This window comes from Xiphophorus couchianus, chromosome 21 (assembly GCF_001444195.1).
Source record: "Xiphophorus couchianus chromosome 21, X_couchianus-1.0, whole genome shotgun sequence".
Taxonomy (NCBI): Eukaryota; Metazoa; Chordata; class Actinopteri; order Cyprinodontiformes; family Poeciliidae; genus Xiphophorus; species Xiphophorus couchianus.
This window is the reverse complement of record NC_040248.1, coordinates 11,809,792-11,951,771: the sequence shown is the minus strand read 5'-3', so window position 1 is coordinate 11,951,771 and position 141,980 is coordinate 11,809,792. Positions and strand designations below refer to the sequence as shown.

General features: G+C 39.7%; 8 protein-coding genes and 1 long non-coding RNA gene across 14 annotated transcripts; 3 read left to right on the top strand and 6 right to left on the bottom strand.

Moving 5' to 3' along the window:
• Positions 1-8,185: 8,185 nt before the first annotated feature.
• LOC114136617 (uncharacterized) lies at positions 8,186-11,551 on the bottom strand. Its single transcript, XR_003593849.1, has 2 exons — positions 11,330-11,551; positions 8,186-11,210 (listed from the first exon to the last, which is right to left on the bottom strand). It is a non-coding gene; the product is annotated as an uncharacterized LOC114136617 (long non-coding RNA).
• Positions 11,552-25,922: 14,371 nt separating this feature from the next.
• On the bottom strand, positions 25,923-41,417 carry qtrt2 (queuine tRNA-ribosyltransferase accessory subunit 2). 3 transcript variants are annotated; one of them, XM_028005671.1, is made up of 9 exons: positions 41,294-41,417; positions 40,808-41,037; positions 40,679-40,734; positions 38,723-38,799; positions 38,424-38,633; positions 37,483-37,682; positions 33,277-33,446; positions 28,131-28,239; positions 25,923-28,001 (listed from the first exon to the last, which is right to left on the bottom strand). In XM_028005671.1, exons 2-9 carry the CDS (start codon positions 41,023-41,025, stop codon positions 27,758-27,760), a joined length of 1,284 nt encoding a protein of 427 aa, XP_027861472.1. In that variant the 5' UTR covers positions 41,026-41,037; positions 41,294-41,417; the 3' UTR covers positions 25,923-27,757. The 3 variants fall into 3 exon arrangements, with proteins under 3 accessions (XP_027861472.1, XP_027861475.1, XP_027861473.1); XM_028005674.1 differs by having other exon boundaries at positions 33,295-33,446; XM_028005672.1 differs by having other exon boundaries at positions 41,283-41,363.
• Positions 41,418-42,070: 653 nt separating this feature from the next.
• Positions 42,071-56,317, top strand: ccdc191 (coiled-coil domain containing 191). Its single transcript, XM_028004892.1, has 17 exons — positions 42,071-42,436; positions 43,592-43,630; positions 43,754-43,889; positions 44,823-44,975; positions 45,135-45,313; positions 46,221-46,444; positions 47,032-47,173; positions 47,276-47,466; positions 47,826-48,075; positions 48,730-49,145; positions 49,974-50,071; positions 52,420-52,502; positions 52,579-52,680; positions 52,770-52,913; positions 53,970-54,122; positions 54,529-54,683; positions 56,023-56,317. The coding sequence occupies exons 1-17, from the start codon at positions 42,374-42,376 to the stop codon at positions 56,186-56,188; spliced, it is 2,694 nt and encodes an 897-aa protein (XP_027860693.1). The 5' UTR covers positions 42,071-42,373; the 3' UTR covers positions 56,189-56,317.
• On the bottom strand, positions 56,266-63,547 carry zdhhc23b (zDHHC palmitoyltransferase 23b). Of its 2 annotated transcripts, none has more exons than XM_028004896.1 (5): positions 63,194-63,547; positions 60,914-61,080; positions 59,807-60,496; positions 58,507-58,674; positions 56,266-57,714 (listed from the first exon to the last, which is right to left on the bottom strand). In XM_028004896.1, the coding sequence occupies exons 1-5, from the start codon at positions 63,248-63,250 to the stop codon at positions 57,447-57,449; spliced, it is 1,350 nt and encodes a 449-aa protein (XP_027860697.1). In that variant the 5' UTR covers positions 63,251-63,547; the 3' UTR covers positions 56,266-57,446. The 2 variants fall into 2 exon arrangements, with proteins under 2 accessions (XP_027860697.1, XP_027860698.1); XM_028004897.1 differs by having other exon boundaries at positions 63,261-63,544.
• Positions 63,548-64,227: 680 nt separating this feature from the next.
• Positions 64,228-76,386, bottom strand: gramd1c (GRAM domain containing 1c). Its single transcript, XM_028004893.1, has 18 exons — positions 76,231-76,386; positions 74,858-74,966; positions 74,461-74,584; positions 74,133-74,233; positions 72,837-72,932; positions 72,667-72,747; positions 70,818-70,936; positions 69,876-70,038; positions 69,640-69,796; positions 69,407-69,550; positions 69,204-69,322; positions 68,976-69,118; positions 68,787-68,890; positions 67,338-67,502; positions 66,925-66,991; positions 66,604-66,723; positions 66,198-66,303; positions 64,228-65,241 (listed from the first exon to the last, which is right to left on the bottom strand). Exons 2-18 carry the CDS (start codon positions 74,951-74,953, stop codon positions 65,173-65,175), a joined length of 1,974 nt encoding a protein of 657 aa, XP_027860694.1. The 5' UTR covers positions 74,954-74,966; positions 76,231-76,386; the 3' UTR covers positions 64,228-65,172.
• A 407-nt stretch (positions 76,387-76,793) lies between these two features.
• On the bottom strand, positions 76,794-87,024 carry atp6v1ab (ATPase H+ transporting V1 subunit Ab). Of its 2 annotated transcripts, none has more exons than XM_028004894.1 (15): positions 86,866-87,024; positions 84,105-84,210; positions 83,418-83,546; positions 82,743-82,957; positions 82,532-82,669; positions 82,302-82,453; positions 82,057-82,219; positions 81,861-81,969; positions 81,340-81,462; positions 80,635-80,749; positions 79,212-79,275; positions 78,909-79,112; positions 78,724-78,818; positions 78,458-78,629; positions 76,794-77,455 (listed from the first exon to the last, which is right to left on the bottom strand). In XM_028004894.1, the coding sequence occupies exons 2-15, from the start codon at positions 84,184-84,186 to the stop codon at positions 77,363-77,365; spliced, it is 1,854 nt and encodes a 617-aa protein (XP_027860695.1). In that variant the 5' UTR covers positions 84,187-84,210; positions 86,866-87,024; the 3' UTR covers positions 76,794-77,362. The 2 variants fall into 2 exon arrangements, with proteins under 2 accessions (XP_027860695.1, XP_027860696.1); XM_028004895.1 differs by lacking the exon at positions 86,866-87,024 and adding an exon at positions 84,548-84,722.
• A 1,334-nt stretch (positions 87,025-88,358) lies between these two features.
• Positions 88,359-92,747, top strand: naa50 (N-alpha-acetyltransferase 50, NatE catalytic subunit). 2 transcript variants are annotated; one of them, XM_028005561.1, is made up of 5 exons: positions 88,359-88,555; positions 89,754-89,890; positions 90,856-90,975; positions 91,068-91,134; positions 91,338-92,747. In XM_028005561.1, exons 1-5 carry the CDS (start codon positions 88,548-88,550, stop codon positions 91,513-91,515), a joined length of 510 nt encoding a protein of 169 aa, XP_027861362.1. In that variant the 5' UTR covers positions 88,359-88,547; the 3' UTR covers positions 91,516-92,747. The 2 variants fall into 2 exon arrangements, with proteins under 2 accessions (XP_027861362.1, XP_027861363.1); XM_028005562.1 differs by having other exon boundaries at positions 88,366-88,555; positions 89,757-89,890.
• A 770-nt stretch (positions 92,748-93,517) lies between these two features.
• Positions 93,518-103,435, top strand: usf3 (upstream transcription factor family member 3). The gene is made up of 7 exons (XM_028004853.1): positions 93,518-93,648; positions 94,065-94,191; positions 95,020-95,051; positions 95,202-95,284; positions 95,379-95,475; positions 95,998-100,709; positions 101,172-103,435. Exons 2-7 carry the CDS (start codon positions 94,148-94,150, stop codon positions 102,963-102,965), a joined length of 6,762 nt encoding a protein of 2,253 aa, XP_027860654.1. The 5' UTR covers positions 93,518-93,648; positions 94,065-94,147; the 3' UTR covers positions 102,966-103,435.
• Positions 103,436-104,175: 740 nt separating this feature from the next.
• Positions 104,176-137,783, bottom strand: boc (BOC cell adhesion associated, oncogene regulated). Its single transcript, XM_028004854.1, has 18 exons — positions 137,550-137,783; positions 120,342-120,470; positions 118,442-118,714; positions 114,700-114,846; positions 112,010-112,153; positions 111,466-111,759; positions 109,979-110,251; positions 109,617-109,885; positions 109,374-109,539; positions 107,922-107,990; positions 107,478-107,687; positions 107,037-107,212; positions 106,670-106,892; positions 106,387-106,572; positions 106,110-106,312; positions 105,520-105,602; positions 105,283-105,425; positions 104,176-105,157 (listed from the first exon to the last, which is right to left on the bottom strand). Exons 2-18 carry the CDS (start codon positions 120,451-120,453, stop codon positions 104,994-104,996), a joined length of 3,135 nt encoding a protein of 1,044 aa, XP_027860655.1. The 5' UTR covers positions 120,454-120,470; positions 137,550-137,783; the 3' UTR covers positions 104,176-104,993.
• Positions 137,784-141,980: the final 4,197 nt, after the last annotated feature.

Here is a 141,980-nt window from a genome sequence, read left to right as displayed (position 1 = left end):
TTTTTATATATTTTTCAGCTTTCATGCTAACTTGCTGATTGCATGCAAATCTTTCTCCTGCCCTGACAGCGTCTTAACTTCCTTTTGCAAACTAACCCTGAAAGGTGCAGTCATGCCTTGAGCTCCCTCCAGTCTCCTTCGTGTTCCCTCTGCCACATTTATCTCTCTCCTCTGATAAGGTATAAGAGGAACAAGTGGGGGAATGGAAGCCTCAAGAGGACATTGCTCTTTGTGTGGTTCGTGACCAACATTCATTAGCAGCGCCATGGTTTCGAAGAAGTGATTTGGAGTGACTAAATGTAATTAGTTCTAGATGGTTAGTGATGTGGCATATTGGTAAATAAAAGGGAAATTGGGGATCTTTCAGAGGACTTTTCAAAGTTAGTAGATCTGTGCAAAGCTGTAGAAATATGATGCCAAGAATCTGTTCAATCTCTAGCAAAGACACACAAAACAAAGTGGAATGTTATCGGCACTGTGTACACAAAGATGTAGCACAGCATCAAATTAAGGGTTTGGTATGTTCCTCTGTCTCACAGTCATGGCTTAAGACATTTTCACGCCGAGATTTCAGTCAAAAACAGTTAAAAATTTTACATTCTTGGGTCAAAATGCTTTAATTTGATGCCAGAGATAGAGCAGAAGGGAATGAAATTGTCAGAGTGTAGCAGCACTGCCTCTGTCCAACCTACTGCTGCACACTGCATGTCAGCTGGTTGAAAGGAGGCTACTACACTTTGGCCATTTGGATTCTTTCTTGTAGCAAAATAAAAACACAAAAAGCTGCTCTAAGAAAATCAAAGAAGAACCACCAATTCTTATGATATGTGTCTGGAATCTGCAGATGATGAGCTACAATGCCTGTTTAGCAATTACCTGCTGATAAGCCCAATAATTAACTGAATGTCAGCTTCATATAAAGAGTAAAATGGCAAAAACATACAGCATGCTGTAAATTTTTATAATTTGCTTTAAAATTTTTACAAAATGTATTCCAAATATCTTGATTTAATTGACCTATTAAGATTAGGATCCCAATTTCAAGCAGCGTTAATGCAGTTATGGTTGTGGCATGTGGTGACGGGGGGAAGTCTTCTAGTAATGGATTCCTTTGCATTTTGTTCATTTACATACTGCAGCCACTCATGTGTTGAGCTTAAAGACTGAGTTTGGTGAGAATCTTCAGAACTTCCAGGTTGAAGCTCCATGTCTGAGGAAAGTTTTTTGGGGAAAAAAAAACTATTTATCAAAACCACAAAAGATGAATAGAAAGTCTAAGTTCTGGGAAGCAAAATTATAAATACTAAATAGACAGACTACTGTAGGTGCTGCACTTGCATGTGCACCACCCCTGCAAGACTATTAATAAGTGGATTATTGAATGAAACACTTGTTACACAGAGCAAGCCCAATTACACATTCACATGCACGTAGACATGTAAATGTGTTTCAGCCGCTCTGGGTGATTGCGCTAAATATTTTCCGAGATCCACTTTTGTGCAAGAGATTAAAGGGTAAATGCTGCTGCCCTTCGAATTACCATCACAATGCGGCCGTCTGGTTATTATCTCTGCACTGAGTGTCAATAAGGGAGCTACTTCAGGAGTTAATGACCAGTAGAGAAGTAAAAAGACAGTGTTAGGGTTGCCACAATTCCTTCATACCAATCAGGATTCATCTGACTGGGAAGTCTGCCCATTTGTTTCCACAGGAGAATTCTCAATGAAAGGAATTACGCTTAATATTGATTATCTTTTGTTTTGTCAAGAGAAATAGACAGCAATCCATGAAGACAACAGTAGCTTTTTTAACACTTCAGGTCAACTGGGATGATTTCAATCATTGATGTATTTGGAGTTTCATGAATCCAGAAGTTTACATTCTCACCCGGAGTACACATGTAATAATTTTCGGGCCTTTCTTGAATCGTTCTTCAACAAATACATTTAATGAATTTCAAAAACAGGAGTTGGATCCACAAGCTTGAACTCAGATTTTCTCTAATTCACATGCAGAGATAAATATAAGTTCAGACCTAAGCTGTGAATATCTTAGTAAATCATTGGTCCTTTACTATTTGCTTTCCACTCAGAGTAGATAGAGTTATTTTAAGTTAGTTTGCTGGGACGGACTTCGTTCTTACTCTTAAATTTAGTTTCAAAGATTTAAAAAGTCACTGCCATAGCTTTTTATCTGGTATTACAGTAACTGTACTTACAGCTTGGTGTCAGGGTTTTAAAAATGTTTAATTTATCAAACTTTTTTGCTTTGTTTTATTTCTCAAAAGCCTAGACAGGGAATGAGGCTGAAGCTTAGTTTGGACTTGAAATCGGTATGAACAATATCCACTTTCTACTATACTTATGGAGCAACGTTCACAAATCTGAAATACACAAGGCCACCAAACATGTAGCAAAGCCTCTGCTCTTTATGCCCAATTGAAAATTGCTGCTTGTCACCGTGAGTTTATATTAAAAGACCATAATCCATATGACTGAATTGTAACCCATGTTTATTTTTTAATTTTTTTGTTACATTGCAACTTTAGGTTCATGAGAGTCATCACATTGAGCTAGTATTATGTATATGGTAATTACTTATAGCTTTCAAATCCCTGTTTTTCTTTCTTTCTTTCTTTTTTACTATAATAGCCACTTTCTCTGTAAGTAACTCAGTCTGTGCATGGTCACATTTTGTCTCTGTGGACTGTTGGCAGCTTGTTCAGCGATTAAAGGGGGAGCTTTCAACCACTTTTTCAGGAGCGATATCCGTTGTAATGAGTTTATGTAATAAAATATGCATCCATGTGTCTGTTGAGTTCCACTGCCACACTTTCATGAGAGGAGATAAAGGCAGACAAAAGAAGACATGTGTTTCAATCCTGTGGAAGTTAAAGCACACACAGCATCAAATGTTGTTTACTTTTAGCAAACTGCCTCAGTGACTCATTAATTACATCCTGTGGTTTGGTGCTTGTCGCTCATTTTAAGACGTTCTGCACCAGAGCTGGGAAATGCAACCAAAGAAGAAAAAAAATATATCTTCTTGTCTTCTCAGTTTCATTGTTATTGGGAAAACGTGCCTCACATTCAGGGTCTGTATCTCCGAATTATTTACCCCATCCTTCCAAGCACCTGGATTCAATTGATTACATTAATCAGCTTGTAGACGCACACTCCATCTCTCTGCTCTACCAGCAGAGATCTGCACTTTTCTTCCCTCGCTTCTCTGTGTTTCATATCTGCTGCTCTGCAAACGGGAACCTAGTGACAACTCGGATTTGCATTCTCACATCCAGCATTCTCATTTACTACTATCTCTCTCTTCATGTCAATCTGCTTTGCAGTTGGATGTGTGCTTTCTTTGACACCATGCTGGTTTATATGAGACAGAGGCCATTTACAGCACTGCAGCTAAATGCAGCTAAACTGCAGCCATCATACTCCAAAATCAAAAAGCTTATAAAGGATTAACAGGAGATGGATAAAGCTTCCACAGACTGGATTTAAAATATAGAGTTGTTCCTTTTAAGCAGTCACATTCAACTCTTTATCATTGCTGACACTGTTGAGATGTTTAAAATAAATGTAATATTATTATATAAAACCAGATTTAAGGCTCTTTATTTTCTTCATTCATGATTTATTTATTGTTTTTATTACATTCTAGAGATAAGGATTTCTATCTCTAAAAAGTGCTATAAAAACTAACTTTGCTTACTCCAACTGCTCAATAATGTAAGTGATAATATCAGGTAAAATAAACGACTACTTTGAGTAATCGAAGCAAAAAACCTGCTGACTCCTTAAGTTTTTATTAAAGTTTGTGTTTCATTTACGAAAATAATCCTTGGGTGTCAACCAGATTGCACTGTGCACTTCCAAGTAAAATCCCTGAAAACAAAACACTGTGCTAACATTTTTTTTGTTTGTTTTACAAAAGTTGTTACCATTTACACATTATGTGAATGAACTCAATTAAAAATCCATCCATAATTCATCTGTACCTGTTTATTCTTGAACAATGACAGTCGATTACTGTCTATAACCAGTGGCTAATGGGCGAGAGATGGGGTAAACCCTGGACAGGTCATCCAGCACAGGACAAACACACGCATCCACATGTTCAAACATGAGGGGAAATTAGAGAGACCAATTAAGTTAAATCTTCATGTTGTCTCCAGAGTACCAGAGTACCTGGAGAGAATACCAGGGAAAACATGGCAACTCTTTTTTGCCCTACTATGTAGTCCCGAATTTAAAAAAAAAATACACTATTTTTATTCAGACTTGCTATACTGACAACTGTGGTAATAGATAAGAAGTTTGTTACCTACTTGTTATTTTTTTTGCAATGTAAAATTTTTATTTTAATAAATATAATTATTGTTATTAACCTAATTTCAGCCAAAACCATTAGCAAGAAGTCAAGAAAAAAAATAAAGTGTAAGCATTAAAATACGCCCCACTGTATGTTATACAGTAAGAGGTGCATTACCACGAGAACACAAGGGAACATTTACAAAAACATAAATAAATATGTGGTAGGTAAAGTTCTGGTGTTATCTTAATCACTGTTCTCACTTTTGCTGGAAAAATGTCTGTCAGCAAGAAGAAAATGTTTCATAATCTGTCAAAAGTATTTAGTCCAGCGATATGTTTGCAAATGTCATCTATTCACCTTGAAACTCTGCGTTCAGTCGATTCCAGTCATTTAGTATTATTCTCACTGTCCAGCATCTGTTCTTGCTCGCTCCTAGGACATCAGCACCTTGAATGTTCAGTATGTGGGAAACACTTTTTTCTTTAGCGTTTAAAACATCATATTTTTGTGAAATCCTGTATTGGATATTTTTAATTTATAAACCTGCCATTTTTTTAGGACTATATAGTTATTAAAAAACCCAATAAAAATGCACCTCTGATTGCTTGATTTAAAAACTCCAGCAGACAGGGATTTGTTTCTTTTCTTCCTCTACTCCAGCAACAAACTGTTTTTCTTTTCTGTCATCCATGTATTGTATGGATTATACATCTACACCCCCTGTTTTTTAAAACTCTGATTTCCTTTCCCTTTTCTCTCCCAGCTGCAGGCTCCTGCTGCCTGTTAGTCCTGTGAAACTTGTTAATTAAATCGGCTGATTGAAAGACCCCCGGGGAACAATGTTTAATCGATGAGCACAAATAGATGACTTTCATTTCACATGATTCCTCTCCTGACACTTGGCTGCTCCTTGGCCCAATTGTGAGCAGTGTGAGTGCTGGCTGTTGGACAATAACAAAGAGGCCGTCCAAACAGCGTGAGAGCCATCCCACTCGATCACAGCATCCAATAACAATCTCTTTCTACAAGACGTTTCACATCCAGAAAATTAATAGATTTTCTACTTCTTTATATTTTTCTTTTGATATCTGTGCTCAAAATTGTCTCTTTTTTTTTCTCAACCCTTGGTATTCTATCATCTCTCTTAGTATCTGTTGAATGAGTACCGAGGCAGTGCCCCCTTTAACTGGTCTCCTTCCTCTTATTACCAAAGCCAGACTGATGTTGCCTCCAATTCACAAAAAGCAGGATTCAAGGCTGCATGCAAATGAAGTGGCTACCAATGCACAAAAGGAGGATAAAATATTCATGCATTAAGATTGGCGGGAACACATGTGCGCACAGTAGGGAGACAGAAGGGGGTCTGGCCTTTCTTCAGCTGCAGGCGGTATCCTGTTTCACCCAGCTGTTCGTTTGCCCCTGCAGCTAACTCTGAGTTTGACCTCCACATCTCCCTGCAACAACAGCCTGACCCAGCTGCCTCAAACATCATCGGCAGCCAAAACATCATAGAAAATGCAAATTCACAAAGAAAAAAAAAAAAAACCTCGGCATGAGTCATCACACAGGCACAACAAGCTCTCTTTGGAAAATATGGGACTAAGGTTAGTTTAAATGCACCAGGAGATGCAGACAAGAGTGTTTTACACAGGTTACATCATTGGATCTGTCTGAGTGTAGGACCGCGTTGACGCTGTAAAACTCAAAACAGAGCTCTTTAGGCATGTTCTCCAGTAAACAAGATACTCACATCACAGCAAGCAGTTATGATGTAAAACTTGCAAACACCTCCTAATTGGAATCTCACTGGTTTTTGTCATAAACAATAAATTTAAGAAAATAAATGGGAGTTTGCCCAGCTATCGAGATATTTTACGAAGAACTACAAATGTCACCATCAAGGGAGGATAGAAAAAAAATTATATACATATACATATATATATTCATATATTAAAGAACTGCCAAAGTCTCTGGGATTCCTCTGGGTGGTCTCTGAATGTCTCAGCTGAATGTTGCCCATACATCAAATAGTCATGGAGATATCTCTGACCACACTGGTGAGCTCACTGAGGATGATCTTTCCTAAGTTAAAGCTGATCAAGAGGATTTAAAATGGTACCACTAAAATAGTATTGCAATAAAATTTTAAATATTCTTGGAATGTAAAACCGTGTTGACGATCGACTTTACAGCTGCTTTGAATACTTTTAACAACTTTCTGTGTAGCATGTAAATGTGTAATTCAGGATCTTTATGTTACTGTTAAAGCTTTTTTTAATAATTCAGAAAATGCTTAAGATGTTCTAAAACAGTTATTTAAAAAAAAGAACTAAGAACAAAAATAACACTGTTTGGTCAATTAGTTGTTTATTTTTTGGGAGTCTTATTGTTATTTTGCTATTCACCAGCATTGTTCCATTTCACATGTTTTTCTTAATATTGTGCAGCCCCTAATTACATGAGTGGGCACCGGATTGAAACTGAAACAGTATTTGATGAGAAACTATGTATTATTTATAGAGATCAAGTGTTTACACAAACTTCCAGTTTTCATTGAGATTTGGTTGCAAATTCCAGTTTTGACCAATCTGACCTACGGACTGTCATACATACAGTAAATTAAAAAAATAGGATATTATTGAATGTTCCATTTAATAAACTAAATTTAAAAAAATGCAGAGAATAATTACATACAGACTGATGTTTACTTTAATTATGATGATTTTCTACTAACAGCTAATGATAACATAACATTTAATATGAGAATAGAATCTTAATTAAGAATATGAACTTATTGAAAAGTATGTTCAATATCTGCTAAATGGTTGCTATTTTTACATAGTAATTTTAATGACAAATGAGCCTCATCAGGACCTGCATCTCAATTTACTAATATTGCATGTACATACACAGAGAAAATGTGCTGCAGGTTCTTTAATAGAGGTTTTGAATCCTCGTGTATTTTATATATTAAAGTATACTTCTGATTTTTCTTAAACTTAAACAAGTGCATCAGGGTATATGCTGTTGGTTGATGCCTTTATCGACTGATCATAGTGGTATCTCCTAGTTTTGGTACATTTAATAAATAGGTCAAATCAACTTTTTCAGTATGCGATACTTAATCCAGGAAAAACTGTCCAATTCCAAGTTTCAGGCCGACTAACAGTAGTGTCCACAAAGGTATGTTATCTTTGGGTTCGGAAGTCAGATTTCAAACACAAAATAATTTTATGCACCGAAGAATATTTTCAAAATGACCCACAGTTCATTCGTAACATTTATTCAATCTAACTGATGAACCCATAACTTTTAGACTCAACACAGAACAAAGCCCACTTTTGGGACCAGAGTCCCCAAAAGTCCAGACCTATCATCTGTCAACACAATCTTATTTCAATCCATGACCTTATTTGCCCTCCACTCATCTTTCACATACTATCTCTGATTTTTGTCACTACATCTCCAGTCTATCTCTAACCAAGTCCTACATTTGTTGGCTTGTGAGTGAAAAGTAAAGAAGTCTATTGCCAAGACTCGGTAGATTTAGAAATGGAAATGCACGCTCCCTTGTGTAATGGTGACAGAACCGGATGTTAAGGACGGTATCTAAGAGATACAAGGCCTTCGGGACCAGCAGCTTGAGATAATAATGTTCCACTCTTGGTTCAGTGTCTGTACTATAAGTTGTTGTTGTAAAAATGTGTTTCATTATGTTCTCTTTTCTCAACTTCAATTTCTTTATTTAAAAAAAGAAGTATTTTTTAAACTAAACTTCAAATGCACTAAGAAGTTAGAACCATGGTATCCCTTTGTTTGTGTTGTTTCTGTAAGAACCATTCAAAAACAACAATGTGGGTCATAACCTTTCAATAAACCTCTTTTTATTCAACAACCTCTCAAGTCCAGAGAGTAAACAAAGTAACAAGCACTAATGAATGTTTCATGAAGCCCCGCCATGCATGTGTGCATAAAGCAGATCATTTAACGTCAGAAACATCACATTGACTCATTGAAATGGTACTGGTTGCACATGGGTATACTGCGGCCCCATAGTATGCATTTCAAATAACTTGGGCTCTGTGTGGGAAAAAAATTGATGAAACTCTGAGTTTTCTCATCTGTCCAACTCATCTGAGAGCGGGAGTCATTTCTCTGCTGAACCTCCCTGGTGCTTTAGATTTGTGGTGTGCAGACGTAGACAACAGGTGAAATTTGTGTGGACTCGTGGCTGCCTGACAGCCTATTTGTCAACACTGACGAGTCTTTGGACTGGTGCCAGAGTATCTACGAGTTTCCAGTGAGTGTTTGGATCCATATTTCATCCACTAAGCGTGCTCCCTTCAGTCTGGAGCGGTAGCAGCATTCCTCTCTCAGACCACATACGCTAAAGAGAAGCTCAGAGCAAACAAAGAGGAGACACAGGTCCTATCAGTCCAACACGTTGCACGCATGTCTATGTCCCGGGGACATCTATCTCCTGATTAAATCAAGACACAAGGAAATTGTCTTCAAAGTAAATGCAATTGAATATATCCATCACAAAGACAGTTTTAGTGACAAAGCATGTTTCCCAAAACAAATCGAGAGTCGCTTTTCTTCAAGAAGTGGATTTTTTGAGTGCTCCTTTTTGTACAGTGGATGTAAAAATTCTACACACCTCTGTTCACATCCCAGAGTTTTGTGATGTGAAAAACATACAGTCTTTAAAAACTTTCTCTGTCTTTTTTTTTTAATCACATATCCCGTACAATTAAGCAATGAAAGAAAATACATCTCTTAGAGGGAAAAATATATTTCATAAAAACTTAAAAGCTGGAACAATCTGGCTGCTTAAGTGTTCACACCTCTAATGAAATAATATCTGTTAAATCATTTTTTGATTCAGTTTCAGCTTTCAGTGTTAGGAATCTGTCATCATCCAACATCTTGACTTGGCAATATTTGCCAACACACAGAAATCCTCCAAATATTTCAAATAAGAAGAATTGTCCATGGTCTTCTTCACCGTTCTAGCAGATGTCTAAAAACTTTGGGTCACAATTAACCTGCATTTAGAACTGTTCCTCATTACATCCATCGTGACCAAACCTCTTTTCTATCATGATGCTGTCTCTGTTTGAATGGTCTTATTTTGGTGATGCCCAGTGATGCTCTTGTGCCAGACTTACCCTAATTTTGAGCTTAAGCATATGGAGGACTCAGGAGACTGTAGTAACATGTAGAACACAAGCAGTACTAACCAGAAATTTCTTCCAAAATATAAAAAAAATCAAAAAAATCACCCATTGCTTTTGTAAAAACAGATGAGAAAAAACCCCCAGCTGAACTCCAGTCTCTCACTGGTGGCAAAAAAAAGACTGATTGGTAGAGGTTAAAGATAATATTATTTTAAGGGTGTCGCCCTATGTGGTTAATCTGAAATGAAATATGAAGGTTCAAGCTTAAACTGCACACCAAATTCATAAACTTATCTCTACTTCTTACCCCCACTGCACTGTAACAAATTAGATTTTTTGGGCTGACAATAAACTATTATGTTGTATCCTGAAGCACAAATATGTCAGAGTGGGTGTCAGTATTTATTTCATAACATAAACTCTCTAGAGAAATCTTTGTTGACAGGCGAGGACTTTGTTTTTCTGTGCTCATTCTTTACCAACATCAGCACAGCTGAGTCAAATGGTATGTTTTAGACAAAGTTAGATGGGAATCTCTTCAGCACTATTAAATTTCTTATATTTTCTTTGGTTGGTATTTTTTTTTTTTTTTTTTTTTTGCTTAATGAATTTCAGAATCTCAGAGAATGGTGGCAACCATTTGAGACATGGTCCATAAATTGTGGTAAAGTACCGTTAACACTGTACCACAATTTATTTTATTAAAGTCTAGAATCTTAGAGTATCTCATCGGATTTCACACTAACACATACTGGAAAATCTAAAAAGTGTGGCTTGTATTTAGTATTTATTTGTATTTTATCCAGGACAGCACAAAGAGGAGATGTTTGAGATTTATGTTGTAGTTGTCTTAAAATGGTTTATACTGCTGAGGAGGAGGTAAGTATAACCATAGCAACTGAGGTTGGCAGGGGACTGGTGAATGGATTTATTGGTTGGAGTAATGGAGTGCTGAACACTGGCAGGTGAGTGAGCATGGAGGTGAGGAGAGACAGCAAAGGTGTGTCAGAATTCAAAGAACATTTATACCGAGAAGAGGGAAGCCTGATTACTACTAATGTGAGCAAAAAAAATCTGGCATGTGTCTCTTGATTGGCCTTGATGAGCTTCAGCTGTGAGGACACACATTCTGGCCATGCCTTGCAATGAGAGGAGGTTCAACAGACTTACACACACAAACTGTGTGCCACTTTCTATGGCCACTTCCAGTCAAATAAATGAAACTTTGAGTGAATATGTGCATCAGTGGCTTCAAATGGCACTGCATATGAGAACTACAGTATTAAAAGGGAAACAAATCATCTGAGCTCATTTATAAACATAACGTTGAACTATTTCCAGAAGAAGCATAAGGGTTACTGAGGTCCAAGTTGCAGGAGGAGACTAATTATAGCGTAGCCTTAACCCTAAGGCTGCTGCATATGTAGAAATTAATAGAAATGATTGGTTTTAGTTCGTCTGTTTAAAAAATACAAGTTTTGGACGATGTATTTCAGACAAAACAGACATTTTTGTGAAAGATGTCCCAGCGCTTTTCAAATTGAGTGTGAAGTGGGAATACTTGTGCTTGAAAACAGCTCCCTGAGTGTTTTCCATGCTCAGCTGCAGTAGATATGTGAGGTGACTTGAAGCTCGACAAGTGCATCGGCTTTTGAAGTCCCATCGACTTCGGATGAACTTTTAATTCCCTGCTAACGGCAATCTCAACTGCAAAAAGGCGAGAAGAAAGAAAAGTTCGTGTTTAAGAGCAGCAGTGATTGGATTTCTCTCCACGCTTTTCATTCTCCCACTTAAGATTTCTCTCTCTGCACTGTCCGTCTGTTCACCTCAAAAGGCTGCTGTCAGCTTTCATTTCTCTGCCGTCTTTCTGCTCCCACATGTCTTCATTTCTTTTCATGCCACAGCTAGACCTGCTGAACAGAAAGTAAATGATGACTCTCCGGCTGACAATCAGAGCACATAAAATAATGCAGAGGAAATACTAGCAGCTAGATGCAACTACATCATCTCGGAGATCTTTAATTTTCTTTTTTGTCAACATTTTTAAAGCAAAGTACCCCTCTGTGGATTTGATCAGCATTTAATCAAGATGTTGAATCTTGATCTTAAGGTCTATAGCAGTCAAATTAATCAATTTTAGGAGAAGTGTCATGGCACTGTTTGGCCTCTTTTTTGAAAGAGCAACTACTGCTTTTATGTGTTTAAACTTCAGGACTACCAAATGTTGCAAAATAAGTTTCTTATTCTGCACATAATGACCAAAGGTCCTAAGTGAAATTATGACTGATTTCTGCCACAAATTCAAGGTTGTAGGAAGTTCTCACCATAGCTTCAAAGAAGCAAAAATATCACTATATTTACATGGAAATATGCAACAAAAGGTAAACTTGATTCAACTAGTTATTTTCAAAAACATGCGTTCCCAACAAAAATGTCAGATTTGACCTTTCACACATTTAGCTGTTTACTCTGAATAGCCCAGGACTGTCCTTGCTGAACCTGGAACAATCGCATTTTGTTCAAAGGTGTACAGTTTTCATTAAAGCATCTTAGGTAGCCATAGGCAGCTGGTGTATACACTGTTTGCTCAGACAAGGACAAGAAGAAAATCATTTTAAAAAAGGGATTAATCATAAGAACTCCATTCGGCTTTTGCATCCTTGTTTTATCCGATAGATAAATGAGCCACTTTGGGAAACAGCAGAAATCTGTTGGCTCCTTGTGTCTTTTGCTCATGACCTGAAGTGTTAGTTTTAATGTCCGCTTTTTGTTTGGCACCTTCTCTGGTTGGGACTTTTATAATCTCCTGCTGGTATTTACAGGCAATACATGCACAAGTATGTGGGCTACATAACGACATCCAGAGACCGCTAGCGGGCAGGCACAAACCACAAAATCTGAGAATAGGGTGAATTAGGCCTTACAATTAATTGTACCAACTTCTTCTCCCATGCTAATAGTGTTCTAAGCCTTTAAAATTTAATTTTGACCCTGAAGTGTTAGGCTTATAAATGTTGTCTGAACATCTGTGTATATGCGACAAATTCCTTCCTGAGTAAATGGCCCATTATAAAATGAGTTAGAAATTAGAAAAGCTTTAAAATAATCTGTACATGCCATTTCAGATTAATACATTAATCTCTAAATGTATTCCCTTTTCTATGCCTTAGAATAATTAGACTTGTAAAATCTTGAAGGGGCGGATGCAGCTCCAACCTTTTCAAAATTTGTAAGCAGCAGCTTAATGTAGCAGTTTTGTATATAAGCATTGTCTGACCACTGTTTTTATTGGAAAACTGTATCAGTAAAGCAATGGAGGAGAATTTGGCTCTTAAAGCACATCAAATCATTCAAGTCACACACCATAAAAGTGAAAAACAGAGGAGTTTTTCCTACACCAATGGGCCACAGTGACTTTCAGCATCACCTTCCATAATTCTCATTTCCTTCAAGCATCATTCCCTCCTAGAAAGAAGAAGAAACGCAGACTTAATTTTATGCTGAGTGAGGATTTTCTTCTCTGTTTCCTTGCATTCAGCAGTAAAGGTTGAATCCCGTTTGTGACCTTTTCATTTATCCACTCTCTTACAAAACTGAGCAGATTTGACCTTTTACTCAACTGCAGCTGACCTCTGAGGCAGCAGAGCGATAAATATGAAAAGGAAAAAAGGAACACAGTGCTAGAAACCCTCTGCTACATTTCATCGGATTTATTTTAATAACCTTAATGCCGTGTCCCCACCCCATTGCTTTAAGAGTGAAAGTTTTTCTTAATTTTAGGAGATTCTGTTAAGGGAAATTATTCCTGAAAAGAGCAGCTGTTACATAATAATGACCATGCTTTCAGGAAATGAGTAACTGTGCCGACAGATAATCATTTCCGCTATTTTAGAGTGCCAGAAAAATAAAACGGATGCATTTTATCCATGAGTCCCAAATGCACGTAGGGTCAAACTGAATTTTAAAATACTGCCTTACAATTTCATATAGAGGACTACTTCTTGTTGACACAGAGGTAAATTGAACAATAATATTTGACCGATGTAGTCAACATTTGTTTTGTTGCTGCACCTGATTTTACAATTTTGTGATTTTTTATGTCATGATCTGCAGATATTTGAATTTTAAGTTTCATCTGTGTTTCCAGTTTTGATCATTTCTGTATTGCTTATTTACAGAGATCTGATCTTTGTTAATTCTTCTGTGTGTTTCCTGATTGGTCATTTTTTTGTGCATGTAGAGTTAGATTCCTCAGATTGGCATTAATTTCTGCTAAGTTTCAGGTTTTAGTTCTGTGGTCCCACTTCAGTTCATGTTAGCCTTCTTTCCTTCACAGTTGTTTCTGTTATTTCATTTCTTCTCTGCCTGTGCTTTCTCTCAGCTGCTCCCCCTTTCATCTGATTAGCTAGTTCTGGTTTCCTTTTTCACTTCCATTTCTCCCTCTGTATTTAAGCTCTCCGGTTTGATTTGTTTCCCACTCGCTCCTTCCATTACTTCCATGTTGTTCCCAACCTTAGCCTGTAAGTTATTTACTTATTATTCATTAATCTGTTCACTATGAAACATCCTAATTCCTGTCTATATTTTGGTTCGACCTCCACTCTTATGAGCTACTTCCAATATACTAGGGTTCATGTTTCTTTTTGACAAAGTTAAATTTTGGGTATGGAAATAATCACTCGGTAAAATCCTCACTAAAGTGAATGCAAGACAACATCCTTGTTGTCATTTTTGGTTAAATAGTCCAATGTGTCATTCAGACGTAACATAAAGCTGTGCTGAGGCTTCAGATCTCCAAACCAATATAAAACAGATGGTACAGAAAATAGAAAAAACAACACTTTGCTGCCAGCAATTCTTATAAATTTAGTACTTCTTTTTCACTACAACAGCATCTTTTTGTATCACCTTAAACTCATTTAAAATTACAATTGACATTTTGATCCATGTACAGTTTCCAAGTTGGCATACATATTTCTTGAATTATTACATTTTTTTTAAATTAGACCACATTTTAAAATGTAACTGGCTTCACAGTGCAAGCTAATCTGCACAAAAATGTTGTCTTGCATTATGTATTTTCTTTCCCATCTGTCACACTGAGGCACATTCTCCAGTAAAACAGGCCTGGCATCATTAAGAGAGAAGTTAGAAGAAATAGAATGTATTATGTTGCACCTTTATTCCACTGCTCTCATATTTGCAAACTGTGCTGCAGTCTGGTCTCACTCCTGTACTACAGCAGACTCATGTACAGAAATTAACAGAAACTGGATCCAGCTGAACATAATATATAAGATTTTATGATTAGAGCCGGAGACTTCAGTTTATATTTTTACATTTAAAGTGGGACCAAAAAGACAAAATGTGGAAAAAGTTCACAGATGTTGAAACTGTTGAGCTGACATGTTTACTGAACCACTTAAAAGACTAAAGTTTGTTCTTAAAGTCTCTCAGTCTAGCAATAGAGTAACATCTTAAGATGGCTGTGACAGCAATGCTTGGATCAAATTCATCATGGAAATGGTTCAAAGTTCTCTGAAAGGGTTAATGTACACACTCAATTGAATGCAATTTGGCGCAATACAGTTTATCATTTTTACTGATACAACTCTAGAGAGAAAATTAAACGTATCGATTAAGTGATGTAGAAACCTGTTGCCCTTCATCACTTTTCCCAACATCTCAGCATTTCTCTCCCAATCGACCTGTAGAGCTCCTCTAATAATACTTTTAAATCCTGGGAGAACAATGATAGCTGTGGGTGGACAGCATACAATCTGCATAAAAAGTGAAAAAAAAATCACAACAAGGGTCTGTAACACCAGTTCAGATTTCAAGAATATGTTATTGAAGTTGGAAACACATCACAGTGTGCTAGCTATTGATGTCAGTGTTTATATTGAGCTGCAGTTTAATCACCCCACGGGAAAAGTTTCTGGCTGTTTGCAAACCAGGCAAATCACATTTTGTATGACACGCTTGCAGAACAAAGCCATGGAAAACAACTGACCTGGATAACATCTTTAAATAATGGTTTGCTAATAGAAGCAGCTCGATATGTTGACAGACACATCTGCGGTCTCCTTGAACACCTGCTTTCAGTCCACCATCATTATCCTCCCTTCCTAAGGAAAACAGTGTGTTCTGTTTAAATGACTACTGCCGTTTAAATGCCGCATTTGTGATAAAGTATTATTAAAGGGAAGTTATACCTCACCTTAAAAGGATCACCGTCCAATAATAATGACGCTTTCATTTATTCAGGGCTCCTATACTAGAGGGCAAGGGTATTCATTGGCTTAAGCTGTTTAATGCCTTTAGTTTGTCATTCAACATTATTGTATTATGGACTTATAGAGTAAGTTCCCATCCTCTCTTTCTCTGAGAGGCAAAGACCACAAGCTTGGGGCAAAGAAAATCACATTTCCCATTATTTATCCTCAAAGGAGCAGCAGGAGGTGAGGGGGACAACACCAGTATGTAAACAAGTACAATAAGTACTAATGCGAAACATTTTCTGCCTTTGCCATTTGAAGTAACTTGTCTTCAAGATGTTAAACTTTCAAAATATTAATGTACTTCATAGGGTTAGACTTTTAATCCACGGAATTAGTAATCTAAAACATCTGATTTATCATGGGCATTTCTCGTCATTTTTTATATTGACTTGATACTTTATGGTATGATTCTTCAAATAAATTATATTTTTGTTTAAACTTACATCTTAATCCCTATTTAAAATAGGCAATGGGATAGATCTTGAATATAAGAATTCACTCTTCAGAAGGATTTTTCAATATTTGTTTTCAACTATCAGGCAGATGGTCATAACATTATGTTTGATCAGTGTAAATTAGTCAGACCAAGATGAAAGTTAAACATTCTTTGAATTCTACAGAAACCAAATTAAGGACTATCTCGTACTCACAAGCTTCTCAATTAACCTCAGATGAGACATTTATGTTCTTATAAGGCCGAGGGAATTGGCATGTCTGTGAAAATCCTCAACAACTTCACCAGAAACCAACATGTTATCATCAACACCATGGTAGTGTGGCACGTAAATCCGGTTTTCATCCCTGCAGGGACATCTAGAGGGTCTACAACAGGACAGAATACACCCCACTGTCCCATCAGGTGACTGCCATCAATAAACAGCTACAGGAGTGTAAAGTCAAGGTCGATGAAGCCCACAGCTTCCACCTTCAGGCTTGTAAACAATGAAGGCAACACTATTTATCCAGTGTCCTTCAGTCCCAGTAACTCTAACTGGATCTGTGTTGTTGACGTTCATCTGTTACTTAAATTTTAGAGACAGATCCCTGTACAATATCTTTAAATGTTATAGGGACATTTAAAGATCTAACAAATACTCTCGCTATCATCTGTTTTCTAATCTATTTTAATTCAAATGTAGTTAATTACTAATGATCTTCGGAACTAAACAAGCAAAACAGGCTGCAGAAAGGTCTCTATTATGTGTTGTATCCTGTGGTGCCAGCCACAGCCAGCCCTGCTGTGCGGATTGCAGTGAGTGCATTTTTCCATTTTCCACTAGTGGTTAAATTACAGTTGGTGGGCCATAAAACGCACACGAAGACAGCATTATCAAAAAAAAGTTGCCTCTCAAATTACTGATGTCTTGCAGCAATATTTTGCCAGAAAAATAGCAGTATTATTTTATTGTCCAGCTTAAAATTCTATTAACTAGAAACATATTCTACCCAGAGGGCTGCAACCTAAGAAAGTCTGATTGTGAAACTGTTTCAGGAGTTTAGAGCAATGTATTATAAACCATAAAGTACATTTTGCTATAACAGCAAATTACTGGAATGATTATCCACCAACTCCTGTATTTCAATCTTATGGTAAAAATCGCAGATAATGTGATGTACATTAGCGCATCAATACTGCATAACTAACAACATGAAAACAGCTTTGCTGTCAATAAAAAAAAACTCTGTAGGATGCAATTTAAAAATCTGCACAAAACTTATCACTTATCTCACAACATCGACATTTCCAGTCAAAGTACAGGACAGAATGGTTCAGGCAAGGCTGGAAGTAGCTGGAGCCTATTTAGGGGTGTAGAGCCACTATCACACAGAGGACATCAATTTCACATCACATAGTGCACATGGTAGCTTCTGCAAATAGGAAATTTAAGTCTTTGATCAAAAGATGAAGGCTTTCAGGCAACGTAGAATAGTGTATCATTTCTATAATTATGGTGTCTTGAATTATTTTTTTAATCATCTGAGACAGCTGAAGACTGCAGATATTAATCAGAAGGGGCCCAAGATGTAGCTGTGGGGTACTCCACATGCAATGAGGAACAGGTTTTACTCCCAAGAAATCTTCTAACAGCACAAAAATTATCGACCAAACACCCATTTCCACTTTTTTGTGCAACGTTTATAAATACAAAGCTAAGCTAAAATTATAATAATTTTAATCATGTCTTTATATATATATTTTTTTTTTACTGGAATCCAACTTTTTGGAGCTTATGTACACACTTTGTGTTGCCATGAGAACATTGACTGCAAAAAGGAAAATCCCATCAACCCAATTCCAGGGAAGGCACATGCAAACAAATTGGATTTTTCACAACATAAATTACAATAATCAAGCATGACAACCAATCAGGCCTGCCCCTAGCACTGTAATATCACAAGTTCACTGTGATGAAGAGTGCTACAAGCTGGACATAAAACCATTTATAGATGGTGCAGAGACATAGCAAGAATACAGAGTAATTGACTTCCACAAAAAGAGAAAGTTATTCAGTCTTTTAATTCCCCCATGTCACCTCTGATTACAATTACACAAAACAGGAGGGAAGGTCATGATGTTAAGCAATACATCTGAGTAAAATGCTGTGTAATGACCCCTGTGTTTCTGCAGAATACTTTTACCTGTGCTTTTATATTATGATGCTCTGAGCTGCATGCCTGAAATCAAAAATTCACTCAGCGCATCCACGTTAGTGTCGTTTTCAAAGCAGCAGACTGCCAGCTGATAATTTATCTTGTATAAATGAATCCTGAGATACATCAGGGAGCTAATAAGGCATTTGGCCTCCTGTTTAGCGAGCAATCATTTATGGCCGGCAGAGAGCTGAGATCCCTGGCTGCTGCTCCTCTCTGGCGGTCAGAGTGCGTTTCCATGGGGACAAAATAGAGGGTCGGGAGGTACAGATGGAGTCACATCCGTCTCGGTTCAAGTTGTCCTGATTGTTTTGGATTGGGTGAAATTGAGGTGAATCTTTTAAATGAACTGGTTTGGTGATGTGAGCACTTTCAAGACTTTCTGTGTTTTTCATATTGTCAGCAAACAAAATAAAATCCAAATATCACTTCAACTAACTGTTATATTTGTGTCAGAACCCTAGCTTAGCTTTTTTTTGTATATGTATCTGTCAGAGGGCCGCGCTGGTATCCGGTACCAGTTTGAAACACATCAGAGAGCCTCATAAGATGCACTGAGTGACATATTTCTCTTTCATCAAAAATTCAACTTATTTACAGACAGCTCTGTCTCTGCAGGTCCGTAACTATAACGAATTCAGCATCTTCTGAGAGTTTCTGTCAGGCACACTGCATTTCCAAGATGTCGTGCCAAAAATGACAACCTTTTTATTTTGTATCAAAGCTATTTTAGTCATCTAAGATGTATGTAACAGAGACAGACCAGCAGATGTGTGAATATATATCCGATAAACAACATAAACCACTGGGAATCACAGTGACCTCAAACTTCATCGGAATGAAGTATCAGAATGCATCTGATCAAATACTGGACACTTCAAGATTTTTTGCATAAAAACTCCTAAAATAACACGATTCTTATACTGTGGCAGCATCATCTCATGCTCAATATTTTTGATTAATTCAACATTTATTTGAAGGATTCTCAGTTCTCCTTTAGTGGGGGAACAATCTCTGCTTAAAAAATAATTGTTTCCACTGCGAACCTAAACAAGTCCTATCTATAAAATAAAGATAGGAAAAGCACATTTGCAGTTTGTACTTATTAATAGTGCCATTAAAAAGTATTTGCCTTATAAAAGCTTCCTCAAGTTAATTTCCAATGTTGTCACAATTTGTTCATTATTACTGGGTGAAGGTTAAGCCATTATTAGATCAGCCATTAATGATCTAATAAAAATTATTACATTATTATTAGCCCGAATAAATGCATGGAACTGTTTTATATGAAGATTTCATGTATTTGGATGTAAAAAATCTATCCAAATCAATCTGGCCGTTTGGGGAATCATATCTGCTCCTCTTGTTAAATCGTGACTTAACCATGATACACTTGATTTTGTTTTAGCTTCAATTTCTCCAGCAGCTCCCCTGCCTGATTACTGCTCTTAAACTCTTAAAACAAAACTGATCTGGCAACTTGAAATAGGCTGAAAAAAGTACATCAAGTCACAATTTAAACAAGCATAAAAACAAATGAAAAACATAAAAGAAAGTCTGAATTTAATAAAAGGTGATTTTCTTGTAACAAATGTTTCATGACAGTTATGTGGTTTTGGGGGCAACCATGTTGGTTTGCAAAGTGTTTCCCTTAAAAATTAAATCAATATTTTCGCATTCAGCTTATCTATGTGAGAGATTTAATTGTATTTTGATGCTCTGAAATATTTAAATGTGGCAGAAAAGCAAAAACAAAAAGGAACCCGGAAAGGTCACAATTACTTTCCAACCGCACTATGTATTGATTAAAATGTCTAAAACATTTAGTTATGCAGACTTCCTGTTACTCTGGAGCATAAATAACCTCTAGTTTCTCAGCAAAATGGGAAAACATTAGTATGTTGCCATTCAGACAAGACAGATGTATTGATCTTTTTAATGTCTACTAGAAAATAGAAACTCCTACATTTGCCCATCTACACTCATAGGATCAAAAACATTTAAATAACTAAAACTGTGACTCATAATACTGAACAGCAACTCAAGTTTATACTAATTTAATCCTTTTAATGTGCATTACATGAAAGCCAAACAAAACGTTGAAAAGTTCAAGAACATTTTTTTATATTTTTGTAAGGCACTCTATGCTTCAAAATCAAAATGAGTTAGGAATAACTAGTTACTAGATATGAAAAACTTACTAGATAGAAAACTGTCCCTTTTTGAGATTTGATTAGAAGAAGAGTTATTTAGATGCAAATAGGATCATTACTGAGGTTCCTCTGAACATTTTAACTGAGTCAAATAAAAAAAACAAGCCACAGCACTGAGATGAAATTGAAAAACTTCATTTAATTTGGCGCAGTGTTAAATATTCATGAAAAAAGTTAAGAATAGAGCCAAGATCTTACAAAGTTCTTTGAACTTTTCATTAAAATCCCTGCCAAAAAGAGCGTGGGTTAGTTAAGTCTTTACGGAAATCACCTAGTCTTGTCCCTTTGTACAGGGAAGCCAATAAAATCTGATCTCTTCCGACTGAGAAACATTACGACAATTCAGTGATGCCTTTTGGCTAAACTCTGTGGTGAGGGAAAATTAAGCTGAACCAGCTGGGTTTGCTTATCCTGATGGGAAAAACCTGACTCAGATAACTTTTTACGAATAAGGGTGAAGTATTCAGATTTAGATTAGTTCTAACACAAAGCAGATTAGATTAAATTGAAATGATGCAAAAAATTTTTTTTACAAATGTATCTTTGGATGATGGCCAAATTCAAACAAAAAACTGAGGTTTTGTAGCAAAATCCTTATCACAGAAAAGTAAGCCATAAAATCGACAAGCATCTCTGCATCACATGTTTTAGTGTTTGTTTTAGATAATGCGATCATTCTTAATTCCTTTTCATTTTAATGTTATTTTTCAGTTTGATTTTTCTGCCTCCTCTTGCAGATCTTCAACATTTTGTGAAATTTTAAAGCACTTTCTCTATTATCAGTATTTTATCTGGTGTTTTGTAAAATGTCTTTATTTCATTTTCATCAAGGCATTATGTTTGTTTTCATTCTCTACGCTCTGTTCTGGTGTGTTTTTCTTTCTCCTGTTCACAGACATTTCTCATCTTTTCATCATTTTATTTTTTGCATTTTAAAAGTTTCCTCTCCACTATTATCAATGTTTTGGAGCGCTGCAGTCATTTGGTATTCTGCTTTGTGATGTTTTTCTGTTTGAGCCTTGAAGCAAAGTAATATTATTCTGTTATGCTTTTTTTTTTTTAAATAAACCTTTCTTGTTTTCTGTCCTTGCCAATTTTATGAAATTTACTGCTCTAATGTATTTTTCAGTTGTTATTTATGCTGTTTGCATGTCTGTGGTCATTTTGCATTCCATTCATATCTAGTGTTGTTTTTCTGTCTTTTTTTGTAGATATCTGACATCTGCATGGCCATATTATGCAGTTCTTAAACTTCAGATTGCATTTTCAATCTCTGAAGTTCTTTTTTGTTTCCCTTTCAATTAACTTATATACTGTATTTCTGCTTGTTTTGGATACATGAATTCTGTTTTTGATTTAGTGCTCTTTTCCTGTATTTTTTTGCAGCTACTTAACTTCTCTGAGGTGATTTTGTGCTGTGTCTTTGCTGTCCTCTCATTCCATTTTCGTTTTGGCTCTTTTCGTACCTTTTGGACGAAATTGTAAGGGAAAGACTCCCGGAGGCTTGCCCTGGGCAGGTCCCCAGTGAAACTATCCGCTACGTCTGCTGCTGCAACACCTTGTCAAATCAATGATTTAAGCTTCCAGCACACTGTCTACGCTTCCCCACAAAGTGACAAATACTTGCGCTGTCTCCCGTCTCTGGACAGTCTGCTCTTACAACAGAATCCCTCACAGTTAAACCCTTTCACAGGCCATCATTTCCTCCCCAGTGACACCCACCGCACCTAATACCACTGGCTTTTAAGATGTTGTCATGTAGTCAGTCTGTTTTGAATGAGTAGCTGACCTCATTCCTTTTTAAATGTTGTGCTGTCACAACATCAGATAGCCATCCAGCTGCCATCTGAAGAGGGAGACAAATGTGAGACTCAGCTCATGCCACAGACTGGACCATCAAAAGGAAAAGAGAGAACAGAAAAAAATAAAAAACTTGCAGCGATCAAGCCTGAAAGGCGCTCTCCGTCTGTATAATTGGTTGAAATGAGGAGTGAGGGCCACCTGCTGACTGTGTCATTTAGAGCTCTTTTACATAAAAAATGTGCACTGTGTCACTCGGTGCCACAGAGAAAGAGGCTCAGAAAATGAGCATGAGCTTCACTGATGGATGCTCTCACTTCTGCTTGATGTCTATCCAACAAAGAAAGCTCATTATTTGAGAGGACTGGTGTTGGAAAAAGAACTAACAGTGATACAGTGACGTCAAAACAGCAGATAGTTCCAACAATATTTCCCTGTCACTTTAAAGTTGTGCCACGAAATAATTTTACAAAAAAAGTAAGAAATTATGTTATGCAATCAAAAAATGGAGTTGGATACAAATGCAGGCTGCTCTTCTTATTTTCTAAAAAAAATAAAAAACATGTCTACTTTTTCTTTGAATTTACAATTATTAGCTGGTTTCTGTTGGTTTTTCTTATAAAAACCCAATAAAATGCATTGAAATATGGGGTTTGTAATGTGACATAAAACCTCAAGGGTAAGTAGGCGTAAGTGGTCGATTTTCCCAAGGAAACTTTCTAACTGTAAATTGTTATTTCTAAATAACAAACCATACAAAAACACATTCTAATAATCAAATTAAGGAAGTACTAAAGATGTGTGCTATCGGTTTCAATAGTAACAGAACTGTACAAAAGATTTTACAGACTGCTCAGAACTAGGGACTAGTTATGATGCACACTGCAGCACAGCCACACACACAGACCCCCATTTCTCAGTTCCCTTCTTTCTGTTATCATGGCCTGCTATGAGGCTAAAACATGAAATCCATTGCAGTATGTTACATAAATTCCCCATGCTATACCCTCTGTTATTGCTATGCCCCAAAGCTGCTGCTAAAGCTGAAACTGCAGCTGGCAAAAGTTGGAAAAAAGTACTTCTAATTTATATGAATGAAATCATCTGTTTGGCCTTAAATTAGAAACATGACTTCATATTTTGAGGAGCAAAGGAGAAACTCTGCAGCTACATGGGAAATAAGTATGAAACCTGGGGCAAATAACATTCCAACACAATATTTTATTTCTTTCTGTTTTTTGTAGTCTGCTTTGCTCCGTTTTGCACCTCAGCCATCTCAGTACTTTCTATGACCATTTACAGCTGCAACCATTTTCTGATTCTGCAAGATATTTACATTTTTCTGTCTACTTTATCATCTGGCTCCTTCAGTTCTTTTCTCACACAAACATTTATTTAAAAAGAAAGCATAAAAATGTGACATGATCATTTCCCCAGCCTAAGGAAAATACGGGAATATTTTGAGTTTGGAAAACTTTTAATGCTTTCAGACTAAATTGCATATTTATTTTATAGAACATGTAAAAGGATGTTTTATTTAATTTATGACATCAATCTGAATTTTCACCAACACAATAAAGGTATTATGAGAAACTGTGCTTTAAATAAATCATGTTTACTTGCAGGATAAATTAAGGCAAACTTCATGAGTTGTTGAAGATATTAAAGCTAAATTAACCTGAGTTCATCCAGATGCCAAAATGGAGAGAAAACAGTTAAAAAGCCATCTACCAATTCACTGGATAAGCAGCCAACTTGAACAGTTTATTGTTCAAAAATTTAAACCACAGAATCTTGTTTTTAAACATTATAGAATTTGTATGTCAAAAAATGTAGAAAAATAGCCTGGAAAGTATCTAATTGTAATATGTAAAATACTTAGGAAACCTATTTTGTCATATTACAACCAGCTGGTATATTATCTTTGTTTTTTGAGTGGTGACCACATCACAAAGCAGCACTAAATTGGGAAGAAGCTTATAGATTTTGCCCATTAATAAAACTCTGCAAAAGCTGGTGTGATTAGTATGCAGCCCTCTTTATAAAAAAACTTCCCAAAAAACATTAATTTTAGCCAATTGCTGTCAGAAATCACTGTTTGTGAAATCTGTTTGTGATCATTCTCAATATAAATCCAGCTGTTCTGTGCAGATGTGTTAGAAAACATCAGTGAACAGAAAGCATTATGCGCACACAATCCCCTCTGTAAACATGGGTGGTGGCAGCATCATGCTTTTCTTTAGCTGGTATCAAAAAGCTGGTCAAAGTTGTTGGAAAGAGGCTCAATACAGGGCGGGCCTAACAGAAAATATCTTACAATAGTCTGGAGATTAATCCAGTTGAAAAGCTGTGGTAAAGATTGAACATGTTTACAGAAACTCCTCATCCAACCTGCCAGATCTTCAGCTATTTTGCAAGAGAGAATGGGCAAGAAAATCAGTTTCTAGACGTAAAAAGCCACTAGAAACGGATTCTGTAGGAAAATGCTCAGAATAAATAGCTTATCTATGAGCATTTCTGTCATGCTTTTTACATATTATAGTCACAAAAAATTTTAATTGCACTTAATGTTAGCATCTTTTAGTTTCAAACTCCTAATGTTGAACTTAATCCTCAATCACCCACAACCTTCTTCTGGGAGAAAACATCTATATTTTTCCCTGTCATCATTTTTTTTATTTTCCTCACACTGGCAGCTTCTACAACTCCAGTGTGGGATTTTATTGGGACGCAGCTAATCAATACTGAGGAATGTGACACTGTAAAAGGCCCGGTGATGCTGGTGTCTACGGATTTACAGCAATACAAGGTCAACTGCTCAGATTGAGTTCAGAGTGTCTGAAAGATATTCTGCTTTCTGGCAACATGCCAGAAAGCAGCTCTTACTGAAAAAAAGAGTACACAGTGGTTTTAAAATGTGAAACGTTAAGGATTTTGTAATGTGACAAAAAATGGTACATTTGAGCAAACCAATGGGGTATTCAACCAGCGCTGGTCTCATAGTGATGGGACACTGAGAACTGATTATAGTCAACTTTTATCTTCACATATCCTTAAGACTTTCATAGTTCAGAGGAGGAAATGGTGTTTTAAGGTTGGAAGTCTTTTTTGTAGTCAAACATAGTTTTGATTTGGGGTTTTTTTAGCAATTCTGTCAGGAGTTCAGAAATGTCTCTTGTCTCCCGGAACTCAACCAGCTTTTCTAAACCACTTTAAAATCTTTCTACATTATTCAGCAGCTTTCATTGCATTAATTATTTGCATTTCCATAGATGCTTAAACAAGCCCAAGGCTGCTCACTGTTGGACCGTGGAAGTTTTATTAAAATGGTTATAGCATTTCCAAAGGAGTTTATATTTGGCCATTAATTGCCATTACCAAAGAATACCCTCTCTTTAACAACTATGTCTAACATAGCCACCAAATCTCAAACCATATTCGACCTTTTTTCTAATATAAGTATTAAACTGACACAGTTTTAACTTCCTTTATCAGCTGGCGGGTGATACATTGCAAGTTCAATACATTCAACTTTCAATAAAAGTTGCATGTATTTAAAGTCATTTTACACAGTGCATATGTGTTTTCCTGTAATGTACAACGGACAACCACAAGCTCAATAAATCTATGTAAATAAACTGGGAGGAGTTCAGACCCCGAGAAGCAAATTCAATCATCGGTCAGCAGTAATGTCTTCTAAAAGACCACATTAATGCTGTGACCAGACGAAACCATAAAGCGGGGATTATTTGTGCAGACCTTCGTTCCAGTTTCTCACACGCACTGGCGTTCTTTTTACTGTTGAAAACCTCATCTGGAAATGTTTCAGGGTGAAGAATCTGCAGCAGCTTTTCTGATGAGGAAGGGTGAGATCCAATCACTTCTATTTTTACAGACTAATATGGCGGATTGCCCTTCAAAACCTTCCCTGCAATACCTTTAGTCTGCTTGTATCCCACAAGATGTTAAAATAAACAGTCTAGAGGTCACTGCTTGTTTTAGATTTTCCCTGCTTCCCAGAGATTTTAATACTTTTTTTCCTTATCATTCCTGGCCAATTCTGTACTTTTATTACTCAGGCACTTACACTCAGCTCCCACCCACTTAATGACAGCAAATCCCCCAACCTCCTTCTTTACAATGCTTGATGCAGTTTGGGTAACTCACAGTGCAGCGGGGGGGAACTTCTCATTGCCGTTTCATAAATCTGTCACACTCTCCTCTTACTACATCTGTCCTCTGTCCCCCTCCCACAGGCATCGGCATGCTCTGGCAGTCAATTATACTCCCTCACCTTCACAATGAGCCATGCTCCATCACTGCACGGGAGGCAGCACAAACCCGTATCTGTATCTGATCTTTATCCTTTGTCAGCAGCATGAAGGGTGGAGCTGTCAACTCGCAGCTCCTGTTAGCAGGGTGAGAGGAGTGGATGGTCGTGAAACACTTTAGTAACACACTGTTTGACTGTTTATACTGAGTAATATATTACCCTGATTTCTTCTTTTAATATGTGCTGCTATGTAAGTGAGTCCATTCGACGTCTTATCTCCCAGTACTTAGGCCAATGCAAGGATTCCCAGCAACATCCTCTTGACCCAATTATTCAGCTCTAACTCCAACAGGCAAAATCTCTAGATTGTCGGCGTGTGTTAAAGGAACCATCATCCTGTCGCATGATTGCCAGTGGGGATGGACCTAAGGGGTACTGGCCCTCGTTGAAATATCATGGGCTACAGTAACTTCCTTCTTTCATCAACAGTGGCTCGATTTTTAATGCTGCAAACAGACCAAACGCGTTTTGCACATCCGGCACTGCGCGTTTTTGGATTTCAAGCGTTTGGCGCATGTCTGGTGGAGTTTCAACCAGTCAGAGAGACTTTACTATGTGGCCTGTGCAGGCACCGATACAGTCAGCAGGTTGTCAAATTGGGCCTTCGGAAGATGAAAGTTGCGCTGAAAGCGACCTTCGTCATCGCACAGCTCCAGTAGGTAGTGGAAATCACCAAACTCAGAACGCCTCTAAATTATCTTAATTGCTAAATACCCAAAATATTTGGTGATACATTGTTTTGTTATTTTAGTCACTGCCAGCAGTTTGAGATATAAACCTGCACTGCGAACTTGAGATGAACTGAACACACAAACAGAATTCTCAATATTTATCTGCTCCTTTTCTTCTTTATTTTTCAGAGATCTGGGTTTAGCAAACATAAGTCATCTGAAGGTCTGTGCAGCATTACAGTAACCTGCGTTGTGCCAGTTTAGAGAAACATTTTCTGCCTTGCCCCCTTCCCGTCCCTCTCAGTTATCCGCTTTCCTCCTTTACTGTCCCAAGCACACGCCTCCTCAGGAGGTCCATTTTGTCATTGGCCAAAGCTTCTCTGACTGCCCTGAAGAAGCTGTTGTAGTGGCTTGTGTTGTGAATCATGAGGAGAACTCCAGCCAGCAGCTCATTGGTCACCAGCAGGTGGTGCACGTACGCCCTCTGGTGGTTCCTGCAGCAATAGCAGCCACACCCTTCCACCAGGGGCCTGAAGTCGTCCTGGTACCTGGACAGAAGTTCATCGAAAGCTCGAGCCGACTCAAATTAACAAGCAATGAGCGTAAATGTAGATCAAACACATCAAAGCAGAGAGTCTGTGAAACCCTGTGGGGTTCTCACAAATCCCTCTACAAACCTTTTGTCTTTGAGATCCATCTCGAAGCGTGTCATGTGTGTTTGATCATCACAATTAAGATCTCCGTTCAGCTGCGTCTCCCCCGCTGTGTGCTGCTCTTCATCAGCCGCTGCCAAAACACACATGCACCTTATTAATTTCAACAGAAGCCATTCAAGCTATAATCTTACCCTGTGGCAGAAAATAATTCCCTATGCACACAACCACCAGCCTAAATAAATGCCAATTATGCTCTGACCTACAGTGAGGCCATGCTGAGCCTTTTATTTTCTCCTCTCTCCATATTAGAAATGCTAACTGGTTATGTTGTGAATACTAAACTTTGCTTAATGCAGATAGCTTCTCCCTTTGGGTTTACTCCAACTAAGTGAACAAGAAAGAAGAAGAGTGAGACGAACCGAGGAGGAGCACGAGGGATGGCGAGACAAAGGAAGGATGAGGAAACGGTCCAAAGTTAAGCACAGGATTACAAACTGAAATCTACAGTCAATACAAAATGGAGTCAAGTTGAACATGAAATAAGCAAAAAAGGTTAGCGCAGAACTGAGGGGGAGGAAAGAAATTATATAATTGGGTCTGTCTGCAAAATAAAGCTGGGGAGGTAATAACCATGAGAATAAAGTGGGACAGAACAAAACTCAAGCAACGACAGCAAAATGCAAAGCAGGGAGATGCCACCTGTGCTGAGGACAAGTCGTGCATTACAAATATGGAGAACAGCAGCAGATACAGAAACCAACGGGGGAACATGACAAGTCTGAAGGCTTGGAAACAAGTAAAGACGACTTCTTTTTTGTTTTTCTTTTTTGCTTTTTGGCAGATAACTGAGAAGTGAGCTACAGCATCATCTTTCCATCTACAATTAAACTGGCAATGAAACATAATATGAAGTAAAGATTTTTACACTTGGAAATAAAGAGATAGGAACTACACTTTCTCTCACAAATTTGAATACTTTGTATTTAGCATACCTTTAATAACAACCAACTTCTTGTACAATTAAATTTATCTAAAATGTGACGCTTTCTGCAGAAAATAAAACAAAGTTGCTGTTTTAAGCTGCAGTGCTGTCACGCTAAGTCTTCTGGTTGTTGGTTGAGACGGTGAGTGTCAAAGCTTGCAGATGTCCAGCAGACAGCTGACCCAACAAGCCAGCTGCTTTGTAACACAGAACCATCTGGAGAGTCCCCAGCAGATACCGCGTGCTTGGCAGAAATTTATACACAGATTCTGCACTAAATGAAACACCTGTCACTGTCATAAGCAAATTTTACCTAATCATATCAAATAAGCATTTAAAGCAGAGCCAGTCGGTGAAATAAATAAAGGAACTGTAATTGTAACTAAATACATTTAATTTAAATGTTTGCATTTGGGCCAAAAACCTCTAACGTTAAGTTATCCATTTGTTTTTTTTTTCTTAAATAGATCATAGGTATACAATTAGTTTTATTTTTCCCAAAAAAATTATTGTAAAAATTTGAGATTAATGGATTAATGTTCCTACATTTTATGTTGTTCATTATGTCGCCTGTAAAATACACTAAAGCATTTTCAAATAAAACTAATTTTGGAACTGGATCCTGAAACTGAATAAGTGCGTGCTTGAACACCTGAAGTGTGAAGGTTTGCACACTTATGTAATCAGGTTGTAGCAGATTTTCCATCTTCTTCCTTCTCAAATACTTGTTTTATTATGTTCACGATAAATTATACATTTTTGAATTAAAATAAATCTGGCATTTTAACAGGGCTGTGCAAACTTTTGAGAGCCACTGTTGCTCTAATACAGCTCTCTCTCTTTTTTTTTTTTTTACCAATTTCTCTGAGAACTGCATGTTCTGACCTTTGGATGAATCTGCAGGGACAGCCACTGCTGGGATGTTTGGAAAAAGTCTTAAATGTCTTCCTCTTTTGAATATTCATTCTTGCTCAGAACAAGGACAGGATGTCTGGACCTGGCCTTATAATCCTTCAGAGATTGATACACAGCAACAAATGTTTCCCTAAGTGGCTTTCATGGGGTTTACCTGAATTGGCTTCACCTGACTGCTGCTTTCCTACTTAGTCCTATACAAATATGTTAGTTTTTAACTTTTTCTCTTGACTTTTGATCAATGAAAACATTTAGACCAATAAAATCAAAGAACTCTGTGCATCTTCCAACAAACAAGCAGGTGCAGTGCAGCTGAAGGAGCTCACTAATTATTTTCCAGCTTTCCAGCACAAAACATAAGCATCACAAGATCTCGGATGAAGACACAAAACATTAATTGTAAAGTCGTAAAGCTGGAAAATGATCCGTGATGTTCAGCCCCTTTCTGCTTTTGCAACCAATGCTTAGAACAAGTTGCAACGATAAACAAAAATTTCAGCTAGTCCATTCAACAAAGACTAACTAATAAAAAATGGACACAATATATTTGACTGGATATTTGGTTTGATTTTGTTTTTATCAATAAAAGATAAGCAGCTGTAGCCACTGACTGACAGGCGGGCAAGTGAACGGAAGATTCAATAGAACCTATTGAAAATGGTCAATGTTGTCGTCTAGGAACCTTTTACAAAAATGTTAAATTTGAGTGCAAGAAAGAAAAAAAGACTAGACAATAAAAGAGGAAGTTCAGAAAATTGAGAATACCCCATGAAAACTAGAAGAGGGTCGAAAAGGAAGCAAGGGGTAAACGAGTAAAAGATTGGATGTGTCAGGAGGATCCTAGCAGGAGGGTGAGGGTATTCTCACCCCTTCCCAGGGGGTATCATAATTGGCTGAGAGAGGGGAGTAACAGTTTCTCCTTGGTTTGACACTATTACTGCTCTCACCTCAACTGAACTCTATTATGCACCCTGCACAGAATCGATTACTCTCTTTTTGACACTACATGCCAAACTCTGTCAGGGGAGTTTAACGCAACTTTTTAATTAACCACAAAGTCGAGAGTCAGACCAGTTCAGTGCAGCTCTTCAAACACAGCTCCTTCTGTTCCATTTCTTCACTTCCTCAACAAGGACAACAATCACTGTGACAGGGTCGAGCCTAATTGTTACCTCGCTTGGAGCTGTTCAGGAGATATATTATTGATTTTTTTTTCCACGTTATCCACCGAGTTAACTAATCTAACACTGATTTCCACACACTGCCATGCATGCATAATTTTAGAGCCATTATGTGAATCTGATCACTAAATCCACTTATTTCCTATTCATCAGGAGAAAAACGGCTGTCGGACGAGGCTGTGCTGTTCACCAGACTGAGACTAAATGAGGGGCTGTTTGTGTACCGACAACTCTCTGCAGGGCCTTTAAACTGAACCACTTAGGTCTAATTGAACGTGTTGTAATTCCCTGCTCAGAGGCGTGAGAAGAATGTTTCTTTGCGTTTCCGTTAGAACCAAGAGTGTTCACCCTATGCTTTTTTTTTTTAAACTCCAGATGCTTCTCCTATGGAAATTAAAGAAATCCTGCTAGGTTCATGAATCAATCATGAGTTTAGTTTTATCAGCTCAGTGCAACTTTGTGCAATTAAAAACATCAAAGCTGATTACCGTGCTTTTAAATGTGCTAACATCACCAATATTTCCTTATATATTTGCATATTTTCTTACAGCAATCTCGTCTCGACTCTCCATTTGCATGTCTTTTATGAATTAAATTAAAACTAAATAAACCATTTTATGCAGGAGGAATTGAATTTCCCATGACATCCAAATTCCATTAATTAGTCATTGTAATCAGAAAAATGGGAAAACTTCAAACTTTTCAATGATCTCAGTTTGCTCCAGGCACATATTATTACAAGCTGCTAACATTAACATTAACAATGCCAGCATTTTGCATCTTTACAGGGGTCTCACTTTCCCAATCCTAGTTTCATTAAAAAGTGGAAGTGTCACCTTTTTGCTTTGGGCAAGGTGTTCTTACCTGAAAATATCATTAGAGTACAGAATAGAAGAACGAAGAAAATAAAAAATAAAAACTATTAATGCGGCAGAGTTTGAAAACATCTTAAAGTGAGTGGCATTTGCAGTGCGCTGCTTAATGAGTACAAGACAACAGCTGTATGGGAAATCTGGGTCCTGCAGGGGATGAGACAAGACATTTACAACAGAGGTTGATGGAAATTAAATGAAAATGATACACTGCCACTCAAAAGTGTGCATTCTTTTGCATTTTGTCACAAAAAGCTTTGATGTATTTTATTGGCATTTTTTGTGATAGACCAATAAAATGTTTTGAATTATTATTATGAAGAAGGAAAAGATTATATAGATTGACAACATTTACTCATAAAAATTAAAAAATTATATAGTCCGTTTGTTTTCAGTTCCTAATAAAAATCCATCGCAACTAATTGCAGAGGCCACCTAAGCAGTAAGTAGAGTTCAGCTGTTTTCACTAAATTCAGCGAGGCCTAAGAGACGCATTGTAAACGAAGGAACACAGCAGACAGGTTTCCTTTGTCCTCCACCTAATTTTGAAAAAATGACTTTGTAAAAATGAAACTGTTGAAGGCTGGAGTGAAGGTTTACCTTCCAGCAGGACAATAATCCCAAACATACAACCAGAGCTACAATAAGGGTTTAGTTTGACATATATTAATGTGTTAAAATGGTCTACTTAAAGTCTAGGTTAAAATTAGAACTTTTAAATTATCATTCACAGAAGCTCCTCATTGATACTTACAGTATGTGGCTTGAAACCAATTTTCACCAGTGAAGGATGAATATTTCAGACTCTAGATTTTCAGCTAGTAGGACTTTACAGCTAAAAAAGAAGTATAGACTACTTGGCCTGACCTAATACACATAAAGCACTTATTTTTATTTGTAAAAAGTTGCAAAAACATCCTTCTACTTTAGGATGATATGCTACTTAGTGTCGGTTTACAACATAAAATTCTATAAAATACACTTAAGTTTGTCAACGTGACAAAATGTGGAAAAGATCTTTTCCAAACACAATATGTTTCTTGATCTCCACTGACAAAGATGCTCATGGTGCATTACTGAAGTGAGTAAATATGTAAAAAGTTGTTTTTTTATTAATAGGAATTAATCAAGTGTAATAAAATAGAATAAGGCAGCAAAATGAAGAGGTAAGACTCTGAGCCATCACAGAGTTAAAATTTGACAGATTTTCACCACACCTGTGAGGCGGGCTCTACCTGCGCTCTCCGGGTCCGGTGTGATGTCGAAGAGGAAGCAGAGAGCGCAGCCCCGTTCCGTCACCTGGAAAGGGAAGAAACCCTCGAAAAGGTCTACGCCTGCTTCGACGCACGCCAGCACCTCATCAGGTCGCCCCACGCCCTGCAGCAATCTGAGTTACATGCAAACAGAGAGACGACAAACACGGGGACACAAACACAGCAGCAAGTATTAAACATTAATGCAACATGTCTGAGAAACAAGACAGGTGATGTGCACAAACATCTGCAGGATATTTGGCAGGATGTTGCGCGCAAGCTGATGTTTCACCACATTAGCTTGCGCTCCTCTTGTGTGTTTTGAGCTTTCCGTAAAACTGGCTGCTTCTCACTCTCTGCCTACAGGCATCAAGGTCAAGCCCAATTTAGCATCTGATAATGACTCCTCTCCACTTTCTGGCTGGAAGCTGCACCTGCCTCCAGCATGAAGAACCCGCAGGGGGGATGCCCCATGGTGTTCCAGATGAGCCAATGAAGCAAAGCTCTCAGGGAGCCCCTGGTAATAGAGTATTGTCGCTCGCAGCTCCACTGCAATGCTCAGGGCCTCTAGCAGCAAGCACAACTCCTCCACCACTTCCAGAGCTCATGTGAAACCGACTTCTTCAGAGGCAGAGAAGTTTCCAAAACGCTAATTTAGTCCAGAACACAACTATTTCCAAACAAAGTTTGTCCTGGTGTTGTTGAAAGGCACAGGGGTCTATTTGAATATCTTCAAAAGAATCTGGTTTTTGATCAAAAGCCAGCTAGTAAAATGATCATCATGTCAAAGTTTCTTTTTTATCACAACATCCATCTGGTAGCTGTGGTTTGCTGAGTCATGGCTGATTTATGGTTGCACATTTGCATCTGTCAGTGCAGCTCTGTGACCTTGCGGAGTGAAGGATTAAAGGAGGTTTGACCAAAGCAAAGGCTACACAGAGAGAGAGGAGCGATGACAGTCCATCAACAAACTAACAGCATGTACCCTCTGGCTGCATCAGCCAATATTCTGGGCCTTCAGCAGCAGCCGGGTCAAACTCAGGCAACTTTTAGCATCTACACCCAGGAAGAATGCTTAAGGCGATGCAAATTGTTGGAGAAACAAAGAGGTTTTAAGCAGCATATGTAGAAAAAAAACTTTTCTGTGCTTGAGAATATACATTTGAGAGTGAGAATCCCTTAGCAATTCATAATTAAAGCCAAATGCTGCCACTTTTAAAGCCTCTAGGTTTGAAAATATCCCACACAGTGAAGAAGTTCAAATTTGAGCTGGAAAATCGCTGCTCCACCTTAGAGAAAAAGAAGACCTGTGCCGTCGTTATCTCCTCCCAGGTTTCACTTCCAACCATGCCAGATTGGCACCCCTGCCTAGGTAAGGATGTGTAAAAAGCCTCAGAATAAATTTACCTTTCATTCCAGCAGCATAATCTCACTCTGAGAAAATCTAGGAAAATACAACCTTTAATTGGTGTAAAACTTTGTAATTTAACTTTTTCAAGTGTAGTACCTTTATAACAACTTTATGCTCTCTTCAAAATGGGGAAGAAAAATATAACTGGATATGTGAATACAACTATAACAAGAATCTTTATTTATTTTTGCCACTATGCATAATGTTAGAAACAGTATGCAGTAAAGGAAATTTCAAAAACTTTTTATTAGAAAAGTGAATTTTTTTTCAGTGCAAAATTTGAAACTGCAAAACAATGAAAATGCAAGCTATTGTGCCGCTCCAACAGGGTTGCCACTAATTGTGAAGGGCGCCATCACAGATTTTGTCTTCCATAATGAGGATGGAAACTAAGATTCCACAGGAGAGCATTTGGACACTACGTAGCGAGTATGCTAAATCGCATTTGAGGTGATGGAAATGGAAAGAGAGACAAAGAAAGTAAGAGATAATGGAGAATGTGGAGATAAATCGTGAAAAGCACAGCTGTGCTTATTGTGACACGTTTTTGAAACAGGCTGGGCCCGTTGTTATGAGAAAAGGAGGCTATTAAATAGGTTGAATCTGCAGATGAGAAGTGAACCTATGACCCCCACATTCTCAGATGATTGTTCAGTCTTGTTTAGTCGCTTCAATAGTTAGATGATGTTGAAATTTAGTTGTTTGTCTATAAAAATGTAAAAAGCTTTTTGTCTATTTCAGGTTGTTTCAGAGATGAAACAACCCGAATGTGTTCCAGAACACATTTAGATGCATGTGAGAATAAAAAATTTTAAAAAACACATAAAGCCTTTTTATCAACATTAGTTTGTATTCTTTCAAAGTTAACAGCAAAACAGTAATCGTTTTGTGGAGGAATGCAGCTTCCTTTCCATGACATTGAAGCACCACAGTTACAATATGTATGTCTGCAGCTAGCAAAATGTACTTTGATGCAAATGCTGGTGATAAACTCTCTGCATAAGGACCTAACTGAATATATATCCTTCAGTTGATGCTGCCACACAGAAATATTCCACTTTATCGGATGTCAAAGCACGGATCTGCTACAGTCTTACAAGGTGGAGGCAAAGTGGATTTCAATGGAGAAATGCAGTGAGGTGTAAGATCATAAGGTCATTCCTTATAAAAAGTAAGAGAGTCAAATTGCAGAAATATCTGAATGCTAGGCTTAAAATCTTAGAGAAAATAAATGAAAGGAGCTGTGGTGTAATATAAAAATTTATTTCAGCAAGACTGAGGCTTAGAGTTGGATTTCTACTGAAAGGCTGAAATGTAGATGCAGTTCTGTGATTTTTGTTTGCTCTGTGATGTAAAGATGGGAGTTTTACAAGTCAACCAGATTTTCCATAACATATCTTACGTACATTTAGCTACATCTCACATTTCTGCATTTATTCCTTCATTGCTTTTTCCATCAAAAAGCTTCCTTTTGGGAGAAATTTCAGGAACATCTTCCCTGTCTTTGGATTCTGCTCCTAAAACTGATTAATTGTGTGTTTAAGGGGGGAACAATATGTTCTTGTTACCCTTTTCCAATGTCAGTTCCAGTCAAAGTTTGGCTTGAAAACTGGGATTTCAATAGCTCGCTGAAATCCATCATCAGTGCCTGAAACTCTGTTATAAAAGGAAGTGAGGTGTAAAAGCATAATTTAAGAGTTCAGTGGTATGGTTAACTGATTAACTAAGTTAAATTTAAATTACTTGGTACATTATTATTCATTATTAAAGTATGTCTTAAATTTACATCACAACTGACTCAAAGAAGGTATTGAATCTAATTTACTGAAGCTTGTAAAAACGTTTTTAGTGGAGTTGGATTAGAAAACATCTTGTGCATACAAACGCCTCCAAATTCACACACCAACTACACCCCCAAAATAATTATAGATAAGAGGGCTTTCATGCTGTAATCCTGCTGTTCGGTGTGTACCAAGCCACCTGTTTCTTTAAAATCTCACAAGATATTATTATCCTTTGAACAAGCGCTGTATGTGATATGTTTCCTTTAAGACTGAGCTGTGACTGCTGACAGGCTGAAGGAGCAGGATGACACTGAAGATGAGCCACTGGGTTTCATTTAGAATCAATAAAAGCAGAAGATTTACTGACAGGGCGAGATCAGCCAACTGGGAGGCGCATTGTGAAAAACTTTATTAGTTTATACAAAATAATCAGAAATAATAAACTCCATGAAAAAATGATATTTGATGTACTGTAAGAGTCATTATCAAAACTTTAAATGAGAGTTTGAATGACATAAGTACTAAATGATTTGTAAACTGGTAAAGTAAGAAACTTTTCATATTTTGCCAGGTCAAATCCCCAAATCTAAATTATTTTTATTTGGATTTTCTGTGACAGGCTGAAACACAGCAGCAGATCTTTGCTCTGCATCTTTTCATTTGTGAATATTTTGAAAATCACTTATTTTGCTTTAACTTTGTGACAGCCTGCCAAATAAAATATCAATAAAACCACATTGAGGTTTCTGGTTCAAGTTCATGGGGCATAAATACTTCAAAGGCACTGCAGGAATTTTGTTACTTTGTTGTTACTGGCATCACAAAATGATCCCCAGCACTTTTCAGGGCAATGTTTTCATGTTGCTTTCTTTTTACTTACGTGAGTTTTACAGTTTTCAATAAATTATTTTTACTTAAACCCTAAAAACCTGTTAGATTTCCTGGGGACATAAGAACCTGGTAACAGAGTTTCACCTGGGTTTGTCCTCAGGAAGCTCCTTAGTGACAGCAGTGATGAGCTGGCTCCTCAGGGCCTGATCCATGGCACCATTCTGGAAGCCGTCCAGGCAGAATCCCGCTACGGGCCTTTTGGCCGTCTCCCTGGCCGATCGCAGCCTCTCTTCCAAGATGTCTCCTCCCTCCACCACCCCAAACACACTGACTCCATCCAATTCCTGACAGCAGAAAGACACACTTGTGATCGCACCCTGAAACTGCTGCAAGATTCAAAGGAATAGAGGCAGAGAAAGAAAAAATAAGAAGAAAAACACTAATTGTTTTTTAACCAATAAGCATGATGCATGAAAATCTTGAAGGTAATTTTATTTCTTCTTCTTAAGGGGGAAAAATAAATAAATAAAGACGATTTCCTCTGCCAGACTCCATTTGGATTTTGATTACTCAACAAGCAGTTGCACATCATGAGGAGGACAGACACACTGGGGGGTTTGGGGAATTTGGCAGCAATCTCACAGCTCACTGGGTATATACAAGATAAAAAATAACCTGCAGTAACTCAGTTCTCTTTGCTCGACATGATTTCTCACTTTATTGTGTCAAGGAACATTTGCTTGGCAGTCAGGTAAAAGAAAAACAAGATAAAGACGATGGAAAAACTTGCAAAAATGACATTAAAACAGACAAACAGAAAAGCTTCGGTAAACATGGAGATCTGAGAGAATGGGGATCATTTATCAGGAGAAAAAAGTAGAATCTGATCAGTCGCTCTTAGTGCTGCAGGCTCGCACATCTGCTGACAATGTGTTCACCCTAATCTTGCCTGTTTTTCCAGCAGAAGCTCAGCTGCAAGGCAGTGCCAGCGACAGCCACCGAACAATCAATCCATGTCTGATGTTTTTAACTTCGCACTAGACTGACTCCAAAAGATAGTGTGTGTCAGTTGAATGTGTATGTACCTGTGATTTCTGATGCACCAGCAGACATTCGTCCAAATGAGCCAGAGATCGGTCCACCGACTTTCGAACCCTTTTCCGTGAGATGCCGGTCTGCCAGGTCTCCCCATCTGCCATGGTCTGGTACCAGTCTGGCTGCACCGTCCTCTGAAGGGCCATGAACTTAGCCACTGTCAGCTCTATCCGCCCACCGCTGCCCCAAACTGACACCGTCTAATGGTGGATAATTACATTCAAAGCCCGAATGTGCTTCTATTTGGCACCTCAGTGAGATACAACCTCTTCCAGGAGACGCAGCTCACCTTGTTGGTGGTGTGGCCTGTCGGGCTTTGGGCTGCAGAGTCGTGGAGTGAGCAGTACAACACAGTATCATGGAGACCTGAAAAAACAGCAGAACCCCAGAAGTCACACAATGAGAACAAACTTCAAATCCCACAGCCTGCGGCAGCTGAGCCCAGAGCAAGCTGGCGAAGCGAAGTGCTCCATTAGTGCATGCTAATGTGGCGACTTGTACAGTTATCAGCAGAGCCAGCTGCAGCAGAAGATCAGAAGGTGAGAAAACAAAAGGGCTCTAATTATTATTTCTAGTAATTAAATCACTAGTCTTCCTTTCTGCAGCTCTAGAGACAACACTGAAGTAATCCCTGACAGTTTATATTAAACGAAGCAGCAATTACATTTCTAATTTTAAATGTGGATCCCAGGGTGTGTGGATAGTGCTCAGCGCCATGGCGACGGAGGTGCTGCAACGTCAAATAGGGTCACACTTCTAGCAGATTTAAGGCAAAGTATTAATGAGAAATTAACTACTTTTAGTCAGGCTTAAAAGAGTTAATTAGATTGTAAATATTCCACTCAGATAATTTGTTAGAGGCATCAGATATGAGATTTCTATTAATGAGGTTTCGTCATATTTTATATGTACAAAGTTAACACTTTTTGGGTTTTTTATAGTACAAGGAAGGAAGGTAAGAAGTTGGAAGGCAGAACAGAAAGAATTGACGTAGGACACAAGGAAGTAATGAAGGAATGACAAGCAAAGGAAAGGAAGGAAGGAACAACAAAATAAAGGAATGAAATAATGACAAGCAAAGAAAGATGGATGGACAGAAAGAAAAAAACATGGAGAAGGCATGGAAGGTTGGTAGGGAGAATAAATGGGAGGAAAGACACATGCAACATAAATGAGGGCATGTGGAAGGAATGAAGGAGGTGAATGAGAGTAAGGATGGAACAGGGGGCACAAGGAGGAATGAAAGGAATGAAAAAGGAAGTCAGGAAGGACAAACACTCAAGGAAGGTTTAAGAAAGAGAGACAGGTCAGGCAAATGGACACAATGGGAAAGGGTACATAAGGACAGAGGAAATTGTTGATTACATTAGGTCTAACAAGGTAGAAAAGGACTTATGTAGAAGGTTATATGACAGCCTCAATAAAGTTGAACATTTCCTTCCATCCTTCTACATCAGAACAAAGTTGTTTTTCCCACAAGACAAATGCAGTAAAGAAGAACATATAAATTGTATTGTCGCTGCTTATGCCCTGAAGGGTTGTGAGGGGCTGGTGCCTATCTCAAGCATCAGATGAGGATAATTAATCACATGAAGCCAGATGAAGAAAGTGTTCTCCCCAACCACACGTGTGCTTTGGGTAAAGCATATACCTTCTGATGTGTGGAAAATCTCGAGGTTACTCCCTGAACATCTACCAAAATGTCCTGTTGTTACTGTTTTTTGTCAACATATGTCAAACTGCTGTTTTGCCCAAGCTATGGAAACATGGGAAAGGATGGAGCAAGCACACACACTTTTCTAAAAGATGCTTTGCACAACTGAGAAACTGAGATTTCTGGCGTTCCAATTCAATTGAATTGAATTCACAAAAGTATTTTATAAATACTTAGCAAAGTATATACTTAGCAAAGTAAATACTTAGCAAAGTATTTATAAAACACTTTAAAAAGCAGCATGTAATGAACCAACTACTGAACATAAAGGATTATCAAATCAAATAATAAAACATTAGAATTAAAATAAAAAGATTAAAAGCAGAAATAAAAAAACTCAAAAGTGGAAAAAATATACGTAAAGCTAAATAAAATAAATTCAGTCTCATAGATTCAGTCTCTTGGCCCTCTTCTAAGATAGGTATAGGTTTTTGTTTTTTTAATAAAACCCAGTTTAATTTCCTGATTACCTCCAATGGCATAACCATTAGTAAAGGCAGTAATTAAAACAAAATTAAATGTGATTTGTACCTGCAAACTTCTTAAATCCGCCTTTAAACTCCTCCAGCACGTCTTGGTGCTCTGCACTGGAGAGAGATGGTCAGCTTTAAGGAGGCAATCAGGATGTGAAATGGAGAGTGTGTGTGGGTTCCAGCTTACATGTTGGATAGAGTGACCTGGGTGACAGTGGGGAGGCTGCTGAGGGTGTGCAGGGTGTCCTGGGTGAGGTGGGGAACGGTGCCAAGGTGCGTGTACAGAAGACATCCTGGAATGTCCAGACAGTGCTGCCCCATCCTTCCCATCTCCTTCAGTTGACCCAAACGACATCTTCCCTGAACCACTTTGGACAACTCCAACTTCATCCTGCTGCCAGCCATCACTAGCAACTCCTGAAAAAAGCATGTAAAAATATTTCACGGAGCAACACTAGTCAAAGTGAAACCACTTTGCTACCACAGCCAAAGCATAGGGTATAGCCACGTAGCTAGTTAGCTTTATCACACAAAAGTTACGACGCGAGAAACCTTTTTAGATACTTAATATGTTTAATTCAGCGGACTAACGCGTTATAATAGACAACATGCGCAAATAGTTATGCTCAATGTACTATTATTGGCTTAATTTATAGACATACTTTCGGCTTACCGCTAAAAACTCGTGGGAACTACAAGTCGCGGAAATATAACGTCAGAAGAAATTATACGTCAGTACGTCCGCCATATTGTGAGTGGCATGTTCTCCTTGGAAATAGGCTTTTCTGAGTAAACGAAGCATTTTTGCTTTGAGGTAGTTGTAAAAGAAAAAATCCGTTTTGTACCCAATTATGTGTATTCACTTTATTACCAATAAAAGGCAAAGGTTTAACACAATGTGCAGAAAAAGTACACATTTTCTGCACATTACAGAAAAACTTTCTGCAATGTGCAGAAACTTTCCATTTTCCTTTATTAAAATATTCCAAAAAAATTAAATAAAAATTGTTTTACTTATAAAAACTAAACATTATTTAGTTAATCTAATCTGTTTTGCAAATAATGTAAGGGGTGCACGAGAGGTTCTTTAAAGTCATGGTTTTAGATGTTAAATATATATTTTACCAAATTCTCGTTAAAGAGTTTAGCAGATAGCAGAGATAGTATCCTTGCAAGTTTGCAGTAGTTTTGGTTTTCTATATTGATTTTATGTAATGACTGCTCAAAGTCTATTTGATCATTTGTGCTCCTGCAGAAAGCAAATAGTAGCTTCCATCTTGTGAGAGACTGGTGATCTGTTCAGAATGTACTTCTATCTTAGATCATAAAAACATCTAAACAAACCCTCTGTTAGACCTATTTATTCGTACTAATTAATTCTTCTAACCACATGCAACACAGATTTTAAAAAAACTTTATTTTCTTTCCGTTTTCAGAGGCGAACATCGTTGTCATGGGAACTTCTCCACGCCTCGAAAGCTTACTGGGACACGTAGTTTCGAACATATTTGTGGTCCCTAGATTCAGCAAAAAGGATAAGTAGACTCACTCCATTACCCAGACTCCTTTGCTATTCAAGGTAGCGTTAGTTGTGTTGACACGTTTACGGCGTCCGTGTTTTACTCTGTGGTAACTTTTCTACACATTTTTGGCTTACCCAAATTTGGTATCGTACACGGTGGAAATAATAGACAAATCTATAGTGGGATTTAAGATTATATCGTAATTTTATGCAGATGCATAAACAGTTGAGATGGCGTCATCAGGGTTCAATTATCACCTGTTCAGGTGGAAAACACTCGGGTCTCCCAAAAAGGTAAGCTTGACTTACACTTAAAGATAGAGTACACATCTCCAAGATAAATATAGAAATTATTCTTAACAAAAAGTAAATCAAAAGTAGTGACTTAATATTTTTTTAATATCAACTGACCAAGTAAAATAAATGTGTTTTTAATTTCAGAGCCTTTACATCAGGCATAAAGTTACAGTGCATTACAAAAATATTACCTTTTATACTTTCTAACATTTTTCGAAAATACTCCTTTGCATTTACTTCGATTTTTGTGTGGCATCAACACATAGTGACACAAGGTGGAACAAATGTTTTACCTTGTTTGAAATCTGGAATGTGTGGGTTTGTCTTCAGCCCTTACTTCACAAGGTTACCCCTAAATAAAAACCATGGCTAATACTTTCAGATGTCGCTTAATTAGGAAATAAGGTCCAGATGAATGCAATTCAAAACATCACCCTGAAAACTCCATCTCTATTGGAAAAAAATGGCAGTTGAATATTCATAGTATGGGGATGCTTTTGTTTAGTAGAGAGAAAGCTGGTAGGTGTTAACTGGAAGATGGATGGAGCAAAATATGAGGCAGTCCTGATTGGAAACCAGTAAGATGCCTTTAAAGACTTGAGACTGTGGAAGACTTTCAATTTCCAGCAGGACAACGACACTAAACTAACTGCAGAAACTACAATGGAATGGTTTTGTAGTTGTAATCTGACCAAATATGAAAAGGTTATAGGAGTATGCAACCCATTTTATATGAAGATAAATGATATATGAAGGGTACACACATATAGCCAGAGTATATGCATAGATGTGGCTTCTTCTAAGTCAATGGTAAATATCATCCAGGTCTGTTGTCAGATATTCACACGCTTGCAGCTGTACACCCTTGCAGGCGGAGACTGAGATAGCTGAATTGCTACCGGTAAACCGCTCACCTTTTGAAGTCTGGGAAATGATTCTCGGGGTAATCTGCGGATTTAAGGCAATAGCTGAGCTTTCCTGTGAAATAATCCGCAGACATCAGGCCCTCGCCTCAGCCCACAATTTTCACACTGCATCAGCAACTCAAGGTCCCTCTGAGGGGATTTTCAGAAAGGCAAAAGTGACAATGTGACGTGCATCTTTCAGTTCTGCTTTTACCCAAAGGTATATATTTATATCCTTTAATGACAGAGACCTGTGAAGAATGATGACATTGATGAGTGGAGAAAGGTGAGACTTTACCATCTCTTACATTGAGCTGGTAATAAAAGCAATTTGCTCTTAATGATATTTTAGACTTTCTTTATTTTTAGCTACATTAATGTGTGTTATTGTCCTTGTCTCTGTCCTCAGCGAGTGGAGATGGCCTCTGAGTTAGCCGTGTCTGAAGTCTTCTCCCATAGGAAACCTCAATCAGCAATAAATAGAGTGGCTGTACCTTTGGAAAGCTCTGAACAGTTGAGGGATCATGATGACGCTTATAGTGAAGGTAGGTCAGCTCACAGAAAAAGCTACCTTCTACTATTAGGCTACTAACATAAAATGTTTCTTTGTTTTCAGTCAGGTGTAATCATTAAGTAATGTGGATGCTGACAGATTATCTCTTTTACTGCACCATTCTATATTATTATATTTATTTCTAATGTAGAATAAACACAAAAGCTTTGCAAATCTTTAGACTAATGTGTTTAAATAAAGCCAGACTGTAACTTGAGAGTAATTCTCACAAATATCTCCTTCCATTTTTCTCAATAAATGTTGGTTATGGTTATGTTTAAGCAAATAGGTATCTTATGGACAGCAACCAAATTTTTCAACATACATTTCTTACTTGATTTGCAAGTTTTCTTGTATTTTCCAAAATTAAGATTGACCAGGAAAACAGGAAGTCATTCAGCTGGATTGGATTCAGTTCAGTTCAGTTCCTAGCCGCAGAAAGCCTTGGGATGCTACTTAAAATTGAAGCACTTTGAACAGTTCTAAAACTAAAATATAAATAATAAATAATTCAGTTACATTTAATTATTAAAATTTGCTAAGGGTGTTAAATATCTTAAATAACATTAAAGTCGCTGATGAAAACCAATGAATAAGCTTAAACAGAAGCTTAAAAAAGATTATAGATTCCACCAAATGTAGTTTGTTGTTTATGAACTAGAGAAAATTGGAGATCATTTCTACCCACTTAGGAAAGTTGTATTAACAAAAAAACATCATATTATCCCAGCTTTATCATTTTACATTGTGGTAGTTGAATCCTAAAGTAAGTTTCCATTTAGGAAAACCTGTAATCTTGGTTACAGCGTTCATGTGATCTGTTCACCAATACATCAAAAACATTACTAATTCCATCAATTTTTAAAAATCCAAGTGTCAGAAAGTTTGCCATTTCACTTGACTCACAATCTGCTCTTTCTTGCAGCTCAGGCTCTTCTAGATGACTGGCTGAGTGATAAGTTACGGAAAGAGCTGGACATGGAGGATGATGATGAATTGAAGGACCATGTTGAAAACACACAACCTACTGCCGCAGCTAGTGCCCAGCCTACTTATATCGATTACAAAAAGTTTGACGGTATTTTTTACATTTTTATTCAGCAGGTCTAAAGATACAAATGCTATATTGGAGCCATACTGCAGCTATTCACTGGCACCAAATGGATGGAAATCCATTTAATTAGCTAAAAAGGATAAGTTGTGAAAAGGTGAGGTTCATCTCTCGATCTTATTTCAGATCTTTATGACTGTCTGGTTGAAGAAGAAGAACAATTGGCTGTTGAGAGCTTCCTCCAAGATCTAATGAAGCAAGAGCTGCTGGACTGTGGAATGCTGGAGGAGTTGTCTCGCGATGATCGAGAAAAGCAGAAGAAGTTTAGAAATCCAGCAATCACCATGGAAGCGCGACACCAACAGGTTTGTGCCTGTGCATTCACTGCTGTGCAGAAGTATTAATGATCCAGGGAACATTTGCACATTTTGTCACATCAGAAACAAACACCTATGTATTTTAATGGGATTTTATTTAATATACTGGCACAGGGTGGCGCATAAATACTCCACTTCATAGTTATGAAGTGGAAGGAGGAGAATATTTATGGTAATAGGGGAATGTGTGTAGTTTGAAATTTGTATAATTGAAGCTGTTCTATGAAGGCCATAGTGGTTTGTTAGAAAACATTAATAAACAAGCAGCGTCACGAAGGCAGACAGGTCAAGGGAAAAATGTGGAGAGGGTTAGAGCAGGATTTTTTTATAAAACAATATAACATCTGAAAATTGAAAAAAATGTATCAGAGGGAGCATTAATCAGAGAAGCAGCCAAGAGGCCTAGTTGGAAAATCAGAATACCTGTTGAAAGAACAAACTTAAGTCATGAACTCCACAAATATGGCAATTATATGAAAGGGACAAGAACAAAGTGTCGACTGAAAGTAAGCTAAATTACGTTGAGACAGGACCTAAAAATGAATGTTTAGAGTCATTCTCTATAAATCTGATAGCACTGATAGCACTTGAGCTTTTTTGCAAAAAATAATAGGCAGAAAAGATATTCTGGAGATGTGTATTGCTGAAAAAGACATGCAACTTAACTCCATGTTAAAGTTGCATCACAGATATACACAGATATGGACTCACAGATATGCACTACTTTGTGTAAGTGCAAATAAAAGATTTTTGTTGTAACATAAAGTGTGAAAAGGTTCTAGTGGTATGAGTACTTTTCCATGGCACTGTAGGCTCAGTTCCTCAGGTTGAATTGCAGCTATGCATGTTTTGAGTTGGATTGTGGCCACAAAGCTGCTGCTGGTTTCTGCTCAAGGTGCGAGAGAACAGGGCACAAAGGGAGGCTGAGAAACAGAGGAAGAGGAGAGAGAAGGAATCTCAGCAGGATGTCAGAGAGGAGGCGAAAAAGAAGGAGCAAGAGGGGGAGAAGAGGAAGAAGCAGCTGAAGCGTAGAGAGGAGGAGATGGTGCAGCAGGAGATGGTGAGACTGAGGCGACTGATGGAGGAAAAGAAGGCCTTGGAACATGCAGCTCGTCAAAAGTAGGTCATTACCTGATTGGATAATCTGTTCTGACTCTAATTTTATAACATAACATTCATGTATTAAAAATCCTTCCTTATTGTTCTGATGTAATATTCAAATATCTATGAAACTGAATTAAGGGTTTTCATTACCTGTAAGGCTTAATAATTAAACTTAACAGAAATAAATATCACTCTGTATGTAATGAATGTAAAGAAGTTTCATATTTTTTAACTGAAATTGGGTCCCCGAATTAAATTCTGCTTACATTTTTTTCTCTTTTCAACTTGAAAAAGAAAAATCTTTACATGACATTTTTATGCTGTTATGGTTTTAAAATGTTGTGGTGAAAAACCTGATCTTAACCTAATCGCTTTCCAGAGCTGCTGCCTCTAAAGCTATGTTGTTTTAAAATTGCACAGCTTTAGACATTTCTAAATGAAATAGAATAAAATATATAATAGAAAATTCCAGATTTTGCTGTAACTGAGAGTGGTGAGTATCTCTGCTTTATGTAATATCCTGACAAATTCGTGTTTCTGCAACAAACTCTTGATGTAATTTATCGTAAAAATGAATCTTTGGCCTTTTATTTGGTTTCTAGAGAGAAAGAGAAACAGGTGCAGAGGGCAGTCAGTAACCTTGAGTCAATCCCTGCACTTCCCTCAAAGCAGCTGCTGAAGGAGTTTAATCAACTACAACAACAACAGAAGATTCAGGCAAAGATTAACATGAGCAACCTCCAGGTTGGTGCACATACTATGCAGTAGATGAGTTCACTGACTGGTCTGGGATTTCAGGTTGTAATTTCACCTGCAGATGTTAATGCAGTTGTGCAATTGTTGCAGTGTCTGCACAAGCATCTGTCTGGATGGCACTCAGTGGTGTTAAGGCGAAAGTTACATATGGGTAAGGCGGTGGCCCTCTGTGATTGGAGGAGGCAGCTGAGAGCATGGCGAGCGTGGCGAGCTGTGGTGTGGGCAGAGCGCAGTCGGCGAGAGGTGGCGAGAACAGCGGAGCAACTGCGAATAGAAAACAGGCAAGTCAAAGGATCTGTATTAACTTTTAATGCAACCGATAAGTTGCACAATACACAGCTCTTTGCAAAAGTATTTTGGCCTCTGGAGCTTTTTTGTGATTTTTTAGAATCAGTTTTTTCATGTGTTTAATTTGATTTCCACAAAATCAAATTAAACACAAAGTAAAATGATGCATGATTTTTTTTTTAAAAAACCTGTCTGCAAAGACAAAAGTGCATATGCATTTTACTTCCCTTTGCTGTAATATCCACAAAACAAACAGCAACCAGGAACACAGCAGATAACTTTATAAAGTTACAGATACCTTGATTTAATAGTTTTAAAGATAAAATATGAGCAAATCTTCATGTTCCTTCAGGCAATTCCAGCTGGCTGTGGAAAACAACCATAGACGGTTGCTACGGCGATGTCTGAATGAGTGGCAGCTCTGGAGCCAGAGGGCAAAGTTACAACGGGACCTTTTGGCCCGGCAGCAGGAAACCAAAGTTAAGATGGCCGCCTTGATCGATGCTGCAGCTACAGGCAAACTCACAGCCATAGAAACTCCTGCCAGTTTACCAATATGTTTGGCCCAGGAGCCGGCAAGTCAAGAGGTTACAGATTCCAAGGTGAGGGATGCAGCCTCCTTTACAGACTCAAAAACTACACATTTCTTTGATGCTTTCAACTAAAAAGTACTCTATGATTTATTGTTATTAAAAAATGACTCTAGGATCACAAACATGACCAAAACATACGTCGATCCCTTATGGGCAATGCTGAAAGTCTTTAAAAAGCAGGAAAATGTGTTGTTTTTAAGACAAACTTCTGGGAAATAAGCAAAGTAACAATATTGTTCTGGAACATGTCTCTGCACATTTAGAACATGAAGCTTTTACTTCTAGCCAGTGAAAAGAAATAAATCTATCTAGCTGAAATATTTTCTGCTCTCAAGAGAGGATAGAAAATCAAATTGGCAGCAACAGAATAAAGTATAGCATTACTGTCTAATAAATAAAACAATAATTTCTAATCCACAAAGACCAGAGACTTAACTTAGTGTCTTTTGCTCAAACATTTGTTTTATCTGTCTAATATTGTAGATTTGTAATGGCAGTAAGCCATTATTGTTGAATTTAACATAAATAAATGCCTTAAATGTTTCATTTCTGTGAAGTAAACCTATATAAGTGCTTTACTTTGAACTGAAACTTGGACCATTTTTAGCCGATGGTTTCTGCATGTCTAATCTTACCTTCATTTGTCCATCATATATTCAATAGAAGGGCTGCCATGCAGCAGAGAATGAGGTCCTAGAAGCTTCTACAGGACATCAGAGTAAAAACTCTGTGGGTGATGCAGGCCAACCTCTTCAGCCTTGGCAGGTGACCAGACGCCACATTGCACCCACTGCAGAAGACCTACACAATGCACGGCAGAGGGTGACAGAAAACAGGGTTCTCGGTAACAAACGCACGGCATCACCAGCTGGCAGGTTCGAAAACAGACACGCCGTCCAGAAGCAAATCATCACACAACAGAGGAAACTCCTGAAGGAGCAGCAGGAGCAAATCACCCGGCTGAAGGAACAGCAGATCTTTACAGGGTTGGAGTTAGAAATGGAAAAGGCTGCGCAGATTACTCAGCTGTCAGCGCTACAGGAAGCGAAGAGATGCAGTTTTGCTCCCGGGGAACACAGGTTGGCTCACTGAACATCATTAAAAATTTAAGCGACCTGAGATCACTTTCAAAGCGACACCAGTAAAGAGATTTCTACTGGCTTATAGTCAGTATAGAAACCCTTAAAAATGATTTCTAAACCACTTATACATCACATTTAATCTTTTAAATTAACAGTTTTCTTAGGCATTGATAAATATCTGTACTTATATATTAGTGATACGTTAATATATAACATTTTAGTTTTAGTAAAGATTGCAACTTTTCATCACTTTTCTATATTTTACCACTGCAGTGTAATGGGGTTTTTTGTTGTTTATTTACTGTGTTATGTTTTTATCATGTAAAGCACTTTGAATTACCTCGTTGATGAAATGTGCTATACAGATACACTTGATGATGATGATGATGATGATGATGAGAAGAGAGGTCAAATATCTAGACTTGTATGTGACTTCAAAAAGTGTGTGCTTTCCATGCAACTTGCTAAAGGAAATTTAACAAAATTTTGATGTGGGTGTTTGCATCTCAGTCATTAAACACGAAATAAATATTTAGGCTCAAAATGTGTAAATAACTTTAATTTTTAACATAGATACAATGTTTTAAACCTTTACAGATAACACTGAGTTGTTGTTTCTTGAGAATTTAATGTGAAAAGAAACAAAGTATATTTTGTGAGATAAAACCTGTCCGCAGTTTCAGATTTATGGCCAGTCTGACATTACTTCTCGCCGCTGGACATTCCCTCCGTCGTCTGAAATTTGTCAAGCAACTATCAGGATGATGTGAGCACGCAAACAAAAGTTGTGACAGGCTTTCTTTCTTCTGGCTGTTATCATCACAGCTGCAGAGCTCCAAAGGCTACAGGGGAGCCGGATAGTCAGAGTGCACCTTCCAGGAAACCTGTCAGGAAGCAGACATGCCCCCATCCCATCATCGCAGGTCAGTCTGAAAGCTTAACAACAGAGAATGCTCACAGATGCATTCAGTGTAAGGAGACACAGGCAGTACAATATCTTGATCCAATCATTATTTTACTTTCTCTTTTTCTGAAATTACAGTAATAAAATAATATATTTAGTATCGCAAAATATATGGTGTTTTTTTTCAGTTTTAGTAAATGTGTAAATTTGCAAAACAAACAGTAACAACAAAGAAAATGTGCATTTTCACTTTGCTCCTGGAAACTTCATTTCCACAAACCTTTTTTCCTCTGGTTGCTTGTTGTGTGCTTTTTGACTTCATCGAAAATCTTAAATTACCAGTAAATTATGTAAAGTCTAGCTGTACCACAGCACTGTTTGTTATTGTTTGGAAATATAACATTCAAACTTATTCATGGAGCTTCAGTAAACTGAGAAGGTGTTAAATTCAGGACAATTCAATCCCAGATTGTTTCATTGAGGCTATAGTTAAAAAAATCTAAAATTTATTTGTATTTTTAGAGAATTTGAGTCAGTTGCATGAAGTTCACTTAACTGATTTTTAAAAAATATATACTTGCATGTAAAGATGTGCTACGCAAAATGAACTACTTAGTTTGGATGTTATGTTTTGGATCCAATAAAAAACACTTAGCCCCCACCCACTAAAAATCTTCATCCTGAAGGTGAGGTGCCCTCTGGGTTACATTTCTACCCTGATAATCTTTGTTTTCCTGGTTACTGCAGTCAAATCAAAGGAGGCCCAGAAAAAATTACCCCTGTTCTTTAAAAAGATTCCTGAAATAGAAAAACACCTAAATATATATACAAACTGATATATAGGTAGACTTAATGGTTCAACCTCAATAATATTAGTTGCACCTTGATCACGGTGAAAGTCAAAAGGAACACCCCACAGGATCATTGCACCTTGCTGGTCACTGTTTGCGTTCTGCTTACTTAAACCCAGTTTCGCTCTATTAATAGATAACATTTAAAATGATGCAGATTGATGAAAAAACACCCTCTCTCCTTTAATGGCACCATTTTTAATCTCATGCTGTTACTCTGTTGGAATCGTTCTCGCCATTAAATTTAACAGCATATGTTTTTAATTGAAGAGAGAGAGAAAAAAATGAGTCTAAATAACTAAGCACATCAAATGCAGAACCAAAAATGTTTAACTTAATGCTGCAATCTGTTACCCCAACTTCTTCTTCCACCAGCTTCAGCACTTCTGACACTAAACCAGATGAATCTTGCCTCATTTAAAAGTCCATCTTGTGACCAGATTCAGCAGATTGCTTTTATAGATTATAGCTTCACACCCTGATGGAAAATAAATGACCTTCATCTGAAGCTGCCTTTTTCTTCTCCCACTTCTGTCTGGCACCCGTCCGTGTCCCCTCATAAGAGGATTAACCTCCCCAGGGTGTCCATTGTGTAGTAGCTGACCTCCGAACTTCTCATGTCTTCATGCATCTTATCCCAAGCACTGCTACTGTCTGCGCACACAGTTGAAATGAAACAAGAGAACAAAGAGAGCCTGTTTTCGTCACCAGTGCCCATTTATAAACACGCAGCAGGACAATACTATTTTATTACCAACAGACAGACTTTAAAAATGAAGGAGGGTTTCCTGAAAATTCCCTTTTGGGGACCAAAACTATGAACTATTCTCCCTTTCACCAAAAAAAGTCTACGTTCAAGTTGATCAGTTGGTGGATTTACAGAAAGTAAACATCAGGCTGTGCAACCTTGTCAGATTAGTAATTATTTCTTGTCCAATGATTTCCTTTTACTGCGCTGTCTATCCTACTGCTTCTGATGTTAGATTAAACACAAAAACTCATACAATACTCACACTATTTGCTTTCAGAGATTGGAAACATAAAGAAGAGTTACCAGTAAATCAATGGATTGCATCAAGTAAACAAAAAATCTTCATATGGCTAAAAGGATAAAAACAAGAAACTGATGTTTTTCCATGACACCTGCTCTCTCTCTCTCTCCAGTTTGTATAGATTTGTTTTCTCTGTCATTATTTCACATCTTTACCCAGGTGTTGTGACTAAGACTCAGACACAAACATACAATTATATGCATATTTAACCTTGCCTGATTTTCTGACCTTTTTGCAAACCCACACACACCCTGCTGTTTATCTCCACTTTGCAAAATGCCCTTGATGCAATTGCTTCTTTTTTTCATTTTATTGCTTAAAGTGATGCCATGCCTTCCTAAGAACCTCTATTACTTTCAAGGTCTTTGCTGACCTACAGAATTCAGATTTTTTTTTTCCAAAAAAAAAAAAAAAAGCATTTCCTTTGCCTTAAAAAACTTGAAACTCTCTTTCCCTCTCCCGAGCCATGGAAGTCCGAGCTCGACAGCGTGCCGAACGGAGGCAGGAGATCGAGGAAATCAAGAGAAGGAAAGAAGAGGAAAAGTTGGTGAGACTGACAATCCTTCCAGAGTAACCATACTTTCAAGCATTGATTGTACAAATTTTAATGACTGAACCTTCAGGCTGAGATGAAAGCTGCCGAGGAACAAAGGGAGAGGGAGGAGCAGGAGGAGAAACGCAAGGCTGCCGAAAAGAAGAGGGAGGAGAAGAGGCTGGAACGAGAGGTGAGGAGTATTTTATGTTTTATTCACCTGACACAAGTTTGTACAAGTTACACACAAGATGTAAATATTGCTTCTCTGCGTCCATCCAGAGAGAAGCAGAAAGACAAAGACAATTAAAAAGGCGCCAGGAGCTCATGAGACTGGCCTGTCAACACCATAACAAAACCTTGTTGTCGCATCGAGGCCTGGCGCCGTGGAAACACCTCATGCAGTTAAGACGTGAAAACATGGAGGTAAACACCCCGTCTTGTGTAATGCAGCAACATTCAAAGCCAGACTGTCTCAAATTCACAATCACATAAACACAGAAAACACTTCATTCTGGCTCAGAGGAAGATTATACTTATCAGGTGGTTTTTATGACAGCAGATTGACAACAAAGCATAATGGTGGCTCATAACATAAACCATTTATAAGGCCTATCTTGTTGTGGACATGTTAAAATGCATAATATTCTCGCATCATCTTGTATGTTCATAACATATAAGTAGAAGCAAAACTAGTGACTTTCAAAACTATCCATACTCTGAGAATCCACATTTTGTCATCTTTAGTGTTTTGGGATTTGATGTAATTAACCATCACTAAGTAGTGCATAATTGCCACACAGAAGTGAAATTACTTTGTTGTTTAGTTTTATGCAATATAATAAATGAAAGCGCAGAATGTATTTGTATTCATTCCCCTTATAGTTCAATTGTTAGTCTGTGGCAGTCGTTATTTTCAAAAGCAGTTTTAGTTATTTTGGACGAAAAAGAACACATACAGGTTTTTGTTTGTAGATGTGCAACGACAGTTAGAGGCACACCTTAAAAGACGTGCAGCAGTAATAGAAGCCAAATGTAATTTCAAAAGGTATTGATTTACAAGGCTTAATACAAAAGCACAGCCTTCTTTTCAGATTTCTGGTTGCACAAAAAAGTATATAGCAAAAGCAAACACTTCATGGTTATGTGCTGCTTAGTATTGGTGTATCACATAAAATCCTAATAAAATGCACTAAGGTTTGCTGTAAAGTGTCAAAATTTACAGATATGAATACTTTTGTAATTCACTGTAGTGATCATACAGTGCACTAACATCTTAACCTCTCCTATGGGTCTTAGATATTGTGTGCAAAGCTCAGATGTGTCTGTGAATACATCAATCTGTATGAGAAACACGACCACTGTGACACATAGTTTTATTTCTGTAAATAAATGCAACAATCTGTCCTATATTGCTTTGTTTCGGAAATTATAGAGAAATTATAGAGTAGTACTAATTTATCTCCTCCCATTTGTTCCCAGCTGGCCGAGAGTCATCACAACCTCTTCCTCCTGAAGCAGTGCACCCTGGAATGGCTACAGTATGCAAGAGAGACCCAGCGTGAGAGGGTGGCCTGTGCTGACCAACTACAGAAGCATTTTCTGCTTCGTTGGAGTTTAAACTGCTGGAAAAGAGTGAGTATACCCTTTTATACACAGTATACATTACCTTGCAAAGGTTTCTGTGTGTAGTCTGTAAACTTGCAACCAAAATGCATTTTATTTAGATTTTACCTGGCAGAGCAACAATTTCCAGATAAAAAGCAATTAAAAATTCAAATTAAAGCATAAATTCAGCTGTTTTGTGAAGGTTTCGGGGGAGAACATTTGTTAACAAACAGCATTATGAAGGAGACATCAAAAGAAAAGTGATGAGAAATCCAGTTTAAATTTTGCCACAATATGTCTTCTATACTCTCTAGCTTACACAAATCAGTTTGTAAGCCCTATTGCTTCATATATAATGGATAGAATAACGGTAAACGGGATTTACGTGCTTTTTATTACCTCATCAGTCACAACATCCTTATCTTGGTTTCAGCTGGGCGACCTGCGGATGATTCAGGAGGAGCGAGCTGAGCGTTTTTATCGGAAGCGGACTCTGAGAAGGTTCCTGCTTGCTCTGCAGGACCATGTGACCCTGCAGAGGCTGACGGAGTGGGACCGTCGAAAACTGGCTCAGGAACACCGGGACAGGTCTGCTCCACCTGATGCTGCATTTTGTTCTGAAGTAGCCCTGATAAAACCAACTCTTTGCTGTGTTTCTTTCATGGGACAAAATTTATCAGCAATATCTAAAAACTTTTCCTTTAAACTGCAGTATATCCACTATTTTAAGACCTCTAACAAACAATCTATAAGTAGAGACTTAAAAACATATTCTATGAAATGTTTGATACTTTAGAGCTTTCTAGTTGCCTCAGCAAGACTACTTTTTAGTTTTTTAGGTTATGTGCAGGCCTACAAAACCTTCAAGAACACGCAGACAATGCGTTTCTTTGTCCTGGTGTCCCCCAGTGTTTATAGGTAGACTAGTAAACAAGAAAACATAAAATGTGTTTTCATTGAATCTCTTTTCACAAAGAAAGCCGTAGACATCTGAAATGAAATGTGGACTTGCCTGACAGAGCGTGAAACACAAGAGAGCGGGTGTGATTGTAGAGGAGGCACTTTTCCTGGTAGAAACCAATGTTTTTCCTCCGCAGCCTGTCAACGGGAGTGGATGAGACTTCTTCAGGACAGTTTTTTTATTTTTCAGCATTTGTATTAAAGGTATATACAATGTCACTGAGGAAGACACACAAGTTCGTATAAAACTGAGTCAAGCTGTAAAGACGTACGGTCACTTCCAGCTCTAAAAGCCTGAGCGTATTTTTATGGTTTCAGATGAGTTAATGGATTTTTCTGTACTGAACAAACTAGAATAATTTGATCAGGTGTCTAGAAAAGCTCTTCTTAATTTCAAATATTTTTCCACCTTTTTGGCCTCTGAAAACTATTTGATGACCTTCTTAACTTACAACCATCCAACAAAGTTCTAACATCCATTATTTACGCAGCTGCTGCTCTCTGAAAGGAGAAAGATGTAGCCTTTTATATGTACTTTGCAAAAGTATTCACATTGAACTTATGTTTTGTCACAAACATCATTGCATTTTACTGAGATATTGTGGCAAACTGACACAAATAACATTGATGGTAATTATTGAATAGAGTCAATATGAACAAATAGTGTGTTAAAATATTAACTGAAAGCAAAATAATATTTTGATCCTCATTTTTTACGTAATAATTTATTAAACATTTCTACATAATATCTCTATTGTCAACCTCAAGAAATATTTTTAAGCGCCAGCTGCCTGGTCTGGTACTGCTAAATGACCACAGGCTACAGGTGAAGCCCCAACAGCTGCCTAGCTGCCAAACACCATGTGAAAACTAATTACATGTTGTCTAGCCAGCGGTCCCTCAGATCCACTTCGTTAATGCTCACTTGCTCCGTGTTCGTCTGTCCTTCCATCTGTTTGTGTTTTAGGCGCGTCCTGCAGAGGTGTTTCCAGGCCTGGAGGCAGCTTCCTTCTACGCTGCGGAGGGAAAGGGAGAGAGAGGTGCGACGGGAGAAGCTGAGCAGGAAAGTGGCAGAGCTTCTGCCGGATTTCTGCTCCCGTCCATTAGGAATGTCTGAGAGAGAAACCGTCTGATAATGACAAGCTGCATATCCAGACAAAAGCATCAAAGCGTTACTCCAGCAGTGACAAGTGATAAAGAAAAGGCTCGGTCATTTCTCACTTTCATTTAATAAAATAAATAAAATCCATTCAAAATCCAAAGATGTACAACAGAGAAATTATTTAAATACAAAAGAGTTTATATTTTATTAGAAACTATAGCGTAGTAAAAGTGGAAAGTTACAAAAAAAACTTCCCCAGACTCAAGCTGACAGTTGTGCATTTGAGCGAATATATTATAGTGCTTTCATGCGGAATTGAGACAACAACGTAATACAAAGTAGCTTGAATTATACAAATGTAATCATCTACCACAGTACCTAAATTAGTCTTGTGCCAAGACATTTCATTTGTCTGATATGAAAACCTAAGATGCAATTTGCAAGGCAAAGTGGAAACAAGTGGTATCAGTGTTTGAGAAAGATAAATGAGGTGCAGAGTCTCACAAAGATGATTAAAGTTTTTCAAGTGGTTATGTTAGAAAATTCTCAAACTTCAAAGTAAAGGACTAGGATTTTATGTCAGAAACAAATACCTGCTATACAATTGTGAAATGGAAGAAAAATGAAACATGACAAGTTATACAAACTGAATGCAGTTCTGAACTTTGACTGGGCCATTCTGGCTCATGATTATGCTTTGACTGAAACCATTTCACTGTGGTTAAGGCAGCTGTCCTGCTGGAAGATGAACTTTGCCCTCTGCCCCCAACAAATTTTCTTCCCTGAGCTGTCCCTGCACTTTAACACAAATAGCATTTTGGATGTAGAGAAAAGGGTTTAATTATGGTCTCATCAGAATTGCCCATTTTTCCACATTTTGCATCTTGATCTGTAACAGAAAATCCAGAAGAATATTTCTGAAACTGTCCTATTTCTTCGTGAGAGTTTAACTTCCTTCCAGTTGTGTACCGAGGCACTGGAATGTAGCTGAGAGTCCAAGTCCGAAGGAAGACATTCGCAGTGATGGTTGTGTGTGTGACTAAGATGCCATGGGTGGATTCGGCTGCATAGATGAGGTCCTAGGTGTCAGTCACTGTAATGGCGGTGAATTCACAACATCGAGATGTGAAGTAGTTATCGCTAAATGTCAAAGAGCAACTCCAGAGCTGCAGAAACACCTCTAAGCAATGCTGACTCTGCTTGAGACTGAAAGCAAACCTACTGTGGATGAAGTGGCAATGCTGCCACCCGATGGTCAGAAGCTGTTTTTACCACCCCTATATTGTGTCTCACACCAGGTCTGTTGGAGATGAAAGTCTCAGTTTGTCTCCCATGGACATGAACTCAGACCAGTTGCTCCAAAGACCTCGAGAGTAAACGCCGGTGTCCACGACGAGTCCCCAGCAGGCGCTGCGGGCGGTTTTCTCCCTCAGTGCGACTCGGGCTTCCCGCTCTGTCACATTATAGCTGATATTTATAATTTGCACTAGAAGGAGATGCAGGAGACCACCGGTCACAATGCTGCAGTACCATGCGCACGTGAAGCAGAGAGCAGAGCTAGAGAAAATAGAAATGACAAGGCAGACATTTTAAGATGGACCCAGCACAGAAAACAAGACTGAGGGGCATAAAGTATTCTCTGTACTGACATTGGTGCAATTTTTCAGTAATTAGTTGAAAGGGATTTAACACAAGGCATTCTATAGCAAAGTAAAGTGAAAAATATCCTAGATCTAACATTCAGAATAGGTGATTTAGCATTTATGTACCTGGTGATTGAAAGTCTCCCAGAAAACTGATAAGTCTTTATTTTAACCTATAAAAACAGGAATAATTTGATTCTGAGAAATAATAAACAATAAAGAGGATTTAACAGGCTCATTAGTAGCTGTGGAGTTTTACATTTTGGGAACTAAATAGGACAACTTAATATTTGTTCTACAATCTTCAATCATCTACTGCAATAATTGAGAATGCTGCAGCTTTTTACATCCATTGGTATGACTGGAACTCCAGAAGAATGTCTTTTTGATTGGTATCAACCAAAATCAAAGTTAACCCAGAACTGTTGCAATCTGTTGTTAACATTAGGAATCCTACACATTGAATGCCTATAATACGAGTCAAATTTTAGTGTACTGGTATAAATCACTTAAAATCCAGATACAATACACTAATGTTTGTAATTGTAAAGTGACACTATGTTCAAAAGGTCAAAAGGTATGAAGACTTTTGCCTGCTATTACATATAGGGTTTTGCATGGTGTACTTAAGTTCTGGCAAAACTTGTACCTTAAAATGGTATCATATCACATAGATGAAATTTAAAAAAATAGAGCCAAGTGGAACCTGTAGTGGGTGTAAACTCCAGGGCAGTAGAGTAAGGCAGTGAGGACGTTCTGCTGGGGACACACACTCCGCAGCACCAGGCCAATGCCGTACAGGGACGTCAGCAGGAAGAAGACGAGAGTGAGCAGGAAGCTTACGTGATTGGCCTGGCCCACACAGTTGTTTATCCTGGCCCCGGAGGGAAACACAAATACAGTAAAGACACACAGACAAATGAGCAATGAATGCAGACTGCAGATATGAGCAGAAACACTACCTGGAGTGGACTGGTGTCTGTAAGGAAATACTTTCCTTGGACTATTTCTAACTTACTAATAATGGGACTCAACAAATGGCAAGAAAACTAATTATACATTCAAATTATGTGTGCAGTAATTCTAAAATATACAGCTTTAGAGATTTCTGGAGGCAAAACTTGCATAACACTACTGCATAAAAATGGCCTCTCTTCTTGGCAGAATAAATAGAGCCCATAGATCATGGGTGATTTCTTGGTATCAAGCTTTTTTTTTAAGCAAAGTTTACAAATGTTCAACAGATTTGAGATCAGAAGTCAAACTGTATTAAAGTAAGAACAACCAATTGTGTAACATTTCTCGCATCTGAAGCAAACTGTTCCTACTAGAGGAAAGAAATTAAGTTAGGCTGTTTAAGAACAAGGCCCTGCTCCAAAACGTTTGAGTAAAAAATAAGTTTTCTGCTGCCTCCAGGAAGAAGCCAAATGCCTTCTGGCTATCTTCCTGTCAAAGATCTGGAGAGAGAGATCCAAGCCTTTATGCCATCACTGTATTATAATTATTCAATAGCAGCAGCCTGTCTTTACACTGGTAAGCAAAGGCATGACCACATATCATACTAGTTTCACTTCACTGGCTTCCAGTGTGCTATTTTTTTTCTATTTGGTTCCTAAATGTCTAGAGAGACTGGTATGCCAGTACCTCCTGGAATTGCTATTTTCTTATAATCCAGACAGAAAGCTCAGATGAGTAAATTACTGCTGAAAGTCTTCGAATTTTGGCTGAAGACTGGAGGTGACAGAGCCTTTAGGGCAGCTGCTCCTGGACTCTGGAACAGCGTGATGATGTACATTAGAACGTCTTCGACTCTTGAGAGTTTTACATCTGTTATAAACACTCATTATTTCTCTTTGGCTTTTCATTATATTCATTAGGTTAAGCATGACTCCTACAATCTTTTTATTTATGTACTTTAGTATGTACTATGTAGAGATTCTAGATGTATGCTGACTGGATGTAAACTTTGTACATTTGAGATTTAGGATAAACTGACTGAAACCCACCAGACACAATGGTGGTCAAGACGAAGCACGCAGACGCCACAGATCCGACAATGTCCCGCCCTCGGCGGCCGCACAACCCTGCACACTGAACACCAGTTCCTGCGGCCACTTTCCTTCAACTCCAACCCTTCTTGCTCCGAGGATCCGATCCGCTGGACTGCTGTCATTGATACTTCCTGCATCCCCCCATTGAAAGAAGAGTCGTTGTCTGGCAGGGTGCTGTAATATGTCACCGTGCTGTGAACGGCCTGTTGATCCAGCCGAACAATCCCAGGATCCCTCTTGGTGTAGATAAGGGTCAGCAGGGTGAGGCTGACCCCTACACTCACAGCCGCCAGCTCACCCTGACCAACATCCCCACGTGGAAACACCTCTGAGACGAACAGGTAATACATGTACCCCAAGGAGAAGAGGGCCAGGCTGAGGAAGAAGAGTGTTCGTCCCTTCTTGCGGTGGGTGAAGAAGTAGTACCACAACACAAGGCCAGGCAGAGCCGTCAGAACCAGCACACCGAGCAGAAAGTGGAAAGCAGCGAGGTGAAGCAGGGCAGGAAGGAGGACGAGAGGAGGAACGATGGACAGATCCAGTTTACGGGCTCCGCCCCAAAACCAGGGTACACGGATCCGGTCGAAGACGACTGCAGATACATGCGACAGCGATTCCGGTTTCTGAGGCTCTCTCTTTAGAAACCTAAAGAAACAAAAAAAAAATGGTAAAGTAACTTTTTTTTTACAGCCTCCATTAGGCTTGAGTTTATCACAAATGGTTCAATGTATCTCCAACAAAGTTAACAGCTCCAGATTTTTATTTAGCACACATCAATACACTCCTTTTTCTCCATTTCCTAACACGTTTTCGTGGACTTTTGGACAAGAGATAAAGAATAATGTGTAGCCATTTTGTTTGTCTGATTTCCTACAAATGTTTCTGCAAAAGGGGCTTCCTCTGATTGTTGTCAGACCTTAAAATATATCTTAGTATTTGTATGAAATAATTTTGTGTTCTCAGATTTCACAAAATCTCTCAAGTTCTCACAGTAAAGAAATCACAGCACAAATACTCTATCTTCAGTCCGAGTAGCTTTTCTTTATATTTATCTCCTCCCACCTGTCACAGACGTCGTCCAGGTCCTCACAGTCGCAGCAGCAGGCTGCGACGTGGCTGCGCTCCCCGTGTCTGTTCACATACTCGCAGCAGCACAACACTTCCTCCTTGTCCTCCTCCTCTTTCAGCTCCCTCTTTGCTCGCTTCTTCATGGCCAGCGGCACTGCAACCTGTAGGACGTTTCAAAGAGGAAAAAAATAATAATTTGCTTTTGTCAGCATTGAGGTTATATGTTGCAAATGTTTTTATGCCCCTTGAACTTTATCCACATGCCACGTTGCAAAATCAAACTTTAATATGTTTTATTGGGAAAAATTGAGACAGAGAAATCTTCAGCTCAGAGGGTGTAAATGCTTCTTCCAGCCACTGCAGATGAAATCAGCAGTTAAATTATGTGGAACGTGGAAGATGAGCAACAGGAAGGAAAACACAATAAGTAAAAATGACTCCAAGCCCACTTTGCTGAAATAATCTCTTAATGCACCAGATTATCAAGCACTTGCACATGTTTTAGACGATGAAGCGCGTCTGATCTCATTTTTTGTCCCCCACACATCGCTGCAAAGCAAAGCCTCTGCTCACTTGACCTGACCCGATCCGTCTGCTTTCTGCACATCTGCCACACATCTGTCATGTTTTAATGATGAGCCCTCCTCCCACCCTCTTCAACCTCGTTTATAGTCCAGACGGATTTAAGCTGAGGTGTCGTGAACATTTATAACAATCCCACAAGTGTGCAGCTAGATGGGATTAATCATCTGGATGAGTCTAACCTTTCCCTAAAGTGGGAGATCCGGCTCTGTTGAGGAGGTCTGTCTGAATGAGCCTCCGAATGCACGACAGTGAGCTAAAATAATTAATAATCCGAGCAACATGTTTAATGAGGATGCTGAAGTCAGCGACTGAGCCTACAAGCAACTCTCTCCAAGCTCACAGGAAGGGTACTAAAAGTGGACAAGCTGGCTTACACCCACTGATTAGTGGACCCGAGGCAGCATCAAACACTACATCTGCTCTCGTCTGCCAAAAATGAAAGGATGACTAAGGCAACAATTGATAGCATTACTGAGGCACACAGCAGTTTTCAGCCTGTCCTGCTGTGCTCTGACAGCTGTGGTTCTTTGAGTGCCTCTGCAGGTGGGATTAAGATTAGGAATCTCTGCAGTTGATAACATCCATGAATCTGCCTGCTGTGTAACCATTAGACTCCCAACTCTGCAGCTTGGATCCTTGTGGTATGTTTTTAGTAAGTCAAAAACTTTTATCTTTGAATGTAAAGCACGAGTCTTTAGGGATTACTGTCTCCAGTGGCCGTTGGGCGAGAGGCAGGGCACACTCTGGACAGTCCATCACAGAGCAAGACAGAGACACATAACTATGCACACACTCATACCAAAGGGAAAGTCAAAGAGGTTTACATGCATGTTTTTATACTGTAGGAGGAGACTGGAGTTCCCAGTGAGAACCCACTCTGGAAAAGGGGACAACATCCAAGCCTTCTTGCACCAAAGCAACAGTGCCAACCACTGCGACACCAAGCAGTGATCAAAAGAGTAACCTGGGCCCCTCCCTGCTTCAGCTGACCATCCCAACCGAATAAAGTTAGAAAATGAAATGTAGTGGGTTCAAACACCACAGCACATTGGGAGCTTTATATTCAACAGCAAGCAGGGGATGCTAGCACTCCACTCATGAACTCATGCATAAAACCAATACAATCCCTCCCCCTTTCTATTGCTACCCTAGGCAAATAACCACATCAAGAGCCACCAATAGCTTTAACAATTAGAAGGAAACTACTCATATAGACTATTTCATGGCAGAAAAAGGAGAAAAATAAATAATTAATTTCTATTTTGTTTCCCACAAAAGATTTTGTTTGTCAATAAATATGTCAAATTTGATATAGGTTGTCTGTTTTTTTTTTTTTATAAAAGAAGAAAACAAAATTGAGAAAGTAAGATAAGTTTATCTTTCTAAACTTTAATGCTGTTTTTCTTTTAAGTTAAATACAATTATTGCTCTTCAAACATGTCACCCATGCAAGCTGACTTTACTTCATAAACATTATATGAACCTTAAAGATGAAAAGGCTTGAATGTTGTGTTAGTGAATATGTAATGAATGCACATTAAGGACGCCATAAAGTTGTATTAAGTCACTAAGTTAACTGCTTTTCTTATCTTAAAAGCAAAAATGAGACATTTTAAATGCAGTTTGCAGAGCTAAATAATGCCGAGAGCCTTATTTAGCTATTCTCATCATAATGCATTTTGTACGCACTAGCAGGTCTGTCCACCTGTATGCCCGAAGAGAAACAGAAACAGGGGTAACAGACATGAACACCGACCTGCTACATGCTGTTTTTTCCTTTCACCTCCATGGGAACATCGGCTCGGTCCTCCTCAGCGGAAGCCTAGGTTCGTATCCGGTGTTTATTTCCGCTCCATGTGCGGCGCAGGACACCGGTATCATAGGTGTTCTGCAAATATTAAAATGTCAGAGTCCACAAAGAGGTTCCGTGGGGCTCCGTTTCCTGGTTCTGGCTTAGTTTTTGAGCGAAGTCCCCGGTGTGTGCAGCAGAGAAGAGATGTTTTCTTTTCCTTCCTGGTGTCGAATGAAGCACTTTCCCCGCCCAGAACTTCTACAGCCACATAATTACATATTATACAGGCGAAAGGCTGTTCACGGACGAACAGCATGTAGCTACATCTTACGCTTTTCTTTGCACACTTTAGGAAATTAGGTCTTGCGTGTTTTGTTTTTAATTTAGTTCGAGTATATACCGCTACCACCAGAGGCGGTTCTTATGTGAATAGGGACTATGGGCGCCTTTCTATCCAGCCACCCAAGATTATTTCTGTTTGTGGAAATAATCTTTTCATTTGTAATTTACTTAAAAAATTGTATAGACAGACAATTAATTCAAGTGTTTTAAGGAATCTATCTGAAACATGCATTTAACAACAAAAAACAAACAGCATCATCTGTTCTTTTAGTAATAAATGCACTTTTACTCATGTTTGTAACTCCCCTTCATGATGGTGAACAATATTCAGATACGCCTCAATCCACATTCTAGTAAGGATAATACATTTAACTGGTTTAATGGGAATATGCTGTAATGCAATCCTACTGTAGATGCCTTATTGTACTGTTATTGTGTTTAGTCCTTTTGTGTTCAGTCAAAGGGACTAAACACAAGGAGCAATATGTACTTTAGCCAAGAGGACGCAGGCTTCTGGTCAATAATTAAAGACCGAGCTGTGTGTTGGTTCTGTGAAATGGAGAAAAAAAAAAAAAAAAAAGACATCAGGTTCAGTTTCATTGAATCATTTATTCGTTCCCATTTCAAGAACAATATGAAGTCCACCTAGCATTCAAGAATACCACAGAGTCCAAACTATAAGTCCTTCAATCAGCTTGATTTCACTTTGAACACTTAACATCTGCAGTGATAAATGAAGGGATAAATATATACAAAAACAGAGGGAAAAAAATCACTTTAATATAAATACAGGCTGTGAAGGAGCAGAATGAAACTGCTGTTCCTTTAACATTCAGGATAAAAACATTGTAAACAATAAACCTGGCTCAACTGTATTGTGCTTCACCAACAACTGATTTAAAAAGTAAAAATTTTTAAAAAAGAAAATTTTTCCTTTACACTTAAAAATCAAAACAAAGAAAATAAATCTAAATTATACACAGTGACATGGGGCCCTGAAATATAAATTAAATGTATACAATAAACCAAACACCTGAGCCAAACCTTTAATTTACATGATTTATGTTTGCTAAAATTAAAATAAAACCTTCAAGTTTAAGTCACAACAGTTTTATTTGAGTTAAAGATTCAGAGATATTCACAAGACTTGTGCAAAAATTAAAATTCTTAAATAGTAATGCATGTACCAACACTAAAAACAAAAGTAAAATAAATATTTACACTAGTGGTACATCTCTGGGTAAAATGGAGGAATAATATGCCACTGCTTTAAAAACGGAGAACCCTGAAGAAGTTTGCACCTGCTGCACAAGCTTTCCCTCAATAGCAGCTCAGTTTAAAAATAAAAATCATCCTGGGGTGCTGGCTTGTAACTCTGGCAATGCATGGTATGTCTGGAGTCTGGGGATGCCAGTGGAGCAACAAAGCTTTGGATACCAGGCCTCCTCTGAGGGAGTCTGCTGCAGCAGTCTGTTGCTCTTTTAGCACAGATGTGAACGCAGCTTCTTTAAGTGCAGTTGGGATGAGGATAAGGTCACTGCTGAGTTGCTGTTTGATTGGCCATAGCAAAATTCTGCTGGAGCACAACTAGAGAGGTACGGAGCTGTGGAGGAAAACATACGACTAAGTTTGTGTAGAAGGTGCTTTTTGTTTTTAAATCTATATAGAGACAAGTAGATATACATAGAAACAGGAAAGCCAGTTGTTTGATGGGAAGATGGACCAAAGTACAAAGCAATTCTAAGAAAACAATTGCAAATGACTTGAGATTGACACCAAGATTTCCTTAGAGGCAGAACAAAACTAAACATACAGCCTGAACTACATTGGTTCAGATCAGGATCAGCAACTTTTTCCAATTCAAAAATTTAGCCTTTGTTGCTACAAAATAAAATTTGGCACTTTTTTTTTTTTTAGAATATGCACGAAATTAAATCTTACTTTGAGAGCCAGGGGAGTTAATCTAAAAATGTATATATTTTTACAAAGGGAAAATAGATTATTTTGAAATATAAAGCACAAAAATTCTTTGAAGCTATAACTCATTGAAATTACTTCTAAAAACCTTATACTACTGGTTTCCTTCTGTTGTTGATATTCTATGCTGATGTTGTAAAACTGCTAAAACCACAACATCATATTCCCTTTAAAATTAAAAACCATTTCTTACTTTGTTTTGTAAGAGTCACAATGGAGGGGCCAAAATGGCTCTGGGGCATATTTATCTACTAGAATGGCCTAGTCCAACTCTAGACCTAAATATAGTTCAGAATCTGTTGCAAGATGTGAAAATAGAGGTTTACAATGATTCCCAATTTAATCTGACTGATCTTAAGGTCGAAGAAAAATGCAAAAAGAAAAATAAAATGCCTTGGCTACTTTAGATTTGTTACCAACTACTGTGATTTCTGCACAACATTTTCCATTTAAAAACAAAAAGAAAACCTTTACATCATTTCACTTTCAATTACAGTAAACTCTTCTATGTCAGTCTACCACCCAACAACCCAATGCAATTTGTGATTAGTTTGTGTTACACATTAGCAGTTCATATCTTACTTGTTCTAGAAGAAGAATGGAGTCCTGCAGGACAGTTTTTAGCAGCTGCATGTCCTCAATTGTCCTGAATCCTGGCAATGGCTTGGGACCATACTGTGGTCCAAAGCTGTCAGAAAGAGACCATTATTTTCCTGCATGCAATAATACGATGCACTTACTGAGTGCAAACTCAACAGCATGTAACTTTAGACGAGAGCTGATGCAACACCTCTTGTACAACCATATTCACTGAGACAGCATCTACATAGACTTAATGCAGGGAACTGAGGTGAGCTGCTTATGCAGAAAAATAATCTGATGTTTTCCTGCATAAGCATCACCTTCACAAACACTTTTCAGATTTAGTCAACTACCAATTGTCCCATTATCTACAGAAATATGTTGACTAAAAAACAGGTTATCCAACCTGGTTTCCATCCGCTCCCTGAGCCGATGCTTTGTCGTGAGGTACATGCGGTGAGCCACGTCTTCCATGGCCCACAGCTTGAAAAACAAGCCCAGATTGACTACCATCAGGATCAGCAGACTGAAACCAGGAGGAAACACAGTTTATGTCACAAGAACAAAAGACAGTGGTATCAGATGATCGACGCAGACACAAAAGGTTGCGACATTCGCAGGTTTGACAGGAAATGACTTTGAATGCTTGAGTTGGAAAAAAAAACATCCTCATAAACAAAATAGAAAAATCACAATATTCAGTTCCCTCTTTAGTTTATCAACTTACATTACACTCATGCTAAGAACTATTGCAGTAGTGCTCCATCTCTGTGGGCCTGTGGTATCCATGGGGCCTGAAACAACACAAGATTTAAATAGGCTTAATCTTTTTTAGCATACAGACATAAGTAGAATTTTAAATTAATAAGAAAACTTTGCACTGGCTTAATGTAACAGGATATGCTCTAATAGGGACAGGAAATGTTTTGTAACAGAACCGTGAGATAAATGTTGCCCCATTCTTCAGCTACAATGATGCAATGTCTTAAATTTTTTTCAAATCATCTTCCCACATCAGCAACTGTATGTAAATGGCATCAATTTGCCACCAACTTTTTCATGCAAAACACTACCTGGTTATACCAGCCTAAATGGTAAAAGAAGTATGGTTAGGTATGTCTTTAAGAAATAGTTCAGTACCCATGTTTCCATCTCTGTCGTCAGGATCCCGCACTGACTGCTTGCCGGGCTTTCCATGATCCAGTAGCGTCCGGCTGAACGTTCGCCTCCTCCTGCGGAGCCCAGCTTTTCCAGACTCTCCAACTGCTTGGTTCATCTCTGCCTCCTCTTCCAGCAGTTCAGCTTCTATATCACCACGAAGAACATATAGAAAAGGAAAGTTGGGTTACAAAGTTATTCATTTAAAAACAACAACCACCTTGCTACCCACTACATTGTGAGCTAGTTTCTTGTTCAAGCGTTTTGCAGACAGCAGTCAAAATTCCTGTTAAACTACATTGGATGACAACTATCCACAGATTCATGAAGTTTTATCTGCAACTATTTTGAAACTTTCATACCATAAAAAATGGTATGTAAGTTTTCCTGAACAATTTACCCTCAGTATTAATGCAATATTAGTTTTTTATGTTCATAATCATTAGCTTCACCCATCTTTTGAATGGATTTATGACAACATTATACACTTTTTCACACTACAACAACAAACTTCATATAAGAATTCTATGACAAAGAGCAACACAAAGAGGCACATTACTGAAATGTAATAAAAATTGTGTCATGCATTAGTCATCCACATTAACTCTGATATGCAGGGGGAAAGCAGAGCAACAAACTGCCTAGAAGTTAATCAATAAGTAAGTAGCTGTAAATAATAGGGGACACACAGTAAACATGTACAACAACGAATGAAAGGAATAAAACTTATTACAGGCAACAACCGTCTTCAGACTGGGGCAGGACATCAGCAGTAAATATAGAGCAAGGGTTGCAAATCAAAATGTTTAGATCAAATTGTATTTGTGTGTCAAAATTGTTAAATCAAAGTCCAGATCCAAATGAAAAATAATGAAGACCGTCATTTTTTCCAATCTGAATCAGCTTTTGTAACTGAACACAAGAATTTTCAGTAAAAACATCCTCTGTTGACAATTATGTACAGCTTTGTGTTGTTCTTAGGCTATTTTGCAACAAAATTGCCAAAAACAAGTCTGCATGTGAAAACCATGCATCTCCCCTGCACCCCCATTGATAGTCACACTATTTTGTGTTTATCTATTGCACAAAAACATTTGTAGCTGAGATTGCACAGTGTTGTTCTTATTGCCAGATCGTTTTTAATTCTCCATAGCGATATGACTAATTCACACACAATAAATGATAACGAAGGTTTGCCCTTCCAGCTTTGTGTGACGTGCATTCAGAGCAGCTGATAAGAGTGACTGCAATATCGGCCCTCATATTCTTTGCCCTTCCTGCAGATACAGCAGTAATATGATTCAGTAGTGCTATATGTGTGCTGGAAGAAACTGTTCATATCAGATAAAACATAGAATAAAGCAAGGAGTGAGAATAAAAAGTAAAAAGGACAAGCCCTTTCTGCCTTTGGACTGTCCCAGAAACACTCACCCAGTTGTCTAAAATAGTCTTCAATGCCACTCCAGGAGTTTTTTGTAATGAAGGTTTTGATTAGACCAAATGTTGGTTTGCTGTACTTCACATCAGAGTACACCCTAACAAAACAAAAAAAAATTGAGACTTTTAGTTCAAATCCATTCACATTTAAATAAATAGTCTGCACATCAATTAATTCACCACCTTAGTCGACACTTCCGTTTGGAGACGCGTATGATGTAGTAGCGGTTCTGTGTGTAGAAGTGATCATGGTAGGGGACGTCATGAGTGTGCACCACAGCATCCACCTGGTAATACTGACCCTCCCTGGATTCTTTGGACAGAGTCTGACGAGGTAAATGAAGGTCAAATTAGCCAAACAAAAAACATGTTTACACGTCTAGTCAACCATTCACACGGACAGAACCACACCTGGTTCTCTGTAGCGGTGGAGAACTTCCCAATAAGGGGGTTATTGATGGTTATAGTGTAGTTCATGACCCGCTTGTCATTTCCTGAGTCATCCTTCTGCCAAGCAGTAGAGCTCGGATCTGAAGACACAAAAAGGAGAAATCTTTATTAAAAAGCTTCCATGAATATGTTTTAATACGGGAGAAATCGATGTAAGGTCCTACTCGTTATCCTGCGGATTTCCATAAACCTTTGAGTGAAGCTGGAGTCTGTGAAGAGCAGCGCAAACATTTTGCTTGCGCTCATGTGGAAAACCTTGTTGAGGTACAGTCGCCCAGGTTCCTCGGACTTGTCCATTCGATCCTCCACTGGTGGAAGCAAACACGAGAGCAACGTAATTAACAAAAATAAGTAAATCAACCAAGAGAAACAATCTGCATCCCCATTCTCCTCTTACCTTCTTCATTGGTTTCCGAGCCGCTTTGCTCCAACAGGTTCTCGTTGGCGTTGAGGTCGAGGGACTGAGTGGAACACTTGGCGAGCCTTTCTGCAAGGTGTCGCTCCAATGGAAGAGTCGGAGTTCGGTGTAGGGACGGGGTGTTAAGAGACTCATCCTGCAGGAAATGAATATCATTCTAAGAAGATAATTTGAGCGAAGAAAATATTTTGTAATGTAGGAAAAGAAGATGATACCGTGTTGGTTGTCCTTGGTGAGCTGATGGGTGAAGGCATCTCCTCTCCTTGAGGTGTGGAGCTCTGCAACGGAACATGCTCCACCACTGGGAGACGGAGGCTGTTGGGCCGCTCCAGTCTCCCAAGACCTTCATCAACGCCACTGCTGAACTTCTGCTGCAGGCTAAAAAAAAAAAACCAAACAAAACAAAACAAAAAAAAAAGCAGATTAAAGCTGGCACCAAACTTTTCTGTAGAATCAACCTTCCTTTTTAGAACACACTGCCATGGTCTTGTTTTCCTTTTTTTATTGCCATTCCCTTGTAAATTGTCAATTAATAAAGATAAAATCTATGCCTTCCCCAAAGAAAGTTCATGCTCGTATTTGCCTCTTGTGACATCTTGTAAGGCATAATTCGAATCAGAGATGTAGGTCTTCATCTTCTTTTCCCTCTTTGCAATCAAACGGTTGCTGGTTATTTTGCTCCTTCGCCCTTTACGAGATAAATTCAGAGTAATATACACATTCGTACCAGTTAAATTTTTGAAGGCAATTACCACCATCTTCACCGTTTTTCTTCAGCTTTGTCATGATGAGTCAAACTCGGTCTTAAACATACGGTGCTAAACCCCGAACTACTGAGATGAAACTTGAATACTTCAGAGTCCTGAAATCAGTGAAAGGTCACTGTAATATTAAGCTAATCAGTTGGGCTTGGTTGATTATTTTGCCTCTTGTGATGTCATTACCCAAACATGCACAATGCAGGTTTATATTTTTCATGCTTTTTAAAAGAAATTATTTTAAATTTTTAAGGGAGTTATTTTGAAATCTATACCCCAAACTGCGTATTAAAGGTCATTGTTTGTTGGTCAACCAAAGAAAGAATGAAACCCTGAGGTATCTTTAAAGTCAGGGGGGAAAAAACACGTTCAAGGTCCCAAGGGCTGAGGCCAAGTTACCTGGTCTGCCCAGTTGATTCTATCAACACCTGTAAACTCTCCATCTCCTCATTGTTCAGGCCCAGATCATACCCATAGTGCTGTTTGATCATCTGCCACAGCTCCGGGCACGTCAAAGTCTAAAATAAAGATAAATAAACATCAATTAGAAGTATGCAGAGGTCTCGTCCTCCTGCATTCTCTTGGTACCAGAAGGGGAACACAAAAACAAGCAATTATGCAGAGGGTGTATAGCCTGGAGAACTCCATAAGGAATAATTTAGTCTCATCTCCTTGGGTGACAACCTACAAACACAATCATCGCCAACTAGATCAGTCAGGTTGCATTACTGTGTTCTCACTGCAAAAGAAGTTCAGATTACCTAATATCTATTGGGGGGAGAGCCAAAAACAAACTTCAAACGTGAGGAGCTAGAAATAGAGACGCATATCTGCTCATTCAGCCTATTAAATGAAAAATAATTCCTTTATTTTAGCGTCGGCGTTAAAAACAAAGTTTCAGTAAACCGGTTCCTCGGGGTTCTCCTACCTGTCAGAGGACATATCCCCCTGCGCGCTTCGACCGGGTTCTGAATGGCTCATACGCCGTGTGACCTGAACGCACCACCGCGCATTAAGGAAGTCCGTAAAGACGCGCCGCCCAAACACCAGTTAGATATTTAATAGAAACCCTCTTCTGCGCAGAGAGAGAAACCGAGAACCGAGCAGCAAGTCATTGCCGTCGAGCCGCGGCGAAGTCCGTTTAGTTACAGGCAGCTTGACGATACAAATCTCTTGGCCACACCCAGATGGGGTCAATGAACTCAAGTTTTACACAGGTGTTTACCTGATTGCAGTCCCCATACTGTGAGAGGGGAACCGTTCAGGGGAAAAAAGGGCTGCAGCAGCAGAGATCAAATTAAAGGGCTGAAGTTCACTCTGACTGAAAGTTGATCATAATATACCAAAGGAGGTCACCTTAATGCAAAATGCCTTCTCTGTGATGCTTGTACTTGCTGTTTATTCACAGCCATGATGCGCCTAATAAAATTAGGCACCCTAATCAGTTACTTCCGCCATATTTTATTAATTATTTTTAGATCCCAACATTTTGTTCGGACAGTTTAGTTTTGATTCTGACTGACACTTTCATGGAGCCCTATAATTGCATTTTGCATTTTATTTTTTGGAATCTCAACAGTAGGTTGAGACTTGTGATAAAAAGGACGTTGGGTTTCTTAAAAAAAAAAAAAAAAGTTTTATTTTCAATGTATTCTTGTATAAAAAATATTAAAAAAAAATCTCGTATTTACTCTAATATCCCCAAATAGAAAACAGATCTGATTCAAGGGCTCAGAGTTTCACGTTTCTATGTGCTCCCATCTATCACACTTTAAGTTTCTACCTGACTCCACCTCTTAAAAGTACTTTAGCTAACATGCTACAGCATTTTTTTGTACAAATTGTGGTTTTTGAAGTGCAGAAATAAACATGTCTATTTTTGGGGAATGAGATAGGTCTGCTTTCCCATGTTACTTTAATCAATATCTGAGCCAAAGGTGAAAGCCTAGATCCTGTGGGTCCATTTTGAACTATATTCATGACTTCTATGAGTAAACTTCAAAACTTACCCCAACCTGTAGAACAGTAAACAAAAACTCAGTCTGTTGAACTAGTGCCAAAACCTTCCAGTTCTTCACTGATAACGTCAGTCAGTGTCTGTGGGATTTCTGTATCTGCGTACAGATATTTGCTTTATAACTGGACACACTGGTCCTCAGGAAGGAGATTAGATGGTAGAAAATTGACTGCAAATGAGTAGCAGTCATTCCTCCTATTGGAGCCTGACTGTTCCACTGAAGAGTCTTACCTTGTCTAGCAGAGTGTTCTGCCATATGCGGAAAACACTCAGATAGCTTTTCTCTCTTGCCGAGAAGGAAGCGAAGAAATACTGTGGATGAATGACGAATATATTTAGGATTATGTACTTTTTTTATATATAAAGAAAGTGTTAATCAGGTCTCTTTTTGCTCAAAATACCTTCTCGGTATGTGTGCAGATCTGGATGGCGTTGGGGATCAGTCGAGCCGTTTTCTCTCTGGACATTGTGGTTATATCTTTGAGAGACAGTGTAATCTGTAAATACATTTTACACAAATAAATAAATAAACCAGTGAGTGCTTTGATAAGTGAAGAGTAACTTCACCCATTTTAGTGCAACTGATGCATACCATCCTTTCTTGCTGGAATCACCACTCTCTCAGTCTGACCAAAAACCTATTTTATTTACCAAGAGGAAACATTGGCTTTGTACAAACATATCTTAAAATATGTAAACCAAAAATAATATTTCTTATTTTCAAGGTGTGTTTTATATAAACCAGAATGTTCTACAAAAAAACCCAAAACATTTATCTGCCTTGTTCCGCTTTTATTTGCCATGTATAGAATCAAATTATTCTATAACCATTTCCTGAATCTAGGGTGTTAGGGTAATGTGGATTGTAACAAACAGCTGATCAGATTAACACAAGCAAATATAGGTACAGGTGACCTTTGACCCAAATAAAATGGTACAAAAGACAGAAGGAATAATAAAAAAAAAAGAGCCTACATGACACAATAATACCCATTTGGTTATTTTCATGGAACTGAAACAGAGACATGACCCATTCTGAGTGCTACTGTAAGTGCTTTATAATTTGAAGATCAAAGCTGATTTACATTGCAACCAACTCAACCATAGCAACTTTGATTCAGACTTAGAAGCATGCAGCCAGCACCCGGCCCCGTCAAAATTTCTTCCGAATTTTCCTATATTTTAAGACTTTTCAACTAAGGAATAAAATTGCTTGTCCAATGTTCGATTTGACCCTACAAGTCAAATTAAAACAACTGCAGTTCCAAAACAACTTACTCATCACTGAGCAATTCCATAATTAGTCCACAGTAACCCTCAACATGGATTGACTCCATAATGCTTTCCTAAACTATTTAATATTTTCTCTCAATCTGGAACACTTCCACAAATTTTTGTTTAACTTTATCAGGTAAATCCTAATACGTAAATAAACTAAAGTAGAACTTGTCTGTACTTACCGTTTTTTCATTTATCATAATTTAATTATTAATCCAATTTTAAAGAAACTAAACGGCTCTTTTTAATTAATTATGTTAGAGCACAAGATGTTTTCCATTGTAACGGCTGTTTTTCACAGGTTTAAAAAAAAAAAGAAGAATTTATTCGTAATTTTTTTATGGATAAGAATAACAACATTGGGGATCATTGTTGAAAGTTAAGACTCATTTCCGGTTCCTCATTCTCAGTCTCATTACCTTTGTACCTCGAAACACATAGCTGTAGAAACAGATCCAGTTCTCTGAGAGGTAGAGGCGTCCCTGGAGGAGGATGTCCCGGTGGAGGGCGCAGGGATAGTCTGACGAGAAAACATAAAGCAGACACCCGGTACAGACAGATAAGAACACTTGAAGTTTTACTTTAAAACTTTCTGTTTAGTCTCAGGAACTTATTTTAAGACATTGTGGAATAAGCAGCTCAAATATATCTAAAACTTGAGAACTAAAGCTTTTTCCCCACCATATCTAGTCTCTAAATAACTAATAATTTAAAAGAAATAATATTTTTTCTCCATCCTGAACTTACCTAAAATGAGTATTTCTGAGTCAGGCAGCTCCTTGAACAGCCTCTTAAACTCCTCCACCCTCTGTTTGTAGCTTGGCAGAGGAGACTGAGGCACAGCGAGACATGGACCCACAGCATCGGAGCTCTGTTTTAGGAAGATTACAGGTTCATATAAATTTAAAACTCAAAGTTTCAGAACATTTCTTCTGCATCTGTGTCTGAAACAGATGATGCAGTTGAAAATAATGCAATACTGCATCTGAACCACTAGAGAGCAGTGAAAGAGCTTCATTTTATGTGTAATATTGTTAGTTTATTCTTAGCAACCTTTGTCCTCATGACTAAAGTCTGAGGAAAATAATTTTGAAGACTTTCAGGTCTGTGCTCCAGGTTCTTGTTTGTTTTAAATGTTCCTTACATCTTCATCCGAGCTCAACTGGACGTCCAGCAGGGATCCCGTTTCATCCGTGATATCGTCACTGCCCACTCCTGACCGGTTGGAAAGCTGGTCCATCAGCTCTGCTGGGCTAATTACAACAGAAATATCCAGGTTTACACTTAAAGACGATCTAGTAATAAAATGGAAAGCTACAAAAGTTGTCAAGAATAAACCATTCAATCAAGACATCTCAATGTTTCAGATAAAACGGTGTAAAAGATTTTTAGTCTGAATGGTTCCTCTATACAACATTACAATAGTTATGAAATAAGTTTCCCCCTTTACTCTGGATTTTTCACCACTCGGTTGCCTTTATTAACAAAAACAAGACCAAAATAATTTGGCTCTTTAGACAAGAATTTTTAATAATTATAATAATATTGAACTGACAAACTTTTTATATGGTGAAGGCAGCTTTGGTTTCAACTGGAGAACTGATTAAATCGCTGGCACAACTGAACATTGCAAAATAGCTCAAGGTTTGTCAGGTTGCTCAGGTGTGAGCAGCTCTTTTCAGCCACAAATTGAGACCCAGCCTAAGTCGTAATTCTCCAAGAGACTATATCAAAATATTGTCCAGGATTCAGTGATTTTTACTTATTTAATATATATATATATACATATACATGTTTCCCTCAACTTATACACCTATTCAACATAAAGGGATCCTAACGCTCCATTAACTGCATGTGCATTAAAGCAATATAAATCTTATTAGGGTGCAAATAAATATATACTTTACATGTTCTTTTGTTTCCCCCCCTTCTTATGCCACCCTGAGCAACTGCCCAACAAACCTCCCAGGGTTTAGGCCTTTATATTCATTTTATGTATGTAGATGACAGCTAATGAAAACCCAAAATTTAGTTTTTGAGAAAATTATGATACAAAATAATCCACTCAACTCTGCAATCTGAAGTGCCTGACTTTACGTTTTAATGAGAAACATTACAATTCGACTGATCAAAATAAGTTGGTCTTCAAAAGTGCAAAAGTGGTCAGAAAATCCAAATTTAAAAGGATAAGAGAAAAATCGTAATGCGACAGAGCTATTCAAAGAAGCCATAGAAGTAAGCATTATTGAAACAAAAACTGGTTTGTCTGGAGATCTATGCTTAGGATGGGTTTAATCCCGCTTCTGAATAAACAGCTACATCACCTTTCCACACCACAGCAAAGTTAAAACCACCAGATCCGAGTAAAAATACAAAGCAGCCGTTTTCTCCGATAAGAGCCATCATCAGCTGATCTGTAGGTATGTCAATCAGATAAAGTCGCCCGCTGTTCCCCTTCACCTCTACGTGTCCACGTGTGGGTTATCCAAGCCAGACCTGCAGCCATTGGTCACTTACCTAACACGGAGAGGACCCAGGGTTCCGGTTCTATCTGGCCGAGGTTTAAAAAGTAGGTTTGTTTGGTTCTGAAACCTCTGAGGTTGAGCCAAATGTGCTCCTCCTCCCGCTTGCTGCTTCAGCAGGTGCGTCTCATCCAGCCTGGAGGGAAAAACGCCTTGTGGGAGTTGACGCCTCACTGATGACGCTTTAAATCAGCTGGTTAGAATCCAAACTTTTTATTAACTAGTCCTCTCAGAAAGCAGGGTGATTTCTATAACCAGGTGTTTGTGGTTTCGGAAATTATGCCCAATTTTAAGAGCAAATCAGAGTTGATTTAAGTGATTTCTTAAAATAATTTTTAAATTATAGACATGTGTTTGTATTTAAAAATCTAAACACTTGCAGTACACACCTTAAGTAATCCAATTTAATTATGAACAGAATCAGCTCTATGTTTAAGAAAAATGTCTTTGCTTTGCTGCTGCCATAGAGCTGATGTTCCAGTATTACAGTCATGCAGAAATACCAGTTTAACTGCATAGACACACACAATGAGGTTGAGCAAAACACTCGACACCTTGTTTTTTTACCCCACAATGATTTAATTCTTTGAGAGTATTATGATTAAACAGTTGGACTTTCACGCAGCAAAGTACACAGCACTACACAGCCGGAAATACAACCATAAAACGTCAACAAAATTAAAAAAAAACAGCAGCAAAAACAACAGAAGAAATGCTGGCAATAAATAGACTGATCTTCTTAAATTTATATTCAATACTCTTCTGTACAGATGGTCTGAATTACAACACATTAACTGAAAAATCTCCAGGAAAAGCAACACAGCTACACAGAAATCGTGTAAATTAAAAAAGTAACGCACACATATTTAACACATTCACATACACGCACTCACACACAGTCAGTGACCATGCAGAGGATCCAGAGTACGCCTGTATGAGGCGACAAATAATGAATACAGTACATCTTTCTCTTTTTCCCTCCACAATAAGTTTCACACACACACGCACTCGCACGTTCACGCACAGAGGATCACAGGGGAAGCACACGATGTCTGGGAGTACACGGAGGTGGAATGTGCTCAGCGGTGGAGGAGTAGAGATGGAAAGACTGGAAGGGCAGCGTGAGCCTATTCCTCCAACGTGCGGAAGGCGTTCTGCATGTCCTCCAGAAGCTGTGCGTACTCAGACTTAATCTTGGCCTCGCCGTCCTTAACCGGGTCCTGCAAACACACACACACACAGAAATCCAAACAAACAGTGAGAATTAGGTCTCCAATAAATCTCACATCTAGTAGCTACAAACTCTTAGCATTTTACATTCACTTTAAAATGAAAAACCTCGAACGTAAGGCTGGATGATAAATTGATTTAATTAAATTTTTGGTTTTTGATTTGTTAATTTTTGGAAATCTAGATTTGTTTTTCACCAATGCAGTCCTTGGGTTTCCATAGTTCAGAGTGATGTCACCACAGTCAATGCCAACCATCTTGTTTGACAAGCATGTTTTACAGCTTCTATTTATCTGGACTTTGAATTCAGGCCAACTCTTCGATGCAGTATTAGATCCAAATTAGATTTTTATTACAAAGTCAAAATATTTAAATATTACAAGAATACAGTTGTAATATTAGAAGGATTTTTTATTTTTATGAGACACGAAAAATAAAAAATAAAAAGAGGAATGTTGGTATAAGTTTTATAGATAATACTTAATCTTTTCACACATGAGCAGTAAGAGGAGGATTTTTTTAATGATCACGCAAAAAACAGTATCTATTTCAAAGAAAGAGCAACATGAACTGGCATGGTCACGTCAAATTCTGATAACTATCAAACTATTTTTCTCATTAAAACAAATTCCTTCTAGTAACTTTAAGGTGTGTTTTTTTCTGGTAAAATTACATATTTATTTTGCTGATACTCTGACCATATTCTCCTTAAAACAAACATTCTCGTAACATACTCTCTAATTCATCTCACAGACTGAAAGATTGAAGTAAAACCCATTTTTTGAAAAATATTTTTTGTCATTTGTAATTTCTTTTTTAGAAAAATAAACTAAACAAAACCAAATCTATTAAATTCAGAAATTGGATCCGGTATGAAAAAAAAACAAAAACCCACAGAGATTTTATGTTTAAGCCTTATCGTCCAGCTCTATTCGAACATTCACTTTAAATTTATGCAAGACCCATAAACCTTCACAGCCCCCTGAATTCACCTTGAACTTCATGGAGCTAATCCTGTAGAGGATTTCTCCCATGTGCTCTCTGATCATGGCCCAGGTGATCTTGTTGTCGCTCTGGGCTGTGGTCTCCACCGCATGCCGGGCCATGTCATAAAAAGCTATCGTGTTGGACAGAATGCCCACCGTCTTATAGAAGGGACAGAACCTGCGGAAGTAAATTATTCAGTAACTATAATGGTTCTTTTAGAGTGTGATAGAGGCAGTGCTAAGTAGACAATGCCCCCATGGTAGCGTTTTACCTGTCATATGGGGTGTAACCATTCTGCTGCAGGAAGTCATCTTTAAGCAGTTTGGCCACTTCTAGAGTGATTTTGTCGGTTTCTGCCAATGAAGCCTATCAAAAGGAAATTCATCTTTAATTCATAGTGAACGGCACATGATTTAGGTGCTTCGACGAGCAAAAGCAGAATATATTTTGACTTACCTTTCCGACAAGCTGCACAATCTCGGCCAGGTCTTCTTCCTCCTGCAGGATCTCCTTTGCTTTAGTACGCAGCGGAACGAACTCTGGGAAGTGCTTGTCGTAATATTCGTCCAGAGCGCGAGTGTATTTACTGTAGCTGATCAGCCAGTTGACGGAGGGGAAGTGCTTCCTCTGAGCCAGCTTCTTATCCAGACCCCAGAACACCTGAGGAGAGGATGACGCACGTACTTGGTGAAGCATCTACCACTGATAGTACGGGTGTGTTTGAGAAGAGGACAGATGAACGAGAGTACAACTGCTTACCTGAACAATACCAAGCGTGGCTGAAGTAACGGGATCAGAGAAGTCGCCACCAGGAGGTGATACACTGAGAACAGAGCAAACGATTTATTAAACTACTATTGTCCATAACAAATAGGAATGATGTCCATACTTTCCCATACAGTCATCTACTTCTCAGAATTTCCAGCATTTTATGTTAATTTCAAAGTTTAAAAACCTTCCATTGATCATGGAAGGTCTAAAAGGAAACCTTCCATGATGAAAAGAAAAAGAAATAATGACAAGTGTTGAACTATATAAGGATTGGAAGGATACAAGAAAACAAAGGATGCAGGCTATAAGGAAAGTAGAAAGGACACAAGGAAGAAGAAAGAAAGGGAGTAAAGATTGGAAAGAATTTAAGAAGGCAGGAAAAAGGAGGGAACAAGGAATGAAATTGGAGATAAAAATAAGAAAAAATGGACATGAGAACAGACACGGAGATGGATACACACAAAAAAGGAAAGATGGATAGAAGAATGAATAGAAATAGAAAAAGCATAACAAAAGAAGAAAGAAAACAGGGAAAGAAGGGGGCATAAGGAAGGGCAGAATGATGGAAAAATGGGAGAAAGGAAGGAAAGGAAATACAGGTCTAAATAAGAATATAAGAACAGAAAAATTGGAACAAGTAAAGACATGAGGATGGATGGAGTCAACAGTCAACAAAGGACAAAATGAATGAAGGAAAAACAAGGAATAAAAAGTAACAAAGGATACAAAAAAGAAAAGTAATAAGGACAAAAATTGAAGGACAGAAGAAGGAAAAATGTACACAATGGAAAAAGATGCAAGGATGAGCAAAAGGAACGAATGGAGACAGAACACAAAGAAAGAAGAAAGGATAATAGAGAGATGCAAGACAAAAAAAGGATGGAAATACAAAAGAAAAGGAGGTAAGATTACAACAAAGGCTGAAAAGAACAAAAAAGGAATAATGGCATAAGAAAAGAGGGACGAAGGAAGCAGGACATAAGAAAAGTAGGAAGAATACCAGGAAAAGAGGACAGAAATAAAAGGATACGTGGAAAGAAGGACAAATAGGCAAAAAATTAGGAACAGAGATAAGCCATCAGGAAGATGATGGATATAAGTAAGAAAGACAATAAGAGTGATAGAAGAAAGAACACAAGATACAGAAAAAAGAATGAAAACAAGGGCATGAGAGAGTGAAGACTGACAAAACAAAAAAAAGAAGGGAAGAAAGGCCAGGAATAAGGCAGAACAGAGTAGATTAGAATAGAGTGGGGAATAATGTTCAGGATGGGGAATAATGTGTGGAAATACAAATATATATTTTGCATTTATATCCACAGACCTGAAAAATACTTTCATTTCAATTCCATACTTTTGCAGACTGTGTAGTAAACTTTGTCTCCCTCTAGTGACGGAAAGTTGTACTCACGCTCCAACAATACTGACGCTGCCCTCCCTCTCAGGGTTGCCCAGACACTTTACCCTTCCTGCACGCTCGTAGAAGGAGGCGAGTCGGGCGCCCAGGTAGGCCGGATATCCACTGTCTGAGGGTGGAAGCAGAGGTTACACCTGCATGCTGGGAGTTGTCCTACTTTTCTTCGATTCAGCTTCAAATACTGAAATGAAACGGTGCAATGCTCCACTCTTTGCTTAATCTAACAAACTATTCATAAATCAAAAGCAAAAAGTGTGAGGAGTAAACTCCGTAAACAGACCAAAAGTGCAGCAGCTGCCACTGATAAATTTACATGGCAGACTTTTTAGGGAAATATCCACCACATGCTTCATTTGAGAAGTTTAATATGAGGAAGTGAAAACTAGAATTTCATAATTTCATTGACAGAGGTCTATTTCACAGTAAAAGATTTTTAGCTGGTGCTTCTCATATTAAACACCACAACACATTGTGATAGAGGAAATGTTCCTTCCTTTAACAGAAACAAAATGCCAGAATTATGTCTTTTAGCAAAACTAAGCTAATCATTTGCATAAAGGGTGATTTTTAGTCCACCTTAGTCCAGAATGAACTCTGATGCTTTACACATTTGTGTTGCGTGTGTTACACAATGTTTGCGTGGTATTTTGTGCCTAGCTACATTAATAGAGCAGAATTTTCCCTCGTCTCCAAACTTACCAGCAGGCATTTCTGCCAAACGTCCAGAAATCTCCCTAAGAGCTTCGGCCCAACGTGAGGTGGAGTCAGCCATCATGCTTACGTTGTATCCCATGTCCCTGAAGTACTCGGACAACGTGATTCCTACAGAAACAGATTTATTATGTGCTCAAAAGTAACAAAAGCAAAAAAAATAGTCAATGTGCAATTGCTCGCAGGGTTTAGGATGCCTTGCAAAAATATCCAAACCTGTTGTTGCCATAATGCAGCCACAAACTTTAGTGTGTTTTAATGAGACCAACACAAACTAGTCGGTCTCATTAAAACCAACTGGTTTGGTTTCCACTAGTTTTTAACTAGTATTGAAGTTAAATTTCTGCTGAGTTTCTTGATCTTTTTAAAGCCGTTTGTCCATTAATGGTCTCAACAACCTTTTTTTTGTGTTACTCTACCACATAAAGCAGTAAGACAATTCAAAGAGGTTCAAATAATCTCGCGATGCACAGTGTGAATTAGTGACGCAGTGTTGTTGTTGGCTTCACCTGTGTAGATGGAGGCCTCTCTGGCAGCGACAGGCATGTTGGAGGTGTTAGCCACCAGTGCTGTTCTCTTCATGATGCTCTCCGTCTTTCCATCCACCTCCATGGTTAACTGATGATCAGACAATACCGTCAGTTGCATCGAGCATTAGGCTAACTTGCTTTCAAAAAGATATTTTGATAAAACCCCTAGAATCACCTCGGGGAAGTCTCTCAGTACTTCTGACATCTCATTACCGCGCTCCCCGCAGCCTACATAGATGATGACGTCGCTGTTGGAGTACTTGGACAGTGACTGAGAGATGACGGTTTTTCCACAGCCAAAGGCTCCTGGGATGGCTGTGGTTCCTCCTTGCACACATCTTCATACAGGAAGAGAAGCCTTGGATTAAGAGAACATCTTCAAAACACCTTAAATCCTCTGAGAGAGGATGTGAAGCTTACGGGAAAAGGGCGTCCAGCACCCTCTGTCCGGTCAGCAGTGGGTGATTGGAAGGTAGCTTCTCTGTGACAGGCCTGACCTGTCTGACAGGCCACACCTGCACCATGGTAAACTTCTCCTTCACACCCTCAAACTCCAGCTCCATCACCACATCCTGATGGAAAGAGACAGAAAGTTAACCCAAAGCGAGGCCCAACGGACACTAGGTAAAGAGTTGATTTGCCGAACTTACAGAGATGTCATAGCTTCCAGGTGGAGCCACATAGGTCACAGTGCCTCTGTTCTTGGGAGGAAGCATGATTTTGTGCTTGATAAGAGAGTTCTCAAAGACCATGCCATAAATGTCTCCTCCTGTGATATGACTCCCAACCTGATATTAAGAAAAGGGAAGATCGATACAGAACAGACACCTCATCTAAATGATCTCAAGACGAAAGTCATACTCGCAGGCTCTTGCTGGGAGAAAAATCCCACTTCAGGTCTCGGTTGAGGGCGCCGATGTTGACTCCTCTGGGGATGTAGATGCTCTGTGTGAGGTCATTGATGTCCTTTAAGGGTCGCTGGATACCATCAAAGATGGAGCCCATGATACCTGGACCCAACTCAACAGAGAGAGGCTTTCCTGTTCGCAGCACAGGGTCTCCCACCGACACGCCAGCTGAATTTACACTCAGAAAAACCCACCAATGGTAAGAATGAACAGTTGTGTCCAAAATAAACTCCTTGACACAGTCGCCCTACATTTATGAAGTGCAACTTTTTGATATGGCATAAAAATAAAATCTCTCATTAGTTCGTATCAGATCCAATTTTCAAAAATTTTTTTCTCGCTTTCTTTATCTTAAAAAAGGAAAGAAATTACGAAAAAAATATTTTTCAAAAAGTGTCTTTTATTTCAATATAAAAGAATTACATCTTAGCCTGTCCCTAATATTCTGTTGTTGAGTTAACATGAATTCAAAGTTCAAATAAATAGGAACTGTAAAACACGCTTGTCAAACAAAATGGCAGAATTGGGGGTGTTAATATTACTGTGAACAATGGAAACCCACAGAATGCATTGGTGAAAAACATCATAGTTTTCCAAAAATTAAATTATCAAACACCAACAAGGATACATGTCTCCTCGTAGACCTGGATGGTGGCCATGTCTCCCTCCAGCCTGATGATCTCCCCCACCAGCTCACTGTGACCCACACGAACCAACTCATACATGGCTGCTCCTGCCATGGCCGTGGCCGTCACCACTGACAAACGCAAGCAGGAGAAAAATATTATCCATCCATCCATCCATTTTCTGTTCACCCTTGTCCCTAATGGGGTCGGGAGGGTTGCTGGTGCCCATCTCCAGCTACGTTCCGGGCGAGAGGCGGGGTACACCCTGGACAGGTCGCCAGTCTGTCGCAGGGCAAGAAAAATATTATCTTTAACTAAAAGAAATAATAAATTACGTCTTTGCATGAATGAAAATTTGTTTAAGTTGCATTAGATAGCATGCACGTTGACAGTCTTACAGACCAAGCAAAATTAGTATTAATCAGACAACTGCCTCCACTCTGAGGAGGAGCGGTGATCAAAAGTTTAGGTAGAAAAATTTGTGAATATGATAACTTTTGGTTTTGCTTTTAGCAAATGTGGTCTTTATAAGAGAGTGACAAGAAGAAAGTAATAAAAAGTTTTCTCTCTGGAGAACACAAGAGATATTTAAGCTTTTTGGACTGCACTTAATGGAGGCTGCAACTCAAATGTGACTAAATCTTTGTTTATAAATGTATCTGTGTATATGTGAGCCCATGGCGGCCGACCTGGTCCAGAGACGCCATGAACATATCCAAACTGGCTCTCTCGCTCCTCATCCCTGATCTTGGGCAGCTTGGACATGTCCATCTTCACTGGTTAGTATCCTGAGTCCTGACCAGAATAGACAAGAAAAAAAACACATAAAAATGAATTACAAATCAATTGATTAAATTCATTCTGCCAAAACAAAACAGATGTTGACTGTCAAGAGAACTAAAGTAATAAAATCATCCATCATCTGAATGCAACATTCAAAACAGTACATATATTAAAATAAAGCTAATAACAGTCTCTTTTCGCATTTGTGTCATTTCCAAAACTCCATAAACAACATTAATGGTTAAATCCTTTGCTGCACAAACTGTACAGCAAAGCAGCAGCAGCAGCAGCTCAAGCTGTCAGCAGTCGTGACAAACCCATCCCCCAATGCAGCCGACTCCACAGTTACCTTCAGATGTACAACAAACTAACGCATGAATTAGTCCGTCTCAGAGCAAGTAGACATTACAGAGAAAGTGCAATGTTCTGCATCCAATGACTGCTGCTCTCCCTGTGTCCTTTTATGCCCTTCTTACTGATGTACACATCTATCTTCCTGCTTACGTCTGGCTGCTCCAACCATCTGGGCATGAGTAAAGCAGCGCCACCAAAAGGTCAGCGGAAGTACTGCAAGAATCAAACCAAAGAAGACACTCTGCTTCTTTGATTTCTAGTAGAAATAAACTGCACAACAAAATAAAAACTTAAATCCAAAGATGCTAATCAGCTAAATTTTATATTTGATCTAGCTTAAACTGAAACGGAGCCCATTAGCAGAGTCAATCTAATATGATGTTGAAAATATTTCTACCAGCATTCCATGACATACTGTACGGGAGAGCATCTGCTTAAATACAACAAAAAAAATGCAAACCTATAATATTAAATCATCTAATTTCTTCATTTATTTTTTCGACTGTATAACTGGTTTAGAGCACAAAAGAAGAGAAAACAAAACACATCAGCTAGGATTAACATATTCAAACAGAAGACTGACAAGGCAGCAGCTTGCCTTGTCAGTCTTCTGTAGGCATCTTTATGAGCTCAGGTTAAAATGTAGCATCAGCATGAGATTTAAGTGACTGATAACAGCATAATTATTGGTGCCAGGTAAGCTGGTCTGAGTATTTCAGAAACCGCTTTTCACACTAAACTATCTCTAGGGCTTCTGCAGAAAGGCATGCAATACAGAGATAAACAAATCAGTTGCATGACAGTTGCTTCCAGCAAGATAATGTGTCATATCACAAAGCTGATTTATTGGACATGAAAATAATTTAACTGGATGGTCAGATTTTAATCAAGCAGAGCAACTTTGGGATGCGGTGGAATGGGAGATTTGGATTACTAACTAATGTGGAGGAATTGTGTGATGCTATCATGTCAATATGGACCAAAAATACAAAACATTTTCAGCAGTTCTGAAGGCAAAAAGGGATCAAATACAATACTAGCAAAGAATACCAAATAAATTGACCAGTGACTGTATACTTTAGTACATTTATATTGGTGCATTCAGGAAGACATGATACTCATTCCCATCAGAGCCCTAAAGACACACAGTACAAATAAAGTCTTTCATTATAAATGTAGATCTGTTATCCAGATCTACATTTAAAGTCTCTATTGAAGGACTTTTTGGACACATTTACATTACATAGTATATAGCCTTGTCACAAACCTTGTAATAAGCTTTTTATAGTGGCTGTCATTCAACTCACCAGTCTTTACAAATGAATTATAAATTCTGAACTATAAATTCTGATAAAACAATACTGGTCAAACCATTTTCTCATAAACTTTAGCAATATTATCTATGAAACAAGACTTCAACCTTCACTTGATCATATGATTTTGGCACATGACTGCCTTCCCACTCTCTTTTAAGGAAGTGGAAAATGAGCACAGTGTCAGACTGGGAAGTAAATTTTTTTTTAGCTGTGTGGAAACTCTGGAGAAGCCGTGCCACCTGACAACACTTGATCTACAAAAATTGATCATTATCCACAGTGAGTTGGATAATCAATAATTGTGAAAAGAGGAAAATGTCTCCTGTTGTCCAATTTTGTATATTTGGAAAAGGAGGCCCTCTTGTTAAAAAGGCAAAGATAAAGTATAGATCGTATTTTCTGTCTCCTATGCTGTAGGCAAGAGACAGGGCAAATATAAGCTCATATTTGTATCATATATGCGTGATAGTCACGCAGAACATTTTAACATGGTGATGTTACCTGCAAAACCCTGTAACATAGCTAACTCCGATGATCCATTATTTCATTTTATCAAACCAGGCTGCTGTGTAAACAGTGGAGATGTTAATGCTTAGAAAACTCCAGTGTCAAGCTGATGCTTTATATCGAGTTTAGATTTGAGCTTTGAATCTGAATTCAGGGATGTCGGACAGGTTTCCTCGAAATGACTGTCCATATTTATTTGCACTGCGGAAAGCGGATATAACCCAGTCGTAAAATCAAAAATAAGAATATCTCTGAATTGAACTTGGTTCGTTACATTAAAACCAATGTTAACTAGAATGTAACTATAATTTAGTATCATACTAAACAGCAAGACGCCTCTGTCGGCCTGGTTCAGAAAAACTGCTGCCTCTATCGTTTTGTCGCTACAGCAAAGCTAAGCGGTTTCATTTCAACACCCGAGCACAACAAACCTTATTTGTTACAAATAACAAAACCACTGAACCCAGTATAAATATATAGATTTTGTTACCGTCTGATCGTGAAGTGGTCGTTAAAGGTCTTGCCTCGAAGGAAAAAAGCTGGCTACTGCGGTGCGTGACGGCAGGCTGGGTGTCAGCTGACTTCATTCACTCGCCTTTTAGTTTTTTTTAACTGCAAGGCCCTGGTAACTACCGCCATTTTGGATCCACCCCCGTACAAGTGATGGGAATTACGTATCTCTTTTGAGATCCAGATTATTTGGTTCAATTTACTAATAAGGCCGAATATTTTGGTATCTACGTGCTTTTTCATTCACTAATACTTTTAGATGCTCTGATTGAATCAATTTTTATCTTTTATTTGTATTTTTTACACACAAAAAAACATATATTATTGAGAGAAAAACCCAATTCCTTAGACGGGAGCTGGCTACAATTGTTCATTTTATGAGCTGTAACACCAAGCCGAATCGGCCATGAACGGCACAGGGCCAATGCTCTTCAAACCGTGAGTGACTGTGGAAGTTCATTTCAGCACAACATCAAATTATGAGTTTAAAATGTACATGTTTGATATTCAAAAACATTATTAAAATGCAATAAGTTAATAAAATAATTGTACAATCGATTTTAAATTTGACCATTTTTATTTTTTAAGTTCAAGATTATGATATATGGAGTTAAAAAAACGAATTTGGCAATTTTGACAATCAGGCACTAGTTTTGGCGTTTAAAATAATTTAGATTTTCAAAATTATGACTTTCAACTAATAATTTCAATTTATGACGTAATATTACTATATTTTATGATTATTTCGAGACTAAAATCATAAAATTTCCAAAATCATATACACGAGGCCCAGCCCTAATTCTGTTTTACAAAATTAAACTGACAACTAAATATATAGAAATGTAAACTTTTGTGTGCATTTATTATAACTGTTTCATGCATTAGCTTGGCAAGCCTGGTGGTGTAATTTGCAAAAAACTAAAAATCTTCCGATGTAATTAAGTGCCCTTACGCTACAGGACAATCACTAAATCAAATTTCATTACTACAAATTTTTGTGTCTGTGTTGCACAATTTTTCAATTAGTAGATAGCATAAAATAAAAATCTTCCGATAAAATTTACACCAAAACAATTTGATCTTCAAATAGAATAAGATGTCTCACGTTTTGTGTGTGGAGTTTACTTTATGTGAGACACTTTAATTTGCATTAACATAATAATTAGCAGCAGCTTATTTTATAAGCCAAATTGTTTCTTAATACTTTCTGCTTTTCATGCAAGACTTTACGATTAAAAAAAAAGGCGGTTTTCATTTAACTTTGACTATTTTACCCTGATTTTAGACTCGCAGGTTGGTTTTACATGCAAATCTTAAATTTACGAACGTGGCTGCTCTAGATTTAATCTTTCCCATAAATAAGCAGTAATTCTTAATGTTATCTTAAAGTTTGGCTCATCGTTGTTTAATTATACTATCTCCTTCAGAACGGAACACAGCCTAACAGGCTAAATTCAGGACAAATCTTTCTAGTGACGTGAGGGGTTCAGGGTTGACAGTCTGCCGTGGTAGTGTGGCGGCTAAGCTAACTGAATCCTTCGCTACATGTGGAGGGTAGAACAGGAGGCATCCCTGACCCTTTCTCTGTTCAATTTATTAACTTGTACCCCTGACAACGCCTAAGTCAAGCCTAATCTCAAACAGGGATAATATCTGTGTAAAATGAAAGGGTGAGTCTAAGCTCTTTTTGAGTCACGAATATGTAGCTTAGCGCGACTAAAGTTTTTCATGCCTGTCTTTTTTTTTCTTAAAAGGGAGGTGGGCATGGGGGAAGACGACGCAAACTAGCCAACTAAGCTGAATCTATACAAGTGTATGGGAGGATATGAACTACAAGACAGCTAGTGAAACTGCTCTGTTGTGGTTGTTTTTATCTTAAGCCGCTTTTCTGTTCGTCCACACCGCTAATATGCTAGGCTAACCAGTTAGGTGCTACTAGTGGGAGGCTGAGTCAGGGAAGACTCAAAAGCGAAGCTAAGCTAAAAAAGACAGGACGGGAATATCCTGATTTTCTATGTTTGCTGCGTCCTTTTACTTAATAAAAGCAGACAAATCACTGAACTAGTTATATCAATAAACTGTAGTATATGCGTGTTCTAGTTGGACAATCACCAGTACGTTAACTGAACTTCAGTTTTTTTTTTTAGTGTAACTCGATCTGTCAAAGTAACAGGAATGAAGTTTGCATTCACGTGTTGTGGTGCTCTTAATTGTACTATATGTGGCTAAATTTTCAAATGACACATGTACAAATTACGCTAAACCTTGGTAATTAGGAAGATGGGATTAAATAAATGTTATTGAACATTCCTGTGAATAACACACGTGACCCGAGGCTCTTTCTGGACTTGCAGAGGTCCTATAAATACTACAGTGGGAACCTTTACAGAGACAGTTCTGGGTTAGAGTCTCCTGCTCATTAAGCAAACCTTGGAACCTTGATGTAATGTATATGATTCTAAATGAAGCTACCAGTCAGAATTTACTGTAAAAATCATAACTACTCACTTTAGATGTAATTTGTCACCTGTAACACAACATGTGTTCATTTTTCAATTTTGTTATAAATCAAGATAAAAATATTCTTTCCCAAATACAATTTTCTGTCCACACACACTGTATTGACATTACTTAAGTTTGCAGATCACAGTTCTCTTCTTAGCATTCTTTTTACCCCTTTATTAGTATTATATTGAGTCCAGCCAGAGAGGGTTAACAGAATACTTTAGATACTCTGAAGGGAAGGAAGAAATTGAGTTACATAATCATTATGTGTTTTGTAGGTTTGATCTATATAGTAAAAAAATAAGAGACAATCCTGCTACATGTGCCTCTGTCAGCTATTTGACCGTTTTGCTCTTGTTCCAGTAGCCGGATCGAGCTGGGGGATGTTACGCCTCACAACATTAAGCAGCTGAAGCGCCTGAACCAAGTCATCTTCCCTGTCAGCTACAACGACAAGTTTTATAAAGATGTGCTGGAAGTTGGAGAGCTCGCAAAGCTAGGTAAGATATGTCTCCGCAGGTTGTCAGTAGGCCATATCTTAAAATCACCCTCTCCATAAAGCTTGTCAGCAGAAGAAAGCATGAAGTGCATTCAAATTTTTTTCTTGTACTCTTTTGTGTTGACTGTGGACATTAGAAAACCCAGTGGACAAACACCAGCGGATGTTATGGCATCCCAAACCATCACTGATGGGGAAATTCACTCTGGACTTAGAGCAAAATGGATTCTGGGTCTTTCTACTCTTCATCCAGACTGTGGGACCTTAGTTCCCAAATAAGATGCTAAATTTTCTTCAACGCTTTTTCCTTTCACTAAACTTTCTATGAATATACTTGGATACAGCAACCTGTGAACAACCAGCTTGTTCTATAATGGAATTTTGTGCTTACCCTTCTTGTGGAGAGTGTCAGTGGTTGTCCTCTGGACATCTGTCGAGTCAGCAGTCTTCCCCATTCCCCATGTAACCCACTGACCCCTGACTGAGAGACCATTCAAAGGCTCAAGAAACCTTTGTGGGGATTTGAGTTAATTAACTGATTAGGGAGCAGTAGGCAGGAGCTTAAAATTACTACTGCCATGACTTTTCTCTATTTCACTTTTTCACAATTTGAAACATTTCTGACACTGAATTTTGGGTTTTCATTATATTTAAACCCCAACCATCAAAATTGCAAGAAATAAAAACTTCAAGTGTATCAACATGTGTAATGAGTTTCACTTTCTGAAGTGACTGACAAAAAAATATTAAACTTTTTCACAATGTTGTACATTTTTGAGATCTATCTGCATTCCTATAACTTCCTAAATGCATACTGTTTAGTGTCCATACCTGAAGCAGCATAATAGATTATGGATGCTAGGCTAGGCATCTACTGTAATATAGTAATCCTTGCTTTTTTTCTTCATGAATCTGTTTTCCTGCCTATTTACATGGTATTAACATTTTTTTTTTTTTGCCTTGCAGCATACTTCAATGACATTGCAGTGGGGGCTGTGTGCTGCAGAGTGGATCACTCTCAGAACCAGAAGAGGCTGTATATCATGACCCTTGGGTGTTTAGCACCCTACCGTAGACTTGGAATTGGTAAGAAGATCCATTCATGTGTAAATACGGTTGTGACTCATTTTGGTTTTCTGTATCATTTTTGTAAGTTTGAATTTATGATTTTATACTAGGTACAAAGATGCTCAATCATGTGCTAAACATCTGCGAGAAGGATGGCACTTTTGACAACATTTACCTGTGAGTGTCTTAATACAGGAGAAAATAAGGGTGTTTGTGATGTTTGACATTTAAATGTTTTTGACTGAGGATAGATGTACAAGAGATTTGACTGTCTTTACTTCTTGTATTTGGTCTAAAGTGTTATTCCTTTCACAGTGATTCAAGGGTAATTAAAAACAGATTCCTCCAAATGTGCTAACTACATCTTTCTCATTCCACAGTCATGTGCAGATCAGCAATGAGTCAGCTATCGACTTCTATCAGAAATTTGGCTTTGAGATAATCGAAACGAAAAAGAATTACTACAAGAGGATAGAACCTGCAGATGCCCATGTGTTGCAGAAGAGCCTGCGCAGTCCATGTGCGCCACCCAGTGGGGAGCTTCAGAAAGTAGAGTAGCGGCGCACACAGCTTTTTTTGGGGGGACAAAGAAAAGCATGTGTGCCCATCGACGCAGAAACAGAACTGTGACAGATGCCCCAAGGTCAACACATTCAACAGTTTCTCCAAAAGGACGCTAGAAAGAGAAAGCAGTTGTCCAGTATAAAAATTGCTGCATTTATTTTGCAATGGTGGTTTATTTTAATTTTTTTTTCATATTTTATTGTTCCCAATTATTACATGCGGTTATTTGAAAAGTGACAGAAAACTCTGTTATCCACAAATTGGTTTCCAATGATGAAATGCCAACACAGAACATTAGCAGACACGGTGACGGGGATGGTGTTCAGTTTGCAAATCGTTCTGTTTGCATTTGAGTTGTTTTTATGCGGTTATCAAACCTAATGGGGACATATCTATATTTTTGGAAAAAAGGAAGCAGTGAAAATGTTTGCAAGACCATTACTTAGCTGGTCAATTTGGAGTGTTAGCTCTGGAGCTGATCAGTTGAACAGAAGAGACAATTCTCTCGTTACCTGAACCCTGGGATTCACGGGAAGTGAACAAGACCAGTTTGTTCATGCATCCAGATGGGAGGAGCAGAAATGTTTCCCCTCAGTACGGACACAGGGGAGGCTGAATGGTTTGGTTGTGGTGGAAAGTTGTTGGCACCACTCTTGATTTCCAGAGAACTTTATTCTCTAGGTTTTTAATTTAATTCCCCTAAACTGTTTTTTATTTTTCACACTTACACAGCAAACGGCTCAGAGGTTCCACTGGGTGTAAGACAAAATTAGAAATGTTTAGTTTGGGGGGAGCCAAACAAGAAGTCCCAGTATTGGAGAGGTTCTGATGGGTATATCCCCTCTCATTGACTTGTAGGGGATGTGTTAGTAATTGACTAAATGGATTTGATTTGGCGTTAGTAAATTTATTTGCTTAAGGTGGATAAATATTGATTTCTTAAACACCTTTGGCTCCCAGCGTACTGACCTTACAAATAGCAGCAATTTCTTTAAACTTAGGGAGTTTTTGTTATTGCACCCTCATGAGTTGGAGGTCTGGAGCTTTTGGTCGGATATAGATTCTTAACCCAGAAGAAGCTCTGACCCTCTGCATGCAAGGAGAGTTGTTCTCTCGACTGTAGTATACGCATGTTTTTGCTTTCTTTGAAGAATTTTATCTTTTCTGGAGCTCTATATTGTAAGACTTTTTAACGTCTAAATAAAGGAATTACTATTTGCAGTAAAGGTTTTTTTTCTCGGCTTGGTTGATTTCCTTTGCTTTGTAAATTGGATGCACCTCAGATCGATTTACAGATCATTGCAGAAGTGTCCTGTCTACACAGTTATCCAGTGTGGAAGAAAAAAATGTACTCAAAAATGTAAAAGAAACTTGGTGACAGGAAGTAAAAGTTTGGGCTGATATGGGTTTCCGAAATGGACAATGACCCAAAGTGGCTACAAAGTGGTTACACAGTGGCGTAATGAGAACAGACTCCATGTTTTGGAACAAAGTCTTGATATCTGTCCGGTGTGTGAGCGTAGCAGCCTACAACCAAAATTGACTGTTGAAAATATATGTAAACTTATAAATAAATCTGACATGGGATTTAGCTAATAGAAATAATTTTGATAATTTGAACTGACCTAAAACAAGAGAAGTTTGTTCCGATCTAAATTCAGATAATAAAAAGTGTCTTAATTTGGTGTGTGTATAAAACTGTGCTTTCAACTGTAATAATATAGGAATTTGAAAAAGTATTTCCCCCATACATGTCTTTCTATTAGCCTACAACTTTTTCGTAGTATTTATCATATAACTTTATATTCTTAGGATATTTTTTAAAAATAAATAATTGTTATTAACCCTTCAAGATAGAGGAGGTACGCAGTTTACATGTATCTAGAAAACTAATGGAGCCTCATTAGACACGAACTCACACAGTGATGCTTTCCTTACCGTTTCGTGATTGGTTGAGACTTCTTGCACTCGCGATCCCATTGGCTGTCTCGAAGGTACAACCCTCTTCTGCACGGATTTAGGTGTATCTAGATTGTTTTGAGAGATGAGCTGAATGCTCTGCTAGCTTAGCTCCTAATGTCTAAGTTGTTACTGGAACATATATTCACCACAATGCCGAAGTTAGAGGTTGGTGGAATTTACGTTTGCTTTGCTGCGCTTAGTTACATGGGACGTAAATTATTTCGTTTTTAATTTGTCCAATAATTATTTAGGTAACGGTAAGCTAAGATAGCTGTTGGCTAACTAGCTAGTTTAAATGCTCAGGTTGATAGCGTTCTTCTATTTAAGTGACAGAACAGACATTTGAACGTCATCTATTGTCGATATGATTACGTTGAAGTAGAACATTTGTTTGAACAGTTTGTCAAAGAAGCTCTTTTTATGCAGAAGTTTAAATGTTATAGCATTTAGGTTTGCAGTAAAGCTAGGTTACTCTGCACTAGCATGTTAGCATCCAGTTGCTCTGGAGGAAGCCCAAATGTAACATAGCAGTCGTTAATACGTAGCTGTTGATGATTACAGCGTTTTTGTGTTGTGTGCAGGACGGGAACAGACCGGACTTGAGGTCCAGTTGTTGAATGCGTTAACTGGTACCTTTCACCATTCAGGCAACTGTTAAAACAGGATGCCAGAGATGACTGAAACTCAGACACCTGGTCGAAAACCCAAGTGAGTATGCTTATATACATATGAACATGTTAAGTTTAAAGAGAATATGGACATTCAAAGCATAGACTACGCTTTGCTTAAATAGACAAGCTCCCCATTCTATGTCTCTTTTTTTATTTTTACTAAGTATATAAATATTGCACTGTCATTAATTCTGTTTTGCTTTTTCCTTTTTCTTTCCTAATATATAAAAACGTTCCTCTTAAATCCTTTAATTGAAAATTATCCTCCATTGTTTGGATGATTTGTTGCTCAACAAATTGTTGATCATTTGATTTAAAACCATAAGATATGTCTTAAATCACAGTTTCAGTGTTTGGTATATTGTAATGGCAAAGGATAACAATTACAAAAACAATTCAGAAGTGATTTGGACCAATCAATTCTCAAACATCTGCAGTCTGTTTAAAAGTTCTTCAACAACATTGACCATTTTTAAGTTGTTTTATTTCTTATTCATTTGTCTGTCACTCTATCGACTATACCTGCTTGTCCTTTATTAACCTTTATTAACAAAATAAAATGTAAACAAATGTCCATTGAGTTCTCTAGTCTGCCCTTTTTATTTGTTTCTCTTGATTGAAGTGGGTTGTGACTTTAAAGCCAAAGTTCAGACTGATCTGGGATTGCTTTGTACAGATGCACCCCAAGTTCATATTCATCCTGATGATGATGGCATCCCCTTGCCTAACTTGAAAAAAAATACTCCAAACATGTTTATAATAATTTATTTTTTTTCTTTTGAAACAAATGCACCAAAAATCATGTTGCCCGCCTATAGCCTTTGTAAATATTTTCAATGCATTATGAATTGTTAACTTTTTGCAGAAAGAAGAAAAACAAAGAATCTCATAATGCAGGTAACATCATATCTGCTACTTTTGCAACTTTTAAAAAATTGCTAATTAATAACAGTTGATCTATAGGTTCTTTTTTTTTTTTTTTTTTTTTTACCTAAAATTTAATTAAATTATAAAAGGTACTGTCTCTTTGTTTGTGTCTGCATATAGTTGAGAGACACAGAAAGGAGAAAATTAATGCGGGGATTAATCGCATTGGGAATCTTCTGCCGTGTTCTCAGGCACTTAAACAGGTTAATAGCTGCTTTTTATTGAATTACAATCATCCATGTGTCTATCTAGTACAGTGTATATTTTTTTAACTTTATGTCAATGTTCTGTTTTTAGAGCAAGAACATGATATTGGACCAAGCTTTTCGCTACATTACTGAGCTGAAGAAACAAAATGATACACTGCTTCTGGACGGTGGTGATAAAGTCCAAGGTCAGAGTTTTTTTGTACATTTTTTTCATGAACTTTAAAAGAATCTTCTATTTATTCTGCAACCCTCAGTCAAGTCTACCAACAGCAAAGTGACAGGCTGCGATTGAAGTTTTTATGCATGCTAACAATATATAATAATCAAAATTATAACACTATAAGTTTATTCAGCCATGTTTCTAAAAGTAGCATGTGGGATGGTGTCCGGCACCTTTTAGATGCATGTGTGGTCCAACATACCTGAGGCTGAAGTACCGCCTCAGTATGCAGTTAAATTCTTCAGAGTCCTGCTATTGACCTCATTGTTTGACTCTGGTGTGTTGAAGCAGAGGCATGTGTAAAAGTTGCAGGGCACCCTACCTTGAGGGAGCAGGAAGAATTGATGGCTTATGGAGGTCCTGCTCCTAAAAATAGCATCTATTAAAAAAAAAAAGAAAACCACTGCACAGTTATGCTCCACTTGATGTTGGTCAATTACTTAAGTATTTATTTTATAATACAAATACCTGCTTTGTCTCTATGTAGCTGAGGAGATCCGGAGACTGCGGCATCAGTTGGATGAACTGAGAAAGGAGAGCGCTCACTACATTGAGCTCCTCAAAGCTCATGATATTAGCCTTTTAGAGGACCCAACTATTCACTGGAAGGGAAAGCACCGCTGTGCCAAAGTGGCAAAAGTGACTCCTACCCATCAGCTCCCAAAGAGAATTGTTGTTTATTCAAATGGCAATGTGATCGGTCCTGCAGGGAAACAGGCAAGCCCGGGAAAGAAGTCCTCTGAAGCAATTCAGCCACCATCTGATACCAGATTGCAAGTTAATGCAATAGAAGAAGTCAGTACTTCTTCTACCACCCCTGCACTGCTCCCAGGCTCAACCACAACACCCTCTCAGTCAAAATCAGGTCTGAGGTTGTTGGAGCAGTGTGTGGTTGAAACAACTGCTGTAGGCCCTTCTTTGGCGCCTTCTGTGTCTTACATAACCCTCCAGATCCCTGCAGCCACTACATCCCTGCTCCAGCAGGTGCAGCCTGATCCCCTGCCTCAGAGCATTCCCTTAGTAGCTAATTCAGCCTCGCCACATACCACCGAAAGCACTGCGCAATCTGTGTCCACACGCACTACATCTACCCAGACCATAACCTCTGCATCATCGGGGGGTTCCTCTTTGGGGACACAGGACACTGCCATCAGAACTGTAAGCTACACTGCAGTTCCTGCCAATCAAACTGTTCTTAGGGCTGGAGCTGCAGGCAGCACACAGACGACTTGGACAACATTGCAGATGGCAGGAAACACAGTGCAACCAGTTTGCCAGAGTTTGTCCACGCCAGAGGTCAGCAGTACCACCCAGGCAGTCCAACAGGTTGCAGTATGTCCTGTGGGCAGTAGACCCTCTGTTAATCCTGTTCAAATACAGCTGCAGCCACATGTGCCTGTACAGCAGGCACCTATCACAACTCATATCCCAGCTAATCCTTTCAAAAGTACCCCTCACCTACAAGCTGCAGTTCTAAACCAGACACAGCCTCAATGTGCGGTTGTACCCCAGTCAGCCATAGTGCCGCAACCAGCTGTGATTGGTCAGCCCCAGCCTGCGGTTCTGCAGCCAGCGTCGTTGGTTCCTCATCCTCCAACAGCCCTTATTCCACAGCCTCAGCAAACCCTGGTTCCTCAGCATCAAGCTGCTGTGCTACCCCTGCTGCAGACCATGCAGGTGCTGCAGGTCAACCCAGCCGGTTCTACCACTGCAGTACCAGGTGTAACCGCACCTCAGAGCACGAACAATCCAAGTGTTGTCATCCTGCAGCAGGCCAGTGCCTGCCCCACCCAGCAGGTTGTGAGAGAGGACATTTCAAATCAAACACCTTGTCAGCATATAGTGATCATCCAAGCCCCCAGTCAGTCTGCGCCCGCTCCTCAGAGCTCCCAGCTGAGCATTGGTCCTCCTTCTCTCCCTGCTGTTTCCACTCAAACAGCAACCACAACCAGTTCAGTGACTGTCCCTCCTTTACAAAGTGTTGGGGGAAAGCAGCTCGTGCATATCCTGCCTCGTCCCACCCAGGCTGAGGTGAGCCATCCTCTGCAGGTCAGCCAGGGATGCTCCTCTTCACCAGTCTCCACAGCCCCACAAACAATCACTGTGAATGGCCAGGTGTTTGCTCTGAAGCCAGTGAAAACTTCTGATAAAGGTGGCTCCCAGATTGGTCAGAGCACCCTCCAACTGGTACAGCCCACCACCACTGAGGAGCCCACTACTAATGTGGCCCTAAACACTTTAGGTGCCCTTAGCAGTCTGAACCAGAGCATATCTCAAGGCCTCCCTCGGTCTTGCCAGAGCAGTTGTCTGCTTACCCCTACATCATCAGTTGGTGTTACTGCACCTGTACCTGGATCTGCACCTGCACTACCTGCTCAGCAGCTACAGGTTCCATCGGGGATAGCTGCCAGCACCTCTAAGCCTTCAGGAAAAAAGCCCCACATGGTTGTAAACACAAAGAGAGTGGTAGCTAAAAGGACCAAATCTCCCAAAAAGAAAGAGCTCAGGACTGCACAACTAATTCCTCTCAAAAAATCTGCTACTGCTAAAGAGAGCCAGGCAGTTCAAGATAAAACATCTCAAGTTTTACAGTCCTCAGCAAACGTTCACCCAATGGACACCACAATTTCAGAGTCCCGAGATGCTGTAAGCTGTGTAGCATCAGGTCAGAACACACAGCAAATGATTGTGTGCAGTTCATCAAGCAACTCTGTTGTATTTTGCCCGATGCAGGATAAAAGCTCTGTCTGTGCATCTCATAGTAACTCAGCTGCACCAAAGGTTGTCTGTGAAACAGCTATCAAGCCATCAAATGGCTCAGCTTTAGCAATGAAGACTAAAATTACTCCAGTTTCTAACAGCAGCTCTGCTGTAACCAAACCTTTGGTGTCAGAGGTTAAACAGGTAACTGTTACTACTACAACTACCATAATGCAAAGCCTGCCAGCTGCTACTTCTTCTGTTGCTAAACAAAATAAACCCACAGTCACCTCTGCAGTTTCCAATGACCCTCATGTAACTTCTGCTTCTGATTCTAGTTTGTGTTTGCCCCCAATCTGTATTCAGACTACTGCACCAGTGACTCAGAATACCAACACAGTGCAACCTACTGTTCCCCAGAAATCAAAGGTCCAAGATCAACCATCTTCTTCTCAGCCCACCACTTCGTCCTCTTCTCAGCCCACCACTTCATCCTCTGCACCCACCACACCTGTCATCTCATCACCTATACCCACTGAGTTGGCTCCAGACGCCTCTATTACAGTTTCCACATCAACTATTGAAATTAAGAAAAAGGCTAGTACTTCAAGAGCTCCTTCACAACAGAATGACGTGAACATTCCCCCACCTTCCTTGTGTCGTCCTGCAGAACTCAAACCAACTCAGACAACAAGGATTGACAGGGATGCTCTGGAGGAGAGGCCTTCCACAGCAACAAGAAAAGAAGTATTGGTTGGGGTGATGTCTGAAGTTCCCTTAAAGAAGGACTTTGCAGTGTCTCAACAAGTTTACACAAACCTGGATGACCAGGCAATGGAGCAGAATATGACGTCCAACAGGCAGACTGATTCTCCAATGACCACAGGGGGAGCTGGTGGTCGAGGATTCTCTGTCGCATCAATGCTTCCTCAGGGCCATAGCATCGGTGTGTCTTCTGGCTCTTTTGGGTCATTTGCGTTTACATCCGAACAAGCGGAGATGCTTGCGTTGGCAATGCTAGAACAAGACAGCCCAGAGAGAAGAAGTGGAGGATGCTCAGGGGACAACACTGCTTCAGCTACATGGGACTCCCCCAAAACCCCACCAGTGTCTTCCAGCAGAGATAGAGGCTCAGCTGGGCAGCCAGGCAAGATAACCAAACTGATGGACCAAAGTGCGACTAAACACCATGATGTATCTGTGAGTGGGCCAAACAGACATCTGCAAAGTATTGCTTGCTCAAAATCTCAACCTCTCCCTCCAGGACAGTCTCAGAGTTCAACCCAAGGTGGGACAGCCGCTAGCCTCAGTGTTAACAATCTGATCAGATCCAGCTCCTGTCACCAACCCTATCCCAGTTCCCCCAGTCTGACGGCCCAGCAGGGGTCAGCTCCCTCTCCAGCCGGGACATCTACTCATATGTCCCAACCCTCAAGCAACGCCATCTCAACCTGTTCAGGCACTGCCCAAGTAGTAGAGTATTCTGCCTTGAAAAATAATGCTATAAGAGGCCCACCTGGAAGTGTGGTAGGTGAGCGACATGGGAAGATCCTCTCCAAAAGACAAGCCCCAGAAGAAGCGATGTTAAATGCAGGAAAACGACCAAAGCCTTGCCCTCCGCCGGGTAACGCAGTGGGTCATATGGATGTGAAAGCACCAGACCACAGTCAAATGATGTTGGGACAGCTGTCGTCCACCTCTGCAGCTGTAATGACTAGGATTAATTCAGAAAATGGAGGCCCTCTTTTCTCATCAAATTCCTTCATGAGCCCAGTAGTGCGCCCCATTGATGGTCACTGCCCCGTTCAAGGTCCTCCTGAGCAGAACCAGGCAGGCGGCCTTCATCTGCCACAGGGTCACCCGCAGCATTCTGTTAGCCAGCCCAGTCAGCATCTGGGAGGGAACCTTTACATGAAACAACAGCAACAAGAGCAGCAGAGACACCATTTATATCATCTGCAGCACCACCTGACTCAATCTGACCCTGCACAGCGCCACTCACTACACCAGAGGGCGCTGCAGGAGCAGCAGCAGCAACAACAACAACAACAACAGCAGCAGCAGCAACAGCAGCATGTCCAGAAGAAGCGGGGAATCGTCAGAGGGAATCAAACTGGCTCACCTGCTGGCTTGCAGCAGAAGCAGCAACATCACCTGGAAAAGTCTGGAATTCATCAGCATTCCCATCAGCAGCAGCAGTCACAGCATCCACAGCAGTCCCACCAACAGTCTCAACAGCATCAACAACCAACACAGCACCAAGCATCTCATCCACAACACCAACAACAGCAGCAGGCGCACCAGCAGCCTCCCCAGACTCAGCATCAACAGCAGCAGCAGCAGCTGCAGCAGCAGAACTCTCATCCCAGACATCCTCAGCATTTACAGCAACAGATTCAACAGCAGCACTTTAGGCATCAGGACAAGACATGTGAGGCTCAGTCAGTGGGATCCAGGGCCCATCATAACAGCCACCTGGCTCAGCAGGACCACCTCAAGGTGGGTATGGGTACCATGTTAGTAATGTGTAGTTTATGATCATTTGTTTGAATCTGAATGAGAAATACTGTTAAAGTTCATCCTCTAAATTATAAACCGTGCTAGTGCTTAGTAGCACCTACTCATTTAGATGACAGAACCTTTTTTTCACTCTTTTAGCTCTTTCATTCTTTCTTTTGCCGTCTTCCCTTAGCACTTTTGCTCGTTTCTTTCGTTCGCTCTTTCTTTTGCAATTTATTTCAACCTTTCTTTCTGTCTTTCTTTTGAAGCAGGGAACTTTTACTATCAAAAATGCAAAGGAACCCTGGAATTGGCTGACTGAAATTATTTTTATCTATAATTTCCTGCAATTTGCAGAATTTAATCCTTTTTTCATTTTTACTGAGGAATATTTTATGACATATTATTGTCTTCTTTTTGTTATAGTAAAGGTTTTTGTGTCTTTAACTTGTCATTCTGCAGTCTGGTCAGGATCATAATGCTATGCAGAGAATGATGAGCGCTAGAAGCTTGGAGCAGCAGCTCATCTCTCCTCCCACCAACACAGTGTCTCGTTCATCTGAGCTGGCCTGTGCTCCATCTCGACAGGAGCGACACCGCGTGTCGAACTACTCTGCAGAGGCGCTCATCGGTAAAAGCACTACTAGCGGGGATCAGCAGCAACGCATGGCTCTCCATCTTCAGCCCGGTCGTGGTGCCACCCAAGAGCAACCAGACCTCCGCAGCTACCTGGATACATCGCGAGGGAAGGCTGGCATTGTTCACAACCCTCAGAACCGCCTTTCATCTGACCATTCTACATCCACTGACCAACGCATATCTGAGTGTCAGTCCTTCAAGGCGATGGCTGGTGGAGGGGGAACACATCAGCTCAGCAGTTTTGAAGCTCAGGTCTCTCGTGGGAGTGACATGGCCCCCAAGTCGGTACCCCCCTCTCAGCGGGGCCCTCAGGGACAGCAGCAGGGAGGATTCAGGATGAGCGTCGGCCCCACTGCAGACGTAAGAAATCGTGGAAGCTACAGTGGACCCCATCCCGGCTCTCAGGGAGTCCAAGTTGGTCCTGCGCTGCCTCGGGAACAGGAAGGCTGCCACCAGAGTTTCATGCAAAGCCTCCTTTCTCCCCACCTTCCTGAGCAGAGCAACCATCAGCGAGGAGTTCAATGTTGCCCTCCAGTGACCATGGAGTACAGCTGCATGCCTGGAAGTTCATCGGGAGACATCCAGGCCAAGGCCTCCAGTCCGAGCGTGCCTCAGTCCCAGAAGGCCCCAGCTATGCGACTCACAGAGGCCAACAAGGGCCACATTTCTCAGGTCAGCAGTAATATGCACGTAGGGCCCGGCGTCCGAGCAGGTCTGCCCCACCCTCCGACCCCCCACAGCAGCTCTGAGCCCGGCCGCTCCTCTGCCATCCCCAGACCCCCGGTTGCTATCAGCCAGCATTCCCGACATATACCCAGAGACGCTCATCCTATCAAACTGAGACATCGATCAGGAGCGCAGAGACCCACCAACCCTTTTGAGGCCGAGGGCCATCTACCTCTGCCCTCAGGGGGAGGGGTCCTGCTGGGCCGGCCTCAGTCTGGAGGAGAGAACCGCCGGACCACCATTGTGCGCTTGATGGCAGACAGCGCACAGGTTCCCAGTGACAACAATCTTGCTGCTGACCAACACCTGGCTCAGAACTTTGGGTTCCCCTTTATTTCAGAGGGAGGGATGAACCCTCCTCCTCCGATTAATGCAAACTCTACATTTATCCCTCCAGTGAGCCAACCCAGCACCTCCCGCACACCGTCCCTCCTCCCGGTGGAGCCCCAGAACACTTTACCCTCCTTTTACCCCTCTTACTCCCCAGCTGCCCATCCCAGCCTCCCCGGTGATGTCGCCCTCCAGTACTTTCCCAACCAAATGTTTACAAGTCCGAGTGCCGACAAGGCCAGCGCCCCTCCTCTCAACAACAGATTCAGCTCCATCCTCTCCCCGACGCGGCCAGTGGGGTTCGGTCAGGCCAGTTTCCCTTTGCTTCCGGATATGCCTCCCATGCCATCGTCTGGAATCACCCCTCACATCTCCAACTTCAGCCTCACCTCGTTGTTCCCTGAAATCGCCACCGGCATGCCCTCGGATGGCTCATCCATGCAGATGTCCCCTCTACTGTCACTCACCAACACATCGTCAGCTGACTCTGGCAAGCAACCCAATCGTCCGGCCCACAACATCAGCCACATCCTGGGCCATGATGGCAGTTCAGCTGTGTGATGAGTTTCAGTTTAATGCCTTTTTGGACTGTTGTTCAAGAGCAAACAATTGCATTTTCTGTTTGAAACATGTAGTTTGTTAAAGAAAGAAGTGATGAAGCACTTGATGTGAGGGATTTGTTGTTTACATGTCCACTCAGTTCCAGTTTTGGGTTTTTTTTTCTTTTTTTGACATGCCTAATGTCAGAGTAATCATTTAAAATTTTCATAAGGCTTTTGAATTTTATGGAAATAAGTCCTGAAAGCTCCTTTTCGAAATGTTGGTTCTGAAGAAAATATAAAAGTTTAGAACTTGAATTTTTGGTCAAAAGGAAACCTTCTGCACAGTTACTAATTTAATTTACTAACTTATCAGGTTGTACTGTACAGATTTTTCGAAGAGCTATTTTGTAAATACCAATATTTCATATCAAAGTTGCTAGATTATGTATTTGTAAATACAAAATTGATAAATAAAATTTATAAGGATAACATTGTCATTTCCCTGTCTTTTTTCTTGTTTTCAGAAACCAGTTTATTTTAAATAATTAGTATTCAAAAAAACAACATTGTAACTTATCTGAGTAGGCAGGAAGACTCTCCAGCAGTGATCTGCATTACAGCAGTTATGAATTAGCCTCTGAAGAAGATGCTGTTGAGCCTCCTCTAATGAAGAAGAGGCCCATAGTCTAATGTTCTTCATATGAACAAACTTTCTTTGCATCATCTCTAGATGTTTGTTTTAGCTAGCATACTTGTTGATAACTAGTATTTTGCCTAACTTTAGCTTTTGTATACAACTTTGAAACATGCTAATGTTATAAGAATAATTTTGTAATTTTCCTGCTTTCTTTCTTGCAGCTAACATGTTAGCATATTAGCTGCTGTCAACATAGATTAGCTAATGTTATGCTAACATGCCATTTGTAGTTTATTTAATAACGCCAATGCATAGCTCTGAATGTTGTATGACACAAGTATATCAGGCATTGAGCATAACACCCAACAGCAGATAATGCATGCTCTTATTTACGGCATAATGCTAGCTTGTTTGTAGTTTATCCTTTTTCCACTTAAAATGTCTATTGATTGTCTTCATTTTAGGTTCTACATTTCAAATACCTTTTAATAAAATTATTGTGCTGAGCATTACACACCATGTGGTTAATATATTATACCCAAAACAATAGCTAATAACTTGAAGCTAGTCAAAAGAAACAAAACACACATAATTATTTCATAAGCTTTTTATTTACATGCAATAGTGCTCCAGCATGTGCAGAAAACAGCCTGCACTCTTTAGGGAGTGTAGATTCAGGATCTCCTTCATTTTGATCACTTTTATGTAATACTTTTTCCACTGACCTGTGAGGAAGGAATAATACTAACACCTGTCACAGCTTCCTCACCTGGCAGTCTTTTGGTAACCAGCGAACAAGTAAACAGAAGTGGCTGCAGAGTAAAGTTCAGCTTATAGATGACTGTTATTTTCCAGAATCTCTCCCATTCAGTGATGATTTTACAAAAAATACCATAAACTCCATCAAATAAATAACTATACACAATATATAATCTCATGTACACTACTGAAAACAATGATTTAAATTGCATACACTTGTTAATAGTTTGTTAATGAAGAGCAAAGTATATTACGTTACTGTACACAATGGCAGTTTTCAGTTCTTGAGAACGTGATGACAGCACCTCATAATTACAGCATCTGATTGGAGAAATGGTCCCTTTGTTTCTAGTCTGCATAAAGCTAAACACAATGAACATTTAGGAAGGAGTTATGTCTGCGAGGTGAGAAATGGACGGGTCAGGTCTGGACATGGAAGTGCTGAATAAATGGAAGTTGCTCTGGAAATGCAGACTCCCCTTGTCAAGGATGTAGAGTGAGCAGATATATGGATAAATCGTGTTTTTATATGAAAATACCCATATATACAGTATAATAACACAATTATATGTACAAAAGCATAAATATATAAATATTCTAATACAAAAATAAATATATTCTCTTTTTTTTCCTCTGTTCACTAAGAGTCTGTTATGCATCTGTGGTGTCTGATGTCCCTATGTTCTCAGAGGACACTTCATTTGGGAGGATGTTTACTTCCTGTATTGTATCTTGGGATTGTTGCATTGTGGTTGTGGAATAGGAGGTGAAAACTCCATCGTCCTCAAGTGACAAAAGACGAAGAGGTTCCTGTTCTGCAGGAATGAAAGAGAGCAGGTAAAATATTGTTAAGTTTTCTACACTGGGCAAAACGACACTCAAATCTCAAAGGGTTGTTTGCCACATTTGTTCCTTCCATATTAGAAGAATCCACACTTACTTTGATTGATGTTTGGCGTGCCGTCACCAAACCTAACTCCGCCTCCTACTTCCTGTGAGCTGACAAATTCATGGGAAGACGCCAGAAGCTGATGAGTGGAGTCGTCAGGAGAACAGTGGCTCTGTTCCTGATGATCCACCTCCCTGAGAAAAACATACATTTACAATGATAGCAGAATGTTTTTATTTTTAGCTTTACTTAATGAAATATCATTAGCAGAATTTAATCATTATTAACCTGCTGGAGTACTGGTAAAGAGGCAGATGTCCATTTGCCTGTGGCAGAAGCGTGTTGCACTCCAAGTCACAATCCACTCCATCCTGCAAAGTAAAAGTACATAAAGGTTTTTATTAAACAATAAAAGAATAAAACATTAGTATTAGTAGCAGACGTGTTACAAAGTTTGTGAGTCACAACAGAAAAAGAACAGGAACTATTGCCATATGTTTTTGGGGAAAAAAAAGAAAAAGAAAACACCTTTCTGTCCCACCCAAGTGAACAACCCTGGCCAGAATTTAAAATTAGCAAAAGCTTTGAGTTTATTGTCTGGACTGAGATGCAACATTTAGTTATTTAATAATGTAATTTTTGGATGAAAAAATAAATACATTTACAAGTATTTCTAGTTTAAAATTAAGCTAATCTCAACCATTTAGAGCCTATGAATACATTTGTAAAAACATTTTCTTAACTGTTCTCACCAGCATGTTAACACTGGCCTTTAAATGTGCAGTTTCTTTTTTGTTTTGTTTTACACAGCTCCTGAAATTCTATTACTGATTTTTGTTCCAGTGTACCAGATGTCACTTCAGCCAAAGTGTTTTCACCTGCTGCAGTCCTGGAAGGCAGTGCTGAGCTTTTCCGTTCTGGATGTACTCTCCGTTAGCGGGGTAAACGTTGCGTGAAGGACTCATGTGAGAGTCCAGGGGACAGTGTCCTACCAGGGCCAGTCCCTGCAGAGGAACCATGGTGTACTGACACGCTGAGACCGGAGCAGCCACAGTTGGGAAGCATAAGTCTGATGCTTGCTCTGCAAGTAGTGAAGTAATGAGTTAGGACACGTACAAAGGCATCAAAAACCTGAGGATCTCTGAGGAAACTCACTCTGCTTGGCCCAGGCTCTCCAGAGACAGAACGGGATGAAGGCGACAATGATGAAGACAAAGGCTCCTAGGACAATACCAACGATGAGATAGGGGAGGTCACCAGGCCGTGGCACTAGCACGCCGGGGGCTTCAGCCTCTGGATCTATAGGCTCTGGAGCCCGAGGTCGCGGGTTATTAAGACGAGCTGAGGAAAAAATAAATAGAAAAGGCTTAGGAAGATCTTAGTCAGATAGCTACATGTTCAAGAAAATCTAACAAACATCCTCTGTAAATGCTCTCACCTTTAGTTTCAAGAATTACTACGTTGCCAAACTCGCTCTCGCCCTTTTCGTTGAAGCTCTGCATTTTGATGTCGTACGCAGTTTCTGGCTGCAGGTCAGTGATCGAATGCCAGTACCGGTCCCCCTCCACCACATCCTTCTTGTAGTCGCTGTCATTATCGCTGTCCGTCGGGCGGTAGTAGATGTAGAAACCATAGATTGGCGTGTTGTTCACAGGATCATACTAGTGAGGAGGTAACGATCACAATGAGCTTTATATCAAACCCAGTTTCCCTATGTATTTTTAAATATAAAAATACATTTCCAGACTTAAAAGTTCAGACATTTCAGATCCTCCCTGACTGTCAAAATGTCTTTGGACACATACCGTCCATTTCAGGATGATCGTGGTCTCATTGATGGCTTCATTGTAAGTGATGTAAGGTCCATCAACGGGACGCTCGTGGGTTTTCCCACCCACCACAGTGTAGGCCTTGGAGGGGGCACTGGGTGGACTGGAACCGATTACGTTCACGGCGACCACACGAAACTTATAGGACGTACCTACAGGGAGAGGAACGAACATTCACAATCAGCGGCCCCAGACTTCTCAGACACTTAAAAGGCAGAGTGAAGCAGTTTTCTCAAAGCAAATGTTTTGTTAATTGTAACCTAGTTATGTTTTGATTAATGGCAGCAATCACTGAAATGGCTTTAACTATACTCATTATGGTGATAAATTTACAGACCGAGGAACTGTAATTACTCAGGGCATCATCGTCATAATTGCATGGAACGACATCCAATAACGCCCCTCCTCCAAACCAACCTTTCTCCAGGCCCGTGATTTCCACAGACAGCCTGGATGGGGGAATGTTCTCCACCGCCGTCACCCAGTCCTCCCCGGGCCTCTTCACCTTCTTGTACTCCACCCGAAACGACTGAATGGGGAAGCCGCGGTTGCCACGAGGAATCCAAGTCACGTATGCCGAGGTCTCCGTAGCCATGGAGACGGTGGGCTTATCGGGAGCTTCGGGAGCTGCGGAGGGTAGGGTGGGGTCAAATATGTAGCGACAATATGGAAATAAATCACAGGACAACAATGCAGCCTCAAAGTGCTCAACTTACTGAGAGTTTATCCTTCAGACAGAAATGCAAGAGAGAAAACTGTTAGAGGAGAGGGTTAGTAGCTGAGGTTAGTCCTAACTTTGGCCTTTGATGTCATTAGTGCTGTTAATCAGAGATTTGTTGCGTTCGCAGGTAGAAGGCTTACGAGAGAGGCTCGGTGAAGGGACAGCTGGGGTTTTTGGTGGGTCGTTGGACGCTCCGGAGCCTTTACGCACTGAAGACAGAAAAAACAAAACTGTTTAGTGCTACAGATATTTCCTTGAGTCATCTTAAGAAAAAATACAGATTACATTTCTTTTTGTTGCGAACAATGGGTTTAAAATGGTGAAATTGATTACAGTGCCTCATAAAAAGGAAATTTCACACAATATGTCACACAAAACCACAAACGACACAAAAAAGTGCAGAACTGTTATGTGGAAAGAATAGGATACACGGTTTTCAACCGTTTTCACAGAAAATAATAAAATCTACATATTTAAACCCTTGTCCAAGATATCCCAAAATAAAATCAACTGCAGTCAATTAACTTCAAAAGTCCGCCTCTGAGTTGTTTAATCTGAGTATCAATCTCACGGTTCTGTGAAGACCTTAGAGGTTAGTTGGAGAATATTAGAGAACAAACATAATCATGAAGACCAAGGTAGATAGGTCAGAGGTCAAATTGTGAAGAAATTTAGACCATCTATAGCAGGGGTGCCCAAAGTGGGTCCTTGAGGGCCGGCATCCTGCAAGTTTTAGCTCTCTCCCTGATTTAACGCACCTGGATCAAATGATGACTCGTTAGAAGGCCTAAGAGGAACACTGACATGCTGAAAAGGTTGTTGGTACTACCAGGGAGAGAACTAAAACATGCAGGATGCCGGCCCTCGAGGACTGACTTTGAGCGCCCCAAACTGACAGGTCAGGCAAGCAGAGACCAATAATCAGTGAAGCACCCAAGAGGCTCAAAGTAACGCTGTGAAATGAAAAGTTCCACAGCTTAAGCGGCAGAATCTGTCAACACAGGGTTTCCTCCAGAGTATTATAAGCCTGGAGGGCCACCATGCTTTACTTGTGCCCCCACCAGGCTTAGCATGGCTTATTTATTTAATTGTTTTATATGTTTGCATTTTTTAAAACTTTATAGTTGGTGTTCAGATATTAATCTTCCAATTTTCCAATGACACATAATTATTAAGTGATTTTTTTTCACATTCCCCATCAACTTTAAACATTTTTCAACTCAAAAACACAACAGGCCACTGGATGAATGACTGCAGAGCGCTTCAACCGCCAGGCTTAGCAAGTCTTCTGGGGGAAACATTGCAACATCATGATTGAAGTGTGAATACAAGGAACAAGCAGAAGGAGGAGCTCAGTCAGATGATACCAATATTGAATTTTTAGGCCAACGTGCAAAACAATGGAGTAAAACTAACACATGGTATAACATGGTAGTTCCAGCAAGGTTAGAAACCTTAGAAAGTTTAGGCAAATGTTCCCCACTTCTGATTGGAAAAGTTTTTTTCCCCTCTAAACTATTTTTTACTCAAGAAAGAATTACATGGGATATGTCAGGACAAAATGAGAGAATAGATGCATGTATCTATCATACCTTTGCCAGTCCTGAAGGTCATCATGGCTGGCTGTCCCAAACCAGCACAATTCTTTGCAGCCATCTCTACTTCATACAGGCTGTCTGGCTGCAGTTTGGTTAGAATCAGCTTATGGAGGGAACCTGAGATACTTCGAGTGATCCACTCAGCAAGAGGGGGACCCTCCTAGAAGTAAAAACAGGACTTGGTCAGAGAGAAAAGAGGAAGAGGTGCTATGTAGATTTCATAAGGGCCCTTGTTACCTTTCTGTATTTGATCACATACTCCAGCACAGGGGACCCTCGTTCATGCCGAGGTCTCCAGGTCAGCTCATAATAGTCTGCCTTGCCTGTTCGAGGCTGGCTGAGAATAATGGGGGCTTCTGCAGGTAATATTTGTCCTGGTAATGAGGAGCAGTCCAGAGGCAGCATGGCTCCGGCGGCCCCAGGCCTTACAGGTGGCTGCTCTTTCAGCACTTTATCAGGACTGAGTGGGCGAAAATTAGGAGGCAGCCTTCCCCGAGATGAAATCCCTACAGAACAAAAAACAAAAACCCCATCAAATCTGAAGGCTTCCAAATACAGACAGAAACCTCGTTGCGGAGCACCAATTTACAGCAGCTTACCGGTCGATACCGTGATGAGGCGAGCAGATGCCTGCGAACTGCCCAGCCCGTTCTCCGCCATGCACTGGTACAGGCCATCATCCTGAGAGCTCACGTTGGAGATGCGCAGCGCCCGCGAGGTGAGGCGGTGGCGGGAGGACTGAGCGAGGGGTCGGGCATTATGGAGCCACGTCACTGAGGGAGTGGGATTTCCTCGGGCCTGGCAGATGATCCGCACAGTTTCTCCGAACGCAACCTCCTGCTGCTGCAGCTCTATGGTCACCAGTGGAGGCTCTGCAGGAGGAATGGTACACATGAGGGTTAAGAGTCTGTGGTTTTGTATAAGTCGCCTTAGAGTAGAAAGAAAAGGACATTTGGTTTTTCACATTTTGCATTGTCAAAAACCTGAAAGAATTTTCATGCATTCGTATTCAGTTCCTTACTCTGATACTCCAAAATAAAACCCAAGGGGACACAGCAAATATATGGACGAAGGTGTTCCCGTCACATGAGTCCAGAATTGAACGTTTTAGTCTACGTTCAAATCACTGAAACATGGTGGTGGTTACATTATCCTACAGGGGTTTTTTCTTCACCAAATACAAGAAAGCTGGTCAGAGGTGTCTGGAAAGTCAATATGGAACTAAAACCCATTAAAGCCTCCAAAGATGTTGAGACTTTGTGAAAAGTTTACTGCCCAGACCCTAAACATGCAGCCAGAGCTACAATGGACTGGTTTAGATCAAAGCGCATTCATGTGTTAGAATGGCCAAGTCAAAACCCAGACTAAAATATAATTAGGAGTCTGTGGCAAGAAGGAAAAAAGTGATGTTCACAGACACTCTTCATCTCATCCGACTAGTTTTGAGCTGTATTGCAAAAACCAAAAAGGCTGTTGCAATTGTTTCTACAATTTTTAGGTTTTATGTAGTAAATATTTTAAAATAACCTTTCCATTCACTTCACGATTAAGTTCCACTTTGTCTTGATCCAGAGCATAAAATTACAACAAAGCACATTGCAGTTTGCAACTATTATGCAACAAAACATGAAAAAGTTCAAGGGGTGCAAATAGTTTTGCAAGTCACTGTACATATTAAAAGGTTTGTGTGTGTAGAGTGAGCTAGACCCACTAGTTGATGGTTGGCTGCTTGTGAATGGGGGGTAAAGACAGAACTCATTACAGCTACAGCAGCACTCTTGACTTTAATTAGAGCCAGCTGTAGAGAGACAAGCTCACAACACATTAACACAAACATGCACACACGCATACGCACACTAAATCACTGTAAAAACAGCCATCCATAACCTAGACACGTTCAATCAAGTGCAGCTATAGAATAAAGAGCCCTGTCTCCAGCCTGTCTTCTACGCTTCTGCACACACACAGACAAAATTCTGTCTTGCAGCTTCGCCAAACAGGAGACAAAATAATTCCCAAATTCACGACGCAGACAAAAATACAGCCAAATTAGCGAGACACGGAATGTAATAAATCATCTGCTCACCGAACACTTGAACATCGTAGAGCATGGTGGCGGATCGGTCCGAGCCCATGCCGTTGTCCGCTTTGCAGACGTACGTGCCCGAATCGCCCTCGCTCACGGCGTCGATGAGCAGGTTGCTCAGCAGAAAGCGCGTGTTGTTGTGAGAGCGCAGGTCCAGCCCGTCTTTCGCCCAGGTGACCTGCGGGGTAGGGATGCCGCTGGCCACGCACTCCAGCACTAGCCGCTGGCCTTTGGTCACCATGATGGATCGGGGCGCCGGCGGGTAGATGATGCGAGCCGCTTCGGACATGGAGCCTGAAAGAGTGACGGAGAGAGTCGAGATATGGATAATGAAACTGGGAGAGAGATGCAACAGATGCTAAATTAAAACATTTACGTATTTTAATCTCCAACTTCGACAATTGTAAAATAGGAACTCTATCACCATGCTGTTGTTACTGTGTTCTTATGGTCATAAGTTTAGATTTTTAGAAACCCAAAAAAATATGCAAACATTAAATCTCCTTGTTTTGCCTTGATGTTGACGTTCAAAAGCCAGACTCACGGCGAATGCGCAGGCGATCGGTGGATCTGGACGTTTTGACCTCCTGAGTGACAGGATTGTAAGCGGCACACTTGTACGGCCCCTCGTCGTCCTGGGTGGCGTTGGCTATCTGCAGGTTCCCTGATGGCATGATGAGGTAGTTTCCTAAAATAAAAAAGAGAAAATACATGCTGGATGAGAGAAGCCCAAAAGACAAAGAATGAGATCTACTTCAGTGGATCCAAGACCTAAAAAGGCTCCTGATCTGGCTTTACTTCCATTTTTAAACCATTGCGTATGTCGCCAAAAAGATATAAAATGCAAAAATCTCCAATTATTCAGTTTAGTCATATGTCATTTGCTGGGAACTTTATCTGATCCCCACCCATTTGCATTTATTGTGTTTACCCATTTTTACAAAATGGACCTGATCATGACGTCCAAACCAAAACCCAATCATTGGATTTTGAACCACACTTTATCGCCGTAAACTATGAGAACATACTTTATCATTAAGGTCTTTTATGCATGATTGGATATCATATGGTTAACGGCTGCTTTTCATTTCAGAAAGTTGGTTATGAAACAATCTAAACCCAGAGGCAGAAACGTGTGATTCACACCCAGTGCTGGTTAAGTGTAAAACCAATCTCCAAAACAAAAAACAATAAAAACTAAAGAGCATAGCAACGTTGCCAACTCTCATTCTCCTGGAGTGATGAGAGTTCTTCCATTTCTCACTTTGCCCAGATAAATCTCACTGCGAATGCGGAAAGCTGACGACAGCCGTTTATGATTGAGTCAACACAGTTAGTCAGTTCTCTTTAGAGTCCTGACTACCCTCTGCACATGTTTTATAGTCTTTGGTGTCGTTTCCTCAGGATGGCTAAGATGTTGAGTCACTTGGAGTTGATACTTCCTCTCTCTCCCTGGAAACCTGCTGGCCCTCCCTACTATAGCCCTCCAATGTCATCTGCCACCAATCACCTTCTTAATTTTTATGTCAAAGAGAGAGAAGTTGTTGTTTTTCACTTCATCACCAAACTTTAGTTACATTGAAATATTTAACGATGAGGTTGTCAGTATGCGTGGCAGCAGCACAGTCAGTTAAGAGTGCTTGGGGGAAAAAATCAGTTCCTGAAGGCATCCTGGGAGGAATACCAGAGTTAGAGAGAGCATATCAAAATATTCACCCAAACAATCGCATTACTTTGCCAAAATAAACCAAAGCTTGTTCAGCTGTTTCCATAGCAACATAATACTGATATAAGCTAATTTAATTGCATCAGTAGCATTGCAGTTTTTACAATAATGACTTCACCTGCAGCCCTGTTTCACTCCAACAAAAAAGTGAAAATGCACTGAGAAACAACATTTTTCCAAAAACAGTGAATGCACCATACTAAAGCGATCCCAGGCTGCACTTACAACAACACATTTCAGTGTGGAAGTTGTTACCAAGGGAAGAAGAATATGTTCCCTATTATCAACTCTTAGTTACCAAAGTTTTACCCAACTTATTGCAGCAAAGTTTCTCTGTTTAATCCCTTTGTCATGGAAATTTGGATTTTAGAAATGTTGGCAGTCTTTTGCAATTCCCACACAACATTAATCATATCATATCATTTCTGTTTGAGCCATAACAGACTGCTCTCTGTCACAGTGCCACGACGCCTCATAAACAATGAGAAGTCACAGAGAGCTTCTTAAAACTTCTGAACAGTTGCAATGGTTTAACAATCCCACGCAAAGAAAGGAAAATCTGAGCTTTTTCACTCAATTATTAAATTTGTATATCTGAATATTGTGTGTGATGGCCTCAATTCTATTTTTTACTTGAATGTATAGTCTGTTTTGTAAAGGAGATGTGTGCATGTCTTTATTTGTACAGATACATCTGTCCCAAAACCTGGAGAATTTTCAGATTTCCAGAAAGAGACAACCCTCTTGCTGAAAATGAACTGTTTTTGACTGGTCATTTGGTGAATTGTGCTTTCAACTCAAATGTTGGCAACTCTGGGCAAAGTATTTTTATCCACTCACGACTACTGTATTCGATATCTCGCAACAGTTATGACAAAATGTGTGACTAGCAACCACCTTTAGCAACAGTTTGATTTATGGAGATGTTTGGCAGAGTTAATTTACTCTGTGGTCAGGGTTTGTTTACTTGGCCTCTACAGTCATTAAAAGCACAAAGGCAGCTGAAAATACATTAGGGCACTTTGGAATAAGAGGATGACAAAGAAGAGAAGCTAAATAAAAACAAGAACATCAACAACAAAAAAAGTCCACGTTGCAAAACTTTGGTATGTAACATGAGCCCTCAGAGCCATTCCATTAAAAGGCTGTACTGTCCTAACAGGCCACATAGTGGCGCCCTTGAGTCTGAATCAGAACAATCCGCCAGCTTTTGACAATGTGGTATTCATTTCCTCAGATAAGAGGCAGATATCAGTACCTACGGCTCCCAGGCATCATCAGCATACCAGTGACAAACCACTGGAGCTTTTTCTTTTCTTCCAGGAGACTTAGAAGTAAAACCATTTGAAAAATAAACAACTACATTCCCATGTTGCAACATTCCCCAGATAACGGCCTTATCGCAGGCTTTATGAAGCGGTCAGAGGGGAGGATTACAGCATTCCTGTAAATAATGGAGACAGTTTAGGAATTAAAATGGGATGCGGGATGAGAACGAGGAGCGGTACCTTTGGACGTCTCCAGCCATTCCTGTTTGACACTGTAGCGGACCTGAGCTTTGGGCTGACTCTCCGGAAGGTGACACTCGATGACGGCCGTGTTGCCTTCATCGACTTCTATCTCCTGTTGGATGTCGGGCTCGAAATCCCGTAGCTCTGCAACAGCACACAGAATGACGGAAACGGTCAGAAAGCTGCGCAACTGCTTCGTTTCAGCAGCAAAGCGCACCAAATAAAACTCATCTAGCTGCACATGTACACAGTCAGTCCTCAGCTTTAGAAGCAGAGAATCCACAATATTTTGAGCAATAATAACTGCGATGTCTCCGTGTTGAGTGTCTGTCACAGCAGCTTCACTCTGCTGTGTTGCAACCACATTGTTTCTCTTCTTCCCCACTGTGTGATCCAGTTAAACGTGCTGGAATTTCATAAAAAATGTTGTTTGGGGGGGGGTTTCTTTTTTTAAATCACTCCAGTTTCTTGTTTTTTCTTGTAATCAAAATAGTTTCATTCAAAAGCCAAAAACGGGGTCTCTGTACTATCCGAGGAGGTCTCATCAATCCTCCCCGACATCAGATCGGGACTGGAACTGATTCGGAGTCTGTGGGAAACGTGGGAGCGGGATTACTGGAGCCATGTGCTGCGACCGTGTTCCTGCAGACACAGAGTCTGCACGGCCTAGATGATCATCTGACCCCGTGACCCACCTCCCCTCCTTTAAAAAACCCCAGCCTGAGCGGCCCAGAGGGCTGAGGAGGACGGGTCAAAGGTGAGAGAGTAGAGTTACAGGGGCAGATTTCCAGTTTGGGCTCGAGAGGAAGTGGCGAAGCTCTGCTCTTAAGAACAAAACAGAACCCCAGAAAGCAAAAGCCGAGGGAAGAAAAAGAGGGCAGGGAGAAGCTTGGAGTGGGAGGGAGAGCAGGAGAAATTCGTCAAGGAGGAGTTCAAGAGTGAAATGAAAGATAAATAAAACTTCTTGTGGAGCGTAATTAAACGTCTACCAGTTTTTTGTTGATTTATTCTTAACAAACACAGGCTCTCCGTTCTTTCCAGAGGTGCTACAACTGCTGTGTTTTTCTTGGACTGGTCACACACTTTAGCACAAAAGAAAAGGGGGGGGGAGCAAAAGAGAGAAAAAAAAAAGAGCAGCTGATCAGATTTATACACGGCTCTGACTCAATAAGCAAATCTCAATCAGGGCTTTGGTTTTCACCACGATGTAGTCAAATCACTGGTGCAAACACGTCCGCAGCAGATTAATTTGCTATTCGTGCTGGATGTGAACCCCCTGCCAGCATCTGGAGGAGCTTTGATGGGAGAAATTAGGGAGGCAGATCAGGGTACACACACACACACACACACACACACAAGCACGCGCACGCGCACGCACACACACTCAACAGCTCCATCTCAAGACTCTGTCAGCGCCGATTCTGAAAGATGAGAATCCAAGCCGGGGCAGGCAAAGCTTTAGTGGTGTGTGTGGCGCTCCATTTGCTAAATCAATCGGGTGCTGTTTTTACAACCCCAGCCTTCGCATCTACCCATCCTCTTCTTTCCCTAACCCCCATCACCCTCCATTTACACCTCTGAACCCTCCATTCAACTCCCTCCTCCCGCATTCTTCACCGAAACAACCCGTCCAGAATACCTCTCAGGTGTGCGTGGGCGTGTGTGTGTGTGAGACTTTTTTTGTCCGAGCGAGCATCCCTGCACGCACAGAGGATTGATTGTATGCATAAAATGAAGCAGACCTCCCACACCAGGGCAGCTTGGCAGGGCCCATGAAAAATATTTCAAGAAGAGACAGTGTATTCATCATCTTTATGCGCAGCAGCAGGAGGCCTGTCTGTGTTTTTGCGTCTGAATCCGAACATGTTTGTGCAACGTGTTGTGCAGATATACGGCGGGGTTGATTGTCAGCACAAGCAGCTTTTAAAGTTCTGCCAAAGAGGGAGAGAGAGAAAAAAAAAAGAGGGTTGGGGGTGGATTTGGATGGCACAGAGGGTCTGGAATCAACCTAGACTGATGGTAAAAAAAACATGTGCATACAGCTAAGAGGGTTCAGAAGGAAAGGAAAGCACGTAGAGGCTCCCCATGGAACGATTCCTTAGGCGATCTGGGGGTGGCCATGGAGAACCTTTATTAAATTAGAGACATTCTTATTTATTTTTTTATTTTTTTTAGAAGCCAGCTTCACATCTGGCTGTTCCAGCATGATTTATACACATTCAAATGTTAATGTCTGTGTACAACGCCTTGCAGGAGTATTTATGCACTTTAGCGTTTTTGGAGAAGTTTAAAGTACATCTCTTCGAGAACTTATTATCTCAACATGGAAAGAGCACACAATGCTCATTGAAAAAGGGGTGGCAGTATCATGCTGTGGGGCTGTTTTTGCAAAAGACTCAGGAGAAGATTTGCTAAATAGCTCAAGTTCAGTCAGGTTAGACGGAGACAATCCGCTAAATGAAATAGGCAACATTTTTAGACTCAATGAGGAAAGCTGATGGAGACAGACCCCAAAAGATCTGCAGCTGAGCAGGCTGGAAACAATGCATACCACAAGTGTTATATTTCAATTTGAGAAGAGAATTGAAAGCCCAGGAGTCATTTTCCTTACACTTCATAATTATACCGTCGTTTCTGTTGGTCTGCCACATAAACTCCCAATAAAATACATTAACGTTTGTGTTTGTAAGGGAATAAACATGAAAACGTTTTGCGAGGCACTAGAGATGCTGTGCTGGAAAAAGGAAAGATAAAGAGATCAGTGCTGCAGATGACAGCCCCCCCCCCCAAAAAAAACAGGGAAGGTAAAAAGTAATGAAAGCAAGGAGGAGGAGAGAAAGTGACAGGGAGTGAAAATGTGCAGAGAGAGAGACGTGTGAGAGTGTGAGTGTGACGTCCCATCTCATCTCTTGTCAGGGTCTTGTCTCGACTGGCCTAAAAAACACCCCGAGCTTCCCAAGTTGAGGCAACTTCACACATCAATCACATCTGTGCATGTAAAACAATACTGTTAACAGCAGTCCTGCCTAAACCCATATCCTCCGCCAACCCCAGTTCCTACCCACACACACACTCACTCAGACCAGTCTTATCTCCCTCCAGCCCTCTTCCCCATAATGGGGCTGTAATTTCTGACCAGGCCTGCTGTCAGGCCCTGTGGAGTGGAATGTGGAATTGAGAGGAGCAAAAAAAAAAGGAGCCACTGAAGGTAGAGGGCCCCCACGGTGAGTGCTGGTCCCTTCTTTCCCCTTGCTCAGACCGGCCCCCAGCCCCAGGGTCCCCTCCATTCCTAAAGCTCATGTTTCACAGTTTCAGGCCTTCTCTCAGTCCCATGATGCATATCAAATATAAGAGTGCAGACTTGGTGCAGCCAAGCACTGAAAGCATGAGGAATCATTTATTTTAACTAATAGATCAATATGACTCACTATCAAAGCAGCTGTTTTGTCCAAGTAAACACACGAGTGTTGTAGTTCTCATCCGAATTTCAGTGTAAGAAGAAAAACTTCAGATAGTTTTAGCCCTCAATAGAGCTGAGATTCAAACAGGCTATAACCACTGGAAAAGTACAGAGTTTACAATGTATTGATAAAGGTTTTAAGCAAACAAATACCACCTACTCACTGTTTTTGTTCTACTCGAGGAAAATCAACTTCAGGGAGTCTTTTGGATACTCTGACTAAACCATAAAGAGGCCTGTGTGTTTATTTGTTACGGTTTTGTGTGGGTGGCTACTCACTGGCAGCGGTGACATTAGCAGGCACGCTCGCCAGAGAACCAGCGCCGGTGCTGGCCACACACTGGTATCTGCCCAGCGTCCGGTTGGTCAAAGCGGGGATGAGAAGGCTGCCCAGGCTCAGCACCACGCCCAGATCGCCGTTCGACAGCTGCTCGCCGTTGAGATACCAGCTGAGCTTGGCTGAGGCGGGTCGGGCGCTGCAGCGCAACATGACGCTGCCTCCCAGCTTCTGCACCACAGACACGGGCTCCTCAGTGAACACCGGCACCTCATCTGAAGAGATGAATATACAAACGCACCGAGATCAGGGTTAAAGACAGAGCAGCGTATGACATTTGGAAGAAACCTACACAGCAAAAACACAAAATCTTACGCAGTTTAGTCTGGTTTCTATTGCAAATATCCTAGCACACTTGAAATGAGACTATACTAACTTACAAGAAACCTTTCAGCAAGATATAGAAGCTTGTTTTAAGTCAATAATTCTTTAATATTTGTGAAAATAGGTAAATAATCTGCCAGTGCAACTAGTACCTTCCTTATCAATATTGAATAAGTTTTGACTCCCACATTGTTAAACAGTTACTTGTAAGTTAGTTTCATCTTATTTTAAGTATACTAACATATTTCCACTAGAAACTAGGCCTGACACTAGAAACTCAAAAATATTTGGCAAGATTTGGTGGTTTTGCATTATACAAGATTCACACACATTTTAATGTCATGTTCTCAGCCCTTCTGAGGACATTTATAAGTATAAATACAAAAAGAGTATAATGAATGCACTAAACGGTAGTCAGTTTTCAAATATCCCAGCTGGAAAACACACAGACTGGAAGGGAAAAAGAGGAATAATGAGAATATACATGAATTTTGTACCAATGGACCGGATGGATAATTAATTAAGAGATGTTTCTTTCTCTCCATCTATTTATTTATCCATATAGTTGCACAATCAAACTTTACATCTACATTAAATTTGCTATGAAAGTTGTAAAAGGTGTACCACCAACTAATCAAACTAAATCGATTAATAATAAATAATTCAACCAACTACCTTCATTTATTCATTTGATTAATGAGGAACTGACTCCAGCTTTCTATACAAAGCTTCTTTTCATTTTCAGTTCGCTCATGGTGGCGATCCAAGCCCGTCCAAATTACCTCCTTATTCAAATCTATTTCAAATAAACCTGCTGCTGCCAGACATATAAAACAGTTCACTCCCTGTGTTGAAGCCAGAAAACGTCTTGGCACGACTTATCATGCACCAGGTGTTTAGAAAAACTAAATGTACAGAGCACTTGGAAAGGGAGGTTACACGGAGCACCGTCCAATGAGAGGAGATTGGAAATGGCAGGGAGCGGCGTTATTATGACTAATAAAGCTAAAGAATAGCAGAATTAATTTAAAATCTAACATTCTTTTAAAGCATGTTCAATGAATATTGATGAAAAAAGTCAATCATTTCAGTAAATATATTTAAAAGTGTTTATTCCTATCCATTTTGATGATTACAATTTACAGGGAATGTAAAATAATCTGTTTCTTACGAAACTTTACTATTACATAAGATCAATTAAAAAAACTTTTAATACACAATAACTACGTCAAGGCGATGTTGCAGCCTACAATTACTAAGTGTTGTATCCAAACATATTAATAGAAAGTTGAGTGGAAAGAGAAAGTGTGGCAGACATAAACTAAAAGTAGTGGACAGGGTCAACTTTGATTGTAATTTACTGAGAAAGAATTTAATTAACTATAAGTCATAAGGACAGAAATGAAAAAACAAATGGTTCAAGTTATGACCCTGCATGCAGTAATTATGTACAACAAATGAGTTTCAGTTGAATTCAATTACTGAAATAGATGAACTTTCAGTTGATTTTAAACTCACAAGTGGTTGAAGCGCCGCTCTGCAGGCAGCACAGCAGAACTGCACCCAGAGCACAAAACACTGGAGCTTTTCTCTTTTTCATCCAAGGAGTCCAGTCTTGCTTTCCAGACATTTTCCATGCACTATGCCCTGAAAAACACAACAGATAATGATTAGAGGGTCATTTACATACTTAGCGCAGTGAAAACAAACAGCCTAAGCACAGTTAATCTGACTGGCTCACACAAAAACACCAACACCTGCGCCAAAAAAACACATGATTCGACTGGGAGACAAACAACACTCACCAAAAAAGGCAGCCTTGAACTCATACATGCACTCCTCTGTCAGCTCGGATCTAGCTTGTGTACGCGCGAACAAAAACAGGCAGCCATTAACACAACCCAGGTGAGATGGCTGCACTCTGCAGCACCCTCAGCAGCCAAAACTCCAGACACAAATAAAGCCTTTCTTTTCTCTCAGCCCCCATTTCTCCGCCTGCACCCGCACTCCAGCTTGCACTCATCAAAGGGGCGCCCTCATTCAGCAGGCCGTAACCTGAGCCCGCCGCCTTCCCGCTCAGGTGTAACCGATACAGGTAGAGGGGCTTAGATGGGGGAAGGAGGGAGGGAAAAGGAGAAGGGGAAAACACATAGGCAGCATTCAGGAGCTGGGACAAAGAGCAACTAATGAGAGGCAGGACAGGAGAAGGGGGATTGAGTTGGGGGAAATGTATATCCCAGCAGTGATGAGTGTGTTGAAGGTAGAGGAGTACTATTTTATTCCCCAGAACAGAATATATTGAGAGTAATAGCCAGTACATGAACAGCTAACGCACAGAGGAGAGCTTTTCTCTCCACTGTCGTCTTAGCCAAGTTTCCTGAATTCTTTCCTGTCAGGTTAAACTAACAACTTCCCGTCAGGATGAGGAGGGTGGTCCTGCAAAAGTGAACTTCTCTTTCTCCCCCTGTACTCTTACAAACATACGATTGCATGCCTCTGAACACACTCAACTGTCCTGTAATAGTGGAAGCAGAACACAACTTTCACATTTATCCTACTGGAGAAGGATGAACGATTAATGGCGCTCTCTTGCACACAAATACAGACTTGTGTTACGGGACTTAGGATGGGTGGTGGTTAGGGGGGGCAAAGAAGGAGAAACAGTTAGTGGAAACTCTTACAGCGCACCTTCATCATCTAATGGGAGCCGTAAAAAAAGTTTTGCTGCCAGGCACATTTATTGAAAATGAGCAAAGGAGGAGGCTAATGGAAAAACAGCTCCCAATGTCTGCAACTGCTAAACCAGACCACACATTGCTCTGCAGAAACCTGAATGTGTAAACAACTCTAGATGATGAATTCAGATGAAAACAGCAGCAGCAAGCCATTCGCATGAAAACACAATGTGCGGTGCTGCAAGTTACTGTAACTTTCAACAGCTTTTTTTAATACGCATTGAAATAAATTAGGTTCTTTTCGTGTCAGTTTGGATGCAGCATCAGAAATCTGCGCACAAGTACCTACCCAGTAGAAACAGGCCCCTAGCCCTAACTGTAATACTCTGGTATAAAAGGCAAAAAACATGTGATCTTCTGTTTATTTCTTGAAATCAATCATGGTGGACTCGCATGCTGCTCAGAGAAGAGTGGTGAAATAGAAGGCGAGGACTCCTGAAATGAGCAATTATTAGGCAGGCTTTTACACGAAGCAGATTCTGTGAGTCAGACTTCATGAGTGGCCCACATGCTTTCAGTTTGAGTAGATTTTAGTACTGCTTTTCTTCCCTTTCTGGTGTAATTTATAGTGTGTTGATATGGATTGTAATTTTATATTATTTTTTTTACTTCTTACAAGAGCAGTCTGACAGTCCCAACAGTTGGTTTTCCAACTTTCAATGACAAGAGGACAGCAGCAAAGCCAAAATCTGGCATGACCGTTGGGTGGGTAAAAATTGCATTTTTTACCCACCAAGAGTGTGTAATTAATTGCAATTGGTTGCATTTTTATTAAAAACTATATATCAACAAAATAAGCTACATTCTCAATTCAAAAACCCCTTTTGCTGCCAAACTACTGAGTAAATAGACATGTGAGCACAAAAACAAAGATATTTATTGTTTATTCTCTTAATTAGGTTATTCATCCATCAGGCAAAGTACTATTCTACTAATTCAGCTTTCAAATGTTTCAGGAACCCCTGATCATTCATGCAGCTTCTTTGAAAAACGCTTTAAACATTTTTAACTGTGGACCCAACAATGGCGTAGGGAACATCTTTGCTTGCTGCTGTTTGTTTGTTGCAGATGTTTTGCATTAAGATGGTATTTTAGGCTTGAATAATTCAGTGATAGGCCATCTTTTTTTGTCCAACATCCTATCAGATTGTTTTGAGGCAGGAATTAGAATAGAAAGAGAAACACTGATCAGTAGTGAGCCAAGAGTAGCAGCTTTGACATACGTTGCTGTTATTCACAGATGTTGCTTGTGTGTCAGATTTATGAGTGTACCAGAAACAACACGCAAGTACAAAGGTTCCACTCAGAACTTTTGTAGGCTAAAATCAAGAAATAAATAAACAGTCCCGGCCCTAACAATAAATCATTGAAATGCAAAATACATCCAATTACATATCAGTGAATAGGTAGTTGCTAAAGTCATCTATGGACAAAACACAGAATTAGCATTATTAGCTTGTTCTGCTAATAGCAATTAACCTGGAAGAATTCCCTTTTGTAGACAACATAACTATATTTTGTTGGTTTTTATTTTATTTTAGCTGACAATTAGCTCTGCGTTTAAAAAAAAACAAATCCATTCAGACACTGAAGTCTTTATCAATCTTCTCAAACCGTGGTGGTTATCTCCAATAGTTTTTGTTTTATCATTATCATTTCACAGACTAACATAGTATCACAATGACCAGAGAAAAAATAACTATGATGCCTTCTGTAACCTCTGGATAAAGCCTCGCAGATTTGTTCCTTCTCATTCACTCTCTTGTCCACAGAGAGGCCCATCAGTAGCGGGTTTACTCTGTAAACAAACAGCAAACTGCTTGGATCCAGGAGGCAGCAGAGCTGAAGGCCTGTGGCTTTTGTGGCTGTTTGCATTATGGACACTACTCAGGACAGCTGGCTGTACATGTGTATCGAGCACCTGTCACAGCTGTGAGAGTCAATAACTGTAAACCACACTGAACCACCAGCCAAGCGGACACACAACGGGTTACGCTGCCCCGCTTTGAAACGGCTTACCTGTTCGGTTTGTTCCAAAATCGACACAAGAACGACATGACATGAGCAGAGACAGAGATGATACTTTGTTGTATCAGCGGTATGAGTAGCCCCCTCGTATATCATCAGTCCCTAAAAGGCAGCCCTGTTCCTCTGAGCCTGTCTGTCTGATTCATTAGTCAGCTGGGTCCTCTGTTTGCTTTGTCTCAAGATGAAAAGTTGGCCTGACATCTATGTCCAAGTTTTTCCATCCATCGCTCCCAGAGAGGTCACAGACGTAGAGGCAGATGGAGCCTCCTACGCATCAGGGTGACTGATAAAACACAGAACATCCACCCCGACAGCTCCACTAAATTAGCAGCTCAGCTTGTGTTTGTATACTGAGACTGTTTTGTTTTAGCCTCAACACAAGGATCAGTGCAGCGTGGCGAACTTCTAAAATACAGTCTTGTATTGCAGGTATAAAACAGCTTGAGCTTTCCAAATTAGGCAGTTCAAGGAGAAAACGGCATTTCTGTAACCACATTAAAAGATAAAGTAAAGACATTTCTTAGAATCCAGAAACTTAAACAGACCGCTTTCACTAGATTTATGGGTATTTTTTCTGTCTGGAGAACAGAGAACATTTAGGGCAGACATCAGGCCTAAAGACGTTCATGAAAGACGACAAAGAACAAAAAAACAAAAGTTATATAACTGCAGTTTCTCATAGAGCTGCTTTGACGGCTCTAGAGTAGCTCGATGGAAAGAACACACATTCCTAACTTTACAAGTCGTGGATCTTCATTAAGAGCAGTTAGTTTATTTTGGTGGTAGATTGTTTCTTGTTAAATAAACACCTTTAATTACAAAAGTATCCATTTAAGCCAGGAGAATTTAGCATACTCCGATTTTTGCCAATAAAATGCTTTTATTTGAGAAGCCAGTTCTGGTGAGGTTATTAATGCCTGCTAAATGTGATTCAGTTTTTAGGTGAAACAACTGTTTCATAACCATCATATAGGCCTGCATCAACTTTCACAATCATGCCATTGGCACCATTTTTATTGGTGGTTATTTATGAAAAAGCGGATGATTGTGGAAGTAGGAGGCAGTGAGTCACCAGTGATCTTTCCTGTCAAGCATGAACTGAGACCAGAATGTGTTAAATGCTTCTGGCCAGAATAACTTTTATAAAAGTGAAAAGGTTTAAAAAGCAAAAACTCCCACTTTGGATTTTACACAGAAAGGTTATGGGTGGCATACTGTACTCTTAAATGATCAAGCTGTTTCTAAACAACCAAGCAATGGATTATTTTGGTTTATCGATAACTAGGTCTATCAAGATTATAAGAAGCTGTGGTTTCTGAACCTCTACAACATTTTCTGTTTTTAGACCTCTCCTAAGATTTAAATTCATTCATGTAAGATGTTAGAGAAACAACCAGTGTGACACTGCATCCCTACTTCTCCTATTGGCCATTCAGCTGGATGAAAGAAAACTACAACACTCTCTCCTTCCATTACAAAAAAAGAATCAAGTTCAGTTGTTTGGAAATGTTTCTGCTCTTGAAAAACATGAGGTGAAAATGTAAAAAAAAAAGGGAAAAGAAAAGAAGTGCCAACTACCACTCTTATTAAGGTAATAGAGATCTATTCACAAAAGATGTAAAGATGTCAAAGTGATCACTTGTCAATGAACTTTACCTAAGGAGCTACTTGTTTGTTCAGGTTGCCAGACTGTACTCAGATTGCCCTACTTATTATTTGCCGATATAAGCTTATTATACTCTAATTAGGATAAGGATAATATTCTTTGCAATAAGCTCTTGATAACTAATACAAAATGTAAATATTTTAGCTATGCGAGCTAGTACCTTGAGAAGCGGGACTTTGACTGAAGAGAGTCATACCTTGAGAATCTCATACTGACAAAAGCCTGGTCATAAAATAGCATTTGCATAGAAAATTATCTCATCATTAGTGTTAAAATATTTGGAAAAGCTGTTGGCCACATCTCCAAGACCAATTGATCTACATTTAGACTAAATAACGGGTACTACAAGAGTTATCTAATCAAGGTAGAAAACTTATAAACTCACTTAATAAACTTTGGTCTTTCCTTAAGGCTTAATTTTTCTTGTGAAGGCTGATGCCTCATGCTTCAAGAGCTAAAACATAATCACATACCGGGCAAGGTATAAATATTTTACAAGATAAAAAACCCCCCTCAAAACAGCAACATTTAAACATGTGGTGTTACTTAATGAGATATAAATTCTTGGAGTACAAGTCTCAAGAGACACACCCCAAAGCAGGAACAACTAAGAGACAATGCAACACAGTATTTGTGGTGCACAGGCATGTATCATGACCATAGCTATGCAAGTGCCTTATAAGATGATGAGCAGGAGAGTCACTTGACAGAAGTTCATTGTGAGCGTGCTAAGTAAAGACAGCGAGGGACCCTGTCCTCTCGGGCCACTGCCAGTCCCATTGTCCCCCTGCCTCTGTGGATAAATTCATTTTGACAACCCTGCTAATTGGATAAAACCAGACTGGAGCCTCCTCCCTGAGCTCTCACATTCCATCTGCTTTCTGGCATGGAGAAGGCACGCAGGAGGGAGGGAGGAGGTGAAGTGCTCGCAGGGTAGTAACTCCAGAGGAGTTGAGCTGTTGAATATTTATCACCTCCCCAAATTTGCCCCCCCTTCCTCCAGTTTTACGTCTTTTTACACTCCATGCCCCCCTCCCAACATTTCACTCTGGAGGTTCTCCAAACACCACAAAGCCCCCCCTCTAGATAAACACATGCGGTGTCAAGTGTGAGGAGTGCCGGGGGTTCAACTGCCCCCGCTTGAGCCCTAGGCCCACAATGCCGAGCTGCATAGCTGCCATGCGGGAGGCCGGTTGCCCCTGGCGACGTTAACAGGCAGAACGCACCTTAATAGAGTGGAGAGTCATTGTAAAGCAGTGAGCCGGTGCACGGACAAAGACCCCGCAGACCCCTGGAGAAAAGGGAGACGCTGCTCTGAAGGGCCCGGGGAAGAGCTGATGGGCCCTTCTCAATGACCAAAGAGAGAGGAAGAGGGGGATACGTGGCAGAGAGGTTAGAGAGTGGAGAGTCTGTGGAGGCAGGAGGGAAGAACAGGGGGGTGGTCAATGCCTTTATCGATTGATGTGAAACGGTTAAAAGAGGTTTATGAAAGCAGCGGTAGTGGGGGCGGTGACTGGGAAAGCCGAACAGCAACTTAAATTAATATAGAGGACGTCGACTGGCAGGCGAGCGGGAGGAGAGAGCAGAGCCTCGTCAATGAGAGGGAGTGTTTGTGAGAGTGTCCCAACATATTTTCCCCTTACTCTGTCAATCTGGTCGCTGGCCTCTCGGTCGCCGCCTGGGATTTGTGCCGAGCGGCGCGCGATGAGACGAGTGCTGAGGTAGCTTAATAAACCAGTACCCTGCCCGATTTACCATCAACCTCATTTACAGGAGATGGACATACAACACAAACAACAAGAAGCCCTTTTTTGAATTTAACCACCCATAAGTATTCCCTCAATCAGCACATTCTCAACAAATCTGTGGCACAAACATTTCATTTTGCAATTCTGTCATAGCAAACATCTAATTATAGTACAATAAATATTGCTGCTGTGAGCAAACTTCACTGTGGACTGATCTTGGTGTGTTCTTTAGTCCAATCAAAAGTTTCATAGATCATTTGTCATAGCTGGTATTATGAACAACTGTGCTACTAGCCACAAACTTGGCCTTTAGTAATGCAGTAGTACTGGTTCTGGAACAATCCTGGGGTAAAAGTACTACAGTCCAAGATAATCCCTTCAAATTACCTTTTTACCCTCTTTATACTTTTAAACAAGGATTTTTGGTGAGGCTCTCAGCTTTCTACTCACTGTGTGTAGCGGTGAGACACACACACACAGTGAGCCAGCCTTAATTCTCACAATTCCACCTGTTCTGAACATTGCTCTTTTTACAAAAATGGGAAAATATGATTTTCATAACTTTTCCTGTTTCCAAAATCAAGATGGGCAATTAAAGTTAAAATTTTTCTGAATTTTGTTATTTTCAAAGTTATGCTACTGTAATAACAGATCAATTAATTTAGGGCTTTGCTAGAGGTACCAATAATAGTTGAGGGCACTGCAAGTGACATATACTGATTGCATGAAAAGTCAAACATGATTCCTGTTTAGTTGGTCAGTGTAAAGCATTGTCAAGCTCATAACTTTTGTCTTTGTGAGTATAAATGTTTTAACAAAAAATACACAGATGTTGGTCAAAGCCTTAAAAAAATGAGCCACGTAATTTTTTTTTAAGATTGTCATTTTAAGAATTGGCAGGATGATAAAATGAAGCTGAATAATGATAGAAATGTCAGTGGGTCGTAAAGCTAACTTCTGTTAGCACGAGGATGAGCTTGTTCAATTAACCTAAGCCAAGATATGCTTAACATTAAAATTTTAACCACAGATACATTACTACAGACTGGCTATTTCTGTAGAGTCTGTATTCAGTAGGGATTTTGTGATTTTGTTATTCTTTCATGCCACCATTTAGGCAGAATTAAAAGAAAATAAGAAAAAAATAAACACTTTAATCCACATACTTGTTCTTTTCAACCCACTATTTGGCAGCCTTAGCATTAGATAATAATATTAGAACCTGTTTAGCATTAATTTTACCCTTTTATAGCCTAACCCAGGATGCAGTTAGGTGGATTTTGCCTCTGAAGGTAGTGAAGAAGTTTAAAGCAATGCATGTATGGGTTGAATATGTCAGCAGGACGAGTCATTCCTAACTATTCCTGGAAAATGTGTTAGTTAGGACAGAGTTAACATTTGGTAAGCAGAGTATTATTCAAATTAGTAGATTATTTCATTAATTTGTCAGTCACAATCCATGTAGACAAAGTTCAGGGTTTTTTTTTAAAGAGTTTTCTCACTTCTGTCACCTCTGGAGACACACTGCTCAAAAAGAAAGTGATCATAATCTGCCAATTTTCCTTTAATCAGCTCAGATTAGCGAGTCACTCTTAATAAAAATCAGATGTTGTTTTAAAGGATAACTTCATACTTCCTTCAATTTATGCTGGATTCATAACTTCCACCTCTGTCAAAGTACCTCGCTGATAATAAATTACAAATCTGTATGAATGACAATGATCCTAATCGGTGCATCATTGCTGACCCAAAATGTAGCCATTGATGAGCTAGTTGTTATCTTGCCAAAAGTTAGTATAAGTTTACTTCATCGTAAACGTATACCAAGTTTATTGCATTAGTATATTATCACATCAGTGTACATGCATTATTGATCTACAAACCTACTAAAAAGACGCCTTTACTGAGAAAAAGCAAAAAGTAATTTCACATAATTCTTTCACAAATCAGCCATTTTGCTTCAGAGTGAAAATGCTATTGTCTCTGGCTAACCCAAGCTGGAGTGGACTCTCCCTACTCTTGTTTTATATTCCACACAAGAAAATGAGTGGAATATAAAACAGGGAACAGATCCTAAATTGATTCCCAGTTATCGCCCCGTTCCCCCGGAGCGCTCCACAGCCAGAAGGGAACATTATGGAGTCTAATTTGGCAAGAAAATACTGCTCAACAGGTGGATAGGGGGTCAGTCCAAATCCAACCCCACACCCACTCGAAACACCCCTGTTCTCATGCCGTAAAATTACACATCAAAAGCATCCCTAATGAGGCTGAGAATGCACCCCCTCCCTTCAAAATAAGCTCTCTTAAAGACCCACACACATATTTATCCCTATGCTTTACAAAGTATTAACAAGCTGTTTGCCCGTCCAAGCGCTCCTTTACACCCACCCCTGCAACCAATCCGGCACTAACGAGCTACAGGGCGTCTGGAGGATTAAGGGATGGGATCTGGACGTTACTGCGTTGTGGAGGAAGGCGGCGTTCTAATCAATTAGGCACAGCGCCATTTGCATAATTTAGATAACGAGGCCGAATTAGCCGAGCAGAGCTAATTATGATGCCATGGTGAGCACATCCACCCACATTCCTAGGCTTGGGATAGTGATGCCAATATGCCCAGTGGGGCCATGGGAACAGGACGGGATGATCACGGCCACCCAGACCTGATGGGAGGTGAAGAAGAAGAGAAGGAAGAAGGATTGTTTGAAAGAGAAGAAGACAACAAAGAAGATGACCATTTTTCGCCATCTGGGAGCAAAATATGAAGGATTTTTTTGTAATTTGTTGCGTAATCACAATCATACAATTGCAAGGGGAGTAAGAAATTACATATAAAAAGACTAAAATATTTCTGTTTTGGGAAAAAAAAAAATGTCATGTCTGTCACCATGTGACCTTTATGAAGATATGAAGGTGTTTGCTTGAGGCATGACATCCTGTTGTATATCATATGTTTGAAACTCTATTTTTTTTTAAAAAGTAATTTAACAGGTACATGGTCTAGAATATTTGACTGATATGCCAAGCCTACTTTCTGCCTGAACCTGGATTTTTAATTTTCTGGATTCTCCCAATCTTGATGGCAATACCTGATACAGTAAAGCAGCCATTGGGACCAATCCAGAGAGAGTAAAGGTCTTCCACTCCTCCTCCTTTTCATTTGTGAATAGTAGACATTATGTCTACAATACAAATGCAAAGACTCCATAAAAGCTCTACAGACACTTTTCTGAGTATCTAGAATCTCTTTCTATAACACTTTTCCAAGGCCAGATTAAGCCAACTGGACTCCAATCTTAAAGACTCTTCCTTCAGCTAACAATTTATGAGATGTGTTTATTGATAATAATTGATTTTCTGTTGCTTTTATGCATGTGCGGATAACTGTATATATGTGGAACTACAATGCAAAGTGTAAAAAAAAAAACCTTTCTGTAGAAGATTTTAGTGCACATTTAAGACAACAAACCTGGACTTCTTAAAGATTCAGTTATTGAAATATCTTATTTGTAAAGCTAAAAAGTCTATATTGTTAAAGACTAGTACCGTCATGCTCCCATGAACCCAAAAGTTTAGCATCTCCCTCAACTTATGAGCTGGATGTTCACTACACCACTAACACTCACATATTTCATTTAACCACAACCATTCTGTGACAAATGAACAAGCGATCACACCATTACATGGTAAAAGTATATTCACAGAGGCACATAAACATGCAGACCTGATGAAGTTTTTCCAACACCAAATGCCAACAGGCAAAAACACAGACTACCACTTATTCTCAAGCCAGAGAGATAAAATACTGCAGGCCAATGTGGGCTTTTATAGCTGCCTATACTGTACATGCAGCCTGCTCCCTGTGTGTTCCTGCAACATCGAGAGGGAGGGAGAGTGGGTATTGGATGGGTTAAAGGGGGCCCCAAACTCTTTTGGCAGCTCATGCATCAGAGTGAATGGAACCAATTATAAATCAAGAGCAATTTCTCCCCATTATTCAGCAGGAACCCGGAGAAGACAAGGGGGGGAAAGAGGGAGAGCGAGAGTTTGCCTGACCCTAAAACTCTCAGTGGGAGACGAAGGAAAGACGAGAAAAGCAGAGCAGATGAAAAATTATATGAAAAACAGATATGGGGAGACATCAGGAGGGAGAGATAAGGCAAAGACAGGCTGTGCAGCTGTATGGAACAGCCAAAGGAGAAAGTTATAGCAACAACAGATACAGAGAAAGGGAGAAGAAGCAGGAAATTGAAGAAAAGGCCATGAGGCGTCAGCCATGTCTGACATGGCGCAGCTGAGTTTGGCTGCAGGTTTTGAAGTGAGAGCTGGTGGATCTGAAACGGTTTAGTGGAGAGGACAAACAGCTGGAAGACAAAAAAAAAGCTTGAAGTTTCAGGAGCTGGGTTTGTGACACGCTGGAGAGCTACCACTTGTCCCATCACTCAGAACCGCCCGCAGATGTCCACAATCCTCCTCTAGAAATATCAGAAACTAAAACATTAACCGACAGACAGTTTTTTACAAGCAGACGGAGCCATTCTGTCGATGGAAAATTCCAGCTCTGATAACCTCAGGGGCCCAATAAGTAAGTGATCTGGTGCCCAGTGATTTATTCTGTTGAATCATGTCTTCTCCTGCCAGTCTGACATTCTTCAATGATGACTTTTCTTGCAACACAATAAATCTGATTACTGGTTAAAGACCTGGAACACGAACAAAATTCCCCTTAGATGTATTTTTGATGCTTTTTATTGTTGCTGGAGAAAGGAAAACAATGTGCAGTTAATATTCCTGGAGCACAGCTTGCTGTCAGACAGGCAAACCTCCTAAATGAAAATTTCCCAAATACACGCAACTGTGAGGCTTAAAGTGTGAGTGCAAACCTCAAGCCTGTGTGCAAATGATCTATTAGAGCGTCTGGGTTGCTTTTGGCTCGTAATAACGCCCCCCTAATCTTTGTCCAAATATCTGCTTTGCACACACTGAATTATTTGTCTACACACAGAGAGAGCTTTCTTAGTGGAGTCTGGAGTTGATCAATGATCTAACGATGCAAACACAGCACTCGAAAACTGTGTGTTTGCCTGTTTGTCTGTAGAGGGAACCCAGAGGAAGGCTGGAATAACTTCATTATCCAATCAAGAGCGCCTTAAGTTTTGCTTTAAGCAGTGAAACTAATGAAGTCAACTGGCTCTAAAGGTTCAGAATAATCACCATTAACATGTTAATTCAAGTGTGATTTAGAGATGCACCTATCAGAGATTTTATAGCCAATTTCAAAGCATGATTGTGTAAAGATCTGAATTGTCATGTGAGTTGAGTTGATTCTGGTTTTTCTTGACATGCTAAGCATACCTACAAACCTCTTTTTTTATATTTTATTCACAAACTGAAAACTATCCAAACAACAGCTCAAAAGAAAATAAAACACTAACTTTCCTAAAAACCAGCCCAAGGCAGCAGAGCTGTCTGTCTCTCTGCTTCACTGGAAATCTACAAATAAAGTAAGAGCTTGCAGGTTAGAAGACAGAGGCATTTATAAATTAAACCCCAATAAAAGGAACTGGAGCATATCTCATTTGACTCTTTTCAAAACATATTATTGCTTCCCCACTCTTCTTTTTCTTTTGCTACATACAAGTGCATCATATCACAAGATACAAAACGTCCACTAGTAAGTGAAAACACAGACCAATCGAATGTTTGAGAGGAACGGACTACTATACAATCATAAGTCTGATTATTGTATCATTCATAATTTTTTTGCAAATATACAAAATTATTAATTAGGTCATTGTATTCAAACAAAAAGTATTTATATTCAGAAAAGAGTTGATGTCACACCGTGTTTCTGAGAGACAGCAGTCAATGTTACACAGCCCTGCTGTTAAACAGGAGTTTTCAATAATTTTGTAACAAAAGCAACATTGTTATTGATTCCTTTTGAAACAAGGAATCAAGCGTCTCATATTAGCAAGAACAGTATGGTTGACATTACTAACCATAGACAAATTTCTCTGTGTATTCCCTGCAAAGTTGGTGGACTTTTACCCCTACCTACCTATCAGATACAGTAAACAGGTCCAATCCAACATTTTAGAAAAAAGTTCCTATTCCTGTATGAGGTCATCATGAACCATGACTTGAGCCGTCATTACAGACTTGATGGCTTTTATCATCTTATATTAACAATTAGTACAATTTGTGTGCTTTTCCCTTTACAGATTGTGCTTTAACCGTAGAGTTAGTATTTCCCTTCCTTTAAGGCTAGACTTGTGAATAGTTACGAAAGAGTTATGTAAAAGTTATGTAACATATATAAAAAAAAATGCTGATTCTTCTGAGTCAAAGTGCTCAGAAGAATCAGATGGGGACCAGAATATGACAAGTTTCCTTGTGACTGGTCGGTCCATTTTGATGAATACCATTCATTACACATAACATGCTTTATTAAACTTCTTGAGTGTGGAAGATTTTACTGAAGAGAGAAGTCTCAACTAGCTATATTCAGTATCGGTATGGTATTTAAAAAAGAAGCCAGAGGATGCACAAACAGCTTAATAAGGCTTTAGAAAGGAAACAATTGCCACCTGTTCATTAATGCAGCTACTTTTTAACAGAGGCGAGATTTAATTAGGAAGCAGGAACTTGAATATTTCATAACAAGGTTGCTCAGAAGAATAATTTTCCATCTGTGCTACAATATGTTAGAAAATGCTGGAAACCTTTTAGACATCTCAAGGTTAAACCATCTGCAAATAACTGATTCTTCAGCTCCTTTCCTGACATACTTTTCATTCTCCCACTATCTTAATCGTTTTAACTACAGTCCTCTCAAACTTTCTCCTTCACTATCCCTTCCATTTTCACATCACATTCCTCCATGACCCCCTCTGTGGCCCTGGCTGGCAGTAAGGATCAAGAGAAGAGAGGTATGCAGCCCCAGGGGAATGGGGGAGCGGACTCCCGGCCACCTGCCAGCCCAGGTGTCCTTCTTAGGTTATCCAATGTCCGACTGGACACAGGAACTCTCTCTTGGGGGCCCAACCCTCCAATCTGTCATCGCCACAAGGACTAATGCACCGTATGTCAACGAGCCAACATTATGATCAAAACAACAAGTGATGGATTCCATTGCAGAGAAATGGTTTTGATTGGACGACTAACACGTGCGCACATGTGCCGCAAAAGGCCCACAGATTCTGCCTGCAGGGTGCTATGACAACATAAGCATACTTGCTGTCAGAAAGATGAAAGTACGCCCTCGAGAAGGATTTTTTTTTTCTTCCTCTTTTGTCAATTAATGCCAATGTCACACCCTCTAGTAATAACAATGCCGCTTCCCAGCGCCAGAGTCCGAACTGGTGCGTGCCAAACGTGAAATGCAGGCGCCAACAGAAAACCTTCTGGTCCCGCCGGCTGTTTCTTATCTGAAAAATAATCTTAAAACACACACTTTATAGACTTTGATTTGCATCCAGATGTGGAAGCACACCAGACAAGCTAAATCCACTTGTTTCTTTAGTGACTCAAAGATCTGTGATACGTGTGAAAACACTGCTCAAGTTACAGTCACTGGAATCAAGGTAAACCAATGTTTCACGCAGCTGCAGTATCAAAAATGCTCAGGTTTTTGCATTCGGAGCAGAATGACATCACACTTGTCATACCCTAGTCTATGGCTGAGCACTGCCGGTCAGGTGACTGAAAGAAGACTTCTTATTCTTCTCCGCCAATTGCAGGAAAGATATTTAGCTAAAGATTGGATGTAGTGAAACACACAGACAGTCCAAGGTGTGAAAACTAAAGGAGTGCCACCACCTGTGAATGTACATTAAAGCCACTGGTATTGTATGGCTATGCAACTCGCCACCAAAAGCACCAACGTTTCGTGGTTGTAACACGCAGTTTAGTTAAAAAGAAGTTATAGCTGTTGTGTGAAAAAATCATTTCAAATTAGTCATTTTTATAAGAAAATGTAATTTTATGCAATATATCTTTAGAAACTTAAACTTCTTTTTTTCTAAGGGTCAAATAGATTTTGTGGCTCTATTTTAATTGTATTTCTTTGTAGAAATTCTTTAAAAGGCTCTTGGGGTTAAAAAACTTTCTGACATCTAAAGTAGTCCTAACTATTTGCCATAGGTAGATAATTTTATAAATGTTACTTTGAATCCAAGTAAAATCTGAGATACTGTAATATTGTTACATCAGGTCGACACACCTATGACAATCTCCTGCAAGCTAATTTTCAGAACTACATTCAACTCTACATTCAAGAGTTAGATTCCTATTGTTCAGTCTAGTCTGGATAATAGGGACTTCTGGGATAAAACCTCACTACAATGTCAAACTACAACTTTCTTTTTCCTGATTCCCATCAGCCATTGCTTGAATAAGAAAACCAGATTCTCTAAGCTTGATATCATGATTATAGGTCAGAAAAGGTTGAGCAAAAGCAAGTAATCCTAGGACTGGGGATATATTTTTTAAAATATTTGTCAGCATTGCTTGAAATGGTTGGAGCCACTAGGGGAAAAAAAATACCTACTTTTGCTGATTAGGTTAACATGAGTCAAAAGTTGCCTTAGCAGCCAAGAAAAACTCTTTAAATCATCCTAATAAATCTACTCTTACAGTGGCTTGGGAAGTGTAATGGCACTGGAGTTGATTAGGAGCTTATGGCACCCCTACTTAATCAAAAAGGCCAAAGTAGTGTGAGAAAACAGGCAGATAATCAGATTGGAATCATTTAGTTCCAACTTTGATCCGCCCGCCTGTCAGAGATGATCAGCAAAAACAACAAGAACCCAACGAGCGAACAACAAGGCCCCCTTCTTTCTACTGAAACCAATTAATTCGCTTATAGGCCCAGCGCCTAATTGGGGGAGGCCAGGCCATTCGTTTCGACTTTTAATCCAAGTGACACTGATTCAGCAGGAACAATCGGGCCCTCTTGTCCGATGCCATGTCCGTCACTGAATTACAGAGGTCCTCCTCCATGTAAAGAGGCGGCGGAGGCTAAATGTAATCCAAATCACAAAACGACACCTGGGGTTGGAAACTTGAGCCCCTGTGGCTGTTCCAGCAGGCCTTCTCTACCCCCTGCTCTTCCTGGCCAACACTCATTAGCAGTCTGGAGGACTGGCAAGCATTTTTCTCATTAAATCAGACCTGAAAGAGAGGATGATATCAGGACAGACTCTCCTGACAGCACCTAGATTCCCGTAAGGCAGCTCCAGCAGCTGCCTGTTTACTAGAAGCTTTTAATAGGGTCATTCTGACAGCAGGACTTTAGAGTGAGGAGAATATACTCAGTTGGGCTTGTTTTGTTATATGGGCAGCTACACCGACAAGAGACCAAACTGATGAGAATAAACCTCATTTTAGACATGCAATTTCACCAAAATGAACAGTATAAAAACTGCTTTTAAAAGATACGCAAGATTTCTAGGTGCTACAGCTTTCTTATGTCAAAACTCCACTCCTTTCCGAACTCAAATGTGTCACTCTACTCTTAGTACTATCAAAAGAGCCTTTTTAAGTATAAATACTATAGTTCACTTTGGAATTACGGGAGAAACTTCTACGATGGCTAAGATTTAAATATGGTACCTGGAAAAACTAGTCGATAAGATAACTATAAGGATGCAAAGAAGTATAGATGGGTGACTAACAGGCAAATAAATGGACAAATAAATAGGCAGGTTCATTTATAGAGAGGGAAAAGTATGGAAATACAAATAGTTTTCCCTTTCCATGCTTATCCAGACATTGAAAACAGCTGCCGTGTATAAAATGTTATCTTTTTCTGACTTCTTGCAACTCTGTCATTCATTTTCTGTGTTTTCTACGACAGAAAGACGTCAACAAACGAGCTCCATCACACTCCGCACCCCTTCAGTCTGCTCCCTTTGGATATCATGGGGATAAATGCGGCTCTGCTCCCCAGGTCTTGTTTTGCCTTACCCTATGGGGAACGACTATAGGCTGCGGCCTGCAAACCCTGCAGACATTGTCCCAACTAAAAAGACACTAATGCGCGTTAAAAACAAAACTCCTAGAGTCTGCGGCGTATCACTCTGCGATCTTAGCTCTGCTTTAACACGTATTGTGTTGTAATACATCGCAGGAGTTTAGAGGAAAAGTTTGGATAACACAAGCGCAGGCTTATCGTCCAATCAACAACAAGCTAAGCCCGACAACAAAGTTAATTCCACTTATAATAAGCAAATCTGACACTGACGAGCACATCGTACACGAAGATCCAAACACCGACAGCGTCAACGAAGACGGTTTTGGAAAGGTTTACGTGATTTTCTAAAAGAGCAAAACAAAACAAAATGCGGCTATCACAGCACACACTTCATGATCTAGAAGGTTGTAAAAAGTTTCTCGGTGAATAAAGAAGCAGATCGTTCATTAAATCACGACAACAACTGGAAGCACGTACCAAAGTAGATGAGTTTATTGATAGATTAGTAATAGATGTTCCCAGGCAGCGTAGCGCCACAACAGCACGGACCGCATGAAGCCATAAACTCACCAAATCTGGCTGTAACTTTGCTGTTCTCACGATCCTTCCCCTGGCTTCTCTTCTGAGTTGTAGTTCTCTCTCAAAAATAATAAAAAAAAAACAGACACTTTTCACTTTTCTTCTTCTTCCCTTTCTAAAGCTTAGCTGCTTTAGTAATTTACTGCGATGCCACCGACATTTTCTTCCTTCGGCTCCCCAAGTTCTCACACTGAAAGGCCGTTTTTGGATGACTGAGCTCTCAAACAATTCCTCCCTTTTGGAACGCCTTTTCGGGTCCTCCCACTTCCCAAGCAAGGAGGAGGGATCTGAACAATGGGGACTGGCTCCCAAAAAAAGGAAAAAAAAAAAAATCCCTGAGCTGGGTACTGCACTGTCGATTTTCCACCAATTTCACTATACATTAGGGCTTTCAAGAGACAGTCTGCCTGGAACTGGAACATAGAGAGTCTTGTGTATAATTAAAGAAATATAAAACTAAAAGAAAAAACGTATTTGAGTTTAAGTAAGTTTGGGTGGAAAAACAGCACCCCCATCCCCCTTCCCTCCCTCTATTCCCCCCTGATTTGGTATTCCATGATCCCCTCCGAAGTTGTATTGACCCCCTTCCATTGAGGCCTGCAGGCCCTCAGGCGCAGCTGTGTACTGTGCTGTCCTGGTGTTGGGTTGTTGTGGTGCAGACCACTCAAAGCACAGCGATCAGCCTGAACTCACCCCACCACCACCACCACCTCCCTCCCTCTGTGCTCTCACTGGAGATCTCTTCCACACTTCAGTCAGCACACTTTAAATGAGGGGTCCAGTTCATTAATAACTGGGTATTCCTGGATCACAGGGTTTGATTGTGGGGGGGTTTTGGAGGGAAGAATGCAGGAACTCCCACCATGACCAACCACTTGTTGCCCTTGATCAGATGAGTGTTGAACACAAACCTTCACCGTTTGTGTTCTAAAAACTGCTTGGTTAAAAACAACCCATCCAGTTGTATACCTAGACAATTCTTACTAGGTGACTGGTGGGATAGTATCTACTGCAGGTGGTCCACAGATGAGCTAAGAGTACATCCTGGCAAAGATTTTTGAAATGGGCCTCGTGGGCAGAAAGGGGTTGGACAAGTCGCAAACAAAAAAAAGTCCCTTACCTGTCAGTGAAGAAGTTGTCTACAGCCTCTATGCATGTGGAGTCAATAATAAGTTGGAGCCTTCTGATAGAGTGACTGGATTGGATTCCCATCCACTCTTGCTGAAAGGTAACAGTGCTAAACAACTGCCATTCATAAAAACAACCCTATTCAGGTTGTTTTGCTAACCCATGTTTGTACCTAGGTTCAAACATGGACTGATCCAGTCCTGGATTAGTTCACTGTCATAGAATAGGTTTGTAGGTTTGCAACCTAAAATATAGTGACTAATGTATAACTTTAAGGTGATACATTGGATCATTTGAGTTTCTTTGAAGGTGTTATCCCAAATAATTATGGTACATCTTGGTTGCAGATTCAGATTTGACTGAACCCTGGGAGGGTTGCCATGGATCCATGAAATCCACCCTCCAATATGGCTGCTGTGCATATGAAATGTAATAGTTAGTTGAAAACTATTTATCAGTAATTGTGACATTTTCATTTTCGCAGTTTATATGCGACAGTGTCAGCAGCGACAGAAACAATGGCGGGAGATGCGCATTTTGTTGCTGAAAAGGAACTATTTTGACTTTCGGTCGCCAATTCCGTTTCTTGCGGCTCTGGGCTTGTTTTTTTCTTTCTAAAGTCGCTTGCAAAATTAATTAGTCGCGGGCTGCGCTTTTTGGGCTTGGAAATAAGCCGACATAAACCCCAGAATTTGTTTGACATCCAGTTAGTTTTAGTCCATCATTTCCCGGATGATCCGTCACGCTGTGTCTTTGTTAATGTATTTGCTGTGAATGACGTCGAGCTTCGCGTTGCGCTCCAGAAAACTGCAAACATCGAGACTAATACGAACAGCGCGATAAACGTGAAAACAACCACGAGTGAACGTGCCCGTAAAGTTGTGCGACTAAACGCCACTATAATTATTAATATTAAGATAAGTGTCACAAATCTGTGCAGCCATCTGAGCTGTGGAGCCGCAGGAGGAGCGCTGCGCGCTGCGCTGACACCAAACACAGGGCCGTAACACAGAACCTGGAGGCTGGGGCGGGAGGAGGAGGGGGCCAAAAATCCTATTTAGAGTTTTCCAGACAAAAGTGGAACACACAAAAACACGCACAAATTACTAAAGGTTTTTTGCACTGTTGTAACCATTAAACAATCTCCCCATTCAGTTCAACCGTGTAAGTGGAGACACATTGTTGATGTTACCATTATAAAATAACTTGCAATTAAGTATTGGCAAAGCTCAATGTAAGCAACAAAAAAAAAATACTTTTAATGTAACTTAGTTGCTTTCCAAATCAAGTAATCAATAATCTGATTAAAGTTACTTTTTCAAAGTAACTATGCCGTCGCTGGTGTCCAACCATAAATAGCCCCAAGAACAAACTGTACAAATTGAGAACCACTGTTTGAGTTCAAATATCCCCCTTGTCTTAACAGCATTGCAAGTGTGTGATGTTATGTTTCTTCAGCTGTCTTCAGCTGATAAGTATCTTCTAAATATTTAATTGTCAACTTGTTTCCTCACTGATTGTGACCTTTAACTCTTGTGCTGCAGTTTGCCAGCTCCTTACAGGCTCTGTCAGTGTTTTGGTGTTGCTGTTGAACAGGTCTGGCTTCTTCACACTAGCGCCACCTTGCAGCAAGCTGAAGAGTGAATGAAAAAAATGGGGACTCCCCATTCTGATTTAAGAAAAGAAAGAAAAAAAAACCTTATTCCCCCCCCCCGCTTGCCCCAACTATCCATGCTGGGCAGGATGAATTAACCCAAGGACAAAAGGCTTTGTGGGTCGGCCATGAAAGGGCCATTAACCATACTGCATCCCCCCGAGGCCCTGCCCGCAGGACACCGCCTCCCAGAATGCCCCTCTCTCAGCAGGCCGCAATCCCAGCATGCACCGCTCCCCTTCAGCACTAACCCCTATTGCCCTAGAGCTGTATTATAGAGCCTTGCACAGATTGTCATGTAGATGATTATAAATGTTGTTATGAAAGTGATGGAGGGTGAGAGGAGTGTCAGCTGAGTGTGAGCATGTGGTGTGATTTGTGCATCTTGCCAACAAAGATCCTGAGTTAGACCGAATGAGGAGCACCGGGTGAGTTTAGTTTTCTGTCAGGTGGGAATTCATCCGCTCTGCCTCCCTATTAAGAAGGTACATTGTTGATCATTGTGTGTTTATGTATGTGTATAGTAGAAGTGAGCTCTCCTGAAGGGTCTCCACTGCATAACATCATCCCATCTTCAACCGTGGTCACCGCATTGTTTAACTGGGCCCCATGACAACGAGCTGCGCTCTCTCTCGGTCTCTGTGTCTGCTGACCTCAGCAGCTGTGTAACTTCCTCACTGAGACAAAAACAGAATGCATCACCCAAGAACACACTGCTCCAGAATGTGTAAAATCAGCACAGTTGTAGTCCCAAGACCACTAGTTAAGGCATACTGGCTCTGTAGTTAATGATTTTGATGGGGTTTTTTTTTTAGATACTCAAAGCGAGAGCATAAGAAAGTACAAACACACTGATGTCATACCAAAGGAGCCAATATGTCCATATGCGCAATGCCTTGGAAGAGTATTTCTACCTTATGACATTTTCCCCCATTTTCTCAAGGTGCAACCACAAATTCTATTGTAGTTTAAGGAGATTTCATGTGATAGCCCAACACAAATTTACTTGCCAAAGATCTTTCATGGTTAAATGATAAATATAATCTGCAAATTCACTAGGTATTTTTTTTATGTTTCATTTACTATGTACGGATCGTATTGTCCATTTCTTTTCGTCTACCGAAATTCAACTTATTCATACTAAATATTAGTCACTGATGAAAGCTTTTTGAAGCACCATTGAAGTTTCACTAAAACTAAAGAAAATGCAAATACCTGTTGAAGTAGTGATCTTCTATTCTAAACCTGAAGCCAGACTGTGTGGTTCAGTCACAGAGGAACCCATTCCTAACAAAGCCAGGAAACACCAACAGCTTGAAGATTGTGAAGTGAGGAAGCACATCGCTAAATATACACAAGCACATCAGTGGTCACTGCAGAGCCTCCGTGAGACTTATCTGATTCTTCCCAAATGACCACACAGGTCTGGCATGCTTGGATTTGTCTTTTCCAGAATGCAATGCACTGCTTCAAACTTGATAAAAACTTCTGAAATCTCAGTTGTTGCTGATTTAAACAAATATAACTTAAAGGCATGTTGGTGGTGTCAGCAACTCTCCACAAACTGTGTTTCTGTCTCATGCCACATGCCAGAGCAACGGGACAAAGTCATGTTATTTTCTTAATCATAAATTTATCTG

What these genes read in the sequence shown, in the direction of transcription:
- qtrt2 (XM_028005671.1), bottom strand. Translation starts at nt 41,025, where the DNA reads ATGGCTGGCAGCAGGATGAAGTTGGAGTTGTCCAAAGTGGTTCAGGGA. An exon ending in CAGGCCACACCACCAACAAG is followed by an intron (nt 38,634 to 38,722) that starts GTGAGCTGCGTC and finishes ATCCACCATTAG; the next exon opens with ACGGTGTCAGTTTGGGGCAG. An exon ending in AGGTAGAGCCCGCCTCACAG is followed by an intron (nt 28,240 to 33,276) that starts GTGTGGTGAAAA and finishes GTGTTTTGGCAG; the next exon opens with CGGCTGATGAAGAGCAGCAC.
- ccdc191 (XM_028004892.1), top strand. Translation starts at nt 42,374, where the DNA reads ATGGCGTCATCAGGGTTCAATTATCACCTGTTCAGGTGGAAAACACTC. An exon ending in CACTCGGGTCTCCCAAAAAG is followed by an intron (nt 42,437 to 43,591) that starts GTAAGCTTGACT and finishes CTTTAATGACAG; the next exon opens with AGACCTGTGAAGAATGATGA. An exon ending in GCTCAGGAACACCGGGACAG is followed by an intron (nt 54,684 to 56,022) that starts GTCTGCTCCACC and finishes TTTGTGTTTTAG; the next exon opens with GCGCGTCCTGCAGAGGTGTT.
- zdhhc23b (XM_028004896.1), bottom strand. Translation starts at nt 63,250, where the DNA reads ATGTCTGTTACCCCTGTTTCTGTTTCTCTTCGGGCATACAGGTGGACA. An exon ending in ACAGGTGGACAGACCTGCTA is followed by an intron (nt 61,081 to 63,193) that starts GTGCGTACAAAA and finishes AACGTCCTACAG; the next exon opens with GTTGCAGTGCCGCTGGCCAT. An exon ending in CTGGACGACGTCTGTGACAG is followed by an intron (nt 60,497 to 60,913) that starts GTGGGAGGAGAT and finishes TTGTTTCTTTAG; the next exon opens with GTTTCTAAAGAGAGAGCCTC.
- gramd1c (XM_028004893.1), bottom strand. Translation starts at nt 74,953, where the DNA reads ATGGACCAGCTTTCCAACCGGTCAGGAGTGGGCAGTGACGATATCACG. An exon ending in GTTCTTAGCATGAGTGTAAT is followed by an intron (nt 66,724 to 66,924) that starts GTAAGTTGATAA and finishes TCCTGGTTTCAG; the next exon opens with TCTGCTGATCCTGATGGTAG. An exon ending in CCATTCTTCTTCTAGAACAA is followed by an intron (nt 65,242 to 66,197) that starts GTAAGATATGAA and finishes TTTCCTCCACAG; the next exon opens with CTCCGTACCTCTCTAGTTGT.
- atp6v1ab (XM_028004894.1), bottom strand. Translation starts at nt 84,186, where the DNA reads ATGGACATGTCCAAGCTGCCCAAGATCAGGGATGAGGAGCGAGAGAGC. An exon ending in AGAGGCCTCCATCTACACAG is followed by an intron (nt 81,463 to 81,860) that starts GTGAAGCCAACA and finishes CTGTTTCTGTAG; the next exon opens with GAATCACGTTGTCCGAGTAC. An exon ending in TTAGCTCCATGAAGTTCAAG is followed by an intron (nt 77,456 to 78,457) that starts GTGAATTCAGGG and finishes GTGTGTTTGCAG; the next exon opens with GACCCGGTTAAGGACGGCGA.
- naa50 (XM_028005561.1), top strand. An exon ending in CTACCGTAGACTTGGAATTG is followed by an intron (nt 90,976 to 91,067) that starts GTAAGAAGATCC and finishes ATTTTATACTAG; the next exon opens with GTACAAAGATGCTCAATCAT. An exon ending in ACTTTTGACAACATTTACCT is followed by an intron (nt 91,135 to 91,337) that starts GTGAGTGTCTTA and finishes CTCATTCCACAG; the next exon opens with TCATGTGCAGATCAGCAATG.
- usf3 (XM_028004853.1), top strand. Translation starts at nt 94,148, where the DNA reads ATGCCAGAGATGACTGAAACTCAGACACCTGGTCGAAAACCCAA. An exon ending in GTTCTCAGGCACTTAAACAG is followed by an intron (nt 95,285 to 95,378) that starts GTTAATAGCTGC and finishes TTCTGTTTTTAG; the next exon opens with AGCAAGAACATGATATTGGA. An exon ending in CTCAGCAGGACCACCTCAAG is followed by an intron (nt 100,710 to 101,171) that starts GTGGGTATGGGT and finishes GTCATTCTGCAG; the next exon opens with TCTGGTCAGGATCATAATGC.
- boc (XM_028004854.1), bottom strand. Translation starts at nt 120,453, where the DNA reads ATGTCTGGAAAGCAAGACTGGACTCCTTGGATGAAAAAGAGAAAAGCT. An exon ending in TGCTAATGTCACCGCTGCCA is followed by an intron (nt 114,847 to 118,441) that starts GTGAGTAGCCAC and finishes GTGCTGTTGCAG; the next exon opens with AGCTACGGGATTTCGAGCCC. An exon ending in GCCTTCCAGGACTGCAGCAG is followed by an intron (nt 105,603 to 106,109) that starts GTGAAAACACTT and finishes TTTACTTTGCAG; the next exon opens with GATGGAGTGGATTGTGACTT.